This window comes from Mastacembelus armatus, chromosome 1, assembly GCF_900324485.2.
Source record: "Mastacembelus armatus chromosome 1, fMasArm1.2, whole genome shotgun sequence".
Taxonomy (NCBI): Eukaryota; Metazoa; Chordata; class Actinopteri; order Synbranchiformes; family Mastacembelidae; genus Mastacembelus; species Mastacembelus armatus.
In genome coordinates, this window is record NC_046633.1 from 18,913,741 (window position 1) to 19,035,636 (window position 121,896).

The 121,896-nt window shown below is 41.4% G+C and overlaps 13 protein-coding genes across 36 annotated transcripts in view; 5 read left to right on the forward strand and 8 right to left on the reverse strand.

Moving 5' to 3' along the window:
* The window catches only part of ldb1b (LIM-domain binding 1b), a 21,102-nt gene extending 3,002 nt beyond the window's left edge, over positions 1–18,100 (reverse strand). The window contains exons 1-10 of one of the 8 annotated variants that reach the window (XM_026302427.1): positions 10,207–10,360; positions 5,179–5,281; positions 4,138–4,182; positions 2,573–2,648; positions 2,376–2,478; positions 2,107–2,279; positions 1,391–1,513; positions 1,208–1,291; positions 401–524; positions 153–301 (exon numbers count right to left, since the gene is read on the reverse strand). In XM_026302427.1, coding sequence (XP_026158212.1) covers positions 153–301; positions 401–524; positions 1,208–1,291; positions 1,391–1,513; positions 2,107–2,279; positions 2,376–2,478; positions 2,573–2,648; positions 4,138–4,182; positions 5,179–5,281; positions 10,207–10,240 — 1,014 coding nt within the window. In that variant the 5' untranslated portion in view covers positions 10,241–10,360. The other 7 variants (XM_026302426.2, XM_026302425.1, XM_026302424.1 and 4 more) reach the window with 7 other exon arrangements.
* Positions 18,101–27,072: 8,972 nt separating this feature from the next.
* On the forward strand, positions 27,073–34,355 carry LOC113128726 (peroxisome proliferator-activated receptor gamma coactivator-related protein 1). 2 transcript variants are annotated; one of them, XM_026304246.1, is made up of 11 exons: positions 27,073–27,181; positions 29,344–29,448; positions 29,580–29,735; positions 29,981–31,670; positions 31,784–31,837; positions 31,924–32,803; positions 32,888–33,079; positions 33,236–33,299; positions 33,391–33,512; positions 33,622–33,773; positions 34,002–34,355. In XM_026304246.1, exons 1-11 carry the CDS (start codon positions 27,086–27,088, stop codon positions 34,100–34,102), a joined length of 3,612 nt encoding a protein of 1,203 aa, XP_026160031.1. In that variant the 5' UTR covers positions 27,073–27,085; the 3' UTR covers positions 34,103–34,355. The 2 variants fall into 2 exon arrangements, with proteins under 2 accessions (XP_026160031.1, XP_026160032.1); XM_026304247.1 differs by having other exon boundaries at positions 33,239–33,299.
* Positions 34,356–35,349: 994 nt separating this feature from the next.
* Positions 35,350–41,077, forward strand: ogal (O-GlcNAcase like). 2 transcript variants are annotated; one of them, XM_026304083.1, is made up of 17 exons: positions 35,350–35,619; positions 35,761–35,812; positions 36,018–36,115; positions 36,528–36,658; positions 36,992–37,163; positions 37,338–37,436; positions 37,534–37,673; positions 37,757–37,901; positions 38,427–38,525; positions 38,622–38,884; positions 38,973–39,147; positions 39,487–39,572; positions 39,714–39,806; positions 39,899–39,984; positions 40,063–40,183; positions 40,265–40,394; positions 40,704–41,077. In XM_026304083.1, the coding sequence occupies exons 1-17, from the start codon at positions 35,547–35,549 to the stop codon at positions 40,838–40,840; spliced, it is 2,100 nt and encodes a 699-aa protein (XP_026159868.1). In that variant the 5' UTR covers positions 35,350–35,546; the 3' UTR covers positions 40,841–41,077. The 2 variants fall into 2 exon arrangements, with proteins under 2 accessions (XP_026159868.1, XP_026159867.1); XM_026304082.1 differs by having other exon boundaries at positions 39,899–40,183.
* A 128-nt stretch (positions 41,078–41,205) lies between these two features.
* cant1b (calcium activated nucleotidase 1b) lies at positions 41,206–48,032 on the reverse strand. Of its 2 annotated transcripts, none has more exons than XM_026304084.1 (5): positions 47,881–48,032; positions 43,778–44,350; positions 43,518–43,658; positions 42,929–43,132; positions 41,206–42,393 (listed from the first exon to the last, which is right to left on the reverse strand). In XM_026304084.1, exons 2-5 carry the CDS (start codon positions 44,289–44,291, stop codon positions 42,023–42,025), a joined length of 1,230 nt encoding a protein of 409 aa, XP_026159869.1. In that variant the 5' UTR covers positions 44,292–44,350; positions 47,881–48,032; the 3' UTR covers positions 41,206–42,022. The 2 variants fall into 2 exon arrangements, with proteins under 2 accessions (XP_026159869.1, XP_026159871.1); XM_026304086.1 differs by lacking the exon at positions 47,881–48,032 and adding an exon at positions 46,452–46,520.
* A 714-nt stretch (positions 48,033–48,746) lies between these two features.
* afmid (arylformamidase) lies at positions 48,747–53,740 on the reverse strand. Of its 2 annotated transcripts, XM_026303415.2 has the most exons (11): positions 53,613–53,740; positions 53,212–53,302; positions 52,335–52,439; positions 52,179–52,227; positions 52,005–52,090; positions 51,834–51,906; positions 51,629–51,726; positions 51,441–51,519; positions 50,444–50,579; positions 50,033–50,137; positions 48,747–49,663 (listed from the first exon to the last, which is right to left on the reverse strand). In XM_026303415.2, the coding sequence occupies exons 1-11, from the start codon at positions 53,640–53,642 to the stop codon at positions 49,634–49,636; spliced, it is 882 nt and encodes a 293-aa protein (XP_026159200.1). In that variant the 5' UTR covers positions 53,643–53,740; the 3' UTR covers positions 48,747–49,633. The 2 variants fall into 2 exon arrangements, with proteins under 2 accessions (XP_026159200.1, XP_026159201.1); XM_026303416.2 differs by lacking the exons at positions 53,212–53,302; positions 53,613–53,740 and adding an exon at positions 52,610–52,943.
* On the forward strand, positions 53,088–57,250 carry tk1 (thymidine kinase 1, soluble). Of its 4 annotated transcripts, none has more exons than XM_026303419.2 (7): positions 53,655–54,087; positions 55,479–55,510; positions 55,825–55,938; positions 56,128–56,221; positions 56,419–56,508; positions 56,762–56,881; positions 57,055–57,250. In XM_026303419.2, the coding sequence occupies exons 1-7, from the start codon at positions 54,043–54,045 to the stop codon at positions 57,220–57,222; spliced, it is 663 nt and encodes a 220-aa protein (XP_026159204.1). In that variant the 5' UTR covers positions 53,655–54,042; the 3' UTR covers positions 57,223–57,250. The 4 variants fall into 4 exon arrangements, with proteins under 4 accessions (XP_026159205.1, XP_026159204.1, XP_026159206.1 ...); XM_026303418.2 differs by lacking the exon at positions 53,655–54,087 and adding an exon at positions 54,593–55,298; XM_026303420.2 differs by lacking the exons at positions 53,655–54,087; positions 55,479–55,510 and adding an exon at positions 53,088–53,280.
* Positions 57,251–57,534: 284 nt separating this feature from the next.
* Positions 57,535–64,721, reverse strand: syngr2b (synaptogyrin 2b). The gene is made up of 4 exons (XM_026303417.2): positions 64,448–64,721; positions 61,731–61,968; positions 60,917–61,053; positions 57,535–59,755 (listed from the first exon to the last, which is right to left on the reverse strand). The coding sequence occupies exons 1-4, from the start codon at positions 64,556–64,558 to the stop codon at positions 59,495–59,497; spliced, it is 747 nt and encodes a 248-aa protein (XP_026159202.1). The 5' UTR covers positions 64,559–64,721; the 3' UTR covers positions 57,535–59,494.
* A 115-nt stretch (positions 64,722–64,836) lies between these two features.
* Positions 64,837–69,266, reverse strand: LOC113128234 (Fc receptor-like protein 3). 2 transcript variants are annotated; one of them, XM_026303414.1, is made up of 13 exons: positions 69,102–69,266; positions 68,992–69,018; positions 68,767–68,893; positions 68,499–68,674; positions 68,099–68,285; positions 66,962–67,065; positions 66,582–66,857; positions 66,181–66,483; positions 65,987–66,088; positions 65,880–65,907; positions 65,270–65,318; positions 65,065–65,130; positions 64,837–64,983 (listed from the first exon to the last, which is right to left on the reverse strand). In XM_026303414.1, the coding sequence occupies exons 1-13, from the start codon at positions 69,124–69,126 to the stop codon at positions 64,927–64,929; spliced, it is 1,527 nt and encodes a 508-aa protein (XP_026159199.1). In that variant the 5' UTR covers positions 69,127–69,266; the 3' UTR covers positions 64,837–64,926. The 2 variants fall into 2 exon arrangements, with proteins under 2 accessions (XP_026159199.1, XP_026159197.1); XM_026303412.1 differs by having other exon boundaries at positions 64,837–65,130.
* Positions 69,267–69,406: 140 nt separating this feature from the next.
* LOC113128233 (Fc receptor-like protein 5) lies at positions 69,407–73,841 on the reverse strand. 3 transcript variants are annotated; one of them, XM_026303411.1, is made up of 11 exons: positions 73,716–73,841; positions 73,593–73,619; positions 73,133–73,414; positions 72,758–73,054; positions 72,330–72,602; positions 71,895–72,227; positions 70,818–70,865; positions 70,620–70,730; positions 70,504–70,528; positions 70,323–70,413; positions 69,407–69,697 (listed from the first exon to the last, which is right to left on the reverse strand). In XM_026303411.1, the coding sequence occupies exons 1-11, from the start codon at positions 73,762–73,764 to the stop codon at positions 69,677–69,679; spliced, it is 1,557 nt and encodes a 518-aa protein (XP_026159196.1). In that variant the 5' UTR covers positions 73,765–73,841; the 3' UTR covers positions 69,407–69,676. The 3 variants fall into 3 exon arrangements, with proteins under 3 accessions (XP_026159196.1, XP_026159194.1, XP_026159195.1); XM_026303409.1 differs by having other exon boundaries at positions 69,407–70,413; XM_026303410.1 differs by lacking the exon at positions 70,818–70,865 and having other exon boundaries at positions 69,407–70,413.
* An 82-nt stretch (positions 73,842–73,923) lies between these two features.
* On the reverse strand, positions 73,924–79,863 carry tmc8 (transmembrane channel-like 8). Its single transcript, XM_026303408.1, has 16 exons — positions 79,575–79,863; positions 79,024–79,291; positions 78,382–78,530; positions 78,132–78,266; positions 77,989–78,041; positions 77,768–77,907; positions 77,532–77,679; positions 77,047–77,211; positions 76,803–76,954; positions 76,644–76,713; positions 76,376–76,479; positions 76,016–76,202; positions 75,621–75,766; positions 75,026–75,169; positions 74,695–74,773; positions 73,924–74,542 (listed from the first exon to the last, which is right to left on the reverse strand). Exons 1-16 carry the CDS (start codon positions 79,621–79,623, stop codon positions 74,348–74,350), a joined length of 2,184 nt encoding a protein of 727 aa, XP_026159193.1. The 5' UTR covers positions 79,624–79,863; the 3' UTR covers positions 73,924–74,347.
* A 1,551-nt stretch (positions 79,864–81,414) lies between these two features.
* On the forward strand, positions 81,415–95,156 carry tmc6b (transmembrane channel-like 6b). Of its 6 annotated transcripts, none has more exons than XM_026302502.1 (21): positions 81,415–81,500; positions 84,652–84,784; positions 85,144–85,271; positions 85,376–85,516; positions 86,671–86,835; positions 86,913–87,021; positions 87,108–87,192; positions 88,117–88,374; positions 89,220–89,434; positions 89,591–89,735; positions 89,959–90,114; positions 90,535–90,707; positions 90,802–90,892; positions 91,058–91,155; positions 91,400–91,495; positions 91,587–91,662; positions 92,014–92,147; positions 93,141–93,317; positions 93,436–93,514; positions 93,637–93,723; positions 94,280–95,156. In XM_026302502.1, the coding sequence occupies exons 2-21, from the start codon at positions 84,729–84,731 to the stop codon at positions 94,292–94,294; spliced, it is 2,484 nt and encodes an 827-aa protein (XP_026158287.1). In that variant the 5' UTR covers positions 81,415–81,500; positions 84,652–84,728; the 3' UTR covers positions 94,295–95,156. The 6 variants fall into 6 exon arrangements, with proteins under 6 accessions (XP_026158287.1, XP_026158288.1, XP_026158289.1 ...); XM_026302503.1 differs by having other exon boundaries at positions 90,538–90,707; XM_026302504.1 differs by having other exon boundaries at positions 90,541–90,707.
* Positions 95,157–95,242: 86 nt separating this feature from the next.
* On the reverse strand, positions 95,243–101,251 carry notum1b (notum, palmitoleoyl-protein carboxylesterase b). 2 transcript variants are annotated; one of them, XM_026302509.1, is made up of 11 exons: positions 100,536–101,251; positions 99,566–99,618; positions 99,384–99,479; positions 98,731–98,791; positions 98,170–98,228; positions 97,649–97,751; positions 97,371–97,562; positions 97,162–97,259; positions 96,903–97,050; positions 96,759–96,806; positions 95,243–96,247 (listed from the first exon to the last, which is right to left on the reverse strand). In XM_026302509.1, exons 1-11 carry the CDS (start codon positions 100,895–100,897, stop codon positions 95,938–95,940), a joined length of 1,530 nt encoding a protein of 509 aa, XP_026158294.1. In that variant the 5' UTR covers positions 100,898–101,251; the 3' UTR covers positions 95,243–95,937. The 2 variants fall into 2 exon arrangements, with proteins under 2 accessions (XP_026158294.1, XP_026158295.1); XM_026302510.1 differs by lacking the exon at positions 96,759–96,806.
* Positions 101,252–103,914: 2,663 nt separating this feature from the next.
* On the forward strand, positions 103,915–120,080 carry aspscr1 (ASPSCR1 tether for SLC2A4, UBX domain containing). The gene is made up of 17 exons (XM_026302508.1): positions 103,915–104,022; positions 104,191–104,246; positions 104,650–104,764; positions 107,228–107,328; positions 108,435–108,492; positions 108,587–108,660; positions 108,808–109,363; positions 109,811–109,870; positions 110,407–110,546; positions 111,413–111,494; positions 111,621–111,687; positions 112,042–112,104; positions 113,273–113,325; positions 116,714–116,765; positions 116,895–116,964; positions 117,506–117,693; positions 119,792–120,080. Exons 1-17 carry the CDS (start codon positions 103,933–103,935, stop codon positions 119,800–119,802), a joined length of 1,836 nt encoding a protein of 611 aa, XP_026158293.1. The 5' UTR covers positions 103,915–103,932; the 3' UTR covers positions 119,803–120,080.
* The last annotated feature ends 1,816 nt before the right edge of the window (positions 120,081–121,896 follow it).

Consider the following 121,896-nt stretch of genomic DNA (forward strand, 5'->3'; position numbering starts at 1 on the left):
ATCGTCAACAGAATAATCCAGCTAACCACGTAAGAAGAACGGGTTCCAGTTAGTTTTTTTTTTTTTTTTTTTTTACCCCCATCATATTCATGTAATTAATTTGTGTTGTAGTGTTACAGAGTATTGACACTAGATGGCAATAATGTACTTACTGGAACTTGGCTAGACAGAGGGAAGCCACTGCCGGGGCTTTTCTTTTTGTTGTTGTTGTTGTTATTAGTTCCTCCGCCTCCGCTGATGGTGCTGCCACCTGACATTTTACGCTTCCGCCGTTTGTTAGGGGCCTGTCTCGATGGCTCAGCTACAGAGAAAGAATGAACAGAGAGAGAAAGAGTTACAGATCCAATAACTGTATATTGAAACGGGTGTGTGCCTACACCTGTGCTTGAGGTTAACCTACCTGGTGGTGCCACCATCCTCTGCCATTTCTGGAAGAGGCAGGTCTTGAGGCAGTCTCTGGGGCTGAGGCTATATGTCTTGTGTCTGGACATCAACTCCTGCATGGGCTCCAGAATCACACACAGCTGGAGGTGAAAACACAGAGACGCAACATGTTAGAGATAACACAAGTTCATTAGAAATGCTCCAGCTGATTATTGAGTGTCACACATTTGGACTAGAAACCTCTTTAATTGGAAAAAACAAAAAACAAAACAAAAAAACAAACAAACATGAAGCAAATTAGCACAACTATTTTTTTCCACTTTACACAGAGACATCTCAAGAGGTTTACATTGCTATGATCCCTGTCATGGCCTTCAGGTGGTTCTGCTCACTGCACTGGAACCATGTTAACACTCCAGATGCCGACAGATGAGGTGCTTTTGAAATGCTAGTATTTAAATATCAGTGTTTCCATACTACCTGAACATTTACAAAACTGATGCCTCAGAGAAACAGCGATGTGGTCTGTATGTATCAGCCCTTTAAATGTACACTGTGAGGCTATATATCCTAGTCACAGTCTGAGTAGAGTAGATCTACCCACATAGATTCTCATCTAATATTTTGAAGAAAAAAAAAGATAGGAATCATAATGCAACAAGTGAACTTTGGTTTCATCAGAAAACACCTTTTCTGAAGTAATAGTTTGAAGACCTATAATAATATTTCAACAATTAAATTGTACCAAAGCATTTAAGGCATAAGGGGACCATGACCAATGAAGGGAAAAACACCATTAAAAGGGTTTATGTGCTTCACATACTCGGAGGTAGTTGAGAGTGGAGTTTGACAGGCCACATCTTGTAATGTTTTTAGAGAGTTGGTCCAGCATCTGTGGGTCCTGGGCCTATGAGGTCAATAGACAACAGATTTTAAAACTTTTGCCAGCACGCAAATACACACCACACACAGCATATATGATGTCTGCCTATGTGGATTCACTCACGTGCATGGCCAGGATACTGCGAGGGATGAGTTCACGGTGTTGTCTAATGCTGAAGTGCCACGTCTTTATCCTCATCATGTCGTCAAACATAAACTCCAGGTACAAACGGCCCTCTACACACACCTACAAAGTTTCAGACAGCATACAGCAGGTGAGCACTGAAATCTATGCAGAGAACAGGGCATGCTGCAACTCTGCACAACACATGGAGGGCAAACGTTGGAACTGAACATATGAGTATCTGAGTATTATTAAGACACATTTGAACATCTCTCTTTATGAACACGTTTTGTTCTTTGTTCTGGTGAAAATGTGAATGCTGTAGGTCCCACAGCACTGCAAATTCAAACTTTGATAGGAAATCCAATTTACTGCTGAACTGCTCCTTACATTGCAACCTACAAGTTAACTGTATGCATCGTAATAATATAAATCTCTTCACAGTGTTGCAGTTTTCAAGTGACACTTTGATGTTTTCAGTCTGTTACAGAGATGTTTTCTAAGTTGCAGTACTGCACAGATATACACAGGGTGTCCAATTAAATGAAATAGAGATCCCTGCAAAAAAAAAAACCCACAGATTTTACATACCCGTTAATATTCTATTTTAATATGTCAAGAAAGACTGGTGTTGGTTGGGTTGTCATGTTAGAATGCATTATCCTGTAAAACGCTTCTGTTACGTGTCCACTCCCAGGGCATACTCAAACACACACCTGTGTGAACATTGGCTTTCCATTTTGGGTGACCATGGTGCACTGATCACAGTCAAGGGAGACAAAGTTATTGTGGAAGGACTCCTTAGGATGTTTCAGTACATAGTAGAGTTCAGTGGCACCACCCTCAAATATACTCCGGAAATACCGTGGGATCAACGTCCGGCCAATTGCTGGTGAGGAGTCAGAAAAGACAAGGTCCATGAGAAAAGTAAGGCACAATCCTGGCTGGAGGACAATATGTCTCTGAAAGAGACTTTGTTTCTTACTGTAACGTTTGGGTCCGTCCTCCAGACAGAAAGTAATGGTCAACATGGCATCATCTTCAAAAAACTCTGTAGTAAATGCATCCCACCACAGGTTATCACACTCCTGTAGAAAAGAGAAAAATAATCATTTTCTCTCACCATTTCTGGATTGTTTTTGTACGTGCATACAGTGTGTGCACTCGTGTGTGCTTCTGAACCTCTGTCCAGTTCTGTAGCCGTTTGTTGAGTTCAAATATTCTGTAGTCTGTCTGGTTGCCATATGGTGTGTGCCTCCTGGGTCACCACAGAAAGAGGAGAAAAAAAAAACAGAACAGGGGATGAAAACAGCCTATGGAATAGGACTATAATTGTGTGTACATATACGTGTGTATATTCAATTCTACATAAAGGCCAAAGTGTGTGAAGGTTCTGAACTATAATTTGATACTAACAAAGTTTAACATTTATATTTATTTGGTCAAGTAAGGCTCTGCTCATGCAAACTACACTACTAATGACATATCAGTAGTGAAGAAAGTGTATTCTGCATCAACTTGAAGCAATGTTCTAATGGGCATTGTGCAGTTCGCCATAAAATGTGAAATTGTACTCCCTGCTTCGTTCTGACCCATCGTCATATGGGGTAATGACTGAAAATTCAGACAGAACTGATGTTGCCACAAGAGGCTTGTTTACAAATTTAGCTGCTGGTGTTGCAATATGGGAGCACAGACTTTGGCTTTAGGGGTACTGGGATACTGAGATTGTGGCACTACCCTTACAAATGGTGGGGAAGAACTGCTGTGTTTCCCATCTTTGTCAGTACAGGTTACCTGGATATTTTGCTTTTCTGTTGACCACCTTAGTGATATTCACATTTATAGCTGAAATTATGGATGTTGTGCAACTCTACCACAATTTAGTTATTCTCTGTGACTGTCTGACTTTCCTCAGTCATTCATTTTCACAATTACAGCAAAGTATGTATGTTTTCCCTGTTCAGGCACTACATGTGTCACATAAGTCAATCACTGTAGCCCTATAGGGTTATTACAGACCCTAAAGCAGAACAGATACATTTATTAAAGAATTACTCATATTATGTCTCACTGTGTAGGTCAGCATCATCTAAATATATAAGACTAAATATATAAGCTGAGATCAGAACACAACTTCACACACCTTTACCTATTGTATTTTCCGGACTATAAGTCACACATTTTTTTTCTTTTTTTTTACCCCTTTTGGCTTGTAGTGCAACTTACATAGCGAGGCGACATAATATGTGTATATTTACAATTATTTCGTCCAGGAGTCATCAGCATTAGATGGCACTCTTGACTCAACTGAAGATAATATACACCGGAAAAGTATAAACGCTTAAACTATAACTTCTAGTGAAACAAGTGAAAATTTCGTCCAAAAGTTGGGGTGAGTGTTGACATTCAGGGAACCTGAAAGAGGAGGTGGAAACGCTGCTTCATGTCCTCCTCCATGACACTGGCAGAGTTTAACTTTACTTGACACAGATGAATAATTTTCATAATGCACTTCTGCTTGTTGTTATGCCTAGCTTATGTTCTTTATAGGCTAACTTAGACTATAATTAATATAATTAGAAATTAGACCTATACACTGAAAAAACCTTTTCATTCAACAAGGTCATTTTTGCTAAAAGCGACTAACTTTCCAGTGGGACTTATAGGCCAGATAATACAGTATACTAATCTCATTATTGCGTTTTTCACACCAGCTTGAGATAATGGGAATATTGCAGCCTCACCCTATTCCTGGCTCCAGGTATGTGGGAGGATACATTGGGGTAGGACTGGAGATACAAGAAAGAGAGATCATTACATTTAGCCACAGTGTGAACATGCCCCCCTACAGCAGCTACTCTATCTTTATGACCCTGGGACGCAAGCCAAACATGGCACAAATTGGATGATACAAGAAGACGGTAAATAACACTTCACAAATACACATAAACCAACTGTAGCAGACTGGCTTACTGCATAAGGATAAGCTGTGCAATACTGCACACAGTTCTACACAAGCTCTAACCTTACTGAGCAATATAAGTGAAGTCCAATCTAGTTTAGCTTTAACCATTGGCCCCACACAGCCAGGCAACAATTTACACTTTTGTCACTATAATTCAACAGATGTTTGCCTGAATACTGGATTACATTAATGGTAGTAGGCCAATATGTCACTACACTAAATAACAAAGCTCTTTCAGCAACTGACATCTGACTGACAGGTGCGTTCTCTGCCAGTACATCACTACTAAATCTTTTAAAATGACTACTACCCGTTTGGAAAAAAAACATATATGCAATGTTCCTTATGGCACAATTTCATGAAATGTTTGATATTGAACAGTGGATCCTAAGTGATACTGGATGTTACAATTGAGCATGAAAACAAACCCAATACCACCTTGACTCTACCTGGATTTTAGCTCAAATATCTAATTAGTAACAAATTGTAGCTGATCTAGAAAGCAACTTCTGAAAAGCAATGCACATCTAAACATATTTTTTTGACAGTTTGTTAACCTTCCGAACAAATACAACTCCATATTGTAGAGATGCTTACTAACTCTGATCTCCACTTCATGGTGTTTGTAGATTGGTCAAGCTACCCACTGCCAAGCTGAATCAATTATTAGCAAATGTCTTCCACATGAACATCTCATTGCAAAAAAAATCCTCATTTTACAAATGCTGTTCTAACAGACCTATATAACAAGTAATGCAATAACAAATATTCATAGTCCGAACACTGCCAGACACACCGAAGACACTGACATAAAACTTACCCCACGTCTCTGTCCAGCATGGTGCCGGGGTGGAAAGGCGGGAAAGTGCTACCGTTGGGGGGCTCCTTTGGAGAGTACAGCTTGAAAGACTTGGACGAACAGCCTGGAAGAGAACCAAGGAAGAATATGAGAACAAAACAGAACAGAAATTTTTTATTTATTTTACGGGTTCACAGATTGCTAGAAAAAGTTGGATATGGGATCTTTCAAATAATAGCAAAGAATATCTTTATTGGGGATTCAACTAAAAAGATATAACAAGATTGCCCTGATTAATTTGGAAACAAATGTGATGTTTATTAATCTATGAATGTAATAATCAACACATTTTGTATATTGGCCCAGCAGTAGGCAAAGACCAAACATTTGAATCAAAAATACACCAATCTTGTTGCACAAAACCATGATGAGCTGTCAGTCTTCTGTAAACAAGACACTCCCACATCTACTCACACAACATAAACATACCAACACCAACAGAGCAACACTGACCCCAGTCACACATATTACACACAAAACTGATGAATCTCTGTCACGCACAGCTCCAGCCCCCGTTCTAATTGCCCAGCTCCCCTATAAAGGCTATCCAGGCGAGGTAGCCTCTAGGTCACAACCCCTGCCGTCACCATGGTGAAGCCCCGCCTTATAGAGTCTCTCTCTTGTCTCTGCATATTAAACATATCCCTGACAATGTTTGTGTGTGTGTTGTATGACAAAGAGAGGTATAGCTAGAGACACAAACAGGGAGAAATAGACAAATTATACTGAAGAGACGTTTTCGAACATGGGAAAAGTGTGACTTGAGAACACAGCATGTATGCATGCACATTTAAGGTATATAGTCAATCAGAGTTCAACAGCCTCTTCTAGATGGGAAGAGGTAAATGGGCAGACTTCTTTCCAACACTGTTAAATGTGAAATTAGACTTTACAACAATACAATCATACAGATAGCAGCCCTGTGAGATATTCAGAGAACCCATCCCAATACTGACTATTGAAGAGAAACCTATGCTTATCCAGTTAGATCTAAATCAATCACCCATGTTCATATCCATTTAAAGCTACCCTGAATCTCTCTTCTGGTCTCTACTGCATATATAATAGTAACCACATAGCATGTCATAGTTCTTAAAGACCTAGAGGTAAATAAATAATAAATTAACAAGATAAGATTTTGACAAAGAGGTGCACAGATCTTTAAAACAAGATTTGCCTCTACACAGAAGAAAAGTCATAAAGCCTCCATTAGAAACCCTGTGATCACTTTGTGTAAAACAAGTTGTTTACTATGGAAGCCAGCAGCAACACTGTGCTATGGGCTGGATGCACCACCAGAGGAAAACAAATGGGCTTGATAAATAAATAAATAATCAATGGTTATGTGTCCATTAGTTGTTGAGAGCTCCATTAGCTCCTCTCCTCGCCTGTTAGTGGTTAATGACAGGCAGTCACAATCACATCAGCTGGACTCCACTTCCTCCACAGGGAATGATGTTCCTCTCTCTCACAAGCAGACATGGTTTTCTATATATACTGCACATACACAGATATATCCTCCTGGCCACCCAACCTTCAGAGGAAGCCCTGTCTCCAATGTTGAGTGGCATAGATGGGGAAAAAACAGTGTTAACATTTGATTTCAGACGATCTTCTGACACAAAAATTAACTGAGCATTACCAGGTCCCCTCTAAATAACACTAACCTGCCACCCTGACTGCCATACGGAATATAACCTGCTTTAGCAAACTTTAAACAAAACATTAACCCCAAGTTGGTGTTTTAAATCGAGTCTAAGTCAAAATTCATTTTCCAAAATTTATGCAGCACATAACTTCAACAGTTAACGCACATTTGATCTAAAGTTGTCCGGTTACAAAGGCAATTACAAATGCTAACACTTAGCTTAGCCGCTAGCTAGGCTAAAACATTAAACAGTTCATTTTGAGACGCGAGTGGACCTAGCTCGACGATAGCAACCAGCAGACGGTCACTTACACATAGACTACACACAATCAAACGCCGAAATATTCACCAACAAAAACGTTAAATGTGCATAATACTGGCCCGTAGGCCTACAGAGTAGGCTAATGCTAGCAAGCCCGAACCAGTTAGCTTGTTAGCCGTGTTGCTAACGGCTTGACGTTAAATCCCCTTTCAACGAGAAAACATCGAAATAACACGAGAAATCACAACCACGGCGGCCCGTAAACTACATTAATCACACAACATCCACGCTCAGACTTGGACCAAAGTGTGTGTTTGGTGAAAACTAGCCTTTACCTGCAAAGAAGTCCAATCACAGAATTGATGTTTACAGCCCCGTGATGATAGACCGTGTGTACGCTCCGTGCGTAAAAACGGATAGGCCCGCTGGACGGCGGTTGGCTGGACGCGACGTACCAACACAATACGTCCCTCTGAATAGGATCAATAAAAATCTCCTCAAACCGCGAGAGTGAAACGGAATAAGGCCTAAATTGCGGGAGTCGCACGGTTATGTTTTGTCCCGCATGAGGCCTTGTCAGTGGGCTGAAGCCTGCTGTGGGTTTACATACGGACCCCGATGAGCCCTTTGTTCACAGGAGGACATGAACAATAGCTGTAGGCCCTCCTCCTCCTCTCCCTCTGCAATGCCTTTGCTCCTCTCCCCTCTGCCCAGCACCGCCAACCACCCTCTCCCTGCCCCTCCACCTCCTCCCCCCACTAATGCACAACTGCACATAAAGGTTTGTCTGGTAAGCAGTTTCTTCTTCCTTCCTCCTCCCTGCATCCCATCCCTCCCTTGTCACTGACACAGATGAGCATTGGCCTAATGCAGCCCAGTGGAAGTATGTGTGGAAACAAAGATCATGCTGACTGCAAAGTGGTTTTCATATTTACCTAATTAGTGCACGTCAGCTGCAAACAACTGAACTGAGACAGTCTCAGACAAGATCTTGGTCTGGACTCTGCGATGTGGTGCATGCAAAGCTGATTTATCTGCCTGATCAATCAAAAACAGATCAGCACCCCATAAATTAACTATTATTCAAGGATAAATGAATGGGGTTGCTAACGATTAATTTTGTCTTTGAATTTATAAACTGAACTTCCTCCAAGGTAGTCCAGTAAAATCCATTGCCACTGAGAATCTCTCCCTCTTTCTCTCTGCACACACACACATACACACTCACAGGCGACACTATGAGATGGGAGAATCCCATAGTCCTCTAAATCTGCTCAAATCGCTTCAAATTATAATCAGATATTCACAGCCAGCAAGGACTCATCCACATGGCCAAAGCTGGGATATAAAAAGAACAAGGAGTATTAGGTCACAAGGTTTTCATATATGTATGCAAGTAATATTTGGTTATTTTATTTACAGTTTTCATCCCTAATAGTAAAGAATGACTGAGGTCAAATATCTTAGAAAGTTGCTCCTAGATCAAGGTTGAAAAAAAGTGATTTATATTCTATGTACATACAGATGTTTCAAAAATGGTTTATTCACAAATTAAGCTGCTTCTATGAGCTGCTCTGTATAAACAGTTAACAGGGCCTACTGTATATCTGAACAATGCTGAAAGGTATGACTACTACTGCTGCTACTACTACCACTACTACTACTGCCATTACTACCAGTTATACTAATAATAACAATAGCTAGCCGCAGTATTTTAGGTTAGATTAAATTATTTTCAAATGTGACTCAGATGGTTTGTATAAACATTAAGTCTTATTAAGTCTTATATTAAGTCTTCATAGTGATTGTGAAGATAATCATGGCTTGGAACAACTTTTTAACATGTATGTTATAGATGAGGAGATGTTCCAAGAATCAGTTCTTCAAAGAACTGGAACGTTATTAGCATAGTATATATATATAATATATATAAGCACATACCAGTACACTGATCAATAGTGGACCTCATAATCAAACATTTAGGTATTATGATTCGCCCTATGTTTTTCGTGTAGGTCTATTTTTCTTCTGCTTGAGACACGTGACCTCTTTGTAGACGCTGATGTGCTATGAAATATAATATGGTAAAGTCTCTGCCCAAGTGAGACACGCAGAGAGGATAAGCTGGTTTAAGGCCTGTTTCTCAGCCGACCAACAACAAAGATGCTTGATCTGAGTTTATGTGTATTGGTTTGATCATGGTAAGTCTGTGACATGAACGCTTCAGATCTCACGGGGCTCCTGTCAATCTTTTGGCAGCATCTTTGCATGTCTAGTACAAAGGAGGAGGAGTAGTCAGTAGTAGCTTTGAGTGTCTGTTGTGGGTGACTTATGTGGATTTGCCTATCTTACATTCGCTGGCCCCTGTAGCCATGGCAACATGAGCCAGTCAATGCTGTTACAACCAGAGAGGGGCTAAGAATCATCCATGGAAATGGACACAGAAGGGTTAATCCTGTGTTTGTGTGTGTGTCTCTAAAGCTTGCCCATTGAAATGGTACATGGCAGAGTTAATCTCCAGTGTGTGTGTGTGTGTGTGTGTGTGTGTGTGTGTGTGTTGGGGTGATGAAGAGGAGGTGGGGGTGGGAGGTGTGTCAGGATAAGGCTTGAAGGGCTTACACACACCATCTCTTTTGCTCTCAGGCATAGAACAGGCCTTATCTTCAACCAGCACCCTAACCAAACGAGTCACACGCACACACTCCTCCGTAACCTTCATTTCACCAGTTTGCCTTATTTCCCCATTTGCAGGCACACATTCACACCTAAAGTCATAAATCCATGTATAATAAGTGATTAAAGCTAACGCAGGCAATGGCTGAATAAACTCCCGAAATTCCAAGTTAAGTTTACACTTAAACCAAAAGCGCAACTGGTTAATTCATCTTTGTCAAAGATAATAAAAAACGGAGAGTCCAAACATATGCAGCATTTCTCTGAATATCAACAAATCAAAGATAAGCTACCTAAAAATACAGACCTTTTTGTTTTCAGCTGTTATGGTTTGTTTGACCTCTGGGATTTTATTGCTGAATCAGCTATGAGAAAGACAAAAAAGAAAACAGCAAGACAGGCTTACCTCCTTCAGTTTCTACCTGTTCTGACATCGCCATTTTGTCACCTACAAATACACTTTCACAGCTATACACTAATCTAACTCACAGACTGGGTCTCTGTTTTCATGCCTCTCCCTCACTCTGATATCTCCCATGTCCAGACTGTCAGGCTCAGGGGCACGAGGAGGGAGGGGGGAGAATGCCTATGCCATCATGTGCGTATGTCTGTTTTCCATGTGTGTGTATGTGTGCACGTTTGTGCAAGCATCACTGGGTGTTTATGTGGGCTCTCATGCACTTCTACAAATGTGTGCAGCCCGCCAGTTCCACTCAGTAGTCAACAGGAAACTGAGTAGCACACACATCTGCCAGAGTTCTGATAACAACCGACCACTTTACTTCAACACAGTTTCAAACACTGATCTGGGGACAGTCTTTTATTGGTATGAGTATAGAAAAAGCCCAGACCAAACTGACCCTAGTTCAAAAATGAGTCGTAATTGTTGTTTCCTTTGTTGTTTTCCTAAACAGGAATAAAAACAAAACCACTCCTGTTTTTATAGATTGCATTCACTACATTTCTTTCCCAAAGAGTAATGTCAAAGCTGCTGTTTCATAGGTTTTACAACCCCATAATATTAATATCAGACCTTCTGTAAACACAACAATAGGAGAGCTAGGCCCACTCCTGTATGTGGGAGCTAGCTACATCGCTCTGTGGCTCTTTTCAGTAGTCACTGTCTGGCAGCTTTTACACATTTGGCAGCTGCTACTGCTGTACTCTGTTGCTGGATCAGAGAGAGGGACAGAGATGCAGCTGTCAGATTCGCCCCTGATAAAAGGATCCAGAGGACAAGCTGCCATTTTCTGGAGGAATGTGCGCTAACAGCCTTAGGTCAAAGAGTCTGTGGGTCAGAATCACATAACTACAGTGGTAGTTCTACTTTACATTACTTGAATACTTTCATTTTCTTTTACTTTACTACATTCATCTAACAGCTATAGTTATTTTATTGATACAGAACATACATCGTTGACTTAAATATGACTGAAATGTGATGTACTGTTACAGCCTGAATCCTCCAACAGTCTATGAAACAGTTTGACCTTCATCCAATTGCTTTATGCCACAGGAAGATGCAGTATAATTTCAAAGATAACATCTTTAATGAAAGCAAACAGTCAAAGTAAAATCCAAACGTAGCTAAAACTCCCTGGTGAGATAGCCAGAGCTAGTTGATGAAGCTAAATCCTACTTTTTCCCTTTGTTGTTTTCTGTAGTTGATACACAGTATATAAATAATAACTAAGGACTTGGTAATTCTTTTTGGTATCCTACATAAATAAGACAGTAGCTGTATAAACTCAGCCAAAGATATTAAAACTAGCTAACCCAGACCTGCAGTAATTGCCACTTTCACTTAGAGGCATTTTTAAGGTCACAGTCTAAAAACAGATATAATGAATGTCTCACATCCTATCCATCTGTCATTATAGACTTTCTGTATTACATAGTGACCTCTCAATATGGACAGAGTAACATGTGAAAAGCAAAAGCTAAGGAAATAAGAAATAAAAATAAATAGCCAAATGAGCACACAAGTTATACACCATTATCATTATAACAAATTTAGTGAAACCGGTTGACTCTTTTATGTTTTAGTGTTGAACTTCTCTTCTAATTAAACAGTACCTGGATTATTTCTACAGTATCATGGAACTAATGATTGTCTCTCTTTTTTATAACCAGGACAAACTAATATATAATACTATCACCTTGTCACCTTGAGCCGCTCAAACATAAAAAAACACATGAACTATTGTTTGGATTTGGCAGATTATGACTACAGAGCACACAGGGTTGAGCAAAATACATAATACCCAAAAACAAAAAACCAGTGTCTAACCCTAAGAGCCTGTAGTTCCTACACTGTTATCATAGATGATGTATGATACATATTCCTGATTCTGGGGTCAACCCAAAATTTTATTTATTCTACAATATCTCAGTGTAACATTTGTGCAACATCCAATAATAATTATGTTCATGAAATTAGAAACAAATTTTGCTATTTTTGTCATCATCCAGTATGAGCAAATGAAACATATGTTTTTTTGTAATTTTATTCCATTTATATTTCACAAACTCGCAGCAATATCCTGGAATATTTTTTCTGAATCACTGGGTTAGATTATGGTAATCCATTGCTTGCATTTGAATTATGAGAATCTGTAGCTGGTCAAATAACTCACATTAAATGTCTACAGGTAAATACAGTCTGTTTGCTCTGGCTGTCAAAGTAACATTATGTCCAGGCTTGTCAAAACATGTTATGCTTCGAAGTTATGCCTAAATACTCAGACATAAATATTCAGACATGACTGCTTTAGGGCATCTGATCTTTGCTTTGACGTGATGAAGTAACTTGATTTGTCATATATGTAATTGACCTTCCCATGTGGTTATTTCAACTCGGTTTATTCTTTGAAAATACAATGAATGCAATCAAATGTAATGTATTGTAATAAAAATAAAAAGGGATTAATAAAGTTGATCTTACCTCTTATCCCTCTCATATACAATATTACCACATACAGTATGTCACTATTTTAGAAATAGATGCTTTGTGTACCATCATCTGATTTTACATTACCAAACCCCAGTTAGTCACAGGGGCTATTTTTTATGAGTAATTATTCTTTTAACTTTTTATATTTTTAATTACAAAATTGAGAGGCTTTTTCTTGTAATGGAGTAGTTTGGCACTGTGGCGTTGCTACTTTGACTTAAGGATCTTAATATGTCTTTCAACAGCTTATACTGCAGAAGTGTCAGACAGAAAATTGTTATTGATGCAGCTGCTGTGCAAGAGAAAATAAAATCACAACTACTCTACATAAAGGAACAATCAAAGCTGTTGTGCAAATGTGTATTACGAGTAAAACTGTATGCAAATGCTTGTTTTATTAATTTTGAAGAAAGCCATCATTCCTCATTGGATTTACAGCCAAGGCTTCAACATGCATCATTAGGGGTGGGAAGAAATTCTAACTGACCTACAATCAGATGTTGTCCTTTGATAGCAGCCCCCTCTTGTGGCCACAGTGAGCCAGTGTGTTTGTTTTCATGCTGCCCAACAGTATTTTCTCACTGGCTGAGTGAATTCCCTACTCAGGATTTTCTCTGGCAGGCAAACACAGGCACAATGCAACAAGGGAACTTCAGCAGCTAGTGCGTCACATGTTATAACAGGCCAACGGGTGAATGGATTAAATTGGAAAAGGGCTCTGCTTTGAGCCGGTTTCTCATGAACATATCTGTATGTGATATACATGTATGTGAAACTTAATGATAAAGCAGTATTAGTCATCCTTCTCAGTTTTTTTTTTTTTTTTAGTATCCTCACAGTGGCATTTTGCAGGTGGCTTATCCTTTAAGGATGTGCATGTGTGTGTGTGTGTGTGTGTGTGTGGTGGTGGTGGTGGCTGGTGTCAGCTGACAGCTGTGTGAGGGGAGATGACAGTGCCCTGATGCTGCGTTCTCTGTTCTCTGGGAGCCATTTTGTCTGTCTCTGATCTCAGAGTCAGGTCCCCCACCCCCCACCCTCACCCCCCAGCCAATCACGTCACTGCTCAGCCTTGCAGAAAACATAGACACATAGTCTGATCTCTCTCTCTCTCACTCTGTCTCACCCTCGCTCTCTCTCTCACTCTCCTTCCCTCCCTCCTACTCCTCCTGTGTTCCTACAGTGCTCATCTCTCACTTGCCTCTTTTTTCTTGGTTCCTCAGCTCTCTGCACACCCCCCCCCCTTCCATCTCGTCTCTCCCTCATCTCCCTCCCTCCTTCCCTTCCTCTCTTAATCCACATTTTTCCTCAGTATCTGCTCGCTCCTTCTCTCTTCTCCTCCATCACACCCTCCTCTTCTGTCTCTCTTGTTGTGCAACCCGTCTCTAAACAGCTCAGCCTTTGTGCGTTTTTGTCTGTTGCCATTTCAGCCAGGGCTGCAGTCTTTACTCATTTTCCTCCAATCAGGGACACCATGTGACTCTCTGCATGAGAGGCCACAGTCCCTTCCCCCTTCTTCCCTCCCTCTCTCCTCACCCCCCTCTTCTCCCCTCATCTAGCCAGCCAGCCAGGCAACATACGCTAGCAATCAGGGTGTCAAAGAGAAAGAGGGACTAAAGGGAGGAAGAAAGGGGAAAGAAGGATGGATGTATACACATTGCAGAGTGAAACAGTGTGCAGGAGGGAGATGAGGGGGGGAGAAAGGCTAGAGGTGGAGAGGGGGGTGAGAAAACACAGACCGGGCGGTGTAATGTAAGGTCTGAGTAGGTCAGCGCTGCAGTCTGAAAACAAAGCACAAAACATCTGTAGCTGCAGAGAGCGTACTGTATAATAACTTCTCTTTATGACTGTGTCGCAGCTTGGAGCACATCCCCACACACACTGTGCCCCACTGTTTATGTCATCCACATGTTGGGGCACATGCTGTGTAAGTGTGCGTATGTCCACAAACACACACGCACACACGCGCGCGCGCACACACACACACACACACACACACACACACACACACGCACACACACACACACACACACACACACACAAACCCTGAGCCCACACAAGAAGGGGGAGGATCGTTCTGTGTTGAACACAGCTCTGGAATGTAAACAAGAGAGAATGAGAGGAAGACAAGTGAACAACTAAAGAAAGACTGTAGTTTCATATTTTCATCATATTTTATGTTAAAGTCTGTCAGAGCAGCATGTCTCGATCCTCTCTGGCTTATTTCAAATGTATAAATGTATAAAGGTGCTAGAGGGGGATAACAACAAGTGTGCAAATCAACAGCATTACTGTAAGGTCAAGCTTTAGGTTAATTGGAAGCTGACATGAGTGAATTTAAGTGATTGTTTCTGTGTGTGCGTGTGCAAAGTTTTACTCAACACACACTCAGGTATGTATGAAAAAATACAGTGTGTCATTCCTTTTGTGCCTCATGTCCCAGTTAAATGTTGTTTTTCTAGAGTTTGGGTAGATGTGTGTTCCACAGTGAAGCGAGCCAATTATCAGGGCATCATGTAGGATGGGAAAAGTAAATCAATTCTTCTTTGTTTCTATAAACTGAAAACAAATCATGAGAAAACCAGAAAAAGCAAAAATCCATAAAGCAAAGAAAGTGAGGCAGAGAGAACAATGTGAGAGCAAAAGTGGAGCGCACAAGAGTGTGGTAATACGTCTTTTTGGAAATTTCCATGACCGCGCTGATTAAGTATGCAATCTGACCGCAAGATAGCTAAAGCCCGGTTCTAAACAAATGCTCCCGCCTGTGCTGCACAGGCTTGTTTAACGGCTGAGGTGGCAGCGTTTGCCTTCGTAGCACGGAGCACTGCACAGAGATAGAAAACACACACACACACACACAAAACTCTTGTGTGCATTCAGTCATATTTAACACAGATACACCAGTTTCCTTCTGCCATTGTGTGTTCACGACCAATTGTATGTATTCATAGAACTATAACACACACACACACATACACATCCACTTGTGCATTCTGAGTTTGTTCTTGCTGATACCAGATCTGTCTGGTTTGATTACATCTCTTTCTTTTCAATACTTCTGGATCCTTCTTGGTCCTTCCATCTTTGATTCATACGTCTACAAGGCCAAGATGAGTCGGCATTGTCTTCTAATTTGGTCTGCCTAAACTCTCCGACTTTAAAATAATCTGCCAGCTAAGGAGTTTCTAAACCACAAAACATGGAACCAGTTAGTGTTTCCGTCTTTCTAATGATTAAAGTCGAGGCTGGCACCAGGGAAATCTGATCCTGGATGCGTGGTTGGCTAAATTTCTGTATCCACATCCCAGCTGTTTGAGGCTTGACCACGTTTGCCACTGAGGCCTGGGAGGCAGTGGAGAGAAGAGGAGGCCACGTCAGGGTGATACAGCACCCTATGCTCCTCTCCTCTGGCTGAATATTCCATGGCAGTAGGTTCTGAGTACATCAATCGTGATTATGAATAGATTTTAAGCTATAGGGTTATATTTCATGCCCTACAAGTCCTATCAGTAGTGCAACATAAATTGTTGTAAAACTTAATATATTGCCTGAGGCTTAGCAGCACAGGGTTTATTTCTCGACCCTTATTCCTCTTTTTCGTTCCTCCTCTGTCTGATTAAAGTCAATAAAACGAGAAGAATTATCTGTTTATCTGATTGCTGTCAGGCACTCGACACCCAAACACAACTGTTTGGGGACTTCAGGGAGTTCCTCAGCTTTCACAGATGGTGAACAAGTCACACACCTCTCAATATGGTGGTCTAATATGTAGGATATTACTCCCTCTGGGTCGTTCTCTGTGGCTCAACTCCCAGAAACCCTTCAGCTGTTTCTCAAATTTAACCAATTTTATTAAAAATGGTGACAACCAAAACTCTGGCTCTGCAGTTGTTTTGTCATCATGTTGTCAGTTCCCTTTTAGTTTAGCCCGAAATGAAACTAGGCTGTCTGTGTGATATTTTTTCCTTGCCCTGAAAACAGCAGTGGGTCAAAACAGGACAGAGACACAAATTAAGTACATGTGATAGAAAACAGCTGCAAATAGACAAATGGCGAAGCAAACAATTGAAACACCTGAGTGCAAGGTCACTACATTTCTGCTCTTCTGCCTCTCAGAAGAGGGCTATCCCTATGAACTTGAGAAGCAAGGACTTCTGGGTAAAAGAGGATGGAAACTCCATTAACAATGCCATTATAAATCAATGTCAAACTTGAAGAACAGCAATGAGAATGACATCCTTTTAGCATACTAAAACTACCTTACAGTCAAGCAAATCTCATGATGTTCAGTAACAAAAATTGCCTCTAAACCTAAATGAGATGAATCTGTAGAACCATCATCGAGCTCTTTATGCATCGTAAACTATATACTCCTATGTGAGCTGTCAAACATCACATTCATTAATAACTCTTGTTTGAGAAGTGGCGCAGAATCAATCATGCAAGCCTTTGATCCAAGTCAGTGATCTCTGCCCTTTAAATGTCACACTTTGATCCTTCTTTTTCTTTTCTTTTCTCCTATCTCTGCATGAAAAGTCAGGCAGATTTCTAACAGGACCTCCACTGTGGAGAAAAGACTGAAACATCTGGTCCTGTGCCGACCTTAAAAGAACTCTGTTGTTAACCATCAGTCTGAAATCAGCAGAAGCAGTAGCGGCGAAGCAACAAGAACAATAACAAACCGGTGGAGGGAGATAAGAAGAAGTAGCATTAGTGGTGCCATAGCAACAACTTCATGCCCAGATGTCTGCACCACCAGCACAGATCTTTTTCTCCTCAAACTAAACAGTAAAAATCACTTTGTTGTCAGGCTGAAGAGAAAAGTGAGAAGGAACAAGACTACGTGTTGATCCATCTTTTCTGGTATTTTCTTTGCTCTCCTTTCTCTCAACCATCACACAGAGCGACCTCCCATGAGCCTTTGCAAACAGACCCAAAGGGCCCCGGGGCACCTCTCCTCTCGTCCCCTCTCTCTGCCCCAGTCACGCTACAGCACTGGCTGCACTCACCAACCAAAATACAGCAACAACAAACAACATCAACAATGACCAGAAAAAGTCAGCGACTGGAAACAGTCTGTCGTTAACAGCAACCATCACCACGGCAGCTACTTACCGGGACACGCGCAGCCGCCCACGGACATCTTCTCACATGTCTGGTGTGAATCCGATCAGAATGATGGTGGTGCTGGCTCTGTTATCTCTGCTCTCGTCCTCTCCTCTCCTCTTTCTCACCAGTCACTGCTGCCGCCACTGAGGCTGCTCACATGAGCGTCTGTTATCCCCACGGTTCTCTCACACACACACACACACACACACGCACACACACACACGCACACTCACACAGACACACACCACCACCAGGGAGCAGAGAGAGAGAGAGAGAGAGAGAGAGAGAGACGGTGGGAGGGGGGGGAGAGAGTGATGACGAGGGAGTAAGAGAGAGAGAGAAAGAGGTGAAGAAGAGGTTTAAAAAGAGCACACACACACACAAAGGATCAGATTCTCTCAGTTGTAGCTGTACACTGTGAATCACACTGTCTATGTATGTGTGTGTGCTTAAGAGTGCGTGTTAAAGTGTGTGTGTGTGTGTGTGTGTTACGGAGTGAGTCGAATTCTGTTCCTGCCTCTGCTCTGCCCTCACCCTCATCAGCCCTGCAAATTACAGCTCAGGTGGGAGGAGTGAGGGAGAGAGAGACAGAGAGAGGGAGTGAGAGAGAGGGAGAGGGAGAGGGAGAGAGACACAGAGAGAGAGACAGACAGAGAGAGAGAGAGAGAGAGAGAGAGAGAGTGAGGGAGAGGGAGAAAGGGAGAAAGAGAGAGAGGGACAGGGACAGGGAGAGCTACAGCAAGCAAGGGAGGTAGAGAGAGTAGACTGTCAAAGTGACCTGAGAGGCAGATTTGAGGGAATAACAACCATGTGATGTGGGTCCTTTTTTCCCTTTAAATATGTAGAGGCTGTTTTTCACCACTGCTGCTACAATGACACACACAGAAGTCCACACATGAAGGTTTAAATGATCTCTAGGAAATCTGGCTTTATATGTGTGTGCATGTGTGTGCGTGTGTGTGTGTGTGTGTGTGCGCGCGCGCGCGCGTGCGCGCGTGTGTGTGTGCTGCCATCTGAGTGGCTTGTTACCATCCAGCAAAGGTCTGCTACATGGCAGGGGAGAGCAGGGGGAGGAAAAGGGAGGAGGAGAGAGGAGGGGGCGATTGACGTGCTTCGTCTTCCTCTCTCTGTCGTCTCCCTTTCTTGCCCATTCACTCTCTCGCTCCGTTAGTCTTTCTGTCTGCAGTAAGTCACACAGTGTTGCTCTCCTGCTTCACTCATCTTCCTGTCTACTCGGCCATTTATCTCCACTGCCCTCCCCCCTCCCTCCCCCCCTCCCTCCCTTTCTCTTTCCCTCCCCGTCTTTCTCTTTCCTTATTACTCTTTATTCCATTCTACCTTTTCCTCCCACTGTCTCATCTCGCTCTCATCTTTTTTCTATCACTGTCATTTGTCTTTCCCTCTTAGATGCACAAGTTTGATTGTGCATTTTTGTGTGTGTGTGCGTGTGTGTGTGCGTGTGTTAGAGGGAGACAGATGGGCCCAGGTTATATAAAAGAGGACACTCTAAGGATTTTATCCATTTTTCTTATTGTCAACAACTATCAGGAAATGACCAAAAACAATGAACCAACGCGTTAACAACTATTCAGTGTCACCAGTTATTCTTCTGTGCCACAGCTGTCCACCGTAAACTGTATAAACTGTTAATAACTGATCCACACTCTTGTAGTGAGTAACATGTTACTTCATGACTTGGACCATGGGCACTGCAGTTTGTTTATAGCATGCCTTCCTGCTGTAAATATTCACTCACTATGCATACCAAATAACAATTTCCCCCTCAATAAAAAGAGGACTGTCTGCTACACTGCCCATGTTTTAGCCATATACTTTGCCTTTTTTAAAGTTAAAGTGGATATTAATGATCCAGGCGCCACTGGGCTTTAGGGCTGAACCTCACAGAGAAAATTCTGAGAGACTAACTAGCAGGTTATTGGTTTTGATTTCCTCTTACAAAAGGAGAAATATAGAATATTGATTTCTTCATCCTTTAAAGCAGTCGCTTGGTAACCTGGGGGTGAGACATTTTCGGGAATAGCCCATGCTCAGTTCTTACTGTGAGCTTGATAAGAATAATTAAAACCACCCTTATGTCTGTACGCTACATATTGAGCTAAAACCAGCACCTGGTTAGCTGAGCTTAGGATGCCCCAGGAAGCAGCTGCACCATTAAAATATAACAATCTGAGAAGCAAGATTCACTCACATGCTAATATTCATTTATAGCTGCAATATTTATAGCGTCGGTTTACTAGGACACAGTTTAAAAAGTTAGGAACCACTGCTTTAAACAACACATATACAAGTTCTGCTCATTCAGGGATTTGAAACCATCACAAAGGTCATGACCCCGAATGACTTTCATACAAAATGACTAAATGCATATATATATTGTAGTACCCACATATGCACATGCTTAAGAGAGAAAGATTGATGTATGAAATACATGAGCAGCCTGAGCCGTTTCCCTCAAAAATGACATTGCAGACTTTTGTCACATCAGGTTCTCTCTTTAAATGCAAAGAGGAACACAAGTCTGCATAGATCGCCTCCCCCACATATTTCTACTTCCCTTTTTAAGACACTTGCTCTTTGTCTCCTTCCCTCTCTTCCTCACCCTCTGTCTCATTAGGCAGTATCTCATTTTGAGGAGGAGAGTGTTAAGCCAATCAGAGAGGGGAAGAAAGCGCGGAGGAAGGAGGGAGACAGAGAGAGGAGAGAGATGGAGAGGTTGCAGGAGGAAGAGGGCAGAGATGGAGGGAGTGAGAGAGATGAAGAGAGAGAGAGAGACATAGGAAAAGAGAGGGCGATGGATGGAGGGATGGAGGGAGGAGAGAAAGAGGGAATAAATAGCTCTGGCGCACTCATCCCCCATTACCCCGGGAGGGCACTGTCGCCATGGCAATGTGGCAGAAAAAGGATAGCAAAAGCATGATGAGCTTCTACACACACAGACACACACACACATTTACAAATGAAAACTGTGATTCACACGTAAATCTGCCCACATTAACAGTTTCATAGAGACAGTTTCGACAAGTTCATACTTTCTAACGGATATGTGTACAAAGCACACTGTCTTACACCTTAACATAATTATTTATATACAAGCACACACACACATGCTAACAGTTTGCCAGTTAGCAGACAGTAAGCCCACATAACAGTGATAAATAACAGACAAACAAAGCCACAGAGAGAGATTAGAGTATGAAAGACCCACTAAGCACAAAACAAGAAGCAGAGGTGCCTGCAAAGAAAATGACAAAGGAGAATAGGAAAGCAATTGTTGCAGCTTGTCAAGTTTCTTGCTGTGTGGCCCTACAATAAACTTTGTTAGATTAGGATGAATGTTTCTCAAAAATGTTGAATGATCTTTTCCTCCTTTCTACACTTGCTAATTCTTGTTCTTACAAAACATCTTCATAAAACCTGCATTAATCGATTATTTTGGTTTGACATATGGCAAGGCAACAAGCCATACATTATTATTTACCAGGTTTACCATCTTGTTTGCAGGTTAACAAATTCAAACTTATGATAAAATTTCAATTTGATCAAATTAAGATCTGACGATGGCACTGGAGAAAAGGTTAAATGCTCACCAAAGTGATTACAGTCACTACAGTCACATGACATGAATGTCTGCGTCACATTTCATGGCGAGATTCAGTAGTTTACTTTGACTTTGACTTAAAATCACAGCAACCTGACACTGGTGACAAGTCAGTAGCATCAGTGGAGATGAGAACAAAACACTAAGTGGCTCCTTTTTAAGTTCATCCATCCATTATCTATACCTGTTTATTCCTTATTCCTCAATGGGTGAAAGGCAGGGGTCCACCCTGGACAGGTCACCAGTCCATCACAGGGCCACATAGAGACAAACAACCTCACACACTCACACTCACTCCTATGGGCAATTTAGAGTCACCAATCAACCTGACATACATGTTTTTGGACTGTGGGAGGAAACCAGAGTACCTGGAGAAAACCCACACAAGCACAGGGAGAACATGCAAACTCCACACAGAAAGGTCCCTGCTGGGTTTCAAACAAGGAACCTTCTTGCTGTGAGGCAACAGCGCTAACAACCGATCCACTATGCTGCTCTCCTTTATCCTACACTATCCTTCAGCCAACGGATGTAAATACCAACTCCAGTTGAACTTCCATTATGTGTCTGTGACCTCAGTGTGTTTTGGCTCCTGGCAAGCTCAACCATATCAGTTTGTTCACAGGTGCACAGAATGAGTTCAGTTCCCAGGTCAATACTGTTGAAATACTAATACCAACAATCTAACAAAGCCTGCTGCAAACCAGCCTGTTGCAGAACTTCAATAATAACAAGATCCAGCAAATGAAGGGCTGGTGTAACACTACTGAAAAATGTTGCTGGATGGGATAAAACTAAGGTTAGTAGGCTGAAATTAAATATGACTTTAGCACCACTCTAATGCCTTTGTTGCAGCACACTTATCTTGAAAAGTTGTTTGGATGGCAAATGAGGTGGTTAATTAGCTTAAGAAAGCTTATGTGCATCCAGCCTGAGGGCAAACTGGAGGATGAAAGAGGCTGTTCTGAGCCAGCCAGTTCTCTGTAAACTCTTATGTAAGGCAGAATCTGCATCCTGTTTCTCTCAGCTACATTATTGATGCAGGCTTCTGTTACCACGCTGGGTATGTTTGTGTGCGTATGTGCCCGAGAACGTGTACACCTGGAAGTCATTACCTCTTGCTGGATAGTCTCTCACCTCTGGTGCTCTGTAGAAAGGGTGGTCTCCTCCAGCTAAGGTCTTGTCACTTCCTCTCCTCCCCTTTCCAACTCTCTACATGCTCTCTTGTGTTTTCTTTACCTCCTTTCTTTTTTCTGTGTTACTGTAAGGCCCTTCCTCCTCCTCTTTCTCTCTCAGGCCTTCATTTCTCACTAACAGATGTTCTCTGCACCATGTGGGAGGGCATTCCTCTTCTCTGCTGTGAAAGCAAAAGAAAAAGCAAAGAAAAATCAAACAAGGATGATGGTTATATATCTCCCTAACTCAGCGATGTCAAAGTATTGCCCATGTGTCCCACTTTCCCCTGTCGAGAAGGTGTCAAGTTAAAGATCACAGTGCTTTTGCCTTTTTATAACACACTGCTCCCAGCGTTACACAATATCTGAAAGGTCATAGAAGTGCACAGACCTACATATGCAAAACATGGCTGGAAAAGATGACTGGAAGTCATATAGAAAAATGCTTACACAAACACACACACTTGGAGAATCTGTGAGGCAAGCAAGGCGAGGAAAGTATATACCCAACACCTTAGACCTCATGGGTTCTTTAAAAATTTAAACATGCCAAAAGAGCACTGTGGGAGTCCTTCTGCAGGTCAAGAGTGAGGATCAGATGAGAGGCAGACGGGAGGGGGGAGAGTGAAGGAGAGAGGAAAGTAAAAGGCATGTAAGAAAAGCAGGACAGAGGTTTTTTTCTTCCTTTACTCCAAACAATAAGAATAAAATCATTTACTCTGTAGAGCTTGAAGGAGTCAGCGAGTGACTGAATTCGACATGTCCTGCCAAATACAGTAACCCACACAGAAAAAGATGATAGCGATTGGAGAGTGGGTTAGGTGGACACGGGGCAGGCAGAGTGTATGGGTGTGTGTATGCATGTGAGCGGAGGGAGAGTTGCATGTACTGTCATGGTGGCTGGCCACAGCATGCTGCAGTAAGGTGACCCACTTCCACAGAACTCCCCCCTCCTGAACACACACACACAAACACACACATTTACACTTACGCATGCCTCTGTACACTTGCACTTCATCGGCTGGAATCTGGAGGGTGCTTTGGCCCCATTTCAGACAGTAATATGTTCAAGAGTTGTAGGGGATGAGGTGGGAGGTGGTGTATGTGTGTGCCATGGGTGATGAGAGCTGGAGCAATAGAACACAATAAAATATGTAATGAAATGGAAAAAGAGGACAGAGAGTAGATGTACAGTGAGATGTGTGCGGGAAATACACACCAGGTGGCTCTGTGGATCAGAATAAATGAACAGGGAATCTGTGGTGGATCTGTGAGCATATTTCCCTCCCCACTAATCGAGTACAGTCACTGTGCACCATAATGACATTCAGCAGAAAGGTCAACTCCTCGCTGGTATGCGCAAGATAACAGGCCAGACACATCCACAGTCCATAGAAAACACAGATAATACAAGATAACAGCACGCAACTGAAGAGGTGATAAACCTGAGTTCATTATGCATCCATTTCATTCATGTATGAATATCTGATTTGCCTCCACTTTGAATAGGTGGCTTGCATGGCGCAATCAGCTCACTGGGAATTAACTCATTCACAACTTAAGCGGTCTAATAGGGAGTGTAACGTAATGGAAGATGTATTATATCGCCATCTAGTGGGTAAAATAAATAACAGTTGGTTCCAAGCCATTTGAACAAAACATCCATGTACAACACTGCCCACACTGTTGTACCTTCACATACAAAGCAAAAACAAGGGAGGTAATGGAGAACTATTTATGAGTGAGGAGGAATCAGTTCATTGTTTCCTTCAAGAAAACCTCTTCATGATTTGAATCCTCTGATATGGAAAGATTTCTAGTGATGAGTAATGCATGTCCAGTCAGGGTAGAGCCTCTAGATAACTACAATGGGAAAGGAGATAGAATAGCTGATATTATAGCTCTACAGTAGTAAACAGTGCTCTGATGTCTTCAGTGGCTCTGGGGGGAAATAGGTCTCTTGATGCCATCAGGGTTACTCCAGACTTTGAGTTGGAGTTTACAAACTGCAAGTATACAATTTGATAAACATGTGCTCCTACCAGGTATGAGAAGTATAACAAAAGATGCCAGTGATTTGCATAAAGGGTAATGTTGTTGGACGCAGAAGTTTTAACCTTGAATGATATTAGGTGGTAAGAGTCAGAATGTCTCAGTGGAGCTCTGCACAGACCAAAACTGAGTCCCAGCCTGTATTGCCAAATTTATGACCCAAAATCAACATGACATTCACTGCTGGGCCTTAGTTTGCAATACAAGACATGTAATGATGCAGATGACTAGCAGAGTCAGAGAGAAAGAGAAATGTATTAATAAATTATACCTAATTATAAGACTGATGTTTTAGGCTGTTTCCAGGTGGAAGAACTATCACATATAGATGGTTTGTGCAAATGATCTAGAATCTGAATGGGATTTTTGTTTTTATATTTTACTTCAGGAATGTTTTATCCACAATTATCAGTTTCACCTTTGATGGACTAGTGACCTGTAACCTTTCACCCAAAGAGAGCTGGGATAGGCTCCAGCAGATCCCTGTGATCCTGGTTAGGAATAAGTGAGTATAGATGATGGATGGATGGACGGACAGATGGACGGATGATCAGTGTTACCTGACAAATATGACAAGTGACAAATATGTTGTCTGTTGGTCAAGCTGTACCACTCTGACACGATTCATCCCTTAAAGATATAAAGTCCCACTCCTGCAGATGTACTGGTTAGTGGAACAAACCACTAGCATCTCTGCACAGCCGGAACAAGAGTATACAAAGGATAAACAGAGGAAAAAAACTGATTTCAAAAACAAATTTTAAGAGATCAAAAAATATGAAATTACAATGAATTTGGATTGCAAGAAAATATGTGTTCAATGAACAGGAACTATATATGTATATATGACTGACTCAGAGACAGTCACTGCATAATGAGAAAGAGCAGAAGAGAGGAAAACACTTTTCTGCTGTACTGAATATGTAAATGTAATCAACCATCCAAAGACCATTACATGATTTGTTGGTGGAGTAGTCATCAGCTAGAGCGAGAAATCCAAACCACAGCTGAAAACGCTGGTTTAGACAGCAGTGTTTATTATTCAGCCATTTTGAATACTTACTCATCATATTTCATGTTGCATGGTGTGGAGCTGCACAGAACGAGGTGGGAAGATGGGAAAAGATGACGTGATTCATGTGACTGTAACGAACAAGTCATGCAAAGCCTCAGTAAAACAGTAATACATATGATCACAAGTGATAAATCCATTCAAATGTATTCAGTCATGATGATCCAGCGTACAGTAGTAATGCTCTCTGAGCCCTGAACACATTTAAATTCATATGAAGACTTCCTCAGTAGGTGCAATTTCAACTGCAATGGGGCAATAACACTGTTGTTAGGCCCAAATGGCAAAGCATGTGGAGGTGAGGGTGTGAGGGTGTGTACACAGGTTAATCAGGAAAGTCAACACATCAGTATTACAGTGTCTGAACATGCAGATAATTTCTGTGTGCTCTGCTGATGAAGCAGACCACAGGAAGCAGATACACTCTGCTCTGCTACACACCAGCAGTGCAAGGCCAGAGCAGAATGCCAGACTGCTCTGATAGGGAAGCTGATTGCACTAATATTTTCATAATATTCTCAGCCTTTATAACAGAGGAGATAATGAAGCACTAGGGTGGATTTAATAGCTTTACAGAGTCTTCTCTCCCATTTCAAGATAACTCCCAGTTACACTATTAGTGCTCCCTCCATTAAAGCCTCCTGCCATAAAGGGAAAAAAACAGATCCAAACAAATCATTAAGTTTCTAATGTGTGAGGCAACCTTTGCGGTGCACCTGTGTTGTCCTAATGTGGCGAGATTTTAATACATTTAAAATGCATACTATGCCTTTCTTTGACTTTACTATGACTACTAAATAACACACTGTATGTCGAGCATACTCTGGGTCAGTGCTGCCGCCTGTGGTGCAACTGTTGCATGTTTATTATAAGGGAAACTCGTTATTTGGGCGTTGCGTGTCGGTTTTGGGTAATAAAAAGAATTTAAAAGCAAAAGTGTGTTTTTAAGAGATGCCACCACTAACATGATGTGAAATCAGCCCGAAACCCTGTTTAAATGTGCTTGTTGGCAGAAAGAAATAAAAGCGCTTCCCTCAAACAAATTCTTCCTACGAAATAACAAATAACACAAAACCAGCTTTCACCCACGTCGTGCCTGAGACGATCAATAACTAGCGCTCAGGAGAAAACTACCTGATTATCAATTATGGTCTATTACTGATTCATACAACTGATCTCGAATCAGATTTCCAGGTCATCTCCCAGTTCTCGTTAATGGAGTCGGTGGCTACGATCTGATCCCAGGTCGGGGAGCTGTGCGCGCTTCTAGCCGGGGACCACGTGTCTGGTCCGGCCTGGCAGCGGACCATGTGGAGCAGCAAGATGGCGGCGCGGTGGAGGAAGGAAGACGGGCGTTTAAATGCCGGTAACGGCGACTTTCTGACCGCCACCACCCGCGCTGAGGTACCGGTTTCTTCTCTTTAGCCGCCCTGGCATCAAAATAAGCCCACACGGGCTCGTTTCGGTGTTTTATTAGCAGGTGTTTCACCGGTGCACGAGCCCACATGCGCGCATGGCGACACGTGGCTGAGCCGGGCTGGTAACGTTATAGTGACGGTACTGAGGCGCGAGCCGACCGGGCAGTGTGCCGTTTGGACCGCGCGGGCACGAGCACAGCTCCGTGACACGGTGTAGTTGATGCCGTTAACGTCACATCTCCGGTATGAGGGTTTCACATGTGCTCAATACCTCTGAAGTACACGATGTTCAGACAAGCCTGCACCCCCCGTCCGTGTTACTCAGAGGTATCACCCTGCACCTTCCCCGGTGTTGCCTCAAGCTTTAAAGTGGGTTTGTGAGTACGGAGACACTGTGCTGTGGAGGGTCTGCCTCCTCTGAGGCTCCTCACCCCCAGTTTGCCTCCTGATCACCTGCACTGTCCTCTAATACTTTAAGCCAGGGGCGATTGTAGGATCAGACTTTCAGGGCTGCTCAGCCCCCAAGGAGAATGTGCGTTTGTATAGGGCCTTATGCCCAGGGGTCTATGTGGGGACTAAACCCTGCTCTCTCCCCTTGTCTCCATCACTGTCCTCCTCTCTCTTCTCTGTGCTGTCAACCAAATAGCCAAATTAACATCCGGTCACAGAATCTATAACCTAATAAGCAGTATGAATTGATCCATACTGATTTATATGACTCTAATTGAACACTGGGTTGTTATGGGTAATGTAGTCTGGTAGTGTCACTTTGATCTCATTTTCTCACCTGAACCTGGTTGTTTTCTTTAAAGTCCTACAGATAAAACTGAATATTCTTTCATTTGTTAATGGAGAATAATAACTGCAGAACAGGCAGCAACTGTGTTTGCTATTCAGCTTACACCCTGAAAGCCACCGAAATCTACCTCCTCCTTCTCCTACACTGCTTGTGTGTGGTGCAACCATGTGTTTGTGAAATGTGACATTAGTTACTAATCAACCTAATGATGAATAATTAGGCCCTGCTTTAACCTCTTGTAGAATTGGTGTGAGGCCTAATTTTGCTTATAGTATGTGCTAAAAAAGAAATCTTCAATGTGCTTGCTGGTCTTTATATATACAGACTTTAATATTGGCTCTGCATTATGAGTAAATCCACAGAGACAGTTTTATGTTTTCTATTAAATGTTTATTTGTTAAGGGCCAAGCATAGGCTGTAGCAAGAGCAAGTGCACCATCAGACAGTATTTATAGCTGAAATAAGCCCAAATAAGTTTGCAATGTCTGTTCCTAGATGTGCTCATAAAATACACAAAACTCAAACAATGAAATAAACAAATAAACCAAAACAGCACAAGACACAAACATGATACAGTGGAATTACCTGGACTGCAGATAACGATTATTTTAATTATTGAGCAGTCGGTCAGAAAATAGTGAAACGTGCTGATCACAATTTCCTAAACAGTATGTTTGTATGTCTTGTTTTTCTTAACCAAAAGTCCAAAACTAAGGGATACCCAGTTTCTTATAACAAGAAAACATAGCAAAACGAATGAGGAGCTAGATTTAAGGAATATTTGGCATCTTGGCTTCAGATATGTCTTAAAGGGTTAATTGATTATCAAAATAGTTGTCAGTTATTTTGTGTGGATCACTTAATCAAATTATTGACTGACTATTGCAGCTCTAACACCTGTGTGTACCAGACTTGCCTTCAATGAGTTGTAACCACAGTGTCGTAAATTTTGAGAAACTGATAGGCTTGGACTTTGTAAAATCCTTTTTTACTATTTTCTGACATTTTAAAGACCAGTATCTTCATTGATTAATAAAGAAACTCATTTGCTAGTAGCAGTCCTGTAGTTTAGAACTTGTTTATTAAATCATTTATTAATCTTAATGCTTAAGCATGGCTCAAACATCAGCTTTGCCTCTTTTTTTTAAAGAGCTGTATAGGCAACTCTTCCTGTTTATGCTGAGAAAGTTAACTTTAAGCTTTCTGTGTCCTGTGCTTCAGCTTCTGGTCACACCCAAAGGAGGAAGTGTGTTGTGAAATTGCAGGACAGATGTGCCAGATTAGTGTTCAGGCACATTTACATAAAATGGATTTCATGTAGTTTCTCTGTATGTCTGTGTGTCCTGCAGTTGGTCCTGAGCAGAGATAATAGTGGAGATGTGGAGAGAGATATACAGTCCTGTGAGGATAACTCCATCCTGGCCATTCTTCAGGACGCCACAGTTGCTTCAGAGGTCAGTGTTAAAGCTTAGTTTGAATGTTTGGGGGTTGACGTTTAACACATCACATTATGCGTGTCAGTGTTTTTGTGATCATACAGATTACTGATGAAGCGATGAATCTGGATTCCGCTCTCCTGTTTCAGAGTAAGAGCAATGTGGAGGAAGAGAACGAGACCCTGCTGTCCTCCCTGACTGAGATGCTGGACAGTGTGGAGGACAATGATGGGACTTTGTCTCCCTTTGACTCCCTTCCTGACAACAAGCTCCTCACATTCACAGATCCCAAGGACAGCTCAGTGGTGGGTGCATACACTGGAACAACAAAAACAAAGCCACACATGTGTTGCTGTAGCTTTTCATGTGTTCATTCGGGTTCAGGTGAATGCCTGAAGCTGAAAAGACTCGACAGTTTAAGTATGACTGAATAAAAAGCTATTTTCATAAGACTGAGATTTCTAATGATAGATTTGATAGATGAATAGAGTTTGGAAGTGAAAATGATATTTTCCACTCTCCAACTGTTCTGCTACTCTCTCCTCTTTAGCCAGTGTCACCTGCCGAAAGACTTAGACCAAGACCCAAATTACTAAATGATGACAAGGAAGATGAGAAGATAGAGAGAAACAGCTTTCTACAGCCATTCAAACAACAAAGCCAAGCACTGGTTCATCCTGACAATAAGAAAGCAGATGGTGAAGTTGAGGTCTTCAGCTCAGCTTCTCTCATCAACTTGGTGAAGCTCATGCACTCCTATTGTCTGAAGCTGCATGTGGAGGACGGGGACAAAACGATGAGAAACCATGTGTTAATCTCCCAGGGAGAGGTGTGGAGGTATGAAAGGCCCACTGAAGAGAACGACGAAGAGATAAATGTTGTATCGGATGACGATGCACCTGTGAAGGATTCAAAGGAGGAAAAGCAGCGAGATCAAAAAAGAGATAATGGTTTAAAGAGCGTATTGCTGAATGGGAATTCATTGAGGGCTCCACCATCCAGAGAAAAGAAAAGAGTGAGCTTTGGCCCCATTCAAGTGGCTTCATTTGATGAATCACTGGAAAAGTGCCTGGAGGAGAAAAATCTGGCAAATGAGACTGGGTCAGTTCCACTACACAGTACAAAAGCACTTGAAAATCCATGTGGTTCAGCACTTGACCCCCAAACCCCATCCTCAGAAATGAAGCGAAACGAGTATGAGGGTCTGCCACCAAAACGTGAGACTAAGAGTAAATCCCTGAGCCTCCATGAGTACAGACAGCTGCGCCGGAAGAGACAACCCTTGGTGGAGAAACTGGGGAATTATACCACCAGGTGGCCCTCTGTTTCTGACCCCCCTAAAGAACTGCCCCCCATCCTTTGCTTGCAGGGACAAAAACAAAGCAGCGGAACAAAGACAACAAACACAAAGATTATCAGAGTCTGTACCGATCATCTTCATAAACCACCACCCAGGCCTCAGCACTTAGAGACCAAACTGTCCACTCATCTGCATCACAGCGGACTAAAGCGCCCAAGGACTAAATCCAAAATCGACACACCTTCTAGTCCATTGTCAGATGTGTCAGCTAATGGAAATGTAATATTGCTCAGAAGCAAGAAGAGTCCAGTAAAGAAACCAACATTCAGCAGTGATCCCCCAAATCCTGTCCTCCTCCCCCTGCTGGTCAGCCAAACATTATCACCATCCACTGCTCCCTCCTCACCAGAGTCCAAAGTGGAGTTCCTCAACATAGGCTCCAACCTTCAGAGCAACAGGCACTTGCAAGAAACCAAAAATGAATCCTCAGCAACGTGTCCTCAAAGACAGCCATCCTCCTCGGAGCCAAAGCCCCAGGCGCTGTTGCTCAGTCAGGACAGTGCCACCATGCCTCAGGAAGTTAAAAACAAGCTTTCTGAGAGAGCGACAAATACCTCCTCTAGATCTCCAGCATCGTGTCCTCCCACAGCACAAACTGAATCTGCTTCAGAGTGCATAAAACTGCAGTCGCAACAATTCAGCCCAGGCCCAATGCAAGAAATCAAGTGGGAACCAAAGATTCTTCTGTCCCTAAGTCCACATCCACTGAGACAAATAAAGTGTCCTCCTTCCACACCATGTTCAGCTCAGCCACCTTCTACCATAGATGCTTCTTTGGGAATAAGGGTGACATTGCCAGAGTTTCCCCCGAGCATTTCTGCTCCTGAGGAACCTACTCCTCAGCTTGGCCCTAGAGTGCAGAGTGCAGCAGGAGAGTCAGGTAAACTGTTGAGACATGCTCATTAAATCTGACATGATGAAGAAACTAAAACCAAATGTTTTTACTGATACATTCATTTACGTGCTAATGTTGCTTTTGTCATTTGACCTCAGGAATCGAAGCCCCTGATCTGACCAGCCTACTGGAACAATTTGAGGAAACACAAGGTGACCAATAAGATGATGAGTATATTGTTGATTTTGGTGCTGATGTCTGGTCATTGTATGACCTATTTTTATTCTTACCCCTCTAGCTAAAGAGGAGTGTGCATGTAAGAACAAGCTGGAGCCCACACTGAGTGCTGCTCCACCTTCGGACTTGCTAACATCAGAAGACTTGGACCTGCACAGAACTCAGTCTGTAGCCTTGGAAAAGACCTCTAGATTACTATTGCCCCCCTCTGTGGAAGCACTTAAACCTTTAAGCACTTCAGAACATCCTGGGACTCCTGACACCGCCATGAATCTGCCAGATTTACAGATGTTAGAGCACGAGGAGATCCCAGAGCCCATTGGCACTGAAATCATCCTCAGCACTCAGCAAGAGCGGCCGACAAGACGCAAAAACACTTCATCCAAGACTGTTCAGATCATTGACCCCCGTCCTTTACCACCCAAAAAGACTCATGGTAACCCCTCAGAACCCTCTGTTGCACATAACTCACCTCACCTGCTTTCATCTGTATCCTCAGATCACGATTACTGTGGGTCTGTGGATCATTCACTTACGGGTGCTAGTCATCATGACAGAGCCAAGCCCTCTTTACTCAAGGATATTCATAAAGCCACCAGTGAATTGCAGGTGACCACACATGACTCAAGTGTTGCTTCTGAATGCAAAACACAGACCACAGTCGGAGCAGCAAAGTCTCTGTTTCAGTGTCACTCTGAGCAGCCCAGGACCAGATTAGAGACAGAGCCATCCACGCACAGAGCTCCACAGGTTTCAGATAACGGTGGTGCAGGTGACGACAGTACACCCCCATGCACTCTGCCTACACCTCCACCCAGCCCTCCTAGGAGAGGGAGGGAGAAGAGGCGATATCGGAGAAGATCCCCTCTGTCTGACTCCAGCTCTCGCTCCTCCTCGCCATCCTGCTCTAGCTCTGCATCTCGCTCTCCAAAAAGACGAAAGTAATCAGTAGTCTTTGTAATTGCACCCAACATTGTATTTAGTTTTCCTCTTCGTGCATCATTCTCAATTTGTTTCTCTTGCAGGCACCATCACAAGCGTTCAGAGAGCAGTTCAAGTTCATCATCCTCCTCTCGTTCAGTTTCCCGCTCCCCACCACGGCACTACAGATTGACTCACTCCAGGTGTAGCAGGTCAAGGTCCCGGTCTTGGTCCCCATCCAGATCCCGATCTCCATCCCCACGGATTTGTTGTAGGCGGTGGAGAGATGTTTACAGGTCAGTTAATGATGGAGATTTACCTTGTAGACCTTTCATAAAGGAAGAAATTCGAGGAGGTATTTTTACACATCACTTCTTTGTGTGTCTCATACTGAGTCTAGGAATTTAAGCTCAGATACTATTTTTTTGCATCCAAACTCTTTGTCCCTACAGCAACAGAGAGTCCAGGAGGCTCAGGAGGGAACATGAAATGAGGATTCAGAAACTTAAAGCCATAGTGAGTATAATATGTCTGTTAGCTGATGTGTGTGGGGATTTTTAAGATGAGTCATGAGTAGTGAGCAATCATAAACAATCATCTCAAACAGGATGAGCGCAGGGTGGTGTACGTCGGCCGCATTTGCAGATCTATGACACACAATGAACTGAGAGAACGCTTCTCCCAGTTTGGAGAGGTGGAATGTGTTTCGCTTCACTTCAGAGATAGAGGGTACGTATGAAGAATTCGAGTTAAAAATATTTTTGAGTCCATTAGTGTTTTGAATGATTAGTTAATGCTGTTTATCAGTATTAAATTCCTGCCCCTTTGGTTCCTGTAGAGACCACTACGGCTTTGTCACTTTCTACAACATAGAAGATGCTTTTGCAGCTATTGATAACGGCGGCAAACTGCGGAGGCCCGACGAGCTGCCGTTTGACATCTGCTTCGGTGGAAGAAGACAGTTCTGCAATTCAAACTACTCTGATCTAGGTGAGACTCTTAAAACCACAAACTGGAGAATGCACTGTTGAATTGAACATTCATGACAGTGTGAACATGGACCAAACTGATTTACACTTCACAAAGGTAGTGTTAATTGCAGGGCTGTGACACTAGTGTGTAGTAGATTACACTAGTGTTGCAATTATTTTGTGGAGCCGTTGCATATTAATGTGGAAGTTATTGAACATAATAGTAAATAGCCCCTCTCTTCCTCAGATGCAAACCGAGACACAGAACCATCTCCTGCCGATAGCAGGTTTGAGGACCTCGACTTTGATTCGTTGCTCCAACAGGCCCAGAGAGGATTAAAGAGGTAGCAGAGCAACAGGCTGGATGTGAGGTTTTTTTAATGAACCTCAGAGCATCGGGCTTTTGTAGCAACATTTTGTGTTGATGTTTTTTTATGTTTTGAATACAGTTTCTATGTATATGTATGTAGCCCTCTCAGTTTGAAAATGTTGGAAGCCCCTAGACCTTTATTGCATTACATAACACTGACACATTTTGTGTAACTGTATATAAAAAATAAAGGAGGTTTATTGTGTTTCCTGGTGAACACAGATTAACTCAGGTGTATTTGGATTATTTTTAGAGTTAAATCTGGAGACACTTTGACATGTCATTACAGGAAAAGTACAGATGTTATGAATCACATTTACAAAGGTCTCAGACCCCCCAGCCAGCATGTACAACAACCGTTAACTGGAGTGCAACCATAAATGTTACTCCTCACACCTCTGTTTGACAGGTAAACTGTCCACTGCTACAGCAAGTAAGACCAACAGGACATTCTGCAGAAAGTGTCTGCAATTTTGAGTCTCATCTATTTTACTTCTTTTAAGTATCTGGGGTTTTGTTGACTTCAGATTTCACATCTTGCTGATTTGTTACGTGAGCCCCACATTTTTAAGTGACTCTTAACACAATGTTTAATGTTTCTCTCAGTCTCTCTCTTAATTGCGTCTCTCAAAAGTAACTGTGAAATTCATGTCAACACATCTGTCTTGTGGAAATGAACTGAAACAGGTGTAACCAATAACACCAATAGCAGCACACCTCCACTTCAGTGTTCCACTTTTCTTTATGGCTCTAACATTGTAGCTCTAACATATTGTAGCTATCTGTATTGCAGTGCTGGCTGAAAAAGTTATTTTAACAAGATCATTTAAACGTTGATGTGGGGAAAAAAATCATGTTGCACATTATTATCAGAGTATTTCTGTCTTTTAACACGTCTGCATGTGTGCAAAGCAGGACTGCAAGTAATAGCATCAAAATAGTTTAGACCCATACTTCTCCTGTACAATGACCACTGGTGTTGCGACTATACACAAAATGACTGCGTACGGTTTTGTGTCATTGGTTTCATTGGTTATATGTGGTCGCTGTGTCTTGTCTCTGCTTTTATTATTTGGTATATACACATGTATATACACATGTATGTGTGTGTGTCTGGGGTGTCATGTTGGCTGTTCCTCGTGTTTTCAGTTGAACTGGTAAGTGGGACACTGTCCCTTTAAGACGTACGCCCGGTAGTCAACCGCGTTCAGTCTGCGTGCGTGAACTTTAGCCATCGTAAAATAAGCTGTTTACTCTCAGCAGGATATATCAGGCTGCGAGACGTTCCCACAGTTTAAACGCGACTGGTCCGGGCAGACGTGCTCAGGCGGTGCAGTGAAAGCGGTTGGGCTGAGCGCACATGCCGAGACTGCTGTCAGAGCATTAGGAGACCAGACAGAGGGACTACGCTAAAAGTTGACCATGTCCACACTAGACAGTGATGAGCAGCGACCCCAGACTGGGACGAGACGGTTCATCAGTGGAGTGGTCGAAGGTGAACACATAATAAATCTTGAATTATAATAATACAATGTAAACACCCTCATTCGGCACCAAACGCCAACAGGACACACTCCGGATCTGTACTGGGGACATCTATGATTTGATATCATGTGTTGATGCATGTTTGATGCAGGTTTTTATGGGCGACCATGGACCATGGAGCAAAGAACAGAGCTGTTTAAAAGGTATTTGAACCCCCACAATGAATATGTGCAGGAAACTGAATACGTTTTCAAAAAGAGTCAGTATTTACAAAGAATATTCAGCAAACATAGATTTATTTATTCATGTATTTATGTCTTCTGATTTTTATGCCACATGCTTAATGTCTTGTCCAGCTTTAAAACACACTATAATCTACTAGTGTATTTTTGCTGGGGGGGTTTGCAGGGAACAAAAGTGGGGTTTGAACACATACCTGTATGCCCCTAAGGACGACTACAAACACAGGATGTACTGGAGAGACCTGTACTCTGATGAGGAGGCAGGTAAGATGCACTGTGAACTAAAAACACACACAGCTCAGGTTGTATTTGTGTTTTAGAGAACATCTTCAGAACTGCAGTTGCAAAGCGAACCAAACAAAGCAGCTGGGAACACTGGAGAGTGTGTTCGTTTCACCCAAGCCCCGCTATCTCCTCAGAGGCACTGGTGAACTGCTGAATTGGTGTGTGTCTCTGTTGGTTGCCTGGCTATTATCAGTAATGTTATAGGCTGAAGGGCGGTGGGGATGGTCTAAAGCTTGACCTTAAAATGGCCATGCCTTGGATAACTCTCAAGTGCTTGTCAAAACAGACACTATCAGTGGACTTTGAGCCATCAGAGACTGTCACTTCGTGCAAAACAAACTGATCTTGTGCATTATTTACCTTCCTGTTCTTCTCCCGCCTTCTGTCCCAGAACAACTCGTCAAACTGATCTCTGCAGCGAAACAGCATGACGTCGATTTCATCTATGCAATTTCTCCCGGTCTGGACATTACTTTTTCCAACCCTAAAGAGGTCGTCGCGCTGAAGAGGAAACTGGATCAGGTAGGACTTTGTATGCAGAGATGAAGGGTGGGGCAGAAGAGATAATCTCAGATGAATATAACTTTATGGCTCTCTAAGGGTTTGTTCTGGACACCAGGTTGCTTACATGCAGCAGTAAAAAAGGAAACATTGGCTTGCAATGTAACAGGTAACCAGTGGCGCTGACATTGCTGTAGGTGATCAGTGGAATATCAGGTGGTCCAAATGAAGCTGACTATGCTGCAAAGTGTATATTTCAAAGTGTTTATATCTTCAAGTTGAGTTTGATCAACCAAAAAGGAAATTCACTTGGTTGAGAGTGAAGACAACACAACAAATCCTTTTCTTTTTCAGGTGAGGGAGTTTGGCTGCAGATCCTTCTCTTTACTGTTTGATGATATTGAGACTGAGATGTGTCCAGCTGATAAACAGGCTTTCAGCTCCTTTGCCCACGCTCAGGTGGCCATCACTAATGACGTGTACCAACACCTGGGAAAACCTGAGACCTTCCTCTTCTGCCCTACAGGTCAGACCATGGGCTGTATACAACAGGGTCTGAGGATGATGATGTAATGAATATTTAGGCTCTACAGCCATTTAAGCACAGCTGGGGTGTTTAAAGGATCCAGTTATCTGTTTTGTTTTTTATGAAGGATTTTTCTGTGTCACTAGTCAACGTTGTACTGTTCTCTTTCTCCAGATTATTGTGCTGCATTCTGCACTCCCAGTGTGTCCCAGTCCTCCTACCTGCACACTGTGGGAGAAAAGCTGCTGCCTGGCATTGACATACTGTGGACTGGTAAGGCTACACTGAAACAGCTGTGTCTATGATATTAAACACAGACAGGCAGACAAGGTTCACTTTTATAACTTCTTCTTCCTGCTTTTGCATTTAGGTCCAAAAGTAGTATCCAATAAAATCTCAGTCGAGTCCATAGAAGAGGTATCGTCTGTCCTCAAGAGGGCACCAGTTATCTGGGACAACATCCATGCAAATGACTATGATCCTCAAAGACTTTTCATTGGACCCTATAAGGTCAGTTTTTGCTGCTACGTGTCTGTCTGTGCTTTAGGCTCATCCTGGATTCGGTATTCTCAATCAGCATTATCTTGTCTTAGGATCGTCCCACTGAGCTCATTCCTAAACTCAGAGGAGTGCTCACAAATCCTAACTGTGAGTTCTACCCGAACTTTGTGGCCATCCACACTTTGGGTACATGGTGCAAGGCTACTGCTGATGGAGCACCAAGGGATGTAGAAATGGGTGAGTGTCAAGTTTTGCCTGAAAATTTGCTGTTATGTTTGGCATATACTCAGAACATATCATAGCTCATAATTATTCAGAAACAGTGGTCCAGCTGCTGACATTTTGGTTGTTGAATTGGTAAATGCTTTTACCTTATTTCCATTATCATTTTAATGCATCAACAAAACAGGATTATATAGCTGAAAATAAAAAAAAAACATCAGGCAAATACAAATTTCATATCTGGAAGTTGTTTTTTTATTCCTCTTTTTTACATTTCTGTAAAGAAGTGCATTCAGTTATCTGACAGATCATTTAAAATAGTAGGAGCCATCAGCTCTTAGACTATGCTGTTGGTTTCAGGGCTGCCTGTTGATGAGATCAATGGTGTTCATTTAACATTACGGTAATATTTAAAGAGGTGTGTGATTTGTGTTAAGTACAAGTTTGTCTAGTAGTGATCAAAACGAACAAAGCGCACATCATTGTATGTCATATATTTGCTGACTGTAATGTCTCAGAAAAACTATTCCCCATCACCAGGTGATGAAGAGCAGGACCCCTGTTACAGTCCCCAGAAAGCCCTGACCCTGGCGCTCACTGACTGGCTGCAGGAGTTTCTGAGCACAGATCAACCTGGAGGTAGATTATCCTGAAATACACACTTGGCATCAAACTGTTTAAAGGTCTCAGAAGGCAGAAAAGGGGATGGGTAAAACATTAAGATACTGTTTCCAGGTCCTTGTCATCCTCCAACTCATTTCAAGAAAGAGTCATCAGATGAGGAGCCCATGCAGACAGATATGGGAGAGAGTTCCTATGTTCCTGGACCAGAGGAGAACCCATTGTACACAGCTGAACCTCTGACCCTGGACGACCTGAAGCTGCTGTCAGATCTCTTCTACCTGCCCTATGAACACGGGCCCACAGCCAGGACCATGCTGCAGGAGCTGGACTGGCTCAAGAACCACAGTCAGGCCGCTTCTGCCGAGACAGAAAAGGTAATGTTGTCTTGCAGTTTTTCAGGTGCAGGTCATTTTGTACACACAATATGGATTCCTCTTTCACTCGGTTGCTGGTGTTTTTCAGACTGCTGAGTGGTGTTCCAGAGCACAGGAGTTTGATGACATGTGCGACGCAGTGGTGCAGATGTTCAATCGTCTGTCAAACGCCCCGAACCGCAACATTCTGTACGACCTCTACAACTACATCTGTGACATCAAGAGCGGGGTCGGCCTGGCTCGGGCCTACGTGAAAACTCTTGGTGAGAAAACTGTGATTTTGATCCCAGGGGATGAAAAACCACTGCTGAGACACCAATCTGCCCTGGTTCATCTGCATGTCATGATACAATAGAAGCCTGATAAACTGAATACATGTGTGGATTATAGAAGTCACCTAAGACAATTATGTAAATAATATGCAAAATAAACACAAATGCACAAGTGGCTCTAACAGACATTAAAAATAAGCTAGAAACACTGCAGGGTTAATGTCTTTAGTGCTTACTGGTCATTGACCAGCAGACTAAAAACATATATGTGTATTCACTAAAGTTACTTACTGCAGCTTTAAATGTTGTATTGTTTCTGTTTTGCCATAGGAGGGCAAGGTCGACCTTCTGCTCATGTGATGAACGATGACCCAGAGCCTTGGGACTTCAGAGGGGGCCTCTCTGGAGAGTTTCAGGTAACATAATCAGTGTATCACTACACAGATGCACACACACACACTGACTTTATCAGGATATGGCAACTATTAAGTTTCCACCTGTTTGAGTTTTTGATTGTGGTCTACATGAATATAAATATACCATACGCGTACTTGCAGAGAATGCTGCCTGGCCACGGAAACAGGGACCTGTTTAGACATCCTCCTATGACCGCAGTATACTGCATACGGCCGTATTGCCCTGAAGACAAGGTAATAAGTGGACAGATCCATGAATATCATGCTGCATTTTGGTTAGAATTCAGTAGTGATGTTAGGGTTTTTTTTTTGTTTTTTGGTCTCAGATGGAGGTGCAGAGGATTTTCAGGCAGATGCAGAGAGTAGAAGGCAAAGTTCCCCTGATGACGCAGTCTCCTCTTATCTGTGATAGGTATGTCACTCGCTCTGTTCTGAGCATTCATACTTTTGTGTGTCATTTCATCTCACCATTCCCCCTGCCCCACTGCAGCCTGTCAGCAGGTGAAATCCCCCCTTCTCCTCTGTGTGCTCTCATACTGGAGGATGAGATTGGGGTGTGTGGCTATGCCCTGGCACTTATAGATGCCAAACCAGCAGCTTCCAAGATTGAGGTAAGATTCAAATGTAAGATGATTGTTTTTTATAATACAAACCAAAGTATTACTCCATTGTGTTTGATCTCCAACCTCTAGAGGGTGATAAGTGATTCAGTGTTCAAGGAGTTCCCCTCTCTGGTTACCATTCAAGTGCTGCCCCGGGTCACTGATCCCTCTCCAACCAAGCGTATGATTGATTGGCTGATGACCTCTATCTGCAGCAGTGGTAAGTTGAAGGCTTGATCAGTGTGTTTGGCCAGTCTTAAAAAGCTCCTCATGGAAATGGTGTATTGTATGACATGGTACAACTAGTAGGATGGCTCCAAAAGCACATTTCTGAATCTGCAGTTTGTGCCTGTATGCAAATAACTTATTTTACCAAGTTCTGGTTTTGGATGTTTTGCATCACTGAGAATTTGTGACTTTGTTCCAATAAGAATCAGTCCCGTTTTCTCCATCCTTTGAGATTCGAGCAATACATTACAGAAATGTGATAAAAGGATGAAGTCTCAAACAACTTGGTTTCCTATTCCAGGTTCTAGGGGAGCATTCTGCGAGTTGAGGCAGAGCGATCGCAGAATGCTCAACTTTTACTCTAACCTGGACACTTTCAAACCCATACAAGTGGCCGGTCTACCTGAGGACATCATCACCATGGGAACAAGGCTGTGAACAGAGAGCTTTCACAATGATTTCCCTCAGGTGTTTAGTGATGTGAATATTTACTCATTTTTAAATGGAGTCAGCTGATCAGTCTTGTCATTTTTTACCATTCCAGGTTGAGATTGTAGTAGCTATTGCCATTTGCCAATGGTTGCTAATGTTATGACTAATGGTAACATTAGTTGCAAATATGTGTAACAAACTACTGTATAATGAAACATGTTAAATGTATAGTGATTATTTTTAGGTAAGTTGTTTCATCCCAGTACAATAAAAATGTTAATACTATGCAGTATGAATGCAATGATTTGACTTGGCTTTATCATATATCAGTGCTTCACAGTGATAGGTATATGCATGACATAAAAAGACACTTAAAAGAGAAGATATTTTAATAATTTTTGTTTTGAGCAGATGCAAAAGAAATATATTAATGGTTAACCTTCAGCAACTGGTGTTTTGCTTGTTCCCTGACTTGAGAGGCTGGTTATATTCAGTTTATTACAGTGTGTGAGACATTTGAGCTGGACCTGCCCAGAATAACTTACCATGTGTAGTTCACAGAGCAGAGGCTGCTATGCATCAAGTGACCATTACTGGACTACTTAAATATAAGAGCAACACTGTGTCTAAGCAGGTAAAAATAAAATGCAAAGCATTGGGTAAGATTAATATTTCAAGTAATTTTAAGGATTTTAATTTGTATATTTTGAAGTAGTTTGTTTTTTTTTTCCCCCACCTAGTTTCCCTGAGTGTCTGACCAGCAGAGTTTGGCTGCAGGTGTGGAGATCCTCATTAACCATGTGTATGACAGATGCATACTAGTGAAACTTTTTATCCAGACTCCTCTGGGATTGCATCATCATCCAATCATGAAACTAGGATGTTTAACTCCAAGACAGACATTATTCTTTTGACACTGAAGATTTAAGGCATTAAAACACACAAAGTCTTACAAGTCATATATTGAAAGCATCTTTCTAACTTACCTTCTCTGTCCTTGTTACTCTCAAATATAGGATTGTGAAATAAACTGTATACTTTTGAGTCATACAGTATTATTGCACAGTAAAACAGAAGAGAATTTACTACCCTGGACTAGAAAGAAAAGTGCTGTGTGTATTCAGTTGCTGTCTAAATAGAGGAACCCTGCAGATTTTGGAATTTATGCAACTTCAGCGCAAGCCATTTTCAGATAAACTCCAGCCCTTCATACTTCACATTCCCAATCTTTGTTTCAGGCATCAGAACCTGACCATCAAGTGTAAATGCTATAATGTAGGTGGCAATCCTGCCCGCATCCTCCTCTGACTTCAGTGCCAGAATAATCTGATCGTCTGTGTCCGGAACAAATTTAAACGAAGAGAAGCCATGCGTTGGGTTGAGCGGTCCAACTTGGCGCACCGTTACATAGCTGAATTCTGAGGGGCAGGACAGGAGGAGGTTGGTGGCACGTCGCTCATCTGCATTCTCTTCGTACTGCTCGTGACTGGCACGGCGAGGCAGGAAGAACCAGTGCTGGAGACGCTCACTCCATGCTGCTGATTCATGGATAAGGTAGCCTACAGGACAAAGACAGTTGTAAAAGGAAGAGGCAACAAAATAAATGAGTGTGAAGGGCCAGTTAATCTCTACATTGGAAAGTCTACAAATGACAAAATGGAGAGGAAAAAAATTATGCAAAACAGCTACAGAGATGTAAAAACAAACTGCAAAAGAGTGTGAACTCATCAAAATGAAGACTGTAATATTAAAACTCACAAAATAATTGACACACATTATTTAAATATAGATGCTAAATGACCATGAAGAGGTGCAAAACATGTCAAAATGGGCACAAAAATGAGCTAAAAGACACACAACTACAAATAGACAACCATAAGAAGACACAAGCTGATGACAAATCTCATGGATACTAGGGGCCTTTTACATGTTTGTGCCCAGAGGCCCAGGGTTTTATTTAGTTATCTTTGAGTTTAAAGTACTCCTGACATCTGAAACTAGAAATATGCCCTTGCTGCCGACAATAAGATGTAATGTCATTTCAGAGATTGTTGGCCAAAACTTATAAAAAGAGGAAAAACAGTTTTCCAGCACCTGGTGGCTGGATCCCTGCTGCACTCCGCAGGGCATTATAGTATGGGACCCAGTTCTCATGCTCCACGTCTCCATGATAGCCAACAACTTTCACCCACTCTGGGTTGTTGTTGATGACTTCCCCAGAGGTTGTGGTCCACTCCTTCCCCAGGCCACCAACATAAAGGTGCTCATCCTTCACTGCCAGCCACTCTGCCTTAAACCCTGCCCACAAGTCAAGACAACTGCATGAATATTTTAAAATAAGCCTTTCTATAGTCCCAAAGTAAATGTTGTTCCAACTCATGTATTGTACACATATCTCCACTGCAGTACACAAGATGATGAAAAAAAGATTCATCTGCAAATTTTTATGAGAGTTGACAGTTTGAGTCATTTTGAGTCAGGTAAAAGTGGAAACTTTTGCAGGTCCTAGTTTCTAGAAAATGAACATTTGCTGCTTCTTTTATATAAATACCTTTGGAACAAGAAATCAGATAATGTTACTTTAGCCCCTGGGAAAGTTTGATTGTAATGTTTTAGCTTGTTTTGCCAATTAATAGACTGATCAATCTAAACACAGTTTTTTTTAAGTAGTGTGGAGACTGACCTTTGGAGACAGAGCCGTCACCGTCAGGTAATATAACCCAGGGTATGGCCTGGTTGTCCTCTATCCTGTACACCACACCTGTACGGTCGTCCACACTATACAAGTGACCATTGAATGCCACCAGCTCTGACAGCTCCATGCCTGCAGCACAGGGAGTCCATCAAATACCAAGAAAATTCACATACGGACATAAAGTGAATGACATAGTGGATGTATGTAAAGAATAACAGATTGGTGTATCTATGTCTTTATCGCTCTACCTCGTCCTTTCTCAGCAAGATGACTCTCCAGAGTGACTGTCTCAGTATCCCACACAACCTCCAGTCTGTCAGCACTCTCAGAAACAGTCAGGTAACCTCTTTTCATGTAGCTGAACCACGTCTGTTCCTTAGTGCTACGAGACGCTGTGTCCAGGTCAGCAATCACACCTATACGATAGCGAATGCCTTCAGTTGTCTTCTCTGGGGGACTTAAAGGGTATGTGTCATTGTAAGGCTTTTCCTTTTTTTGATGGTGGGCAGTTTGTCTATTATTGTCCTTGTAGATGTCATCCTCACCCACACTGTGTTTCTGTAGCCTATGACCCCTGTTGCGATAACCTCTGTCTCTGTCTCCTACTGTCCTGTGCAGGTATAACATGAGGACTAAAGCTAGCAGGGTCGCCACTGTGATCGCCCGCCATTTTGGATGAAAGCGCGAGTCTGTGGTGGCACCTTGCGTCATGGACACCAAGGCCAGGGGGAGGCCTCGGACGGCAACACCAAACGACGTCATGTGAGTATTGTCTTCATCCTCACTGTCAGGGGTGGACTGGGGGTGATGACTATCATAGCCTGGAATCGAACAAAGCAAAGGGAAGATCAAGCGTTAGGGGCAGTGGAGGTTTGAAAACCAACAAAGCGCAGGAAGTGGAATTGCAACAACTGTAAAAATATAATAAATTCCTAATATATTTACATTTTATTGATGTATTTCAAAGTGAACATGTTTGCTGAGTGGGCGGCCTAGAAAACTTTCTTAAAATATATTTAAATTTGTTTACATAGTACTGTATACAACAAACTGTGTATTATTAGTGTCAAACATCACCAGAAAGTTTCAACAAAATAAATGCAGAAAACAATTTCTGGAGAAAACAAAAGAATAAAGGGGGGAGGATCAGAACATGCTGGGAAAATAGGCTCTTGTTCATTTTGTCCACAACAAAGCTTTGTTCTGTTGAAACTCTATTACGCATACTGAGTAGGTAGTGTGCAATTCCTACTTCACCAGGATGAAAATGCCTATAATTAATCTAGTTGTGTTCTAATATTAATGTCAGATTATCATCTGAAAACTGATGAAAAGTCTTTGTAAACTGAAACAGTATTTCACTACTGCTGTGTGTGGGAAAGACAGGCAACTCTCTTTTGGTGATTTTCATGTTTTCACTAGAACAGAAGGATTATTTTCTTTTCTGGTGGCAAACACTACCTCAGGATTCAACAAATTGCTCTGAGCGCAGTGGGTTAAATGAAACTGTATTCAAGTTAAAAACAAACCAGATTTTCTGTTTCCTAGGATACTTTGGAGATTCAAAAATGTCCTGAATGCATAAAACTATTTTAGCTTTCACAAACTGGTAATAGGACTGGCACAACATGCCAACAGGCATCCTACCTGCTGAAATATGAGGCGTGCTTGTTTCGGGAGAACAAGAATGTTAAGGTGACCGGCTACCTTTCCGCTGTCAAGGGCAGCCAACAGGTACTGGGGATATGTTTCAGTGTTTGCATTGCTTAAGCTTCTTCAGCTGTTCAATATTATCATTTTGAAAAACATTTAAAACACAGCTTGTAATAGTTGCAGAACAAAACAGTTAGAAGCAGTTTAGAAGCAATTCCCTAAACAAATAAACCACTTTCCTAGAAATGACAAATGACTGCTTGAGATTGAAACCTATGACTGCAGCATAATATTATTTGACATTAGCATGATGACAAATGCAGTTTCAAGCTGCATGCAATAATAATCAGTGTAGGACAATGCAACTGGACAACTACACAGGTAGAACATCACCATTTAGCAGGCCCAAATAACTGAAACAACAACAAAAGGTTTGTCTCTGTGAAAAGGCAATAGCAGCAAAAAGCCATATCAAGTCAATATAAATGTCAATGTAAAATATGGGTGTAAACACAAACCAGCATGTAAAAAATTTGCCAAGACTCAGAAACAGTTAAACCACTTTAAACCAGTGTTCATTTTGTCAAAAAATTAAGACATATTTGACATGCTTTTCATGCCAAAAACAAGACTATGATGAAATAAAAAACTACATTTGAAAACCACAACTAAGACTAAACGGTTTACAGTTGTTACTAATAAATAAAAACAAAATAATGTGAAGTGTGACCATCTTAATGCAAAGTCAGAAACTGTAGCTCCTGTTCAGTAAAAGTTTCCTCCACTAAAATCTTTTAGACTAAAACTAACAAAAATGATTAATATAAAATGTATATATATGTTTTACCAAAGCAATTCAAGATATTTTAGTCTAGTTTTCGTTAGTGCCGTTTTAGTCTCATTTTTTCCTGCATTTTTAATAAAGCATTTTAAAGCTGCTCATGGCGCCATGTTTTTTACAGGTGTTGCTCTGCAGCACAATGAGTGGTTCATTCAGATTTTGACTAAAATCCTGTCCACAGTGTTTAGTGGGAGAAGATCCATGGTTGGATGACACTGATACATTAAAAGACAAACTAAACCAAAATCAGGTGCCAAAATGAACAACTTTAATAACAGGCGCTTAAACAAATACACATTGGGCACAACAGATCAGAAAAAATCTTGACCAACAAACAATGTCACTATTGTATACATGGCCCATATTTCCAATCCCTCTGCAGCACAGACCCAAACACTGTATGCTGTATGAGGAATTCAGTTATTTACCCTTCCTGTGCCTCTTCTGCCCTGAACACGCTTTAGCCATAATGCTGTTCTCCTTCGCACACATCCCATAATGAACTCCACGTCCCTTCAGCCCTCTTAACTACATGAATAACTGATCTTTATCTCACCAAGTCTCCTCCTTTCCTCTCTATTACACATGCTCAGGTTTCTCCCTCCTCCTTGTAGAGACAAAAAGAAAGCCAGGTTTCATTAAAATACAGAGTTATGCCACTGAGAAAGAACAAGTTGAAACCTAACCTTAATAATAAACTGCATGAATTAGGGAGAAAGAGGAAAGCTCTGTCAGTAATCACATATTAGCACGCAACTTAGGGTTTTTAAACCAGTCTAGCTGCACTTTGGACAAGGGAAAAACTGATGTTTTAAGTGTGGTTGCATGGTTTTGAGACATCTGTGTCTGTATTAATTTTCATGCTCACTGCCAGATGTGTCTCTGCCTAAAGGCTCGTTGTTTTGTCATTTCTTTACGCTAACATGAGTGATTCAAAAATGTCACGCAACAGAAAATGAATCATTTCAAATACTTTCCTATTTTGTAATCAGGTCTATTGAGTACCTAGCAAACATTTGAAAATTACAGTTTCGAAACTCTGAAAGGTTGCTTACTTTGCCCCAATTACATATTATCAATATACTTATTTATTTGCCAAAAGAAAATTGTCACAAACTAGACTTTTTCTGGAAGTTTCAACCACATCTCATGGTTTGCTCAGTTGCCATAGAGATACCTCTGTTAAAAAAAAGTTGCATAACAACCGTTTCCAAGGTGAAGGATGAGCTTTCACGCTGTTTCTTGTCAATGTGTTGGTTACCAGTTGTATACAGCTTTGACACCAATGACATTTCTTTGGCCTATAAACAGGCGACAGTTGAATCCACCTGGATGCTTAAACAGGGAAAGCAGCCAAGAGAAAAACAAAAACACCATAATGGTATTAATGTGTGTTTACTGATGGTTTAACCTTCAGTCACTTACTGAGCTGTTTACAAACTTACTGGACTGTGGGGGGAATAAACATTTTTGAGTAAACAGTAAACAGTAAAACATGCAGTATGCCTGCTCCTCGCTAGGTCTTCGTTAGTGTGATGACGGAGAATTGGTTCTTCTGGCTTGCTAGCGTTAAGTGTTGTAAATTCATGCTAACATTAAAACTCGGGAACAGCTCCCTGCCAGAGTCCACAGACCGCCACGAAGGCAGACATGACGAGTCACTTTTTTTCACCGGCCCCAAACCCGCTAACGTCAAAGCTCAACGTTTTCCTCCTCGGTCCAAACGAACAACACACCGGCTCCGTTTAAAAGTGTTAGCACCGGAAGCTAACATCAGCCTAGCATCTCCAGCGTTAGCATTACCGACCAGTCCAATAAAGAGTTTGGTCGGTATTTCGGGACAATTCCGGGACTTACCTGGAGCAGTGGGTCTTCAGGTCTCCCTCGGCCATAACGTTACATGATGGACTGTTTGGGAATCGGTCTCTCAGCGACTGGCTCCTCCTGCCTGGAGACTGGACCAGCTGATGACGCAACTCCCTGACACACTCCGGCAAAACCCTGTGCTCCTGTCTGAAATACACACAGCGCTGCTGTGTGTATTCTTCATAACCAACACTCATACATTAGAGATTAAACGTCCACACAGTTACACACATTTTGCTTAGAAATATGTCATGTTTTTAAGAGAGGAATAGAAAACTAACCCCCTGTCCGCGGACAGGTTCTTATTCTTGAGTGCCTCTGTTCTCCAACTCACCCCAATGGTCTTTATGGTCTGTTTTATGGTTAAAGTCTGTTTTATTTGCCTAAGTAGACAAAAACACAATAACGATTACAGTAATGGAAGAATGTCTACACCAGGTCTTCATGTTAAAATCCATTAAACAAAATCAGTCTTTACTTGTAGGGACAGATTTGATAGTTTTTCAAAACAGTCTCATTAAATTTAATGGGGGAAAGCAAAAGGAAACCAAAACTTACCCGATTTTAAAAAGTAGTAAAAATGATGCAAGGCTCAGTCTGACTACACTGTCCACTGTCGCTGGTTTCTAGTGTTTGTGGTACTTTCACTGAACATGATTGTGTTTGAAAATATGTACATCAACTAAATAAAGGGCTTAAAACTAGATTTTGACATGTGGCCACAACATCAGGTAATAACACCAGGCACTGTAACAGTGAGGTTTATGCCAAGTGTAGAAATAGTCATCTTTTTGGGAGAAACATGACACTAGTTCCTACATCTTATCTACACTTGTAGATAAATATAAATACACCCATTCACAAATATAAATATTTATTGTGGTGATCCCTTTTTTAATCCACAATGATGAATAAGACGTGTAAACAATTATTAAAGATGCTAGAATGAGTGAGGACAGTAACAATTTGCATCAGTTACAATTTAGTCACATTTGCTCTTGCAAATAATTTTTAAGTATCTTGTTTCTATTGTCTCCAAGTATATTAGGGTAAATTAAAAAGTGCAAATATATACTTTTCATTGTCAACATTTACCAAGTACCCCATGTCAGATCCCCAGTACTGAGTAGGTAACAATGAAGTGCTACATTCACTTTGCGTATATCAGTATTCTGCTATTATGTTTGGTCATTGTCCTTCTTATGGGTCTCTAGGTGGGGTACAAATTGTCAGAGAAAAAACAAGAACATAAATTTAAACAAAAACATAACACCACACCACAAATTGGAAAGACATACCCACTTTATAAAACAGAAATGTGCCACAACTAGCCATCAGTGCTACAGCTTCCACTGTGCCAATAGAACAGTAGTTCCTGACCATTGTGCACTGTGGCTGTAAGGTAATCTGCTGTCAACAGAATTATGATCATGTTCAGCTGAGCATAACTTGCTACTATCACAATTTCAGCTCAGTTTTAGGCACGCAACTGTTACATAGCATGTTAATGTGTCTGAAACACATGAAGAACCTTATTTAGGACATTCTCTTACAGCAGTAACTACAGTGAACAATGTTTCATTATAAACAACAAAACACAATCACAACATATTTTTGTTGATCAGTCAAAGGGGATGGAAAGTGTACATTTCCCAGTATATAAACCTGAAATAATGCATATTTGATTAGTACTGATGCATGTGTTGATACAGAGGTATGCTGATATTAGATGAAGTCCAATTTCTCAGCTCTTCCCCATCATCTTCAGCAGAAGCTACAGAGAGAAGAAGACATTAAAACACTAGTTATTCTACAATAATAGCACGTCATAGACATAAATATATTCGACTTCACAAATGTTTGCTCAATTTTGTGAAGAAAAAAAAAAAAAACACCTGAAATGGGTAAATATTTCACGAAAAGGCAACTGACAATATCCAGGATAATACTCTAAAAATTCCTGATTTAAAACCACTGGTGCTTCCATCAATTAAAAGTCATTCACATAACTTGTTCAATGATAGTAATATCATAGAGCCAATGGTCAAAGAAAGAACGAAAAAGAAAAGTCATTCGTGAGAATAGCATTAGCAACCATTCCGATATAGACTTTAAACGATTGGGGCTTTGTGTGCATGTGTACCTTTGTCAGGTGATATTCTCCATCTACCAGCTGCTCAATGATACTGAAGTGGTCTGTGTTTGCCACGTCCTCCATGGTCACATTCAGTCCTGATGCTTCCAAAGTCTTGAATGCCAAAGAAAGGGAGGTTTTCCAGTGAGCAGTAAGGAAATAGCATATACACACAAAAAAAAAAACAACACTTAAAATATGCTAAACTGATGTGTCTCAATAATGTGTTTGTTTATCAGGGCAATCAGCATCTTTTTTTTATTAAGGTTGTGAATTCCTGTGAATTTGTGCATTGCCACTGTTACCAAAAAAAAAGGAAACATCTTCAGCAAGAGGATTTAGGATTGGATAATTGACAACTACAGTGTTTAAATAGTGACAAAATCGCCACAGTTCTCATGCTCTATCAGCAGCACTGACTTTGTAGTATTCTTCTGACTGCTTGCGAAACTCTGGTGAGTCATTCTCAGCGACGGCCACAACAATGTGGCAGTCAGAGGAGGAGAGTTTGAGCTGAGGAACCAGCTGGCTGGGGCTGTTTCTCACCGCCACCTCCCTGCCAACAGGAGACACCCGGGACAGAGGAGTCAGACACTGACTGGCACGACAGACCAGCAACAGACACACACACACAGACACACACAGACACACACAGACACACTCCATTACACAGAACAACACTTGTTTACACAGTGCTCTCTGCTGCACAGTCACTGGCATTTACAGGCATACCCATTCAAATTAAACTACAGGGCTTCTCAACATTATCTGGTCTCAAAGAAATGTCCTTGTAGGTGACTCCATGTGGAAACTAACCCCTTGAGTTAGATTATTTACAGTTAAATCTGAGGTTAGACCGTTAGACTGCCATCCTCAAGCTGCAATTCGCAGGCAGAGATGAGGCATGGGTTCATCGATACTCCATACAAATTTTTTACATTTTCAAATTTGTAGTCACCATTAGCCTCAAGCGACATCACATGAAACAATTTATCATCTCTCTCTGGAGCTACAAAAAACTTTATCCATCTTTTTCAAATAGGCAGCGATACTCTATAAGCACATGTCAAGAGAAGTACTCCCTATTAAGTGAGGAAAAATCTACTTGAGCTTTTTAATCAGCAAAATAAAAATGGATGATATGAAACAGATCAGAAAGCTTTTGAACTGTATTACTTAATCTGCATACAAGCAATTTTGTATGTTGTCATCAACAAGAGCCCATATAACTACTGAGTTCCTCCATATTTGCAGTGCCCACTCAATATATTAAGTCTATTCAGGCTGACCCCTAACAATGTTAATGGGTTCAGTGTGTCCGCACAGATAATTCACAATGTCTGATTACTGTCAAATATGCGCAACAATCATATTAATATATGACAGCTGCACTATGGTTACCATCTACAGTACATACTGTGTCATCTTCAAAGGCTCGTTGACATAGGTGGACAGGATGGGCAGGAGGTCATATATGCCACTGACGAGAAAAGCACCTGGAAGACAATTGGAGAAACAAGTAAAGAAAATTATATCAGCTGTTTCGAACTAATGTCTCAGCCTGCTATACCTACAGTTAACCCTGTCTCATTCATTAGACTTCACCTTTGATCTGAGGGGTGATGCTGTACTGTGACCAGTCAGTGGAAAGGACCATTGCGGCAAGGTGAGCTCCAGCAGAGTGACCGCACAGGTACAGACCACTTAGAGAGTCAAAAACACAGAGGAAACAGTGGATTTATGATGGGGATTTATTTGATTTTCCCTCAAACAGGCTGATAACAAAAAGGTGAAAAATGATCAGTGGTACCTGATGTGAGAATACTGCTCAATGACAGACACAACACTCTTGCGTACTTGAGACACCATCAGGTCCATGTTACCTGAAAAGCACATGAATGGCCACAGGCAGTGGGCTGACATTGCCAGTTCATTGTCTTAAAGTAGAAACACCTTTTTTTCAGAAATGAAAAGATGCTACCTTTAGGGGCGATGTCGTAGCCGACAGCAACCACCACTACACCTTTATCTATGAGTGGAACAGCCATGAATCCAGACTCCTCCTTGCTGTATGAGTACAAAGCATCAGCATGAAAAACATAATGTGTGTAGATTTGTGTTACTATTCAGAGGCCTCTGAGTGTGAACAGCCTACCCGAGAAACTGCCAGTAGCCTCCATGTATGTAAATAACAAGAGGGAGATCTGAAACAGAGGGGATGATACCTGTTAACTGTCACACTTAACATCAGCTTCTTTATACTTAAAGTGAGGTGGGGCTTGGGTGTCATGGCAGTCAGGCGCATCCATACCCAAGGAGTTGGTTCTGGGTATGTAGACATCTAGTTTCTCTCCCTCTCCTTCACCATATGGCACACTGAGTAAAGTCTGAGCCAGACTACGTGCTTGCTCCGTACCTGTACAACACACGGTACCCAAGAATATGATATCACGGTGACAAATAAAGAGTCAGACATTATACATATCCGTCCACAGTCAAAGAGATAGCCACACCATTTAAACTCTGTTAGCCAATAGCCATGGCTTTTAAAATTCCTGGTTGAGATTGATTGATATTGAGCAATACCTGAATTGAGCATCAATATGATGAAGTCTCACTGGATCAAACCATAAAGGACTTTCAGTCAGGGACACCATCAAGGGGGTTGAGGCTGTGACCGTGAGAGGTGCCTGATTCAAGTTATGTCTATGTGTAGACCCAGAGGGAGCTGTATTTTATAGGCCCGAGTCTCCAACTGACTCTGATAGTTCTGGCTACAAAACCTGGCACAGTATGCTCACCAAAGTCTGAGTACGTCCTGAACGTGTAACCTGTCTTTGCGTGGTATATCGGTAGCAGGTGCTTTTCTTGTAAAGCAAATTAGTGTTTACACCCTTGACAAACGAGGCTGATTTAGAAATTCACAAAAAGTCACACACGGCTGTGGCCGATATGTAGTTTGTAGCTACGTCAAACATTTTTAGTCACAGTCCACAGCGTGTGTGTAAAACAGACTGTAATTTATCCACGAGCCTTAACTGTACGACATCAGGGAAGCGGATTATCACGACACAACATTAGTCACGACACCTGTGGTCGTTCAGGGCTGCTGGTTCTGCCTGCTCGTCCCAGCCCGGGTTTCTCTGTGATTTGCTGCGTTTGGGGATGTAGTTTCAAATGTGACCGACCTTCCTTTAAAGCCTTCACATGAGCCTTGATCACGTCGTCTGCCGACATCCTGGGCGACCACCGGCTGGGTGAGTACTGTCTCTCAAGCTCCTGCCACAAACAGACTCCCGTCAGCGACCATGAACACCGGGACACCCGCCGCCATCAGCAAACACCAGTAAACAGCGCCCTCCCCTGCTCTTATTAACCCTGTGCTTTGGTGCCCGCTTTACTCGGACTTCCTTTATGGTTGTCAAAACAGGAACGATGAAATGTCATTATTAAACTGATAAAAACGTCTTTTGAATTATAGGCTCAGTTAGAAATGTAGCTTATTTTTAGTGGACTAGCTGTTAGCTGCAGTCAGCTAATTGATGCCAACAAAGGAAAATAAATAAAAAGTTTACATTCAGATTCTTACATCTTTCTCCATTTCAGCCGAGTGTTTCATTTTATCTCACAAAGTGACTTAACTAGTGCGTCGAAAGTCTGCAGAAACATAAATCCAACCAGCAGGAGTCCAGCATGGTACTGAGGGCTGAACTCTGGATTTTGGACTGGACCGATTAAAAAAAAACATACAACAGGGCCAAGTCCCTCTCAAAAATAGTGCAAAGTACAATGAGATCAGTGAAATACAATGAGATGCACCAACGAAACCCCACGTCCCCTCAGAGGGCAAGAGTCTGGAAAAGGTGGCTGTACAGCAGGGAGCTGTTTCTGAGCAAGCATGGACCTCCATCGTACAGCTGCTGTTTACGAAGTGAAACTCATTTGTTGTAATACTGCTTAAAAAAACTGGAGGCTCCTGACTCTAGATCACTAGATCTGCTGCACTCTCCACTGTTTCTATGCATGGACGGATCATGGGAAACTGGGCCCCTGGGCACAGACAGGTAAAGGGCAACTGTTTGTCATCAGTTTGTGACTCTTTATAGTTGTCTTTTTTTTTTTTTTTTTTGCCAATGTCCATTCCCATGTGGGGACATTTATCTTCATTTTAATTTTGCACCTTTATTTACATGTTTTCTTGTCACTTCTTTTGTGGTTTTTCATATTATACTCATAATTTTGTGGAGTTTGGGGTTGTTTTCGTACTTTATGTTGTGACAGTACCATAGAACAAAAATAAATTGTACTGTAAATTTTAGCACAGATGTCACTCGTGTAATAAACTACTCTCCACATACTGTGTTAATATCAGAAATTATTGCAATTTCGTGTAATGAAGAAAACATTATTATTCATTAGCTGTCCACACCTCAACAACAGGTCTTGTCATAGAAACTCAGTGTCAGCATGTCAACAACACAGAGATCATCCAGATTTATATAGATTTTCAAAACTTTATTTCATTATACAGCTTTATATTGGCTAATTGTTTTTTCATCTAGAGGATGAGATAGCCAGGTAGAAGGCCAATCCTGATTTTTTTTTTTTTTTTCCCCCTTGCAAGTGTAGATTATCCTTCTTCCCCAACAGGTTCTGAAAACAAAAAGGAAACGTTACATCTGAATGTGAGATTTTAACATTTTGTCATAATGGAGGAATTAATACAAGTATAGACCCCTGGCCTTCTATGTGTACATTTCTCAAACCCCGTTTTTCCTGTCAGCTTCATTGTTGCTGTACAGATCGGGTACTGGCGCCTTTTCATGGTTGTACCTGCAGCGAATCATTGTCGTTTCATTGCTTGGACTGGTCCATTTTAGTATGTAGAGAGGGGGGGTTGGTGGCTGAAAACACTTCTGTAACTCGTGTCACGAATTGGCATTATGTTGCAATTTTAGAATGTCGATTCAAAAATACACATTTAGTTTCAAGTGCTTGATGAATAATACATTTACCATAAATTATGGGGCCCTAGTCCACCGTCTACCTTCGCCTAATGGCCCTCCCCTCGGTGCGTGTTTGAATAGAGTCGCCGACGTTCGCCGAAGCGGCAAATTCAACTGTTTCTTGTCTGAGGTCGTAGTTTAGTGTTTTTATATTTGTGATTATTACCACTATTTTTTTGTATTACTGTGTATTTATATGAAAAATGGACTGTGTGGATTTTCCAAGAGTTCTTCCTAATTCGCCGAGGAAAGCCCGGGGACAATTACAGGTTTGTTCCACATTTTCAGGCTTTTATCTTAAGCACAACGCCACCGTCAACTAACCAAAACCAGGGTGATTTAGGTAAAAGGCTAACTTTCCTTTGGCTGTGTGTCTAAAATGAAGACATATTTGTAACGTTAGTCACTGATTCGTTCACTTATTGACCAGCACGTCTTGCTGTTTGCAGGTCATCTTTGGCCCAATGTTTTCAGGCAAAAGGTGAGTTATTCATTCTCAAACATTAAAGCAACTGGTTCCCTTTAAGCAAAACAAGTGTAATTAATATTCACTGTTTTAAAATAATGTTAAAACAATAGCGACGTTAGTACTACCGCCTAGACGTCACTGTCCCGCCAAATCACGGATTGTTTTTCTTTTTATAAAATCCATCAGTCTTTGTTAGAAAGCGTCGTTTGCATCACTGTGATTAATATCAAACTAACCAACTCTTACTGTGTGGTAAAACGTCAGGAAACAACAAAATGTACAGATGTGTGTCACCGATGTTGACATTGTTCGTATGTTCTCTGCAGCACTGAGCTGATGAGGAGGGTCCGGCGTTTCCAGATAGCCCAGTACAACTGTTTGGTGATTAAATACGCCAAAGACACACGTTATTCTAACACTGGCATGGCTACACATGACAAGTAAGTCCCACGTTTTTATTTACTCATTCTGCTTTATATTTTCTTATCTTGTCTTAGTGGTGAGGGGAAATAACTGTGCAACTTTGACCAGTCTGATCCATGGTACCTGCATTTTGAACATATCAACAGTGTGATACGTGTTTCCAATTTGAAATTATTATTTTTTCCACCATCCTGTTGATCTTTCAGAAACACAATGGAAGCCGTGCCAGCCAACAGTCTGGCAGATGTGAAGTCTCTGGCACTGCAAGCCTGTGTGATTGGAATTGATGAAGGACAGTTTGTGAGTATACACACTGTATATTTTCTGTTACTTTCATAAATCTGAATATCTTACTCTCTAGACTGATGAGGTGTTTTCATTTAGAGGAATTGTGTGTGTCTTAAGTTCAGATTTGTGATGCAAGGTTTAAATAAGCCTGGCATTTTCATTTAGACAGAAGTGCTGACTACATTATTGCTTCTTCTGTGTTGTGGTAGTTTCCAGATACGGTGGAGTTTTGTGAGGAGATGGCCAATCTAGGGAAGACAGTCATAGTAGCAGCCTTGGATGGGACCTTCCAGAGAAAGGTGAGTGTCTGCCTCTACATTGTCAGCAGTAGCAAACGGGCACTGTGCAGTTGCAGATAGAGGCGTCACTCTGAGAATGGACACAACAAAATGTCAAAAACAAGGAACACATTTTTAAGAAAGGACTGAACAAGCTGCATGATTGGCACTATAACAAACATTTCCATTATTCCACACTAGTGTGTCTCTTCTGTTTTTGTAATCTAGTTAAAGCTGATTGCCTGCTTCTCTGCTGTCATGTGCATTCTTGTAGCCGTTTGGAAACATCCTGAACCTCGTCCCTCTAGCGGAGAGTGTAGTGAAGCTCCATGCCGTCTGCATGCAGTGTTACAAAGAAGCTGCCTACACCATGCGACTAGGAACTGAGAAGGAGGTGAGAAAGCAAACTAAAGAAAATAGAAATGGAAATTTGTCATAAATGCCTTCCCATCACTTTTTTAAAATGGTGGTGGTGTGTACATTAAGAACATATTGTAGAAAATATGAAACCAGACAGTTGTCTTTTTAAAATGTTTCCAACCAGACAACTGCTCGTTTTTGCCATAGGTGGAAGTGATCGGCGGAGCTGACAAGTATCAGGCAGTGTGTAGAAGGTGTTACGGAGGTCTCTTGGTGGATAAAGAGAACAGTGCTCCCTTCAGAAATATAACTCCACAACAGAAAGTCATGGACTGTGGAGTTCCAAGGAAACTTTTCTCCTCCCTTCAATTCTGACAAAATAAATTTTTTAAAAAAAATTTCATCAATGCATTTTTGAAGTTTTTTTTATTAAATTTTTATATCTCAGTGAAGATATCAAGTCTGATTCATGTTTCCATATGGCTAGCAGGTCAGTAGTGATGGTGAATAAAATAAGGATTTGTTTTTAACTACACGTAATCCAATATCCTCACATGCTACTGAAGACCAAAATAGCATGGCTCTAAGGCTGTGCAATGAGCGGGCAGGTTGGAATGGTAAAGTATATCCATACTATATAAAACCTGTTACTATTGTAGTACATGAATGCAACAGCTTCAAAAAGAATGATCTGTGAATGATTTTATTCTATAAACAAAATATTGCTGTTGTGCTTCTGACACCATGACATGAAATTAAAATGAAGCCCAAAAAAAAGTAATGTCATGAATAGTATTTGGACAAACAAAAACATCAAGCAGTGTGAGATTTGACCAGTTTTTGTACCATTAAAACAAAACTATTTTACCTTAAACTTCACATCAAATTTTGGCTTTCTATAGGGAGAAAATCTTAGAAATTCACTATAAACTAAGCAAGTCAAGCTCAGTAATTATAAGATGTAGTCCTTACCATCAGAGGCATATATGGATTTTAAAGGTTCACTGAACAAATTTGACAAATTCTCTTGAGCATGAAAATGAAAAAAAAAAGCACTCAAGCATAACAATGAGGGCACCTGTGACACAGCTGTCTGCCATAAATATAACTTCAGTTTTTAAATCAACACATTTTACTCATTCGCTTTCCCTCCCTAAACAGCAGTGTTGTCCTACATTTGGCTTCAGTAAAGCATATTTTTCTAATGGACAAATAATTTGACAATCTGACAATTTCTACTATAACAAAAAATGTTTTCCAGTGTAAAATCACAACAGCATCATGTTCAATAAATATAACCACATTCAGTGTCTGCCCCATAAGTTGTAGATCATAAGTCAGCATACACACCCACAGTAGCTGAGGAATAGTAAATCACTGCAGCTGATATGTTAAACTTGCAAACATTGTAACACAAAGGAACAAAGTACACCAGTAGTCTCTTTAAAGACAGTGTGATTCTCAGCATTGCAGGTTGGAGTGTGAAGACATACATGCTGTAGTCTGCAGTTTAGATTAAGAATCCTGTAAACACAAGATAATTATCAACTGAATGTCAACATGACCATGGAGGAAGTGTGAAGCTGCTCTGTTCAGAGGCCAAAAAGGAAGCGTTGCTGCTGGTAGTTAATAATCAGCCCTTCAATGAGGATAAACCTGTCTGCATAATTATCTACATTCCCCTCCCTCCCGTCTATCCGAACATTAGCTGCAAGTTTAATGGGCAACTACAAACACATAGTGGCTATGAATGTCCTGAAAGAATTCAGTTTGGCACATGTACAGTAACACACATCTGCCATAATCAGACTTAAAACTTAGGATCTTCATGGTATTAAGGTAATCTTAAACACACTGCCAGTTATGGTGGAAACATAGGGGGCATTTTACTGTAGCACAAAGATTGTATAACACAGAAACTTCATAGGTGATTTTATGGTTAACAAACCTAACTACATGCTCTACAGAACCAACACCTCACAAAATATAACTGTCACATTTGGTTTGATAGTGGTCTTTTCCCAATGTAATCCCACAAAAACCTTCGCTAAATTAATTTATTAACATCCCACACTGTTATAGGTCCTCAAGATAACTGCACCAAAGGAGAAAAAACCATTCAAATAAGAAAATCAGGCACATACAGCTATTAAAATGGAAGCTTTGCATAGTGAAATCTTTATACAAATGCACACTCTCAGGTTCCAATAGAGACGCAGAACAAACACATTCAGTGTTGGCCTCTTGCACTCTGGCTGGAGCTTCATAAAGTCACATTATGTGACCTTTGACCTCCCGTGTACATTCTATCTACCTCTACCCTTCAGGATTAGCCTGTCTGAGGTAAAAGTTGTGTGTCTGCACACAGGTCTATGGTCAGATAGCCCAACCATCAGCACTAATCCTGACAGTCAGCCTGATGTATGAACATCTGACCACAGACCCTTTGATGTAAACTGTGATGTCCTTCGTCTGCAGGTTGCAGTTGCACTGCTCAGCTGCACAGATCTGACCACATGTGGAAAAGTGTGTTAAATGAAATGTAAAACCACGTCAATATGACATAGCTCTATGTCTGTGCAGTGCAACAACAGTCTACCAAGAGATGACCTGGAAGGACACCTCACCCATGTGATCTCCTGTTTTCTCAGTAGTTGGGCGGCTGGTAACCGTCGTCTCCTGGCATCTGGGAGCTCGGGTTGAAGGGAGGCTGCTGGCGCAAGTCGGTTGCATTGCTGGGATAGGTGGTGTAAGTGGTAGGGGTGTAGGTAGTGGGATTGTAGGAAGTTGGGGCATAGGTCGGAGGGTAAGGCGTGTGATGATCCGGTGGCGGCTCCGTGTAGGTTGGGATGGAAACTTCATTAACGCCACGACGGAAACGACCCAGGGCATAGTAGGTCAGGATTCCCTGCACAAATAAAAATGTGATCATCAATACAGTGAGTGTAAAGTTTTCCAGTATTTCAATATGTCACTTTGTTACTACAATAGTGGTGATGATGATGATGATCTGAAGAGGAGGAGGAAGAGGAGGAGGAGGGATATCACCAGTTAATAACCAAAGCCTGCTGTGCCTGTCCTAATATTATTAGGATGTTTCCAAGCATACTGAACGCATTGTTTCTCATCCATATATTTCACTTGAAGCTTGCTAATGGAAGCTAATCTCTTACTATTACAGTCTGTATTTGAGTATTGCTACATTATTGTCACAATCAATGCAGGGTTGTTTTGAGAAGTCTTCTGAAGGGCATGTTCGACTAAAGGTGGGATTCTCCGACTTGTAACAACTGAGATATTGTGCCAGCTAAGCTTGTGAAAACTGTTTCTTCTGCTAATCAGTGTAAAAAGGCCTTTAAAGATTTGCAAAATGTTACTTGAAATGATATGGTGCAGATGCACTGACATGCATTGATATTTTTCTTAGTTGTATACATGCGTATATGAAAGATTTTGATGCACAGTGGTGTCTCGTAATGTCCTGGTTTGGTCAGAAATGATCACAGAAATAAGTTGCTGACTTAACTCTGTGTCAACTGAAAAACACTTTGCTGTGAGTCAAGCTTTTAAATCTGGAAGACAAAAATAAGAAAATGTTTTGTTTTTACTTAGCTATTACTGGAACAAAGATAGATGAAAAGCCTAAAGCATATCGACTTTTTAAAACTATTATAGTTTAGAGCAATAAGAGTTTCCTGTTCAGTAGCAAATAAGTAACATTCAAGGGTCAAGTGTCAGTTTCCCATCAGCACCTGAAGGCAACATGGAGAACTTTGGACTGAAACTTCAGCTGTTAATCAGCAAACATTTGACAATTAAAAACAATACAGTTCTCAGTCTATATCTCAAGCAGGCGTTAATTGTGTGGGGACTCCACTATTATGTGTGTGCAGTAAATATGCAGGTACAGCTGGTGGCTGCTTAGCTTCCACCAATATTTTAAAGCTTGTACATCTTCTTTATGTAATGCGTTGTGGACTGCAGAAAATCACAACACTCTGTCAAGGAATAGTTGGCAATGTATGTGACCAGTTTACAGTGAAAAGAAGACAACAGCAGCCCTTCTCACCCAAGTAGCAATGGAGAAGAATGAGAAGGCCACAGTAGCACGTGCAGCATCCTCAGGGATAGAGCTGATATCGTGAGTGCGAGCCCACTGACTGGCCAACAGGCAGAAACACACAAACCACAGGAAGGTCCACACCCCTAGAAAACACAAAAGGCACAAACGATGTTTTTTTCTCCGCACATGAAAAGATAACAGAAATTTTCAGCTGAAAAGCCCTGATATGAACAGATCATTCATATGAAAAAAAATATAAAAGGACAAAAACATCTAAGAATAGAAAAGACTCCCGTCGCTATCTACTCAAACAATCACAAGCTGTTTTTTCTCGTTTCCTCGAAGAATGGGTGACTGTGAACTGTGTGGTCTCTAGCTGATGAATGTTTAATTTCATCAAAATCTGTGCGGTCATCCTCCCCCTACCACCCTGCTGCTCACTCATCGTCCACTGTGTGCAACAATGAATACACGTTGTGTTCGCTCAGGAGAACAGGCAGTGGTCTGTGCCATAGGACACCACACTAAGAGGCTTTCTGTATGAAGAGGGTCACATTTAAATGGGAAACATGATGCTGAAAATGGAGGACTCAGACGGACAGATAACCACTTGCAGGGTTAACGCAGTTAATGCTACAGTGAAAATATTAGTTTGTAGTGTTTTCATCCTATCCCAGCCTCCGTCTGTGTCATAAAGGGCACTAGGTGAGCAGTATGGAGTGGATTTTTCTCTATTAGCAACACATTCCACACTGCAGTCATTTGATCCATATTTAATAGAGAAAATATTGATGAGTGCAGTTCTAAAGCTCCTTCTCACCTGAAAATCCAAGGTCTGCCATGACAGCATACTTTCTTTCCTGTGCATTGCTCATAAAAGGCAAGTAAGCATCCAGCACCAGGAAGGCTACGCAGGCCAGGAAGGCAATCACCCCAATGCCAACAGCGTAATGACATGCAGAATCATTCTGGTTGAAGACGCACTTTGCCTCGGCACTGTGTGCAGTGTTGACGTATCCCTCTGTTGTGATGCAAGCGAACACCACCATGGAAAATATCTGGATTGAAGCAGAGAAGGTGGGGATTAGGGAAAGTGAACGAGAATTTATTACAATGATCCATACAGAAGTAACAACTTCACCTTTTATACTTTACGTCAATGCCAATCATTTTCAAAAGTAAAGCTAAACATTTTGGCATTGATTTCTAATCTTTCAGCCACTGGCTTGAGTATGAAAATCTATTAGAAGCAACTTAAAACATCAAAACCAGTTTGCCTTATGACTATTCAGCTAAGACCAGGGATCTTTTAGGGAATTATTTCTTGGTGGTACATTCAAAGACACCTGGACATCTCATATTTGGTTCTGCCTCCAAGAAACACTGTAATCAGCAGCTCTGCTAGCTTCACTAAAGCAGCCGCAGAAGAAAATAAATAACTGTGGACCTCATGAAAAAAAAGGATGTGAATTTATTAAACTGCTAATTCACTCGTACTGTAGGTTTTATCAGCACACCAAGAGATCCAAATAGTCCCTGCTTGAAAATGCATTACCACATGAGAAATTTTGAAAATATCTTCATGTTTTTAGTAACTTAAATTATGTGAGATAAAATTTCAGGAAATCACAAGAACATGCATCCACTTCTACTTTACACGAAACATAGCAGCATTATTACATCACAACCAGTGTCTCTTCTTTTTGCTGACTCTTGGGGGAAACATCCCCTCCCCCTCTTGGGTTCATCATTTTCTCAAGTGCTAACTGCTGCCGTGTTATTCTGACCATCCCCTGGTCTCATACTGTCTGCTCTGATTACCCACCTAACCATGTGACCGATTTGTCAGTGCAGCTGCCTGCCATGTGACTCCAGAGATTCATCCAGTTCCTCTAACTACTAAGATACTAAGATACTATGATCAGTGGAGGGGGGGGGGGCATAGAGACTGTCTAACAGGAGAGAAACCACAAACCTTAATCAGACAAAAGGTAAAGAAAGACACAGATATGGGGAAGTGCAAATGGGGAGTTCCACAACACAAATGTGAGACAGGGACTCTTACAAGACCATTTCTGTGGAAAATGGACAGATGTAAACTGTGTGTTAGTGTTGTGTTGAGTAACACATCTAAAAAAATGCCAAAATGTCCCATATTTACATGTGTTTTTATGTTGGTAAGCTCTGTCAGTTGTCAGTAAACAGAAGAAATAATGTCGACATCCTCCTTTTGATGACTTGTATTTACACATACACTAAAACACTATTAGAAGTACACTGGAAATACACTGTCTCAATGCAGTATTTACCAGTCAAGCCAGACTCAACACGTTTAATGACCAAGTGTTATTATGGCTGGACTTTTCCCTTGTTCTAGGGGCAGTTGCAGTGCATTATGGGACCTGTAGGTCTGAGCCATAGGTGCTAGCTCACTGAAGTAAGAAACATGGCAGTTTGAATTTGAGATGAGCTGAGCACAGCTGCACCAAGCTGCGTGTATGTGTGTGTGTGAGTGAATGACGGTGGTCAGTACCCTCACCAAGAGTAAAATCCAGAGTCACTGGGGGAGAGGTATCACCTTACCTGCCTGTCAGCGTCTGTTTACCAGTGACACACACACACACACACACACACACACACACACACACACACACACACACACACACACACAGTTTCCCGAACACATGCAGACAAACAACAGTTGAGTCGACCAAGGGCACATTGTGTCCTCGTCTACTTGTCTGCATGTGGCACCATCCATGTTAAGATGTGTGTTGTCATCAAACAAGTGGCTCTGGTTTATCCGAGATATGAATCAAATACACACAAATGTGTGTACTACCATTTCACCTGAGAGATGGCCACGAACAGATAAGACACTCCAAAGCCACTACATGTCTGTGTGTGACACCGACATGCAGGGTTAAACAACAGTGTGTTAGAGTATATAACCTCCTCTGGGTCAGATTCATTTCAGCATTTTCCATGTCGGTGGCCTAACCACAAAAACAAATATGTGCCATAACATTTTGCCTAGCAACAGGTGACCTGTGGTGTGCCACAACTTCCCAGAACTTTCCCTGGTACATGAATTCCCCTCTCAATGCAAGACGTCATAAAAACAACTAATGCAGCTTCTTCTACTCATTTCAGAAACATTACATTACAGAAAACAAGTGAGTCGCTTATCTCTACTGCAGGTACAGTGTTGAGACTGTAACAGATACGATCCAGTCTGTATTTAGTTGGGATTTTGCCTACATGAGTGAGGATCTCAGCGGCTTCTTGTCCTGTGACAGCACCAGTGTTGACCTGTGCTGTCACACACCAGCTGCGTGCAGCTCGACGCACGGCGCAGACGCTGCACACAGTAGCTTGTTGTTCTGGGCAAAACACACGCAAACGAACCATCTGCCCCCTCACACAGTTAACGCGCTCCAAGCCAAGCGCACCTGATCTTGGGTGGTGCTGAATATCACATCAGTCTCGTCTAAACCTCTGATACACACAAAGTCACAAAGTCCACGGTCCACTTACCCAGCTGAGTACGCGCACGATGGTTTGCGGCTGTCGGACAAACTTGTAGAAGTCGAAGCCTCCTCCTGCCAGCGAAGCCCCGTACGCAGTCGCACCGCCCGTCTCCTCCATGTCGCTCCCAATCAGCCGATCCCCCGGAGCTCACCGTGTGCTCTTAACCGCCCGAACGGGACTTTCTACCTGCTGAACTACACGAAAACTAAACGCTGCTGTCACCGCCCGCCGCGCTGCTCCGCAGGAGGGGCAATGGACGAGCTGCGCACCAGTTGCTGCGCGTCAGGGGGCGGAGTTCAACCCAAATAATGTGACTGTTATTAGTTCCTCCTCAAGTTTTTCTTTTTTTCTTTTTTTTGCAAGATAATTCGCATATTCATACTCAGAAGACAGAAGACGATGAGCAGATGTTTATTTCACCCCAACAGTTTGTTTTCAAGAGCAAACAGTTTGAAGTCTCAGGGTTAGTCAGCTGGTTCCTCCCCTTAAGTCTTCTTCTGCTTCACAATCCCGGGCCATTCCTCTAGAGAGGCTTCAGAGGCCTGAGGAGAGGGTGCAGACAGGAGAGTTTGGCTACCTGCTGAAGTGACTGACTTAATTCTGCTTGATTCATCTGATCTTACCTGATCAAACTCATCCTCTCTGGGTGTCTTCATCTCATCAGCATCCTCACTGTACCCTGACAAATCCTACAAGAAGAGACAGCAGGAGAGTTCTTCATGATGGAAATAAAACAGCATGTGAACATGAAAACTGATCTTGCCAAAGTGAATGACTGTGTGACATGAACGACACTTGGATGATGGAGATACAAACACACTGACTAACCAGCTCGTCCTCGTATGCAGCAGCCATTCTCACCATCTCCAGGCCCGTCCTGAGAGGAGGAAAGAGCCACATGTCACATACACAGCTGTCTGGGTACAGGTCACCTATCGAGTTTGCAGTTGTAAACATTCAGTTAAATAAACATTCACTTAAATAATATATAGTTTTTCATTTTCTAAATTTCTATATTTTTTATATTTTTCCTTCCATATTTACGTTTAACTGCTCACTTCAACAGTGCTGCAGAAAAATGAGATAGCAGTACTGGAGCTCGTTTTGTGTAAACATTTTAGAAAATAGTGAAAGAGTTTGCATCCCCTTCTGAAATGCAACACAACATTGGAACATTTGTTCTTGCTGGATGTGCATTAAATATTATGTTGATTTTTAAAAATCCATTGTTTTCATTTTTTGCCATTTGGGGATGCAAACGTTTTCACTCAGCTGTGTTTTCGACTGCCATTTTTCTTTGTCTTTCATTCTGCCATCTAACATTTTTTTCCCTTTAAAGCCAGCTGGTGGGTTTACTGCAAACATGTAACTGCTTGAATGTGGGAGATGTGATCATCATTTTTCAAGGTGTCAGAACTGAACAGAGAAAATGACTCACACAGACGTGTCTCCATATTGTTTGTTCCCTGAAAGAATAGAAAACCATGTTACCTCTCACTAGAAAATGAGGAGGAGGAGGTAGGAGCTGGAAAAATGTGAACTTACTGAACAACACTCCAGCACAGCAACAAGCAGAGACAAGGAGAATCACGAGGGTGAAACATCCAAACACAAATCCCACCAATAAGTCAGGAAGACGGTTCAGAACTGGGGGAGCAGGAAGATGAGGAAGAGGAGATGAAACCTTCTATGACCTATCACAGATGTATTAGTTAACCGAACAGTGGATCAGCTGGCACCTTCTTTATCCAAATAGTGCTTCCTGCTGCTAATGGCGGTCGTGTTGGCGATGTCTGACACCTTACAGTGGTATGTCCCTGCACTTCTCCTGTCTACAGACAGCCGGAGCATGGACTGTTCTGGAGACTGGTGGACCACATAGTAGAAGTTTCCTCTGCCATCTAGAAGGGTGTCATTGAGGAACCACTGGTACTCTGGATGAGTGCCTGTCTCCACCTTGCAGTACAACCTCAGGCCAACCACAGAATAGGCTTCTCCAGTTTCAGTCTCATAATGTATTGTCACACGCCCACCAACTCGGACTGTATGAAGAAATGATGCATTGCATATAGACATTGTGGACAAACGAACAGATATTACAAAAATAAGTGTTGGTGTGTTGTTTCAGTAGTGGACATACCAACTGCTAAAGCCATCTGCAAACTCTGTGTGATCCGGTCTGTATTGTTTGCTCTGCACTGGAGAAATCCCATGTGCTGGCCCAAGACCAGTGGGACCTTAAATTCGGCTTCTAAGTTGGCTTCACGCGTCATACTGGCAACCAGTTGTTCATTACTGTAGAGTGAAAAGGTGACAGGTGGAGTCCCTCTTGTTGAGTTACAGGTGACCAAGGCAGTGTAGTTGTCAGAGGTCTCCTTTAACACTTTGAAGGAAATTTCAGGGTCTGACACAAGGTCTGAGAGAAATAGGACATGCAAGGATGTTACTTTGTTCAATGCAACCATGGCAGATTTGTAAAATGTGACCCTGAGTGTTTATTCACCAGAGGTGACAGCAAACCTTTGACTGTGATTATAACTTGAGAGCTGTTGGAGGAATAGGTGGTTCTGCTGAAGTGGTTGGTAGCAATGCACATGTAGGAGCCGCTGTCTTTTGAAGTGGTACTGAGAGAGACACAGATTATTATTTCAGTAATCATCCCATGACTTGGTCAGATAAACAGGACAATGCTATATGATGGTTTGTTGAGGGAAATCTTTGCTCACATTAAGGCTCCAGTAGCCCAAATCCATTTTTCCCTTTAAGTGTCATAGATGTGTGAGCAGGGCGGCATGGTGGCTGAGTGGTTAGCACTGTTGCCTCACAGCAGGAAGGTCATGGGTTCGCAACCTGGCCTTTCTGTGTGGAGTTTGCATGTGCTTGTGTGGGTTTTCTCCAGGTACTCTGGTTTCCTCCCACAGTCCAAAAACATGTATGTCAGGTTGATTGGTGACTCTAAATTGCCCATAAGAGTGAGTGTGAGTGTGTGAGGTTGTTGGTCTCTATGTGGCCCTGTGATGGACTGGTGACCTGTCCAGGGTGTACCCCTGCCTTTCACCCAAAGAGAGCTGGGATAGGCTCCAGCAGATCCCTGTGACCCTGGTTAAGGAATAAGTGGGTATAGATGATGGATGGATGAATCGTTTGTTATATTTAGAACATCTATTCATGCAACTACATTTTTTGTTTGTTGTCAACAAAACTCAACTTCATATTTCTGTTTGTCTGTGGATTAAAGAAGTGACCCAGTTTTAGATGTGCTTGTAGCTGTATTTTTAAAGTTTGGTCACACTTGACTAGCTGTCTAGTTGTCTGCCCCCTTGTTGCTAAGAGTTAGATGGTAAACTGAGATCTTTGGGCGCAAAAGCTAAGACTGGTTCATCACAGCACAAAGGGCAAATAAAGATATCTCATAACATCAAACTACTCCTTCAACAGTTCTTACAGAAGCTATTTACACTCTGATGCTACAACTACTACTACTCTATGACTCTCAGATACAGTGTGCTCCCTACCAGCCACCCAGAATCATCATAGCAAACACCCAGCAACACCCCATCAGCAACACTTCCCACACTACAGAAGAAAATTGATCAAATAAATTGTTTAGCTGTATTTCCATCTGTGTGTGAACCATCTCGAAGTGATTCTACCAACCTGTTGATCCACAGCTGTTCAGACGAAGCAAAGTGGAAACGAGACGAAGCTATGAGCTGACCATTCATCAGCCACTTATAGGAGACATCAGTTCCTTCACTAACTGAACAGACTAGCTTCAGTGTTGTCCTTTCAAAGAACTCTGATGCTCCTGATTTGATGACAATCGATACACCTTTCACTGGTACTGCAGAAAAAAACACAAGCCTTATCTCAAACCAACCGTAAATCGTACGGCAAAGATCCTGTTGAGGAAAAGGTGGATTTCCAAAGTAGTGTGATACTGCTGATTTGATCTGGTGTTATACATGAAACATTCTCTACATCACTGTTGCAGGGAGGCCATGTACAGTACATATGATATATACAGTAATACATCCTTGGTAAAAGAGACACTCACCAAAAACCTTCAGGTAGTGTAAGTCGCTGACAGTGGCCTCTATGCTAGTGTTGTTCTGCAAACTGGCCCTACACTCCAGGTAGCCCTCATGTTTACGTTTGATTTCTTTGACAAAGGATCCAGTCCCACCAGACAGCGAGGTACTTTCACCCAATACCCTTGATTGGTTACCCTTCCTAGAAAAAGGTTGATAATTAGAGGGACTCTCTGTCATTACTCTCTGTCATTACTCAATGCAGGGAACTAAATTGAACGTACTAATACTCACTGGATTAACTGCAGCAGAATAGGTTCATTCTTTGGATAGGTCTCCAGTTCACATACAAATGTTACAATTTGTTTTACTGAAGCCTCTGAAGGGCCGGACAGCTGTGGACGCCCCAGAGGTGACTGATCTATGAATATATAAAACAAAACACTCAACAGAACAAATCAAAACATACAAAGTTAGATTACTATGCACACACACAATCAAATGAGACAACCAACTTACTGCTCTCTTTGCTACAGCAGCATAACCCTGTAAAAACGGAACAACAAATCAAATAGTATTTGTAATTGTTAAATTATTAAGTGTGGTGCAGTTTGTATTAATTAGCTTACCCAGAATGACCACAAAGAGCAACATTTTTGGTAGGATTCAAATACGATCACACTACGCTGTGTAAGGCAGACGTTTTGACAGTTTTAAATGGAGAGTTGAAGCACCATGGGTGAAAAACACACACACACACACACGCTTAGAAACATGTGCACATAACTGATAGTGTTACATTACACCTCCCTGCTGTACCCACCCTCTATGTATCATCACAAAATGAATTTATTCCATTACGCTATGACTGTTGGGATATTTTGAAAATGTGAATATCAAAACAACATAAGTCAGGAACATTGTGAAGTGGAGGTGACGGTGTAATAAAGCATGGTTTTATTTAAATTGGTTCATTTAAAGCAAACAATTTAAAATTAGAATTTTTATTTGCAAAAAACATCACAATATGACAGTAATCCCTCTGAAAAATGTAATCTCTCAGTCTTTTTGACTGAATGTTCCACCAGGAATAACTGCAGCACTTGCAGAACGAAAACAACTATGGAGCTAAAGTGAAAATAGTAGCACTTTGCATGAAGAGGTGACCTGTTTGATGATACTGTGGGTGCAGGTTTCTCCCATGTCACAGTGTGATCTCTATGGTCTAAAACAGAGAGACAGTGACAGACAGAAGCTTCATGATGTTATTACCTGATCAGCTTATCAAATCCTAAAGAGCTGATTTTGTTCTCAGGTTTCTGAAGAATGAAAGATAATCTACGTACATTTGTAAAACTAGAGAAACTAAACATTTTGTTCTCTTTGTTTTTCAGATTCAAATGAATTGCTAGTGTAACCTTGAGAGTCTTTGCTCAGAAATATTAAATTTGTCTACAGGTCAGTATACAATTCAACAGAGAGAAAAAAGGTTTCATTAATTAATAAATATTGAATTCATATTTAAAAGTAGCAATTTCTTGAATGAAATTAGAATTTTTTAAATAGGTTTTTCTATCTCTTTTTATTAAACATTTTAGAAAATAGTTAGAAATATATTTTATAAAGCAAATACTCAAGTTCAACCCTGTTTACAATAATGTGTGCAAAATTAAATATTTCACAAGTAATTAAATTCAATTAGAGTGATCTTCAGTAATGTATCAGTTCCTTATTAAGAAATGACAGGAAGCTAAGAATCCTAAAAAGCCTTACTGGGCTTTTATGTCATGATGCACTAATCGAAGTGATTGTTTATATGCACTGTGTATGTGTTTTCTAAGCTTATGTACCTGATTCTGGGCATCACAGTTTGTAGGGGAGGTATCAGCCTGTTTCCCTCCTGACTGGGACGTTAGTGCAGACAGAGGAATTGCATCAGAACTGGGTTTGGGAGGGAACAAATGCTGTTGAACTGGCCCATTTAAGTCACAGAAAACAGAACTCTCTTAGGGTCACTGGGCTGAAACTTACTTTTTCGTAGCAACGTGTGTAACAGCTGAAAAAGAAGTGAGAGATGGAGATGTAGGAACACTGAATATAAATTCAGTCAGTGAACTTCTCACTCACACATACTAAGAGATACATACCTTGCTTGTGGTCAAGCATCCTGTAAAGACAGGCTACGCACACTATCAGCATCAGAAAGAGGAAGCAGCAGAACACTGTGGTGATAATCTCTATGGTGGTCATGAGAAACTCTGTGTGAGAGAAGACAAGGCAACTGAAGTATGGTGAACTATAGCGCTAACATGTAAGTCATTTGAATATACAATATGTGCTTTTACTTGGCTGTGTTTCAGAGGAAGATGTTGCTCGAGGGATCCAGTTAAAGTCTGATGAAGTATGATGTGGTAAAAAGGGAAGAGACCCCACACAAAGAAGACATTTTTTTATAAAAAATACACGTATAAAAAAGATAACATGAGTTTGAATTAGAAAGCAGTTCTTACAGAAACAGTTTGACATTTTGGGAAGTTTCCCTTCTTGCTCCTGTCTTAGCTTAACATAAACACTGTAGGCTGCTTATGTCCAAAAGCAACAAAATCACCTGCCAGGATCTTTAAAGCTCACTAGCTGTTACAGACGATGATGTTTTTGATGGTCCTCGCAGGCCTTAAATTGTAGCTTTAAATTCACACTTTCTTTTTGATTCAGCAATCAGTGTTTGGATATGGATGAGGCAGTTATTATTGTGTTTCTGTCTTTGTAATAGGTAGAACTTTTTTAATGTCTTCTTAAAAGCCTCTTTTGAGATATGTCTGCTGAACACTATGTTGAATTAGGTCATTGACTGGTTAATTTGTATATAAGTATCCTGTTGTCAGCACTTTTCATGTACTGCTGAAGGCTTCTGGCCAAACAGCATCAGCTGTGATAGTCTAATATAATATGAAACCCTACAAGCATCTGTGCTTTGTGGATGAGACACCGTTTTTTCATTACTGCCAGTGTTGTATAGCTTGAACTCTCACAACAACCTGAGTGTAAAAATGGCAGTATACCATTTTAGGAGGCATGGTGAGTCACACTATTTCAGTTCTGGGAACAGTAACTCCCTGTAGTTGCCTGATGTCCCATGTTGGCAACAGAGTCACTCCGCCAAGATAAACCAGCAGATAATGTATCAATTTGCTTCATTACAAGCAGCTGCATGGGAGAAATTGTTCATGTCAGTCAGCAATTTTTTTTTCCTCCTAATTTTGAAGAAGTTGCTGACTTTTGATGCATATTTGCTGTTCAGGTGAGAAAGTTATCTCAATGTCCTTCACTAATACTCAGTAAGAAAGAAAGAAAAAAATCCCATATGCTCAAGTAGTTTCTCTGTGATAACTTGTTTTCAACACCTTGCCCTGATCTTTTACCTGTGACTTGGACTAGCACAGCTGCACTCTCGACCGAGGGTCCCAGGTCATTGTAGCTGTCCTTGGCCCTGCAGCGATAATACCCAGACTGCTCCAGACTGAGCTTAGTAAGGATGAGGGTCTGTCCACCATCCATGACAGCATAGTGAGGTAGGACCGGCTGGATAAAAGAGTCCACATGCGTCTCAGAGGGAAGGACAGAGTCATTCAAGAGCCAAGAGATGTAGGGGAAAGTTCCTCTGCTGACTTGACAGCTCAGTATGGTTGCGACCAGTTTGGAGTCAGCTCTGTACAGATACTCCACCTCCACTTTCACATCACCTCCAACTGGAACTGAGCAAAGAAGAGGTCGAGAAAGAGAATGAGAGAAAGATTAACAGATGGAGGAGAATTAAAGAAAGACACATTTCCTTAACATGTCTGTGTATTTCATACCCACTTCCAGAGTCACAGGCTCACTTATCAGTGCCTGCACCTCAGTTGTCACCAGACATCGTGCCATACCCATGTCCAGCCCAGGTATTATGGCGATGGAGAACCAGGCAGCGAGGGACTCATTTGCTGTGACAGATCCCACTTCTTTGTCATCTACTCTAAGAGTGAAGTGGGCTGGAGGACTTCCTCTTAATGACCAGCAGGTCACATTGCCATAGTAACTATCTCCCTCTTTATAGACGGAGAAAGAGATCTTCGGTTTTGAGATGTACACTGGTGGAGGAATGAACAGGAGAGAATATGGGGAGAGGGAAAATACAGAACATGTAGTGAAACTGTAACATGCATGATTCAGTAGAATTATTAAATACTTCCACCTTCCGATGTGGAGGTACACCATCAGTGTAATCTGCCACATTTATATGTACCTTTGACCAGCACCTGGACCTCCGTGCTGCTGGAAACCCTCCTGTTGCCCATCACACTAGACCAGGCCTCACAGTAATAGTGCCCAGCCTGCTCTGGAGTCACCATCTCCATGACTAGCTTGTTCCCAGCGTGGTGGAAGGAGGGAGAGAACGAAGATGTTATTTCCTGCTTGTTGAAAAACCAGGTGTAGGAGAGGTGGGAGCCCTTTGCAACACTGCAGTTCAAGACGATGCGTGAGCCCTCATACACGATGGGGGGGGGGGGTTCAGACGTCACTCTGGTAGTTGTTGGTGGAGCTAGAAAAAAAGGAATGAGATGGTTGGGGAGGAAAGTAGGAGGTCACAAGTTTGAAATAATTGGCATCAGGTACTCACTGACTACACTCAGCTTGATGCTGTTGCTGACTCCTGTGCTTCCTTTAGTCATGGCCTTGCAGTGGTACAACCCCTCTGATGCTGCAGCAACCTTCAGAAAGAATGAGGCAGGGTGCTGCCCCTGCAGATTGGTACCTGTGGCAATTGGGACACCACTGTCCCCTATCAACTGGTAGGTGACTGGCATTGAGGAATTGGGTGCAATGCAATTGAAAGTCACTTTGGAGCCGAGGTAGGCCATGTCAGGACCAGTCAGCACTGGGTGAATGGGGTTTGATCCACCTAAACAGAGACGTGAAGCAATTGCCCAAAAGTATGGTCAGCTACAGCCACCAAATTATTATATTTCACTTGAACAAATGCCATGAGCTCAACACCATTCACACCTAACACTATGCAACCAAAAAGAACAAATTGAGGCTGATTTCCATATCTCATGCCCCACTTTCAACAGACTTACTTATCTTGGCGAACAAGTTTGCCAGGACTGAAAAAAAAAAACAAAACACACATTTCAGTAAGGATAGTAGTCTATATAACGATTTATTGTTGCAGGCATTGAAATAAAAATCCAGTAACTTACTGAAGATTGGCAACAAATTAAGAGTCTGTAGAGTCTCCATAAGTGACATGGTCTCTTTAGGCTGGCTGCATGTGTGTTTTTTGTGTCTGTGTGTGCATGTGGTAATCCATGTGTGTGTCAGGGCAAGGAGTGTTATACATGTGTTTGCAAGTAGATAACATATTCAGCTGCATGAGCACAAATGACGCTTAAAAAAATACCACAAACATACCACAAAGGTTTTAATGCACTTTACATTCAAAAACATTCACAGTTGACTAAATACAGGAAAAGTGACATTTCTAAGGCATAACTGAAACTACCTGTGGATAGTTATGTGTTATGCATTCATTCTTTATTTACACTGAAAAAAGTAAAACAATTCATATGCTGCCTATATATTACATAAAACAATCTTAACACGCTTATGAATGACATAAAATAATGTTACAACACATTGACTGCAAACTCCACTATGCTAAACAGAAGACACCATACGAGGACAGAGTTACGACAGCTGTGATCTTTGCAGAAAAAATGCAATAACTGCACATCTTATCTTTGTACATCATGTGGCTGAGAAAAGGAGAATTGATGAGCCATTTGACATTTTATTTTCAGCCAGTATCAGGCCTCTAACCTGCTGCTGTATTTCAAGTGGAAGTTGTGGGTAGACAGGCCTGACTGTCTACAGTGTTGTAATCAGTTTGTGTGTATGGAGCAGGATCCTTGCAGTGCCTCATGGTGGCGCCCTCTTCAGTGGCTACACGGCGAACTCTGCGGGTGCTCTTGTGACGTCTGAGCATTGTGGCATGTTGTTTCACCAGGAAACGCTTATCCGAGCTGCTCTGTGAGGAACACATATAAACAAATTTATAGACACAACACACACAGAAAAATAACAAACTAACAGACTATAAACGATTCACTTACAACCAACTGGGTGTAACTTAGTAATTTCCTCCCTTTCTGTGACTAATTTGTAGGTTATGTGACTTACTATAACCAGTATGTCTTTCAGTCTCTCAATAGCCTTCTGATTGGCTTGTCCACGTGACACGTACGAGGTTAGGATTATACTGAGGAGACAGAGTTTTTCATGACACATTAAAAAACAAACAGATCACATCTATTTTAAAACCGTTCATATTCAAATGATGAGCTTTACTTTTAAGACATCCATGTAACTGTATACGCTGTGCTTTGGTTTGAAAGTATTAAAGTTGGGAATACTTCAGCGTGAAATAATCCAATAACCAATATCAGTGAAAATGCAGATCTGGTGTTAGCTTTTAAGAAAAGTTAAACCTATTGTCTCTTTGTATACTTACATCTCTGCTAGTATGAGGGGCAGGGCAAAGGCCTCAGAGGCCAGGTAGCGGAGAGTGCTCTGTGCCAGGCTGGGGAGACTGTCCACACACACTCTTGTCACATTAAACACAGTTTCACCGTTTCCAAATGGACCACAGGTAGACCTGGATTTGGAGAAAGGAGAAAGAAAATTGGACAAATGTGAAACAGAAAAAATGAAACGTAACAGGCAAAGCTGGACTGAAAGACAGAGGCACTAATCATGGCTACACAGAAACAAGCTCTAAATACAAGACCAATAGAGGCTGGGGTCTACCACACCAGGCAGGACCCCAGATGCAGGCTGTGCCAAGATGCCCCCGAGACAATCCAGCACATCACAGCAGGATGTAAGATGCTAGCAGGCAGGATATACATGGAACACCATAACCAAGTGGCTGGCACAGTGTACAGGAACATCTGTGCCGAGTATGGACTGGAGGTACCAAGGTCAAAATAGGCATATACACCGACAGGTGGTTGAACACCACCAAGATCCTGTGGGACTTCCAGGTACAGACTGACAAACTGGTAATGGCTAACCGACTGGGCATAGTAGTAGTTACATGACATTACATCACAACATCTTGCTGGTAGAGGTTGAAACCCAGTGTGGTTGCAGCCATGAAGACACCGAGCAGCAACATGAAGTGGAATAAAACTGAGGAGCTGGAAGCTCGAAAGAACCGTTGCTCTGCCTCACAGCACTTCAGGATCGTGAACTGAAAAGATTGTTATAGAGAGAGAAAAAGAGACAGGGACGTTGTTAGAAACGTCCAGATACAGCTGATTATCTTTAGTGTTTGGTCACAACTTCATCTGTCATTGCACTATAAATCATATAATGTTATTAACTCAAGTAGTTTAGGTTTATTCTTAAATGGACTGTATTTTTATAATGTGAAGCTGGATTGAAACATTAGGCAACATAAACTGAAACAGATACTCCTCAACTCTGACTTATAAATCACCTTCTTGATGTTGAACGTCACTACCAGTATGACAGTTCCTATCAGAGGCAGCACAGGGCAGTAGTAGACTCCCACCCAGTACACTGTCTGAATGTAGACCAGATCCAACACATTGAAAGGGACCAGGAAGTGTTGTTTCCCTGACAACCGGGCCAGCAAGGACTCAGGGTACGTATCCTGCAACAACCTATCAAACCGAGGAAAGATAGTTTGTTCATGAATCACCTGGAAGTAGAATAACTGAGATACAGCCTTTCCCTGCTGTGGAATCTCAATACGGTAATCAAAAGCACTGATATTTCCACTTGAATGACATTGATGACAAGAAAGAACGAAACTGTTGATTTTAAACAAACCCACTTCCTTGGGTAGTTCAAGAGAAAGGCGTTGCAGAAAGTGGCGAGGAAGTTGAAGATACACAGCTTGTATATCTCTCTACCAAACACGTTCTCCCAGCAGTCATTCTGTAAAGAAACGCACACGTTAAAAAAACAAAACATGCAAACATCTCCCTGAAATTACATCAGTCCTGAAAGTCTGAATCAAAGACAGATGTCATTACTTTATTGATGTCTCATTAAAGCTCAAACTGTAGGACCTTGAAACATTATTCTCACTCTGAACTCACTTTCGTAAGTTCAGCTTTGAAGAGGAAGAATAAGTAGATGCCCAATGAGGCCAACTTCAAGAAGATGCTCCTGAAAAAAAGAGAGAGTGAATTGCTGCAGGTGTGTGTATTGTTTGTCAGTAAGTTTTCATGTGTTTATCTCTCTGTGCAGCAGCTTACCTTACAAGAGTTGAATTGACCTGCATGGTGAAAGAATAGTCTTCAAAAGATGAGATCTTACAGAAGACGTACGGAAGGACCAGATTAACAGAGGTGATGGTGATGGGAGCAAGATACTGGATGAACAAACTGACCAACCAGTAGTGCTCACCCTGAGAATCACAGTGAGAGCTGTCAGATATGAAGCTGTATTTACCAAATTCAGGACAAACTTTAACAAAGATTTTCAGAATCAAAGCTTTACCTCAACCATTGATCTTATTATGGCAAGGTAGATTAAATAGAAGGCTCCACTGAGCAAAGCCAGAACCAGTATGTTGAGGATGAACCTGAGCAGGTAGAGACGCACCCTCTGCCCAAGTGTCCTCTGAGCCTCTCTCAGGGAGAAACTCTGCTCCTCCAGGAACAGCTGAGGAGACATAGAAAGAAATACTGAAAGTTACGGTTAAATTCTTCATATCAAATCAATGTTTAGATTGTTTGAACACCAAACTCCATCAAAATAACACAACTGTAAAAAAAATACACAACAAAAACAAGAGATTAGTACTGTGTTATACTGAAGTTCATGAATCCTGAAGAAGTAGGATAGGTGAGATACAGTAAGTCTGTCCCTGACATTATGCCCAGGGTATGTATGAAACATAGCAATTAGGTAGCACTTGGTCACCACCCTGTATAGAAGAATGGCATCGTGTATGCAGGTAGACCCCATGTTTATCTGTGCACCTTGAGATCATTCCTGATGAAGCTGTGTTTGAGAACTGCTGCAGCAGGGTCCTGGATGGTGAAGTCCCAGCCACAGAAGATCTTATAGCTCACGTTCACACTGTAACGGTTCCCGAGCATCCAGGTGTGCTTGTAGCCAACTGTCGTCCTATGATAGACATGTTCAGATGAACAGATCAAATAGAGATGCTTTGTTTAAGATACAAGGCAAATGATTATTGTCACAAACCACTGACCTACGGAGTACCACGATGAGACTGAGGAAGAGTATGGTGAGGATTCCAGCAAAGTACAGCAAAGGTGTATTCAAGCACGGCAAATTCAGGGAACCACGTGTATAAAAGGCAAAGAAGACCGCAGAACGATTCAAGTAGCCCTGGAGGGAGGAGAACGATAAGTTAGAAGAAACATAAAAAATACATGAAGCACACAAACACACAAAAAAACACACTCCTACCTTTCCCAGGAAAAAATCTAAAATGGAGTCGTTGCCTCCAAATCTCAAAGGTTCTGTAAAACGAATGAGAACAACAGAGTATTTCAGAAACCTATGTCATATTGTGGTTAATTTACTTTCATTTGCCATTACAACTGACTCACCACTGTTGCTGCCTCTGCCATAAAATCCTGTAGGTCCCAGAATGAACCCACAGACAATAACACAGTGTAGTAGGTTCAGGTAAATCAGATATCTGAGAAAAACAAAATAAGCCTTCACGCCTATTCCAAACCTGCCTGAAACAGAGCAACAACGAACATCAGGATTTTATTCTGCAATAATACTGGCAGTAAAGGCAAAAGTGTTTCATCACTAAATTACAGCATCGATGGTCCTGTGGACATTTCTTACCTGCAATAGTGTGAAGAGTTTGCTGCCATGGTAACAGTCCTGATAGAGCTTCTGTCACCTGTTCCCAAGCCCTCCTCCTGTTGATGCTCTGGCTCTGACGCCAGGACTCCCAAAAACCAATATCTCTGGTTTGCAGTTTTCTGCCGTCCCTAATTAACAGCAAAAATATAGTACTTGATGAATGCCATTTCAGCTAAACATGTTAGGCTACATACAAATATAAAAATACCAGGATGCATCAATGCTGTGCATATATGTGTGTGTGTGTGTGTGTGTGTGTATCTGGATGAGCTCTAGCAGATTGAAATGTTCCTAAAACTTCCATTTTATACACTCTTGTTTGTATTTTCCCCCAGCTCTTTTTGACTATGAACTTTACAGACAAATAAACTCAAATGAAAATTGTCAAAATCTATTTTTTGTGTTTATATGACCTATATGGAGAATATATTGTAGCTTTTTTTATGCCAATCATATGAAATACATTACATTACATTTGCACTACGGTCAAATTTCACTAGTCCACACCAGGAGGGGCTTTGCCATAATGCTGCATGTTTTGTACATTTTGTGGACTTTGTTCATTTGATTGTCAAGTATATTTGGAAGAAGTTTACTGAGAAGTATAATAAGTGCTCCCACCTGGCCTCTCTTTTCGCCTGAATACACATGGCTAGCTTCCTGAGTGGCAGAACAGATGCCTTGTCTTTTGGTCCTTTGAGCAGCTGGCCCTGGCTGGACTCCCCCATGTCTGGGGCACTCTGATCAGCCTCACATGCATCTGAAAAACCCTGTCCGTTCCACCCAGGCCGGAAGACCTGGATACTGGGTAGCTGGTCAAATATCTCTGTCTGATAGTACTCACAGGAGTCCATATTGATGGGATCCATATCAGAATAAGTGCTCTCATCTGTGGTGAGAAGGATGCAAATGATTTCCTAAATATAATGCATGAATGTTTCATTCAAGGTGCTTTACTTAGCTAAATGGCTGTTACAGGGTGCAATTATTTGGGCATTAAAATATTGTTTTCCTAGTTGATCAATGGTTTTGTAAGTACGATGTTGAAGAATTGCAGAAAAATCTCAAAATGACATTTTCAGATGTCTTATTCTGTTTAGACAACAGACGAAACCAAAAAATATTCAGTTTGGTGATTTAAAATTTGGCATATTTGTATTATTTTCTTTTACCTGATAAAAGTCTCACGAAGTTCACATTATTAGCGCTGCGCTCCTCCATTTTTTCTCCCTGAACTTCCTCTTCAGTAGGAGCTATTCAAACACAGTCTTCTCACTTCATATTAAACACATACTAACATACATCTCAGTGCAAGCTACCAGTTAAAGCTCTAAAAAAAAAGTAACTTTCACAATCTCCATCAAAAACCAAGCTTCTTGTGTTCATCTAGTCCTGTTGGCATGGCTTACTTTCCAGTGGGTAGATGTAGATGTACACAGCTAGATCTGTCCACACTTTGACTTTTGTGACAGAGCCTGCAGCTGAGCCTGACAGCGCACAGGAAATCACATGACAGGATGCAGACATAGGTATCGCACTGGTGGCTGAATTTAACAACAGAAATATCAACACATAGGTCTACCACTGTACACAGCAAAACTTAAAACAAAACAACATTTTTAAGGCCATAAGTAGATGAGTATGAGTTCTGGAATAAGGCTGCAACAGGTCCTCATCAAACTACCATAGGTGGTAGTTACACGCAATGTAGCTTTTTAGCAATTTTAGACATGTCTACTGTTGAAATGTTACATGTTTTATGATGCAATCTAGTCTCTTTCTCATTAGATGACGTCTGGGTTCTGTGGAATCCAGTAGGGGTACAATATGAAATACTGATGTGGCATCAAATTACAAACGTCACCTAAATAGTAGTTAAATAAATAATAAATAAGTATTAATTTAATATGTTCAAACAAATTTCACAGCCATAAACATACTGTGTGTAGGAAAAATAATAGTAATCTAGATATTTCATGTAAACTGTCATGTGCTTGACAATACTTGACAGAATCTACACTGGGTAGTGTTTCATCATTTGCAAACTCAAGTTTGCAGCTTAATGTGCGAGATACTGAGGCTCTTTCCACCCACTTGCTATACCACAAGGACATTTGAGGCTTCCAGTCAGTACCATTTATGAAGAAACATGAACATAGGTCTCATTTCTCACGTACTATTTCATCCAGCTTAGTTTCCGATTCACTGATGCTTTAAAGCTTACAAGGGATTTTTTTAGCCTACATGAAAACATGAGCACAATGCAGCACAATTGTTCAGGCCAACAAATAAATAAACACATAAACATGCTTAATTCAAAACCACCTTACTTAATTTTAACTTTTAACTACTAGATAAAAACAGGTAGAAAGTGTTCTAAGTGAATAAGGCCTATAGAGAGTTGTCCCCATGTCATTTACTTCATTTAGTTGCGTCCTTTCCTTCTGCAACACGAGACAACCTAAAATAGTTTCCTCTGATTTTAGACACACCCCAAGTGTGTCCAGGTATGAGCAGGTGAGTCAAAGGAAGAACAAGGACACAGTACCTTTAAAGGCACAGGTGGGCTACCTGCTGGGATTACTTCTTAGGCTGCTCGTAGCTGCACCGTGAACATGTCTTACTGGATTTTACTACTTTTTTTACTACTACGTTTTTCCCCCCAGCTTTTATTGTGAACTGCCAAACACCGGTGTGGACCAGATGTTAGAAACTGTCTTTGTGTACTTTCACACGGTTTCAGTCCAACAGGCAAACACCGCCGGCAGGATTTCAAGTCTGAATAGGACTGAACCATAAGCGCCATGTCTGTTGGAGTCACATTTACATTATCTATATATATATATAATGATAATACCTGGTGAAACTGTTCGGTTATTTAGAGTTTGTGACACACACGCATCTTATCTGTGAATTAAATGTGTAACAGAAAGATGTAGCGCCGGGTTTGACTGTTTCGTGTTTACGAAGTATAAACACGACGCCCCTCCCGAGACAATGGTTTCTCCCCACGGTTCGTTGGGCAGTGCACACTAGTTTGACTGACAGTCGTCGACCTGAGCTTCAACGGTTAACTAACTAGTTAAGTTACCGAGCAGGTGAGGGAACAACATTTACACCTCTTTTCTTTTTTACCTCTGTGGGGCAGATTGTATCGACTCATTTGGATAACTCTTGATTGATAACGACCACATTCGTTGTCACCTCTGAGATAAACTTTTTCAACTTAGCGAAACTCTGGCAGACCGAAAGGTGCCGCTGGGTCGTAACTAGTTAACGCTAACTAGTTGGTCTAAGTTAGTTAGCTGATGTGTGGGTTACTCCGGTCGATGACAAACAACGGTACGAGATCAGTTTGTTTCTAAACGAGCACAAAGTGTGTCAGATTGTCCTGTGTCATCTGGAGATGCGAGCTTGTTCAGCAGAAAGATAATGTGGATGAACTGTTTATAGAGCTAGTGTGGGATTTAGCAGGGCTCTTTCTTAGGACCACACAGTTTAGGAGGAGGACTGATGGATATCTGGCCACATCTGTGTGTTAGCACAGGACCTTTCCGTTTCTGTGATGTAACCAACAGCAAACCTATAATTTGGTGGCCTTGTTTCTAAAGGAAGGCAGGGAGAGCCACACAGTGCAATAACTGTGTAATTGTGTGTGTAGTTATGTACATGCCTGACTGTGTTAGGAACAACAGAGTTTTGTTTATTGCATCCACATTTTCTCTTTTGTCTGGCTCCATTGCTTTTGTTAGCCCTTTATTCTGTGGCTCCTGCTTGTCTTTGTGTTTACTGTCTATTTTCTGAGCTCTGCAGCGCTGACAATCGCAGGTCTTGTCTCTCTCCACTTTCTCTCCCCTTGCTTTACCAGGGCAGGCTGTGATGTCTAACGAAACATCAGGTCACTGAAATACATGGCCGTCTCTGCCCATGTTTACTGTAGCCTTGTTACTCCCTGCTCCCTCTTTGTTGGCTTTTGTCAGCACTCTGGGAACTGATTGCCTTGCAGTTGCTGAAATCTGTCAAGCTGAACAGATTACTCTGCTTCATTTTCATATCTACCAAGATATGCCTTCTGCTTTTTGTTGGATCCTCTAGGGAGTTCTCACTCATTTATGTGATGTTAGGAACTGTTTTAAATTTTGGACTAAGATGGCTTTCCTTTGTTATACTGCTCTTGTGTATGCCTCGAGCAGTTTTGTTCATACTTCTTATTTCTGTTTTTTGCAGGAGCAATTTTCACTAATGACCTTGTAACCCACATTGAATCGGTCTGTATTCTGTTATTCCCTACTTTCGTTTCCTAGTGTATTTTATTTGGCAGTCGTTCAGCTCGACTCTGACCCCCTGGCCTCCCGTCGAGCTATGTTGAGTGGTTGATCCACCCTCACAATATCCTTCTCTGTCTGTACAGTCTCAGACAACTGCTTTAATATTAGTAGTCATGTCAAAATAAGGCTCATAACAATATTTGAGTGGGCATTCCAGCTGTGCATTTTTTGTGTAAGCCCTTTGTGTTTCTCTGACCTGAGATAACTGCAGTCATTAAAAAGATATCAAGTAAAAAGAACTGGAAGAATTAGAAATGGACTTCTAAGGAAACTGTAATCTGATCCTGGAACATGCAGATAATGAGGAAAGTGTGTTGGAGGGAGAAGAAAAAAAAGGCAGATGTGTGCAGTAGATTGCTTGAAGAGGGCCTGAGAAAAGAGGGGTTAAGGTCCATGGTGGTAGAATGACATTATGCAGTCATCCAGTCATTGTGTTGGCTGCTATTCAGACCTTCACCCTTCTACATGAATGCTGCTGATATTGTATTAGCTCAGGACCAAACCCAGAAAGACCTCCACCCCTGAGCGAAAGTCTGGTCTCTGAACCTGAAATACACACACATTAATGCATATGTAATGCTTAAAATATGTGCTCATTGTATGTTGTTTATTCAGCCATTACATCCGCATGGCACTCAGAAATATCCAGCTTGTACCTGTGATGTGATGGATGTTTTGTCTTAAGTGTTTTTGTAATGGGTATGAGTGGATGTTGTTCACAAAGGATATAGGAGTCTCTTACTGGGTAAAAATTAGTTAGTTAAGCTATACCTCAGTTTAAGGGGATTTTTTTTCTTGCAATCCTTATTATTAATAAGCTGGTATATGTTTTTAGTCCTTGGAGTCTCATGACTACTGCTGTTTGGAGGCACTGTTTCTGTTGTGGGTGCACATAAACAGGAAGTGGATATCATGTTTGATGGAAACAATTTTTATAGTGAACTTCACAGACACATTCATACAAATTAAAACATAATTTATAGTTATGACATGTCCATATTTGAAGTTTGATTGAAGTTTAAGGGGATTTTTTGAGAGAATCTGCTATTTGACCACACAGAGATCCAGCAGTCCTTTCAAATAGGGCTGCTGGATCACAGTTTAATATAGTCATTTATTGATGAGTACCTCCTAACTGCTAGGCATATGGATGTATTTTCACATCCACTGTTTTTTATAGTCAGCTGTGATTTCTGTGAGCAGTATTTTTAGTTGTTGACAGTGTTTTATATAGCCACAGATTTGTGCTCTGCTTTATCAAGGTGAGGTTAAGTTAATCTGGTACAGAGGTTTTATTGGTCACTAATGAACACATGGACTCTATGACTAAATTTTTATGTGCAGTGCCACCACAGATTTTTGATCTGAAGTGAAGGCAGACAAACACAGCACACAGGAAACAGCATTCTTCCTTAAAATGTCTCACTGTAAATTCTGACAATGCATCATTTTGTGTCTGCTCATGAATATTCATTTTGCATGGTGACACTGCCCCATCTGACTCACCCCTGTCCACATCGCAAGCAGTACCACAATGGAGCTTTCATGAGTCTGGACAAAATGATGTAATCCCCCATGACATGTCCTCATCATGAGAGACACCTCACACTAATCACTGAAGGGTGCTGAATGTTGCTAGTGTGCAAAAATATAGCAGAGATATTGCAAAGCAGACTGGAAGCATGACAGTCAGACTGGAAGCATGACAGTCAGACTGGAAGCATGACAGTCAGTTGTCATTTATACACCTCCTGAAGTTAGTTTCCTCAAAATGCAGTTAAAATGTGCACAGGGCATGCAGTAACATGACTAGAGGATTAAAATTCAGAAAAATTGCTGCCTTTTTTTTTTCTTTCTCTCCCTTGATTCACAATCCACTCACCTACCCTGCCACTCTCTCCCTTCCCCTCCTCCCCCTCAGGTGAAGGAATAAACACCATGGTGGGAGTGGTGTGCAGGTCTGAACTGGTGAGGGTGTGACCTCAGGGGAGAAGAAGTATGGCTCGAAATGTTAACTTTGACCTGAACCACCCTCTCGTAGAAGCTGGACTGGAGTAAGTGTTATCCTCTCTTCCGCTTAATGTTCCTCGTATCTTGTTTTCTCAGTTTCCTGTGTAGTTCTCTGCTTAACATGAAGGCTTGAGGGTGGTAGGAGAACTCAGCAACAGAGTTAATTAGAAAACAGTTCTGGGACTCTGTCTGTCTGTGACTCGTCCTTCACTATGTTTGTAAAAGTACTAAGTCAAAGTTTTTCTTGCTTTAAGATAAAAATAGCCGCTCCAATTGTCTTTGCCATGCAGTACACATAAATAACACAGAAAGAGGATCACACAAGGCAGTCTTGATTTTGAACGCAGTGTAGCTTGTATCGCCCATGGACATCTTTTCTTATGTCCATGTTTTCCTCTGTCAGGAGCCCAGCAGACGAGGATGTTGTTCATAACTCATTCAGCGAGCTTATTGCAGAGCAGAGTCAGAATGGACTGTCTGATGCCTTCGAGCTTCAGGAGCTGCAGAACGAACTGGATGAGGAGGGTCGAGGTATGTTTGAAAGCACAACTATCTAACTAATCCAATATGATAGATCAAAACAGCTACAGTGAGGTCAGAAATTCATGTTTGATGTTTGTTTTTTTATCCCACAGACAATTTGGCATACCTGACCGGTCGTGGACTGAATGACAGGGAGTGGGAGGATGATGAAAGACAGACTGACCCCCTTGTGGGTGAGCGCTGGTCCTCGGACACCTTGAAGGTCCTGTCCTCCATGCCCAGTCGCACCATTGGTGGGTCCTGCAGAAGAGGATGATGCATACAAAACATAGAGTATTACTGTAGTTTATTTGATTTGTAAAGTATACGTCTGACAAAGCCTTTAGTCAGGAGTTTCTTTGTATGTTTAAGTGAGTAATTTACAAATGTTTTTGATATGTTTTGATATTTAGTCAAAATATATCATATTTATTGTCTGAGACAATAAAACCCAAACTGTATTACAGGATACAAAAACAGTGTTTCTATGTTCTATGCTTAGGACACGACCTAATGTTGTGGGAGAGCTTGTGTGAGAAAACCTATGTTTGGTTTGTTGAAATCTATTTAAAGCCCATTTATGGTTGCTGAGAACTGTACTTTATAAAAAATGTATGTGTTGGTCACATACAGTACATAAGGTTTGACTAGATGAATATTCTGCAGGGATTGCTTCTCTTGCTGAAAATGCTTTACCGCACAGTAAGTTAGCACAGGTTGCTTCAGTGGCACCTCAATGGGTAACCTGGTTGTACTAGCGTCATACTGCACATGTTGCGCAATAAACAACAAAGACAGGGTGTTCAGTTGAACAGAGTTTCATGAGGAAGCAGTGTATCTGTCACCTTCCTGTTAGTCTTTGCAGCAGGTCTGGTGCCTCAGTGTGTTGGGAAAGATGGCTTGCTGATGCCTGGGCCACATGATATACTTCATGATACTACATGATATTTGCTGGTTTAGCTTTCAGAAAAAAGTGTTAGATAATTGTTTATCTTACAGCATTTACTTCACTGCACCTTGCACTGATTTGTTACTGTGGACAATGAAAGTGTGTCCTTGTGCCAGAAAAAATAATTGATTCCATGTACTAGGTCACCTCTTTAGCATAAGGTTTTAGACCCTGACCCTGAACCACAGCATCATTGGTTTGACTCTGACTGCCTTTGTTTTCCTTCTCCCTCATTCTGATTTTATTGCTGATGTGGATAATTGTTTCATTCATCATTATGGAGAAAATGGAGATTGAGCTTACAGTGAAGTGACAGTGACTTGAAGCCATGTTTGAAGAACTCAGATAAACTTTGTCTTTAGGTGCAACAAGAAGTTAAAGAGTTTAGTGTTAACGCAGTGCCTAATAGTCTGTAAATGGTCCAGTTCATATTTCTAACAACTCGATCCCCTCTCTCAGGACGCAGCAGGGGAGCCATCATCTCTCAGTACTACAACAGGACCATGCAGCTTCGGAGACGCAGGCAGAGCAGACCCTCCATCCGAGACTTCTCTCACTCTGCCAGACCAAGCATACGAGGCTACGGCATGGAAGCAGACTGTATTGACGCAGAGGGTGCAGGGGGTGAGGGGGCACCTGCACTGACTTGAATATAATCTGTGTTTGACAGTTCTTAGTGTAACCTGACTTGTGTGTTACAGCGAGTAAAAGGGAACGTTTGGTCAACAATCTGCAGAACCTATCAGTGAGCGACAGAATCAGGATGCTCAGAGCAATGCCTCTCAGCTTGGCTGAGAAGAGTGAACTCAGGTACATGCAGAACTCATTGTCATTGCATCTACATAAATTCATTGTTTTATATGTATCACTCTGAATTTCCCTTGTTCTGTCTACAGGACTTCAACATTACAAAAGGAGAGGCGCACCCGTTCAGGCAGCCAGATCCCCTGTTGCAGTCAACTTAAATATTACATCATAATAGTAAGCGACCACTTACTTGTGTAATCTATCTATCCTATCTAGATACTGTACTATTTAGTATATTTCTAGAATGAATCAGCAAATTAATATGTGTTAAGTACAGTATTGGTACAGTCCTCTGTGAACAGTCCTCACCACATAGTTGAAAATCACAGCTGTATCTCAATGAGTGATAAACCTATTCAAAGTATGCTTCTGAACTTTAGACCTAGTAGTTGTTGCAACTATGACGTGAAAGAGTTTCTGAGGCATAAAGAAGATGCAGTGTAGTGTTTTTGCTTAATTTCAGATAGTGAGCATAGTAACACAGATGCTCGTGGCTTATTAAAGTGCCTTCTGGATCACTTTTGTGAGATCTGGATGAAATAATGGAACAGAACGATATAATTGGTGTAACTTACAGTAGACAGTGTAGTCCATATAGCCATCCTACATGTGAAACTGTAGTGACTGACAGTACTCAGCTTTGGCTCTTTGTACAACATTGGTCCAGTTGTACATGTAACAATGACATCATCTTTCTAGACATAAGACTTATGACACTGAGTGAATACTCTGAATCCTCTAAGTCATATGAAGTTCTCTCAAACAATTAATGGGACACACACCCACACAACAGCACAACAAATCCTTCTCTGAGGCTGTATATGGGTGTCTGTGGGTTTTTCCTCTAGAGATTAGTAGGCAGTGTAATGGCTCTGTTGCCCAAGTATTTATGACTCTGTGTGAGTCACATATCAAACCTGTAAACACATGCACAGTTTATTTGGAATTTTAAGTCATTTGAATAAAAGTAAAAAAAATAGTTTTGGTTTCACCATTTCTTTTTTTTTATTCAATTGTAGTATATAATGCAGTATAAAAATGAGTGACTGAGATCACAGTGATAATTCTTCCCTTTAATGCCGCACTCTGTCTTCCCAGGCTGTGAGACAGTGCTGGTATAGCTGGTTGTCCTTCCTGCACTCCCTCCAGCTGTGGCAAGTGGCACTCAAGAGAGTGAGCGGGCGTTTTGGTACTGGAGTGCTCTCATACTTCCTGTTCCTTAAGACCCTACTCTTCTTCAACCTGTTTCTGTTCCTGGTGACGGGTGCGTTCTTAGTACTGCCTCAGGCAGTGCATCCTCCAGTGCTGTCTGCTGACAGACAGTCCTTCTCTGGACTGGAGCTCCTCACTGGAGCGGTAGGCTCAGTTCTTCCTATAGATGTAATATCCAATGTTGTGTATAAATAATATACAGTAGAGAAATATTTAGTGGCTAGTTAACATTTAATTCCAATGAGTAATTACAGCTCGTGCCAAAGATACCATCGACCTAGATTGCACCAGTGATACGTAACCTGATCCTTACAGTGTCCCTGACCAAATAGCCCTAATTACATGCCTGGATACATGTATTTATGTTCCCTGTAGTCACTTGTGGGACATCAGGTGTTACAATAAGAGGTCTGCATTTTGAGGCCAGTGACTAGGTTGTAAGTCTCAGCCATGTGTTAGTATGTTAATGTATGTATGTTAATTAAAAAACATGGCTACATGCTTAGTGCTAATTGCAGACACATAGCTGGGTGAGTAAAGTTTACATGCTTTCATTAAATGTTATGTCACATGCAATCAAAGTAACGAACCTGCTCACACACATTTTTTTCTGCTGAAAATTTCTCTGTGCTCATAATACGTTTAAGACAAGAACATACAAATGTTCAACATGCAGCTTATGCTATTGTACATTTGTGTTCAGCAACTTAAACAATACTTGCATATTCAAAGAATTAATTTTTTTTTGTTTGCAGCGTAATAAATGTGATTTTAACAATTCTGAACCAGTGAATTCAAACATTGTTGAAAAACTGTACCTGATATAAATCACTGTTCAAAGTATGGATTTACGACTAAAATATGTTAGTAAGGTAACACGATGTAACACAATGATGTATTTTTTGATATGTTGTTATTATTGGGAATAATGCATTTGAAAAGGTAAAAGTGAATCTAAGCAAACATTTCTTCATCTCTTCTTGTCTCAGGGCTATTTCTCAGACACAGTAATGTACTATGGCTACTATTGTAACTACACACTGCATAGGAGCTGCAGGGATGATGATGGAGGGCAGAATATCTCTGTGTCCACTGGAACCACGTCTAGTTGTTTGTCATCACATCACTCCTACAACATGCCACTTGCATACTTCTTCATCATAGGAGCAGCCTTCTTCTTCACATGTATCATCCTTGTGTACAGGTACACTGGAGAAGTGACAAAAGCTGAAAATCCCTCTCTAAACACAAATATACCCATATAACAGGTTTTTCATTTAAAAATATCTGCATCAGACTTGCTGTCTCCCCAAAGCTTTTTGCATATTATGATGGAAATGTCCATATAATCTCCCAACAGCATGTCAAAGTCATTTGGTCAGAGCTTCCGAATTGACAAATCTCACAGTATCCTGGCCATGAAGGTCTTCTGCTCCTGGGACTTCAAGGTCATTAAGAAAACGTCTGTCAAACTCATGTCTGAGAAAATCTGCACTCAGCTCAAGGTAGATGCAAACACACACATGTGAAAAAAACACATCCTCCTCTCTTTATGTTCTTCTGACACAGACAGATGTGATGATCTAATGCATTCTTCTCCTTGTTTATCACTCTCTTTTATTTTCCTGCCTCTCCCTTACAATATTGTGAGGGAGAGGCAGGAAAACTTATCTGATCCTTTCTCTCCCTCACATCACTATCTCTCTCCTGTGTGTCCTCCCCCTCCAGGAGCTCTTGGCAGAAGTAAATCAAAAATATGTCAAGAACACTGTGTGTCAGCAGCTGTGGAGGCTGATGGTCCACGGCCTAGCGTGGGCGATCTGCATAGCAAGCACCTCTGCCTGTGTGTACGGCATTTACCACTTCTCTGATTTTATGCACCAGGTGAGGCGGATTGGTTTCAAAGTCTATATATATTTACCTGAGGTTTTTGTTGGTGGACAATAAAGCGTCAGGCTGCATTTGTTATGTTTTGTTATGTCAAGCCTTCATTTCTGTAAGACACTGACACCCTGGCAGTGTATGAGGCTTAAATTGTGAGAGAGTCATGGGAGGCTTGCAAGTGAGAGACACACTATGTGGCAAATGTATTAGGTAAGGTGAAAGAGAAGGCTGCATAAGAGTGTAAGTAAAAACAAAACAAGCCTAATTATTGTAGCTTTGTTGCCTGTCAGTGTTTGCAGCAGTGTCAGTGTTAGTAATGCAACTTGATAAGCATCCTTAAAACCCCATGTACATATTACTGCATCTACTCACAAACTTGAGTTTTCTCCAACGTATCTGCCTTTGTCTCTCACTTTGCTGCAGCAGCAGCAGGCTCTGACAAACAAGCACCCCATGTTGAAGGAGGCCAGTCTGCTGGCTCTGCCTGCACTGGTGTCGCTTATCAACCTGCTGCTGCCTGGCCTGTTCAACCTTGCAGCCTGGATGGAGGACTACGAGTCGCCTTCTGTGGGCACATATGTTGCTATTGGCAGGTATGAGCAGGGCAACTGAATTCAGCAAGCACTTCATGTTTCAGTATAAGAAATTGCGCAACTGTTTGCAACATGTTTGCTGTCTGTTTTCTAGGAACTTGATGTTGAAAGTGAGCGTGCTTTGTGTCCTCTGTTACCACTGGTTGGGTCGGGTGGCAGCTGACCCTAAAAGTATCAACCTAACGGTATTAATAATGTTACATCTTTTTTTACTTTTCATAATACCAGTGCACTTTTTTTTTTTTTCTCAGAGCTGTGTGGAGTAATATTCTTCTAATCTTGTTTATGTTGCTCAGCATGTTACATGTTCTTTGGCTGACTGTGCTCTGTTTTGACACTGTTGTCTTCAGTGCTGGGAAAATTTTGTTGGTCAGGAGCTTTATCGTTTCCTACTGATGGACTTCATCTTCATTCTACTGGACACTTTGTTTGGAGAATTTCTTTGGAGGTGGGTGGTTTATAAATCAGCCCTCTAATTATTCCCTGACCCTTCCACTGATTGTTTTTTTTGTTTTGTTTTTTTTTTTAAAGTGCTTGTTTAGTTTTTGTTTTACATTCTCACATTTCTTGACACTAGTAACACATGGGGCTGTGAAACTTACACTTTAAATTTGAGAAAGGTATTTTTCTTTGTCCATTTCCTTCTGTTCATTCATTGTGTTAAACTATCTATTTTCTCATGTTTCCTGCAGGTTTTTCTCTGAGAAGGTGCTGAAAAGGAGGAGGAAACCTGTATTTGATATTGCCAGAAATGTCCTTGAACTCATCTACGGACAAACACTGGCCTGGTATGAAACTTACTGTTAAAATGTCCACACAGTCATCCTGGGTAAGGTCAGATTGTTTCTGGGTAATGATGATAAACTTTGTGTTTCTCAGGTTGGGTGTCCTCTTCACTCCTCTCCTGCCAGCTGTACAGATTCTCAAACTCTTGTTGCTCTTCTACATAAAGAAGGTACCTGTATGGAAACATTTAAATTGCTACACACACAAAACTAAAGCAGAAACTGAAACTTCCTCAAGAAGACAACATTTTTTAAGGTTCTGTAGGTTCTGTTGCAAACTCATACGCTGCCTCCCAGCTTGTTGTGTTTGCATCTTTACAGTTTGTGTGTAGATTAAATGTCACTGTACAGTGTGGGTTGTATACACAATCAGTGCATCCTGGTTGGTTAACATATTGTCTTGTCTATTGTCCTGAACTGAAAGTCGAGTCTTAATTTTGGAAAAAATGGTTTGACAACAAAATCTTATGTTCTCAATGACTTTATAGTTATTTTGTTATTATTATTTTTTTCCCTCACAGAGCAGTGTAATGATGAACTGCCAGGCTCCCAGAAAGCCATACAGAGTCAGCCAGATGACCACCATCTTTATCACTCTGCTCTGCTTCCCCTCCTTCCTTGGTGCCTCCGTGTGTGTCACATACACCATGTGGAGGTACACACAGTTGTTTTGTCAGTTAGAACATTGCATTAAACTTATATTAACTTCCTGTGAACTTGCACTATTGTTAACTATGCTTCACCAGTAAGCCTGAAGTTGTGTTCACACCAACAGTAGCCCAAACTTTGTTGTTGCATTTGTTGTGTAGCCTCTGCCAAAATGCAGCACATGTAATCTGACAACTCGCTCCACTGACCAAACATCTAAATCTTTAGATTATTTTGAAATGTTAACACTGCATTGCTGCTGTTTATCTGGAAGTCATTGTTCCATTTGAATTTCACAATAACCTCAAGTAAAAACAAAATCCACCCTGAAATGTAATGGTTAGTGTTGTGGGGACCAAATTATTGCTCTGAAATATGAGGTAAAGTACTGTATGAGCAGATATTTAACCCTACAGAGTTATAAGTGCAAATTCTCAAAGCATTCTAGTGGAAATTGTATTGGCATTTGTGCTGTTGACATCCTGATTCTTTCTGTTGAGCCTTGGAAAGTAAAACCTCATTGAAGCATTTAACAGAACCAGCGATAAACAAAATATACACACGCTATAGTCTTTTTACTTACTATGGTCCTATGGTTCTTACTATGGTCCTTGCAAACATTTTCCTCATTATTTCCATGTAAGCAATTATACACAGTAAGTTCATACCATATGCATTACGACAGATAAAAGGTGGGCTGTGTTTGCTGTTCACTGTGCTCTCACACTTTTTTAGAATACTGGTTAAGCTGTTGACCTGAACTACTGTACAATAATTACAACTCACTGTATATAAGAGGTGTCCTCTTATATAATTTCATCTGGCACAGCCAATCAGAGTAGCCATTTTCCTGGCTATGACATAATCCATCTCAGTTGCAGCAGATCAGCTGAATGAGCAGTACTGCACATCTCTTCCATTTGCTTTTCTTTTTTGGCCTCATGCTACACAAATAGAAACATTCATGCATACAGCATCAACATTTTTTTTTTCCCCTCAGTATCACACCCTCCACATCATGTGGCCCGTTCCGTGGGCTCAAAACCATGTTCCAGGCAGGGAAGCGCTGGGTAGAACAACTGGAAAGAGATAATCCCAACCTGTCGGTGCTGGCCAGAGCTCATGCCTACCTGGTGGAAAACCCTCTGTTCCTGTTTGTGGGAGCAGGCATCTTTCTGTGAGTACATACAGACACACAGCATCAGCAGTACGATGCATTATTATTGAAATCAGTGTGTCAAGTGCTGGGTGCATTGATCTGATCCACTCTGTTTGTTCTGTTTTTCTTTGATCAGAATAGTCATTTACTTCCACAGTCAAGTGGTGGATGGTCAAAGAAAGATCATCAGTTTACTGCAGGAGCAGATAGAAAATGTAAGGCATTGCTTACATAATTTACAACTGCAATTTTCAAGCTATCTAATAAAACTGAACTAGAAAGTAATCATAAAACAGAAGTGAAAAACTTTTCTTCTTCTTTTCATCCTTCTGCTCAGGAGGGAGAGGATAAAAAGTTTCTGATCACCCGCCTCCAGCACATCCACGAGCAAAAACGAACCTCCAAACGAAGACTTAAAAGTCAGGTCAGTCTATAAAGTGGCTATAATTGGAATTCTTAATAACAATGAATCAAATGGCCACTTGAAGAGAATATGACAGTGTCAATACTAGTGATGAACCTACAGAAAATTACTTTTCAAATGCGCAGCTACCCTTGATTTTTAGGGGCTTTATTGTGAGTTTTGCCTCACTCTTTAGCTGTGGTTGACTGGTGTAGTGCTGAGAACCTGCTCAGCATCAGGCAGTAGACAGACCTGGCTTTGGGACTAGTCGGTGGACAGAACATTTAGCAGCTAAATAAACAGGTTTTACCCCAGGGACTTGTTAGAGGCCACAGACAGAGCTGAAATGAGTGAATTCATGCCATGGCCAGAAAGACATTTCCAAATGACTAACGTTGCTCTGTAACACTGATCAGCCTGCCCCAAACTGGTCTAGATAAATCCATCATTGCAGGTTAGATTCTGGTCTTTTACAACAGCTGTTTTTTTTTTTGTTGTTGTGTGTTTTTTTGTTTTTTTGTTTTGTTTTTGTTACATATTGCCTTCCTCTGACTTCATTGTCTTTTTCCTCCTGTAGGACTCCAACTATTAAGATGCCACGTCTCCTCAATTCTCTGAGCGCTGGTGTCTGGAAAAACATTACACTAGAAGGGATGTGACTGGAACAGGGATAGACAACTGTACATATTTTGTATTGCCAAAATCAAGACTTTTGATGTAGATTTTAAATTTGGTGAGGATTGTAATGTCTGGAGTATGTGTATATATAACAGATTTTAAACTGTCAGGTGAAACCAAACTGTGTATTATACAGTGGTGTATACAGATGAAATGGCTGAACTTTAGTAAGTTAAAGTGAAGCTTGTTAGGCCATAAACTGTGTATGACTATTGATAGCTAGGATGGCTGCTCAAGGGAATTTAGTAAACTCAGAATTACATTTAACTACCACTTATCCTGGTACATCCAGGTGGGGCTGGAGTCAATCCAAGCCAATCCAATACAGGGCTGACACAGAGACAAACAAACACTCACATTCACACCTGCAGGGTCACCACTTAGCCTCGGCCCAAAGTGTATGTGCCGGTTTGAACAGGATTCAACCCCAGCACCTTGCTGTGAAGTGACAGTACTAACTACTGCACCATTAGGTCTCTAAGTAAGAAGACAGTCTAACAGGGAAATCTTTAAACTGATCACATCAGTTTTCATCTCATACAAGCTCTTTTATACTGTGAACAATTAGTTTTTACTGTCTTTGGTGCAAAAACGTCTGTGTACCCTGCATGTTTTATTTTATAGTATGTATGTTGTAAACTTTGGATGGTGAGGGTATGGTAATAGTGGGCATGATGGTTTGTCTTTGCATTTTGTTTTGAGGTTTTTTTTCTTCTTCTTTTAGCTGCAACCAAATTGTCATACAGTTTTAATTAAATTATGTTTTTACCATATGAGCATGTATTTGTGTTTATTAGTAGTGATGTAACGTGTAGCTACGACACAAGAAAATATTTGTTACAACAGACTAAAAACTGTATGGTCATTGGTTGTACTTTTTTATAAACATGCATCTAAAAGTAAATTGTGTGGGTACATTGCTAACATGTACTAAACATAAAAAAGATATTTGCAGTAGAAAAATAAATATACAAGCTCTTTACAGTGGCCTGAAGAACAAAGTAATCATCTTAATCTTTGTACTTTATTATTAGTAAATATTACCCATTAAATAATTTTTCCAAAATGGGAAAAGCAGCATATTTGGTGGAGGACAAAGCAGCAGCACCATAGATGGATTTTTAGAGATGACAGAAGAGTGCACCAGATCTCCAGAAAGCAACCTGGGAGGTGTTTCCAGTCTCCTGCTTTAACAGTCTGAAGACTGCTTTAAACTACCACCATGACAGTCTCAGGTGTACATATACATTATACAGTACATCTTTACTGTATATATACACACTTTACCCAGCTTTCATTGTATTTGTGTACACCTCTCAATAGTAACATATCTATATACCTGTATATTTAAACAAGGAGCACATAATCACATATGTTGTGTTATATCAGCTCAAACGTTCAGGTTTGATTGTATTTAGCCCTTAACAGCTTTCAAACTCACCAGCTGAGTTTTTCTGTCTTTCAGTTTTGTGGGGTTTTTTTCTGTGGTCGTGCTCCTATTGTCTTCTGCTTCTTTTCAGCAGAATGGCTTATTGCTGGCTTACACTAAAAGGTGACTCAGTTCCCGTTATTGAGTATGCCCAGTAGCTTCCTGGGGTCCATGCCCTGCTGCTGAGCCATCTTCTGCACGTCAAAGCCCAAGTGCTTCAGGAACTGGATCACACTCATCTCCTGTCCTGTCAGCTGGTCCCGAATAGTCGGGCAGGATGGGTTACAATGAGGCCACGGGCAGCTGTCAATCAAATGTAGAGGGCAACCCCTCATTGGTGGGGCCTTTTGGTGGCTCCCATTGACGTGGAGGCTGCGGTCCCAGCAGTGGAGGGCTCTAGGGAGGGAGGTGCCTTTCACTTGAATGTCCATCCAGTAGCTGCAGTCACAGGTAGGCAGCAAAGAATAAACAGAACTTCAGACCACTCAACATCTTCTAACAATTATATATATTATCAAAGTGTACTGTTTGTTTAAAAACTTTATGGGTTGTAAAATGACTGTGGTCAGGATTATAAACTATAAACTATAGCCTACTACTACATTGTGAAGTGCCAACCATAAGCAACACCTTCATCCCAGTGCAGCTGGGGACCTTCATTGCATCTCTCTTGCACTAATTTCCTGTCGTCAGCCTTTCTCATTTGTTCTTTTATTTGTTTTTTTTTTTTGTTTGATTTTCACAGAAATACTTCACAGTATTTTTATAGATATTGCACTGTGAAGTTTGAGTATGACATTACATATGACATACTATGACTACACAAACACAACCCCCGCTTATCCATGTGGACATCATAATGTAAAATCCTCCGAAATCTCCTGTCTTCTAACACGTGCAGTCAACAACAGAGCGTTTTACTTTGTGCTTTGAAGTTTCATTTACTCACGTTCTGGTAATGAGCTCATGAGACAGACATGCTGGAGCAAACATCGCCCTATCATTCAAAACACACAATCGCACAGTAAAAAAAAAAACATTCTTTTAAAATCTTGTGTGTGTGCACGTGTGTCAGTGTGATTGTCAGCCTTACGGTACATCACGCAGTGTGCTCCTCAGCTCCTGCCCCAGGTTCTGTATGTACCTCCACTGGCCCTCGTGGACAGGGTGTCCTGTCAGGTGGATGTTGTCGACCATCAGCTGGGCCTCATCAAACAGCCACTGCACCACGAACACTGGGCCTAGACACGATACGGGGAGTCCCACAGGTCAGTCTTTACATGATGTAGCCACCTCTACCTTAATTGTCTGTGTCGGCCCTATGGGGAAGCTCAGGGCATGGTGGTACTTACTTTTTAATGTGGGGAAGACTTTATAGCCAAAGAAACAGTTCCACTCCTCTCCAACATGAGCCTGCCTGCAGTTTTCTGGCACCAGTCCACCCCAGTACCTGCTCAACAGTAAATTATCACTTTAAAAACATCTGCACTGCTTATCAGTCTTCCGCTAACCTCCTACATCCCTCCATCATCATCTTTCCCTCCCACTGTGTTTGGCTTACCTGATGCCTCTTTTTATGGCCTCGGTGGGGGCGCAGCTTATGGTGTCCAGGCATTCGGTGAATTTGTACTGTTTGTTGTCCAGGAACCACCCGGAATCAGCCAGGCCCCTTACCTGCACCCCGCTGTAGCCCTGGGACTCCAGCTGCTCGGCGACCTGGTCCACGTTCAGCAAAACACCTGTACCGCCCGCACTGGTGACATGAAGAGTGGAATCAGAGAGTGCAACTATCTTTGGTTAAACACACACACACACACACAGTACATGAGCTGAACTGACCTGCTTCCTGCGAGAAGAAGAACCTTGGCGTTGCTCAGACCTTTCGTCAGTAGCTCGTTCACCACCTCCCTGATGATCAGAGAGCCCATGAAGGCATAATCACCTGAGAACAAGTGTTCATGCATTAACATGGACCACATATAATTACTCTTTTAAGGTTACACTAGTTTCCAACATATATTTAAATTACAACTTTTATGATTGTTTTGCTGTTTGCATGATTTTGGATTATTCTTAAAAAACTAAATTATTATCTAGTTGTCTAGTTGTCAACATCTAGTTGTCAGACTCAAACTGACAACTAGATGTTTTGAGCTATAGCATGCTGAAATAAATAGCTGTAGCTATAGCTCACAGACAGAAGCACCTACAGAGCTCGCATCTTATGTTACTTTGCCACTGTATTTTACATTTCTGTATCTACAGCTTCTTATCTGTTCTCCTCACTTTCCTGTTTTCTCCACCTTTAATCATCTACAATATTTTCTGCAGCCACAGTGAGTTTATTCATTGTGTCTTACTGTGATCTGTCTTCGGTGTGGCTCCGCTCCACACATCACTAGAGCAGTACGGTATGAACCTGCAGGAGAGAGACAGCAGCACTGACACTGGAATCAAGTTCAAATCAGAGCAGCTTTTATTTGACTGCTGATGCTGACAGATCAGACAGCGGTGCAAATAAAAGCCCATCTGGCAGTGCAACTGAGCACAAACAGTGTGCCTTACAATTTCAAAACTGTTGTAGAATGTAGCATCATACTTGTAAAGCTCATCATGTTTCACAAGTTAAGTGCAAAGTAAATGAAAAAATGTTACAGTGTAAAGCTTGCAATGCTTTCTATGTGAAATGTGGACGAACTAAAATATAAAATCTCTCAAAATTTACTGCATAAAAAATTACTTTCACATAGTAACACACGCTGTTTTTGATCTAAAAATATATTTCATGTGACTATGTTTTTTAAGCTGGAGCCTTCCCAGATGTGTTTCCACATGAAGGTGAGTAATACTGGGGGAAATGACAAAATGAGAAAAGCGGAGCAACATGTGTTAATACAAAGCAGACAAACAAGTGTTCTTACACCATGTTGGCGTTCCACCAGTGAGGGTTTTCCTCCGGCTGAGGGGACAAAATTCCTGCTCCTGTGAAAACAGTGTGTTTCATTTTGTGAGTAAATGTGCTCATCTCAGGATCAAAAAACTTCAGCAAAGATAAGAAAGCTTAAAATGCTTTAGGCAACCTGTGAAAATTCACAAATCCTGACTTGTGTTTTGATGTGTGTTGAGGTGTGTGTTTACTGTAGTAGTGTGAGTGTGCGTGTGTGTGTGTGTTTCCCCTGTGGTAAATAAATCATTAACTTTCCCTGCTTTGCTCAGCAATTACATGCAGGCATTGAAGAGCTCTGTGGCCACTGGTGTACAGTACACATAGCATGGTGGAGGGAGGGAGTCATAAACAAACAAGGGGTTCCCTGATGGCTGGAGGGAAAGAGCTAGAGAGTTTGGCTTTAAAGATTAATGCAAACTCAGCGAAAGTGGAAACACAAACAGTTCTATGAATCTCGTTCATTCAGAGTATGTTTTTTTTTTTATTCTCAGGAAAGCAAAAGCTGTGTGGGACTGTGCAGAGCAAAAGCTGCACCAACACTTTCATTCATCTATATATTTGTGCGTGAGATACAGTGTGTGGATTGTGCAGTGCACAATGTGGGAAACGATGCCTTTGCTTTGTTACCTGTTCTGGTTTGTGGCCACTTGGTGGAGCTCATCAGTCTCCTCATTGTCTCATATCTGCTGTCACACGTCTGCCTGTTGAAACAGTACCATCCGCCTGAACAGGAACACACACAAGCTTGTTAAGAAGTTGTGTCTCACTGTATAGAGCTCAGCATCTGGTTTGTGGTACTGGTCTCCCACCTTCTAGGAACAGCAGCCACCTTTTGCTGCCTTTAGATTCCTTGATGTAGTACCTGCACGAGAAAACAAACCACTGTGAATGTGTGTGCGTGTGTCACGCATGTACAGATGCAAACACGCAACACAAAGCCTAAGGTAGAGATGCCACCTTTGAACCCGACATGAGTTGGCTCTGGTCACACAGCTAAACTCCGCTGCAGGAGTTCTCTTCCTGGTGTTTACTGTGTTTCAGCCATAATTAAGTGTAAAGTGTAATCGATCCACTTGACACTGGCGCAGTGAAAATGTCACTTTTCAAAAAGGTGAGATGCTTCAGAAATGACTCTGCTCTCGGGATTTAAAATGACTGTGTCTCTGTGAACTTGCCCTATAAACCTGTTAATCATGCAGGAAGAATGAGGCAGTGTCCAGACACAATGTACTGTAATCCTCTAAGTCCATAACATCAATGGGTGGAGATTTATTTCGCAAGATTCACTGAGGGACTGAATCTTACATTAACCGAATCTGAGAGACGCAGTTGAGTCAGTATGACTCGTTCTTTCAAAGCAAAAATTAATTTGCTTTACTTTACGTGTTTGGGAACATAAATCAGACACCTGTTATGGGAAAATTATTTCTAGATCTTTAAATGAAGTCATTTCTGAAGGGATTTTTAAAAAGCGTTCTCCCCTCTGTAGGGAACGCGCATGGTCCCTCAAGCGGGGCGCTCAGGGCAGCGCCCACCGAGCTCTCTGAGCTGGTCCTTTGATCCATTTTGGTCACATCCGCAGCAACACGGGAATTAAGATCTGGGAACTAAGCCCCTAGTAACAAAGTAGATTTTGGGTGTCGCAGAGCGCAACTGAGCCTCAGCGCCTACACGACCTCTAGCAAAAAAAAAAAAAAAAAAAAAATTAATGGCAGAGTTTTTAAAGTTGCATGTTTTACTTTATTGACAGACTGTTAAAACCCAGTGCGGCTCACTCACCCCGCAGGTGACCCGTCATTGCATGTCACTGATACATTCTTCAAAAAGTGCAGCTTCATATCTTGGTCCAGTTTCTGCGCAGAGCACGGGTACAGTGATTGCGCTAAGTTCTTTATCTGCACCATGAAGTTGTCCATGTTGCCCTCCACGGCTGTGAAGTCTAATGGGAAGCTCTCTGCTCCTTCAACCCGCTCCCTGTACGCCGGAGCCTGTTGCTGCTGTTGCACCCGCCGAGTTTGCGCCCGACCGCCGCGCACTCTTCTCGCCTCCACTGGTGCGCTCATGTGGATGAAGAGCAGCAGCAGGCAGGAGCGCACCGCGGACAAACCTGCCGAGCGTCTCACCACACCACGGCTCTGCATTTCTGACTGTTACTGGAAAATGTCTTTAGAGTGTTTGCGAGGGATCGGGATAAAAACCAGCATATCCTTAAGAGTCGATGGAGAGGTGAAAAGTACTTCGAAAACGCACGGAGACCGTTTGGAAACGATGACTCACGCGGGGCACGCTGAATGAACAATGGTTAAAGTTCTCCATGGTGCGTTGAGAGATGGACAGCTGGTTTAAAATTCACCCCAAATGCACGTGCACTTCCCATATCATTTCAATCCAAAAAACGTCAGCAGTTCGTCCACAAAAGGCGTCATTACGCGCGTAAAAATCCAGCCCAGTTTCATCGGTGTAGTCGACCTATCGGCTCTCGGTTCGGGTCTTCATAAGCAGCAGCCGAAGTGGGATTTTATTTGAAGTCCCCCCTTCCTCCCCCTCCTTGCCCCGTGCTTCTCACTCCCGCGGGCCAATGGTTATTATCCTTGGCTGGTGCTCTTCGCAGGGCGTCGGTCTCACACCAAGAACGCGCGTATGCCTGGCACGCCTCTTCATTCGGTTCACTCATACACTCGGTCCTTTTGATGTCGTGTCATCATGTGACCAATGCCTTTGAAGTGTCTTTGATTGAATATGGCGTGCGAAAGAAAATCGCAGTTGGACAGGCCGTGGGTCGCACCGTGCGCTTGGGTCCAACAGAAACAGTGATACATGTGAATGTGCTCGAAAAGTAAAACCCGCATTTTCTTTTATGTCTGTGGATGGAGGAGATAATCTCAGAGAGAGGAGTCCCTTCTGGAGTACTTAGGTAATCTGATGTAATAAGGTCACTGGAAAGTTTTAAACCATGGCTGTGGTATGTGTGGACACAGAGATATGCATCTCTTCATCTCTGACTGTCACTCATTCATCCGCATGGATCCAATTATTAAAACAGATATGTAGATATCTTTCTGTTGACCTTCAACACTTCTGTTCTGTATGCTCTAGGTCTAGGACGTTCCTCTTGGTGATTATCTGAACGCTACCTCGGTTTCATTTGACCATTAAAGTTCCAACTGCTATAAAACCCACGTTGGCTTGTCTGCAGCTTGATAAAGACTTTTTCCTCTCCTGTGTCTAAGTGGCAGGATATACTATGGCCTTCACAGCTGTATTTTTCCGAGTCCAATTTCCTCACAGCCTCTGGTCATGTTCGTCTCTCTCACTGTGTTTCCCATTGTATTTCAGGTCACCAAAGGTCCAGAGCAGCTCATCAAACTGTTGCTTCACTAGCTCTGTGGTTTTGGAAAACACAGAGAGCTTTCACTTGAAGATTAATGGAGTTCTGTGTGTAATACCATTTTTATGTGGTCCACATATGAGGCCAAAGTTGTTACTTATATATCCTTTCCTTTTGGTTTAGGGGTATTTCACTGATTGTACATGAAGATTCATTTATTTGTCATGAGCCAGTGAAAACAGCTGTATGTCTTCTGTGGTTCTCGGCACCTTTGTTAAGTCTGAAAAAATCCACAAATTAGAGGTCACTGAGTTTGAAAATGAACATTTACCAAGCAGGAGGTGGCTCTAATGAAAGGATGCTTTTGGGAAGAAAGACTAAAATTCAAGATATCTCAGCCCCTGCTGCTTCATTTTTGACCTTTCTTTTTGAAATTTGTCTTACACATGACCTTCGGACTTATGGAAAAACACTACTAAAAAAGTGGATTCCCCCTTTAAAACTATTTTCATGTGATGGCATGATTGCTTTCCCTGAATGTGCTATAGACACTCAGCATGGCACTGTTTTCCTTTGGACTATAGATAATACAAAAGGTCTGTCTAAGAGTTAGTATCACAACAGTGTTTAAGTTAATTCACCTCATCATCATACTCCCCTAAAGCCTTTTTTAAAGTCTCTTATGAACTGAAATACTTAAACCACATCCTGCATTCAGGCATTCAGCAGCATTCTTTCAGAAAATGTTTGTTTTCTGACCTTGATTTTTGTGTGTGCAAATGTGTAAAATGCAACACACTTCCAGCACAGATGTCTTCATGTGCTTGTGCTCTGTTCGGGCATAGTTTTGAAGTTTCTGTCCTGCTGAGTGAGGAAGGAAATGGATTGTTTGTTTGTTTATTCAGACGGCGGCAATTTCCCCTCAGAACTGAGAACTGTATTCACCTCTCCTTCTCCTGGGTGGACTGTGACTCTAAATGTATCTGTGGTGGTCAGTCAGTCAGTTGTGTGCCCTCTAAAGCTCTGGCCTCACACCTCTCCATCTGTTGGCACCACATGCAGTGTTGCCTGTCCAGTCTGATTCCAGCTTTGATCCAGCTTGATTCTTGCTGAGGGGAAACAGCCTTGATTCGCTCACTAAATGTACAGGTCATCAGTCAAACTGCATATGGTACATATATAAAGTTGTCCATATGGAGAACAGATTGATGTGTTGTTTCCAGTTAACAAACAGGATCTAGCATTTTCTATTACGAGGGCTGCTGTGCTCTTTGAGCCGTGTGAGACTGTTTTTGCTACAAATGAAAAAGAACGAAAGAAAGAAGTAGGTAAATTTAACCTTAAGTCCATTCACAAAGGCATGCACCATAATCACAGCTTCATCATTTGTTACAGCATCAAAAATACACAGTGAGGTGGCCAATCTCATCTTTAATGCCCAGTAAACCTCACGAGTAATCCAGTATCCACATGATTAGACCTGCATGGATGAACATTATCCACTATTTCTGCACACATTCATTTAGGCTTGTCCTTTAATTTGCCACTCACCTGTATGTGTGTTTGTAATATAAAAAAAACTGTGTTGTTCCAAGGAGAAAATTATATTGAAGTAAGATTTATTTATGTATTGTTCCAAATGTAATGCAGAGTTTAAGGATTACTCTCCAGTCGGACATGAGTTTTAGGTCTGTGGTTTCAGGATAACTGTGACATTTAATACTGTGAGCACCACAAACAAAAGAGTATTCACTCCCCAAAAGCATCTAAACCTTCAGTCATGTTGTTCCTGTCGCCTGGGCGTCAATAAAGTTTTTTCAAACAAACACGGTGACGTCACGGCAGACAATGGCGGCCAGTGGCACGGCTGTAACGGTTCTCACCCCAAATGGGCGAAGACAGACCGTGAAGGTTTCTCCAAACACACCGTTATTACAGGTAACCTGTGTTTTAAGAGCGTGCTCTGTGTTTTCAGACATGGACTATGCGTCTCACTCTGTTCGAGCGAAGACTGTTTTCCTCTGAGCTAGCATGTTTGGCTAACAGTAGCTAGCTGATTTAGATCAGAAAGTTTTCAGACATCACGGTTATTGTCGTCATTCACAGGTCCTGGAGGATGTGTGCAAACAGCACGGATTTAACCCCGAAGATCACGGTTTAAAGTGAGTAGCCACTGATTTGAGCAGTTGTAGTGCTAAATTGATGTTAGCTCGTTAGCTTTTGTGTTCTGGCCTGCAGCTTCTTAACAGATACGGCTCTTAGTCTGGACTAAACATGACTGCTGATACTAAACCAGTTCACTTTTAAATAGATTTTTACTTCTATGTAAGTTCTAGATATAATACAATACATAACATGCCATAACTGTGTAATAGATGCACGTATACTGGAACAACTGTTACCATATAAAAAGAGAGGTAAACACCTCTGTTTATCTGATTTAATGAAATAAAACTCATGATAGGAAACTGTTTCTCCACTTTAGCAAAAGAAAAACCAGACAGTTGTTATGTTCCGTTAATGCGCTGACCTCATTCACTTTTCCTCTGTTGTTCTGTTTGTCAGGTTTCAGAGGACTGTAGTGGACCTCACGCTGCAATGGAGGTTTGCCAACCTGCCCAACAATGCTAAACTGGAAATGGTGACAAGTACAAGAAAACAGGCCGTGGCTGACAGCCAGGTTAGCTACGATAAAGTGTGTGTGTGTGTGTGTTACATGTCGTTCTATGGTTGTGTGGACATTTTGGATGGTCCTTCTGTGTGTGTTATGTGTTGGCAGCTGACCACATAAGAAGCCTACAGTAATAGTTGTCAGTGTATGTGTGAAGTACAGTAATTTTATTATTGTCTGCTAGTTAGCATCAAGTACTAGTACTAGCATAGTTGCTTTATTCTCAGGTCTGACTTAGTGACTGTTTCACCAAAATGTAAACTTACTACATGAATATAATATTTTTTTAACATGGAAATATTTTATATTTTAAACACATCGAAGAGTAAATTTATGGCTTTCATAGTCAAGAAAAATTAAAATATGTTAAGTAATGTGCAGTCAATCCAAATCCCAATTCCATGTGAATGCTTTCACGTTAGTTAATAACTCAGATTAAGTAATAAATTGGGTGTAGGTACAGCTGGATGATAGTGATTATATCAGATATCAGCATTTTAAGCTCAATGAGCTGTTTGCTATGCTTGCTGGTGATTTTCTGTTTTAGTGTCTTGCCTTATGTGCGCACTTGGCAGAAATAACGGTGATGCTTCCTTTTACAGTCCCCTAATTACTAAGAATTTACTTGGTAGATAATGCGAAACTTACAGTATGTAATGGGTAACTACTATAATCTGTTTCTGGGAAACAGATGAGACTTTCTTTTACAGTCCACTTTCAGCTCACTTACCTAGTAAATAGTTGTGTTTTACTTAGTATAAATATATCTGAGTTATTACCAACATAATCCAGTTACAACTGAAATGCACTTGAGGGGTAACAATTGAGGTTTTTCTTAGTATTTCATCTGTAGTTACACCGTATTTACCTACTTGTTACAGATGGTCGTTACCCATCACATACTGTAAGTATCCCTTTATTTAACAAATAAATTCTTAGTAATTAGGGGACTGTAAAAGGAAGGGTTACCGAAATAACAATATGAATAATGTAGCCAAACAGACTCCACTCGTTTATTCAGTGTTTTCCTTTATCTGTATACCACAATATGACGACTAAGGGTTTCCCAAGAACGCACAAGCAATAAATGAGCTTTTAGAAATTTGATCCATACAGCATTATGGACTCATGCGCTGTTAATTGCAGTGTTAGATAACCAAAAATCAGCAGAAGGAAAAACCAATTGCAGAGGAAATAACTGCATCAAAGAAAATACCTCTGCTTTAGCAGCACAGCACAAAATACAATGATACAGATATAGGAGCAGCACTACTGTATCACATGAAACTAAATCAAGTTAATGGTTATTTGTCCCACCCATAATTAGGTTGGATGAAGAATCCCAAATGATATATAGCTCATGTTACACTATCAATATGATTTTAATATTTCGGTTAGCTGTATATGTGAGTTTTTATGATAATTTTATTGTGTGTGTTCACTGTCTGATTTGCATCCAGTTCTGGCATGCAAGCTGTATGACATCATGGCACCGTCATCTAAGCAGTAAAATCACGTCTGGGTTTGATCTGTTGTTCGTTTTCATTTGAAGGATTGTTGACTGTTGATACCTCATAGATTTTGTATACTCACACACTCACTCTTGTACCACACACACTCCCACACACAGTCTCTCACAACATTAACGTCAGCCAAACTGGTGTGCGAGAGTGTTACGTGCCTGGCCGTTGACAGCCAAGGCACTCTTTTCATCTCTTGGTGTGCTGAAATGCAGCATGTTTTTTGTGCTGGACTACATGGTTGGGGAATAAACATAAACAACTTGTAGACTGACTTAGAGAGTGAAACAGCAACTTGCACTAATGCCTGGTGTTACTCATTTTCAGACTGAGCTAGGCCCACATGTGCAGCTTAATCAGGTTCGATTATCAAAGAATGTTCTTCCTGCAAAATGGGTCAAGACTGTAGAGCCAAGAACTTACAAATGGCCACCTAGGGAGATTTTGGTCCATAATATAGTGAGTTTCCTTTCTGCATTTAAGTTAACAGTTTATCCTACAATTTGAAAGGTCTAATCTGGAGATATGTTTTACGTCTACATATTTCTGTAGATTTTAAATGGAACTAAAGCTTTTAAATTATGATTTTTCTTCTTATGATTTTTACAATTTTAATTGTATGAAATACACAATTTTATGGGTCCAAATGTATATTGTTTTTTTTTATCCTGGTGGCCTTGGGGTCCAAGCTAAATCTGGATCCAAACCAAAAAGGGTCTATTCTCACATTTATCGTTTTTTTTTTATCACTAGCTATTATCATAAACAATGCCATGGAGAATAGTTAATGTTAAGTTACACACTTGTCTCAGGAGTGGTGGTTGGATCGTTGTTGATAATATATACCTGCTTTTTATTCATGGAACATGTTGTGCTGGTTGATGTGTAAAGCATGAATTCTTTTTCTTTAAACTTACCTCTAAAGCGTGTGCTATGACTTGTTATTCCTCAGGTGCGGATTGCACTGCAGATGGAGGATGGCTCTCGGCTTCAGGGTTCATTCTCTTGTGGACAGAGTATGTGGGAGCTGCTTACACATTTCCCAGAGATCAGGTGTGTATATGTGCATACACGTGAAAAGTTTTATGAGGAAATTTTTGGAAAGCAAATACATTTTTTCTGTTCTCTTCTTTACAGGGCTGTTTGATGGTTAGAATTAATTTTGATTACGTGATGGTGTTGTACATTAAACCAAGAGTTGCCAAGTGGGAAGAGCAGCTGGTTCCCATATCAGATGTTTTTTTAAACAACATATTCAGTGGTACTGGTACTTAAATCAGAAGGATAGGGCTGTCTAGTTTTACATTATGACTATTATTTTTAATTATTTCAACTTTGTTTCTTAGAAATTTAGTTGAATTGTATACTCATGACAAGATGTTATTATTCTCCACGGTTGAAAACTGTAGAAGTATTAGCTGTGATGCTCATTGTTTTGAACAGTAATTAGTAGGCAGTATGTGTGTTTTTGTACATTAGCCATATCGTAAATAATATTGATTTACACCCTGCCCTAGTATGGTCCTCACAGGTATCGACAACATAAATATGTGTGTGTTTGCTTTCACTTTCCACTAGGCTGGAAAGTAAAGGTGGTCATTTTGCAGGAATGAACACAGGCCAGTGATGTGTTAGATAACATCCCTTCTTCTTCTTCTCCTCTGCTGAAGCGTTTGCTTTCCCACACATCACCACCAATCATTCAAACACACACACATGCAGCTGTTGCTCAGTAGTTCCAGCTGTGCTGTCCCAGGTGCTCATGCATCCTTCCAACACTCATCTCTATTAAATGACATCACTCTATATCCTGATCCTTATCCAGGGAAGTTACACTTCCATGAAATGAATATTAGGTCCACACCAGCTTAGAAATCAGTGGGAATGTTGCGAAGCAGAGGGGGAAGCTTTGATTTTCAGAACTGAGGAGAACAATAGTAAAACATTTATAGTTCAATTAGTTCCTACACAGGATTGTGCACACATGGTTTACACATGTTGACAGCATGCCACTTTGTCACTTGAGGTTTTCTAGTGAAATCACAGAGCTAATTTCCGTCAGCAAGAGAAAGTCACTTCTGTGTTTGTGTTGTCACAGCTACAGCAAATAAAAATCATTCAACCATAATTTTAATGTTTTTCTTACTGTCTCTCTCCAGTGTGTCGGAGCTGTCAGAGTCAGGATCCACTCCTGTGTGTGTTTACATGAGAGATGAGGTATGCAGTGTTCCTTTAGCTCTCCCTTTCTCAAGAGATGAAAGTAAGTTTTATGGTTACACAGCTGTTTGTTCGTGTGCGTGCATGCATGTAGGTAAGTGGGGAAGAAGCACTAAAGAAGGCCACTCTGAAGTCTCTGGGTCTCACAGGAGGGAGTGCCATAGTCAGGTGTACTGCTTGTTTTCCATCTTATGTGATTTTTGTGTGTGATTTATTTTTAAATGATAACTCATACAAAAACCTGCATAAACTGCAGCTGATATTCTATTAACAGGGTTTGTTATGGTAACGCTGTTGTTACAATTTCTCTTTAAGATTTTTACTCAAAAAGAACAAAACTCCAGGAGATGAAGATGGTGAAGAAGCCACTGAAACAGTTGCTATGCCAACCACACCTGTTGCCAAAGAAACCACACCCAACATGTCATCTCAGCCTGATCCTGCTCCGTCACTTCCAGAGATATCAACATCAGATGAGCCAATTAAAAATTCAGACCCTGACAGGCCAATAGAAACCCTGTCAGCACAAGCCCCCATCTCTACTACAAATACAGCTCCTGTTCAACAGGAAGAGATTCCACACCCCCAGGATGCAGTTCGGCCCAAAGTGGCTCCAGGCAGAACAGGAATGCCGGAGGAAGATGATGATGAAGCAGGTCCGTCAGGACTGAATTCGCTTCCCTTATCTTCCTCCTCCACTTCCTCAGCTACGTTTGTTCCCTTCTCTGGAGGTGGGCAGCGCCTTGGAGGTCTGGGTGCAGGAGCAGTTGGACACTCAGTTTATTCACCCTTGTCTCTGTCAGCTCTGAGTGCTGCGGTTGAATCACCCAAAGCCAAGAAAGCAAAATCCAGCTACAGTTCAAGCTCCAAGGTGAGCAACATCATTACAAGAAGAGAAAATGAAAAAAATGCTAATATTTCGTTATTGGATAATTTTATTTGGAAATTATGTTTTGTTTTTTGTTTTTTTTTTAAGAAAACAATCTGAATATCAGCATCCAGCTGATTGTCTGGTTGTTATGAAGTTATATATGTTTAAATTTCCATTTCATTTTATTTTAAAGGCATAAAACTAAAATGATACATTCAAAATTATGAACACTGAAAATATACATATATTTTTACAAGCACTGCTATTAGTGTTTTCTTGCTATGTTTAAGGTCAACATAGTGAGATATGCTATATTTTATGCTAGTTCCAAGAAATTTTTGGTTTCCTGATTTTAATAGATTACAAAACAATTTTCTTAACCTTGAAACAACAGCCTCTCCGCATGTCTCAGAGAATAACTAGAAGCCACTTCTCTTCCTTTCTCAGCATCAAGTCACTGCCAACCAGCCAGCAGACGCCATGGTTCACGGAGAGGAGTTCTTGGAGGTAAATCAGTTTATTTCAGGTCAGAAGTTTCTGTGAGGAGCGATTTCTATGATTTCACAGTGGATTTATAGACATTTATGAGTCAAGAACATCAGAGATAATAGTGTCCTTAGAAGGTGGAAATTATGTTTAAGCTATAAATATGTGTATCGTGTCTGTGTGACCACATTTCCCTTGGTGTCTACTCGAAGCAAGTATGATGTTTGATGCAGATTATGGCAGTTAGGTGCTAATGGTTTTAGACTACCTAAGCTACCTCAATGAGTGTCAGCGTAGCTGCTGCAGCGCCATCTTGACCATGTTGATCAACAGGCCAGATCAAGGGGTCAAACTGCAATAAATGACTTCCCACTGTTTTTACTCTACCAGCATGCATTTGTCCCTTTCACCCCATGCAGTTTTCCTCAGATCTCTTCCTCCATTCTACCTCTTTGGGTGGTGCGCTTTACAGTTTCAGAACCTGTGCTTTAGATTAAACATCAGTGTGCATATCTATATGTTTCCAGGCTTTTAATCCACTTACATCCTGTTCACAGCCAGTGGAGAGGGAGCCTCTCATGTACCACCTAGACTCTGTGTCCTGTCCCTCTGAGGAGCACATGGATCTGCCCGATGAGTTCTTTGAAGTGACGGTGGACGACGTGCGGAAGCGCTTCGCCCAGCTGAAGAGTGAGAGGTGGGGGGAAGGAAGTTAATAGAGGTGGTTAAGAGACTTTGGGTCTGAGGACTGTGTGTGATATTTGGTATAAATATTTCTGCAGAAACACGTCTGGATCAGTGTGTTCCTTCACGGTTTGTAACAGATAATTAGTCAGTTTGGTATTTGGTCCTGTGGCGTTTTGTTGATGAATAACCCCTAATTGCAGAATACCATAGCAGTGATGAGAGGCCACAGGCAGGGAGAATGCCGGCCATTGCTGCGTGTGTTTTGATGTTTTTTATTTATTATGGGTTGGAAGATGGGTTTTTTGGGGTTTTTTTTTTTTTGTTTTTTTTTTTATGAGCGCTTCTTCAAAACAGATGTGGACAAGTTTACTCTACGCTCTCTGGATGTGGCCACAACCAACCACAGCTGCTGTGACACTGAGTGTTTGCAAACATGTTTTCATTTCTAAAACGCGAAGCACATTACAAAAGCTTCTAAATATGGCATAGAGGGACCAATTAGTAAGCCTGTCTTTTTTTGTAGACGTGCATCTTTCAGCCATCGGCCAAACACTGTCACATTGAGACCTCATTGCGTACATCCTTTAATCTCTGTCTACACTGACTTAAGTGGCTGGCTCATGGCTATGCTACTACCGTGTCAATGACTGCAATTACCAAGGGTTGAATTAAGCCAACCACAGCAATTCATCTCTGTCTCTGACACACACACACACACACACATATGCATGCATACACGGCCACACACGACCTAGAGGATTAGAAGAAGTGTGTATTATTTCTTTACTCTGCTCATCTTTCCCATTTGTCCATAGTCTGCTTTTTATTTCACAGCTCATTTCATTTCTCTGTCTGTCTCTCCCCTCTTTCCTTTAGGAAGTTGTTGGAGGAGGCTCCACTGATGACTAAAGCTCTAAGAGAAGCACAAATAAAGGAGAAGATGGAAAGATATCCCAAAGTGAGCACAAGTGACAGACATATAATCACAATCCTGTTTTTTTTTTTTTTTTGTTTGTTTTTTTTTGTGGGAAATTTTATTTGAAATATACAGACATAAAAAACAGCTACCACTGTGTGACTCCAGGTGGTCCTGAGGGTCCAGTTTCCAGACAGACATGTTCTACAGGGCTTCTTCAGGCCAATGGAGACAGGTGAGTGTGCGTCTCTTTACGTGTGCGTGAGTGTGTGTGCAGTGTGGAGATATTCATTTCAGATGGCTAGCCACAGGTATGGCTGCAATGTTCAAGCTACTTGCGGCTCCTTCACCACATTTATGACTGTAGCCACACAGAGTGACAGACAGACAGAAAGAATGAGACAGGTCTGTAATTCCAGGAATTAGATTCACCTCAGTCCCAACAGCAACACGACAACCAGCAGAACAACAAATCGGAGGGAAATTCCGTCTGAAAAATGAATTATACTCCACTGAGTCACTGGCGTGTGTGCACATAGATCAGTGTATTCGTGCATAAGTTGGTGTTCTCTGTGTGTTTTGTGAGCAGTAGGTGCTGTGAGACACTTTGTGAGGAGTCACTTGGAGGATCCTAATCTCAGTTTCTACCTGTGTAAGTTTATTTCTCACTAATTAATTACAACATCAAAACCATCCGGTGGCTTTGAAGATGATATGGAAACCATGTTTCTGTTAATCTACAACTGGGGTCATAAGAGGATAATTCCAGCTTATTGCAACTCATGTCTTATGTTAGGGCTGTTATTTCCCGTACGTGGAAATGTTTGTAATAAGCAGAAAAAAGGCCAAAACATTATGTATTATCTATTTTTGTAGGTAAAATTGTGAAAGCACCACACCTCACCTTATTAATAATCCCTCACTGCGCAGTTACAGTCAGTATAAGAGGTTAAACCTCTGGAGGTTAAATGTCAGTCTCTTGACTATGATAGATATTTGTAAAACACTGACATTCACAAATATGTTTAGCTGACCTGGAGGTTTGTTTAAGGCCTGTGTAATTTTCTGACATTTTGTGTTTCCCATCTGACTTCTTTTAACTGATGCAGCGTTCTTGCTTTAGATATTAACCCATTCTGTGCATGAGGTGGAGTCATCTAAGCTATTTACTGAACCACGTAATACAGATGTCCCTGGTTTGATTGTAACTGGGGACCTGTGTTAAGTGTCACCCCTTAAATGTCTCTCCATGTTTCTTCATGGTCTCTACCCTCAACTAGAAATGGCCAAAAAATGCAATAAAAGAACAACTTGGTGAGTGCAATGGTATTAAATCCAACGTATGTAAGAATCAAAACTATAAAAGTATGAACCAAGTTGTAATAAACTGGAATAACCTGGAATAAGATCACTTAAGATCAACTTTATTAATCCCCGAAGGGGAATTCTGGAAGTAGGTCTGTCTTTTGTCAGCTTTCCACACTTAACATTTTGCAGGTTGCAAAATGTTGTTATAAAAACTGCAACTAACAGTTATTTGCATTATCACTTCCTCTGACAATAATTTTATTTCTTATTTTTGTCTAAATAAATTTGGTTATTTCTCACCTTTTAATGTAAGAAAACAGTGAAGCGGTTTATGATTTTATAAAGCCAGAAGTGTCATCTTTAAAGGTCTTGTTTTGTCCAAAACCCAATGAAAGTACATTTTTGTCAAATTTCACTTTTTGTCATTCCAGTGTATTTTTTTTCTAGGGGCAATGTTCCCAGTTTATAATTTATACCAAATTTTTTCCATTTTTTTCCACTCAAAACTTCAGTCATCACCCCTCCAAAAACCATTCTGGATGACCCATCAGTGACACTCTTCCAGGTAAGCCTGCTCATTTAAATCTAAAGAAATAATAAGAGAGGAAGAATTGACTCAAAACACATTACAGTCAAACTTCAGGAAACAACAACCACAAAACTCTGATTCTCCAGCTTGGAAGCTATCACGCACACACCGACTGTAAAATATATCGGCTGGTCCCTCTCTTCTCTTCAAAGCTCCACTGCATTCCCGCTCTCCCCCTTTTCTCTCGCTCCTACACACTCTCACACTTGTTTCCCCCCCTCTCCACTGTCCTTGACCCCAGCTGGGCTTGATTTTTCCCAGACTGGCACATGGGGTTAATACAGGCTTCGCTTTGATCTTGACACTCAGACACGCACATACACACAAAGCAATGGGCAGCCTTGGTTCAGAGCTATTCATATACTGAACCAGTTGAGAATGACGAGATACAAATGTAAACCAAACTTTTTAGATGCATTATTTTAGAATTTCTACAGCATTTTGTCTTGAGCACTGTGCTCCTGTTGACTCAACCTGAGGCAGGCATAAGAAGGGAAATAAAGAAGGGAAATAAATAAGGGGAGGAAGGGAAAGTTGTTTGAAGTGATATTGTGTTGTGATGATGAACAAGATCCAGAGGGACTGCTACAAAAGATAACGATCCTCAAAAGTACACTTTGAAATGTGTGTGTGTGATGGGGCAGGGGGGTGGTCTGGTGCCGCTGTCTCTCTCAATCAAATCTGATGCAAGTTGTCCATCTCTCACTGTTTTTCATCTATTTGTCCCTTTTTGAACTTTTCCTATACCTGTTTTTTAAATTTTTTTTTTCTTTTTTTTTTCTGTCTTCGGTACCCAGACGTGGGATCTTCTCTTCCCACTGCCTTCTCCTGTGCCTCACCCCTCCTTTCACCCATATGTCTCTACCCATTAGGAACTTAAAAGCGTTAAAGCATACAAAAGCAAAATCTTTAATCCCCCTAGGTGTCATGTCACACACAGAGCATGTGACTGATTCCCTGTCTGTAGATCAATCTTTGAGACGCACACTTTATAAATCTTTTATCTTTTTTTTTTTTTTCGGGTCATGTCGCAAAGACATGAGTGCACGCGCTTATGTACTCTCTCTCTCTCTCTCTCTCTCTCTCTCTCTCTCTCTCTCTCTCTCTCTCTCTCTCTCTCTCTCACACACACACACACACACACACACAGATGCACACTTTAATCACTTTGTGTCATGTCAGGAAAGGAATGTTTCCCAACCCAGCAGTCCTTTGATACCAGGCGACCCCTCCCTCATCCGTCTCTCCCTGTGTCTTCCATCAGGATCTGTTCTGCCTCTTTTTTCTTTCTCATGTTTTTTACACTCTCGCGCTCTCTCTCTCTCTTATTCACATACACACTCACCAGTCTTGTCCAGTTGCCCTGTCTAATTCAGATGGAGACGTCCTGAATGCTTGTTGTTCCACTGTACCACATTGTCTTCTGTTCACAGGGCTGTCATAATAGCAATTAGGCCAGCCTGTCCCAATTTAGCAACCAGCAAGTGGAGGGGTGGGTGGGTGCATAGAGAGAGAGAGAGGACAGTGTGTGTTGATGGGTTGTAGTGGAGGGTGAACGCACCTAATCCCAGCAACAGCTATGCCAAATTCACATTTTACACTGTTGGTTTGAAACTGTGTGGAGCTAAGCTACATAGGAAATGTTTCGCTGATGGCACTAGTGCTGCAGCTAACAATCATTTTCCATGCAGACTAGTCAATCAGTAAACTGGTCGTTAATCCATGCCTTTAGGTACGACTGCTGCATGTGTCAAACTTTCCATCCTGGCATGGCACATGTGCTTCGACAACTGGGGCAGCTTTATCTCTTAGTCATTTGTCAAATTTTTGAGACAAAATGAGCTTGTCATCATTTCTAGCAAACTGTTTTGATTTTGCTATCTGACAAATGTTGGCCTGTTTTATCACCTCTAGCTTGCTAGTGTTAAATTTAAACTAATGTTAGCTGCAAGAGTTAGTAAATATATAGGCACCATCTGACTTTTAGAATTTTCAAGCTTACTAAGAATCTCGCTAAATGCATTTTAAATATGTACTTAATGGCTTCTTACACGATACTGTGTGAAAAGACAGAATAAGGAATATTTCCCATAAGGGGACATCACCAGGCTCCCTGTTTAGCAGTTAACACCCAAATATATGCAAATTATATTGACACATCACTGAAAACATTTGAGAACCTGGAGCAAGCAAATGCTTGGCTTTTTTTTTTTTTGTCATCTTTAAGGTGAAGTTAACTGAACCAAAAAAATATTTAGCTGCTCATTATTTGGCAACTATTCGTCAGCTGCTAACTTTGGTGCAGTTACAGATGTGGGGAAATCAGAAGACCAGTGGACAAAATTAGAAGTTAATGCTAAATGTTGTGGAAAGACCAGTGTGGCTGTTAGAAATATGGAAAAGTGTTCTAGAAAATAGTGGAGCGGTACAACAAAAAATTTATAATAATATTTTATCTGAGGGCTCATTGGTTGAGTTAGCAACACCTGTGCCTTTCCTGCTACATGTCAAAATACTACAACAAAAATCTGTTATATTCAACAGCAAATAGAGATGCCAGAGTCCCCGCAGCAAATATTCAAAATATGTGGCAAGTGCTTTTTAGGTTAAAAATCTACACACACACAAATCTGAGACAAAGGTATTAAAAAAAGTTATCCGGAAAGAATGAAGGAGCCATGACCATATTGAAGGCTTACAGTGTCCCTTGCAGTATCCATCATGAAAACCTAACAGAAAATGGCACATCTATAAGTCTGTCTTGCTTTGTCTGTGTTAAACACAGATACATGCAGGTAAGCTTTATTACACAGGGACTTTGGCCTAAACAAAAAGCAGAAAGTAATTACTCCATCCTGTATTTTTCACCCCCATCTTTCTGTGGTCAAAAGGTGTAAGTTGTCTTCTGTGGACTGTCTGAAAATGTCCATCGTAGGTGGTTTTCCTCGGAAGCAGGAGTTTGGTTAAAAAAAAAAAAAAGTTTAGCAGGTAACATGCCCTGCCTGCCTGTCTGTGTTTCTCTTATAATTGTATGGTTCATAATATCTGCCTGCTACTGGTCCATTATAACCATTAAGACTATCACCGGAGAGGAGTGTTGTGCTTGAGGGGTGAAAGTGTTTTCACTAACCATTTGATTGGTGCTCATTTTGTGGTCTGCTTCAAAGAACCACGCTTACTGGATTAGATCCCCGGGTAATGAATCATCCTCAAAAATGAATTTGACTTTTGCTTGGATGTGGTGGCAGTGCTTGGTTTGGGTGTAGCATCAGGCAAAGCTGTTTTTCAGAATTTGACTGGTTTGCCAAACATTTTTGAAGACTTCTGTTCATTTCTCCTCCTCTCGCTCACTTTCTGTCAATAGGCCGACCTGTTTCCTGGTGCGCTGGTGTACTTCGGCTGCAACGTTAAGACAGGTTTTTGTCTTTTTGCTTCTTTTATTTCATATGCTGATATGAATTAGATACTGGTGTATTACTAAAGAATGTGATCTAACAAAACAATAGTCAGTATTGTGTTTGTGCCTGTGTTTGTTTTTGCCACAGATTTTTACATAAAGAGAGAACTGCTGAAATCCTTTGTCTCAGCCTTGCAAGCAAATGAGACCATTGCAAGGTATGCATACATGTGCCTGTGTGTTTTAACTGTGCGTCTGGGTGTGTATGTGCACTTGTAACCCGCGGCAACCAGACTATTTTCCTGTCACAAAGCTGTCATCATTGGAATCCCTTTGAGGTTCTGCCTAAACAGCAGGTGCCCCCATGCGCCCTCATTTCCTCCACGCACGCACACACATTCACACTCACATAAACATACACACGCACAAACCATTTTCCAGTTCTCCTAAAGATAGAGCCCGTTTCCCAAAAGTGACCCCCACCTGTTGTCCTTTTGCCGCTTTAACAAGGTCATCACTGCTCCTCTGGTTTCGATCTGTATCTCACTCAGTTATTTAACTACTGGCAACGATCCTCAGCCAGCAAAACAGCGCTGCTCTAAGTAGAAACGTGAATCCCCCAACAACACAGCAAAAGTGGCATCCTGCATATTTCATGGTGCTGTGTTTTTTTGTTTGTTTTTGTTTTTTTTTTTAATATTTCTGCCTTTTTTTTTTTTCTTTTTTTTTTTTTTTTAAATATCCCTCTCCCTACTTTAGCTGCATGTTCCAGGCCCCAACACCCTTCTCCAGCTCTCTGGACTCTGAGGAGTTGCTGCCTCCTAAGGAGCCGACAACAGAAACCAGCAGATCCACACAGGATGAGGGAGATGCATCTGCACAAACACAAGCTGCTAAACCTGCCAGATCTGACCCGGGCAAGGTGCCCAAGTGGCTCAAGCTTCCAGGTGAGGAGCGGACAGGATGTTGATCATGGCATGGTCTAACATTTAGTCTGTCTGTCAGTCTCTCAGGCTCAACTGTCACTTAGAGGGATCAAGATCTTTTTCTCTGACTGTTCGCCTTTTTCAGTGTCCTTTTAGGCTCCTCATCATGACATTCTGTGGTCATTCTTGGCTCACTGAGAGATGGTTCAGTCCCTGCGTCCATTTCCACACTAAAGACAAGGATGTATTCATTCTATGGCAGCAAAAGCTGTTACACAAGACTTCAGAAACTCCTCAAAACACTTTTAGGGCTGACTCACAGACACACTGTATACAGACACAGGAAGTTACTAGCCTAGCAACATTAAGACAACAAATAAGCCATAATGCAACACTCTCCATAGGAGCTGGTGTTTAAACAGTAATTCTCTCCATTACCTATACTGTGAATTATGTAATCCTCATATATAATACAGCCTCCACTTTTTGAAGCATAATTTTCAGGGAATGAACAGCACCACCATCCAGTTGGTTTAGTCTGTCTAGTTTGATTGACAGCTTTCACACAAATCCAAATAAACTGAGCCCAACAGGCAAATACACCAGAGTTCATGTAAGCTGCACCAAACAGGTTAGGTATGAAAGCAACAAAGTTTTACACCCCTCAGCCTTCCTCCTCGGAGATTGCTTCCTTTTTTTCCAGTAGAAAAAAAACAGAAGGCTTGGAGCCACACGATTCCTGTTGTGGTAAAAACACGCACACACTAACCACAGTCAATAGGAAACGGCCTTTTGAAAGCAGAATTCCTCATGACTCAGAAGATAAGGATGCATGTTAGGATGAACCAATTAGCGGTGGATGGTCACCCCCTCCAGCCAAAGAGACCACTACAGACACACAGGGCCCAGGCAGAGAGCCTGCCGCTGGGCCACATCACAAGCACGAGCCCCTGTGGTCGGTCCAGGCACGGCGCTTTTCTGCTGTTCTGTTGTGGTGTTTCTGGTGGTCACCGTACTGATGTTTTTGTTTAGAACATTGCTCCCTTTTCTCTCTTTGTCTTGTTTGTGTTTTTGTGTGCATTTTATTTCTGGCAGATCTCTGTGTGTGTCCATGTGCGTCTCCTAAGCAAGTTGTGGCTGCTTTCTCTTTCATGAGGAAAGTTAAAAGAAAAAGACAGAGGGGAGGGGGGCTGAATCAGGAATTATAGACTCCATGTGTGGAACCCTAGAGCGGGCACACATAGTAGACTTCCACACACTCCATCTGAGGCCAGTTGTCCATCGCTGAAGACATCCAGTAGTCCATCCTGTCTAATAACATGCCAGAGTGTGTTGACGCATCCTGGAAGAATCATTTTGGTGCAGACACGTGCAGTCTTCATCAGTGTAATGATCTTTTCAGATGCTAATAAAGCTCTGTGTCTTTTGAACAAAACTCTTCTGCTCTTTCCTGCATCATGATGATCGTCCTTATGTCAGTGCCGTGTTGACAGGAGTTATTACAGTTGGTATGTTTCACAGGGAGTTTTGAAAAACAGCCCTTTTGGGACGATGGAGTACTTGTTTTTAACAGATTTTGATGCATATCCAGCCTCAGTGTTTTAAATTCAGTTTTGGGTTTTTACATCTGGCACAGAGTGGATAAAAGATATATTTAGTCATCTGCATACCAACTTTGTGTGTGTTTTAAACTTTTATTAGTCAGAAGGTGTTTTTGTTGAGATGTGCCTAACCAAACCAGCAATTTGTTTTGAATTATACACCAGCATTAGAGCCTGCATACAATTAAAAACAGAAAACGAAATTGGCTGAACGTAATAGTAAACAGTTCTTAAATAAGATGTTATGCAAAAAAAAAAAAAAAAACTGTTCAAAAATTGCAATGCTGATTACGGCAGAACATCTGGACATTGTCCGTGCAGAGATATCTGGCTTTTCTGATGTGTCGTGTTCTTGCTCAACAAAGTAAATTAGAAAGAAGCTGCCTTTATGAGCATTTCTCTCGTTATTGACTTCTTGTGATAACTGTGCCAATTCTTAATATGTTACGGTCCTGGTAATTTGTGCTGTTTCCTCGATTGGCAGGGCAATTTATTGCTGTTTTCCGTTTCCCGCACAGGTAAGAAATAAGCCTGCTGCTGCCTGCTGCTGCGAGGACTGACCATGACAGACGTCCGACAGGCTCTGCCTTGCAGAGCGAGTAGAGCACTTCAGTTTAGCCGCATTTTGATAAAGGCTTAACTTTATGACGGCAGTGCACTCAAATAGTGTCTCTAACAGTCAAGTGAGATAAATGGCCGAATAAATATGAATATTTCATCGCCAAGAATATGAATGTATTTGATTCCAGTTGATCTCAGCAGGTGAAAAGATAACATGAAGTAAATAAAGTTTGCTGTACTGAAAAATGCCTTGTATCCTTGCCTTGTCTTACACCAAAGTTTTCTACTTGACAGAACCATCTCACCTCAGTTGTGGAGTTTTCAGATCACATCTTCAGCACATGTTCAGATTTTTATGAGCACTTTAAATATTTCTCACTCATGTTGGCTAAAAGTTTGAGCGTCAGAGTTTTGGTTACACAACGTAATTTTTGTAATATATAGTGTTCCCATCTCTGCCTTTAATGCTTCCTCAACAGTTTAAAGCATTTTTAAAATATGGCAGTCTTCACTTGGCAGTTTATATTATAGCCTTTTCTTTTGTAACATGGATTAGGTTTATATCTGTACCTCAGATTTCTCCTGGATATAGATCACAGTATATTTTAACTCTAATGAGAAACTGTCATGACTCAGAAACGTCATCCTTTCACAGATTTTCCTGTTTGTTGGCACTTGGAGGAAAATGAAACAGCTCAGCCTGATAGTGTCTACTACTCAAATATAGCTACTCTATATTATTTATTCAGTTATGCCTTACAAAAAAAAAAAAAAAAAAGCCATACACAAATATATATTTTTTGTGCAAACTAAAATGTACATTAACCTTGAAATAAAGCTAAAAACCAGGTCATTCATTTTGATAAACTGACATCTTCAACCCAGGCTGATTTCCACATAATGAAATCAGGTAGCAGCTGATCCCAACCATGATAATGTGATTAAACCTCTGCTATTCCTGGCAGTTTGGTCACTTTTTAATCATAATGTATTAATCTGTAGATGTATTTGTAATATATATTTGATATATTGAACATTTGAACATATACAGCACTGTGCAAAAGTTTCAGGTGCTAAAAATACACTGGAAATATAAATTGTATAAATAGTTTTTCAGTTATCAGTTAACTTCATACAAAGTGCAGTAAAGGGAACCAAACCTAAATCTAATCAGTATTTGCAGCACTCCCCTTGGCCCTTAAACCAGCAGCAGTTCTCTCTGGTTTGACCTCCTGGTACTTTGCAGCACCTTGGAGAAGCTGCTGCAGTTCTACAGTAGATTCAGGCTGTCCCAGTGTTTCTGTCTCTTCATGTGATCCCAGACTGACTCCACACTGCTGAGATCAGGGCTCTGTGGGGATCAGACCATCTGCTGCAGGACTCCTGGTTCTTCTTGTCTCTGAAAATATTCCTAAGTGAACTCTACTGTGTTCCTTATGGGCTTGTTGTCCTGCACAATGAACCTGAATCACTCAGACACCTGATGGTGTGTGATAAGGATATAATGCATTTGAAGTGAGTAAAACATCTGCATAGTACTGTATATTGCAGTAAATGGAAATACACAGTAAGAGATGTATTGACTATAACTGTGTATAAAGGGAAACACCTGTGTTTAAATTTACAGGACAGAGAGTGAACGTTATAGGAAAAGGTGATGCATTTGAAGTTACATGTGGGGGAAGTGGACTGATCTGTCTCTTACAGCTATGTGTGTGTGTGTGTGTGTGTGTGTGTGTGTTAATAAGTCAGTGAATAGCTGTGTGAAAGAGCAGCTCAACATTTTTCAGGTGCCTTCTTGGAGACCACATCTTTGATCTAAGAGGACTGACTTCATGATGAGTTTCATGATGATTCCTGCAGCCTCTGACTCTCGCATGCCCTTGACTTTTCTGACCATCTACGGGTGATAACAACCATAACACACTGAACGAGCAGCACCCAGCTGCTGCCATTAATGCATGTTTTCACTGCATTACCAGCATGTTCATGAGTCCTCTCCCCAGCCGCCCCCTTGTTCACTCCTTTAACTACAGGAGTGGCTTAAAAGAGGCCGAACACA

Coding starts and splice junctions, on each gene's coding strand:
- tmc6b (XM_026302502.1), top strand. CDS start 84,729: ATGGCTCGAAATGTTAACTTTGACCTGAACCACCCTCTCGTAGAAGCT. Junction 85,272..85,375: donor ACTGGATGAGGAGGGTCGAG/GTATGTTTGAAA, acceptor TTTATCCCACAG/ACAATTTGGCATACCTGACC. Junction 90,708..90,801: donor ACATATGTTGCTATTGGCAG/GTATGAGCAGGG, acceptor TCTGTTTTCTAG/GAACTTGATGTTGAAAGTGA.
- notum1b (XM_026302509.1), bottom strand. CDS start 100,897: ATGCAGAGCCGTGGTGTGGTGAGACGCTCGGCAGGTTTGTCCGCGGTG. Junction 98,792..99,383: donor GTGGCCACAAACCAGAACAG/GTAACAAAGCAA, acceptor CTGTTTTCACAG/GAGCAGGAATTTTGTCCCCT. Junction 97,260..97,370: donor GCCATAAAAAGAGGCATCAG/GTAAGCCAAACA, acceptor ACTGTTGAGCAG/GTACTGGGGTGGACTGGTGC.
- tk1 (XM_026303418.2), top strand. CDS start 55,233: ATGGACTGTGTGGATTTTCCAAGAGTTCTTCCTAATTCGCCGAGGAAA. Junction 55,939..56,127: donor GGCATGGCTACACATGACAA/GTAAGTCCCACG, acceptor TTGATCTTTCAG/AAACACAATGGAAGCCGTGC. Junction 56,222..56,418: donor GAATTGATGAAGGACAGTTT/GTGAGTATACAC, acceptor GTGTTGTGGTAG/TTTCCAGATACGGTGGAGTT.
- cant1b (XM_026304086.1), bottom strand. CDS start 46,515: ATGTGTGCGAAGGAGAACAGCATTATGGCTAAAGCGTGTTCAGGGCAG. Junction 43,133..43,517: donor TGACGGCTCTGTCTCCAAAG/GTCAGTCTCCAC, acceptor ACTTGTGGGCAG/GGTTTAAGGCAGAGTGGCTG. Junction 42,394..42,928: donor AGCAGGGATCCAGCCACCAG/GTGCTGGAAAAC, acceptor TTTGTCCTGTAG/GCTACCTTATCCATGAATCA.
- syngr2b (XM_026303417.2), bottom strand. CDS start 64,558: ATGGAGGAGACGGGCGGTGCGACTGCGTACGGGGCTTCGCTGGCAGGA. Junction 61,969..64,447: donor TCGTGCGCGTACTCAGCTGG/GTAAGTGGACCG, acceptor GCTTCAATCCAG/ATATTTTCCATGGTGGTGTT. Junction 59,756..60,916: donor TCTTCTCCATTGCTACTTGG/GTGAGAAGGGCT, acceptor TTATTTGTGCAG/GGAATCCTGACCTACTATGC.
- LOC113128726 (XM_026304246.1), top strand. CDS start 27,086: ATGTGGAGCAGCAAGATGGCGGCGCGGTGGAGGAAGGAAGACGGGCGT. Junction 29,449..29,579: donor ACGCCACAGTTGCTTCAGAG/GTCAGTGTTAAA, acceptor CTCCTGTTTCAG/AGTAAGAGCAATGTGGAGGA. Junction 32,804..32,887: donor CGCTCTCCAAAAAGACGAAA/GTAATCAGTAGT, acceptor TTTCTCTTGCAG/GCACCATCACAAGCGTTCAG.
- tmc8 (XM_026303408.1), bottom strand. CDS start 79,623: ATGGAGGAGCGCAGCGCTAATAATGTGAACTTCGTGAGACTTTTATCA. Junction 78,531..79,023: donor CAGGCGAAAAGAGAGGCCAG/GTGGGAGCACTT, acceptor GCTGTTAATTAG/GGACGGCAGAAAACTGCAAA. Junction 74,543..74,694: donor TGAAAGACATACTGGTTATA/GTAAGTCACATA, acceptor TGTTCCTCACAG/AGCAGCTCGGATAAGCGTTT.
- ogal (XM_026304082.1), top strand. CDS start 35,547: ATGTCCACACTAGACAGTGATGAGCAGCGACCCCAGACTGGGACGAGA. Junction 35,620..35,760: donor CATCAGTGGAGTGGTCGAAG/GTGAACACATAA, acceptor TGTTTGATGCAG/GTTTTTATGGGCGACCATGG. Junction 37,437..37,533: donor CATTGACATACTGTGGACTG/GTAAGGCTACAC, acceptor TTTTGCATTTAG/GTCCAAAAGTAGTATCCAAT.
- LOC113128233 (XM_026303409.1), bottom strand. CDS start 73,764: ATGTCACTTATGGAGACTCTACAGACTCTTAATTTGTTGCCAATCTTC. Junction 70,529..70,619: donor GATGCTTGACCACAAGCAAG/GTATGTATCTCT, acceptor CTTCTTTTTCAG/CTGTTACACACGTTGCTACG. Junction 70,414..70,503: donor ACACACGTTGCTACGAAAAA/GTAAGTTTCAGC, acceptor TCCCAAACCCAG/TTCTGATGCAATTCCTCTGT.
- afmid (XM_026303415.2), bottom strand. CDS start 53,642: ATGAAACACTCGGCTGAAATGGAGAAAGAT. Junction 53,303..53,612: donor CGGCTGAAATGGAGAAAGAT/GTAAGAATCTGA, acceptor TGTTTGTGGCAG/GAGCTTGAGAGACAGTACTC. Junction 51,727..51,833: donor GAGCAGTATTCTCACATCAG/GTACCACTGATC, acceptor TGACTCTCTAAG/TGGTCTGTACCTGTGCGGTC.
- aspscr1 (XM_026302508.1), top strand. CDS start 103,933: ATGGCGGCCAGTGGCACGGCTGTAACGGTTCTCACCCCAAATGGGCGA. Junction 109,871..110,406: donor ACGGAGAGGAGTTCTTGGAG/GTAAATCAGTTT, acceptor TCCTGTTCACAG/CCAGTGGAGAGGGAGCCTCT. Junction 111,495..111,620: donor AGATGGAAAGATATCCCAAA/GTGAGCACAAGT, acceptor GTGTGACTCCAG/GTGGTCCTGAGGGTCCAGTT.
- LOC113128234 (XM_026303412.1), bottom strand. CDS start 69,126: ATGTTGCTCTTTGTGGTCATTCTGG. Junction 69,019..69,101: donor GCTCTTTGTGGTCATTCTGG/GTAAGCTAATTA, acceptor CCGTTTTTACAG/GGTTATGCTGCTGTAGCAAA. Junction 65,319..65,879: donor CAATATGGAGACACGTCTGT/GTGAGTCATTTT, acceptor TCCTCCTCTCAG/GACGGGCCTGGAGATGGTGA.